This window comes from Zosterops lateralis, assembly GCF_965231275.1.
Source record: "Zosterops lateralis genome assembly, chromosome: Z".
Classification (NCBI taxonomy): Eukaryota; Metazoa; Chordata; class Aves; order Passeriformes; family Zosteropidae; genus Zosterops; species Zosterops lateralis.
The window spans coordinates 41,742,503-41,864,398 of NC_139800.1; the positions used below are offsets into that span (position 1 = coordinate 41,742,503).

The following is a 121,896-nucleotide window of genomic DNA, read 5'->3' on the forward strand; positions in this document are numbered from 1 at the left end:
ATAGAGTGTTCCAACTTCTGCAAAAGCCATTAACACAGATTTCTTCAAGGAGCACAGCTCTATCAGCTAGAATAAAACATTTGCCAGGCAGAGTATCTAATTGGCTCCATATAAATTGAATGTGTCACAGAAGAGTTGAAAGGGCACAGAAGTCTTTTACCATACTTTACCTTTGAGAAAAATGTGGGAATTTTCTAAGTATAAAATGCTGGGGGTTTATCTCACCTTTCAGCAAGTACTTCAAATGTTGTACTTGGATCTAACATTGTACAGCTTTGAGCAAACAAAACTAAAACTCAGGAGAATGTGTTGCATATTCTACATTCCCTACAGCAAAACAGCTAAAGGACAATAATTAATTGAAGCTTTGTCACAGGGCAGTTTATGGGCAGTAGGTGAGCTTTCGAGTATTGCAGCCAGGTATTCCAGAATGAGCTGTAATTTGGTGGTAAAGATTCTCAAAGTACAATAGATACCTATGAAAAATTATGTAGACACTGAGGTATCCAAAATGAAGGGCTACTTTTGGAAAAATCTGAATGTCGTTGCTTTATTTTTTGAGTTATAAAGGTTTCTGAAGTGAAAAATGAGAGGGATGATAGAGACTCTCTGATCACTTCCACACTGTCACATATTAGTGAGACAGAAAAGGCAGTAGAATGATACAAAAGGGAACTTTGGCCAACTGCTGTCTTTGATGAGGCCTGACAGATGGAAGAAAATAAAAAATATACATCTCTATTTATATTATATGCTATGAATGTTGCAATTGTTAAGAACTTTCCCTTCTGACAACAAATCACAGCCTTTGTAAATACCTTGTGTTACCTTCAGTAACATCAGTTACACAACTTCAGAATAAGTCAGTTTTTCAGAACTTCAGAATAAGTCAAATTGAAATTTAGTATGAATTTGTTGGATTTCTCAAAGCCTCAAACAAGAAATAAGCCCAATATAAACCCACCAAGGAGTATTAGAAAGATCTGTGCTCTGAAGCTTATTGATGGCAGTGCCCTTCACCTATGATTCACTTTGGAGAGCTTAATGCTGCAATACACATTTTCAAGGTTCACAGTGGCAGTTCACCGAAAGACACCACTTAGCTGACCCCACTAGAACTTACTCATTATACCTTAGCTGTTGAATCTATTATAGAGAGAGAGGCAGCATATCCTTCAGTTTCCAGATGATGGAGGTTGCTCACTATCTTTTTATGGAGATACAGTTCTTCCTAAGTATTAGTGCTTTTAACACTCTTCTTTTATGTGTTCTTAAAATCAGCAAACTGGTGCTGAATGTGTTGTGGAATGCATGCAGCCTACCTATGTTACTTCATTCCTTTCACTTGTGTACACCTATAATTGGATATGTTCTACTTAAATCAATTAGTTCGATGAATTGCATTAAAAATAAATCAGACTGCTGTCTTCTATCTTGCTTACTAATCTAAATAAAATAAGAGAAAAATTCAAATCAGATAGTTTTGAAATGATTACAGGCAAGATTTAAGACCAAAAGAAAAAAAATAAAATATAAAGAATAATGGCAAGCATTAATTTTTCTTGTTTCTTAATTAGGAGCTCTGATTCGATATGGGTTTCACATGTTTAAATCCAGAGAAGTTTTATTAAAATCAAAATACCAGAAGTTTTTTAAAGTTCTTTATCACGGTTCCCAGAGCAGCCCACCGGATAGCTGGGCTCTGTCGTGATGTAGTGAAGTTTTTGGCAGGCCTGGATCCCAAGCAGAAGAGTGCTTGCTTAGGAGAAAGGAGCGACTCACACTCGGTGGTAAAGAAGATGTTTATTTAGGGCGGAAGCCCAGATGTTCCAGGCTTGAGTGTGTGTGTGAGTGACCCTCAAGAGAGATCTTGCTTGCCCTTATGAATATGGGCGTTACAGATGGAAATGAGGGGGAGGGATTTAGGTACAGGGGGGCATTGACGTTGCCATATAGGGGTGAAAGGGGTGTGGAATACATGAGGCCTTGGCTGAGCCGCCTGGCCTGTTAGAGCCATCAAGAACCAGAGGTGTGTTCACAGTTAAGATACAAAGTTATACTATGGGCTAAGCCAGGGCTATTAAGAGACATACAATGGAGAAGGCCAGGGCTATTTTGTAGCTTAATGACGGTGATCAAGGGAAGCGGGAGTGTGGGGGTAGGAATGAAATCCTTACAGAAACTTAGATACAAGAATTATACAAACTTCACAAAATCCAAAATGCACACCACAACAGTTCTTCTATCACTTACTTTGGAGTTGAGCTGTTTTCTTTATGTACGAGACATCTTTCACATTAGCAGTAAGCGCCTGCTTTGGTAAAGCAATTAGGATAATGTCTAGAGGTGCTCTTGAGGGCCACACTCATCTCTTGGAGAAATTAACTTAGTTTATTAATGTCAGTGTGTTGAAATCCATGCAACAATGAGCTGTATAATGTGTATTCTCCAGCAGTCTGCAAACAGATTGCATTCCTGTTAAGGTATTGCAAGTGGCAATCAAACTTTCCACAAATTATACTTTCACAAGAAGTAATTTTTCAATTTCAGAGTAATGTAATATGTGATCAGAACAGTATTCTCTTCACACAGCCTGGCTGTTTTCTATTGCCTGTCTCTGGTTAGTTTCCAGACAGGACTGCTGACAGTGTAATGACACATGCCTCCCTACATTACCATTATGCTTGTGAAATCTCTTCTGCTCTCTGGGGACAGGGAGGTGCAAGCAGCAAACCACAAAATCTTCCAGCACTGCTTCATAGAACATTCCTCTGAAAGGCTGTAAATCTAGAAAACTGCCAGTCTCTGTGAAGAATATGGTTCTGTTCAAATACAGTCTGATTAGTCAGTCGCAATCTTAATTAAATCCTTCTCTCTCTTCTTTGAACTTGTTAATCTCATAGGTGATTTCTAAACTTCTACAAATGAGCTTTGTCCGTCTTGACACACACACCAGTGGTATCACAAGACCAGGGGGCACAAGTGGATATGAGACCACCTGAGTATATGAGCAACTTGCCCAATAAAGAAACAGGTAGGAATTAAAAAACTGTAGCTCAATTCCCCCAAGAATACAGTCAAGAGCAGTGATTTGCCCTGTAAGCCACCAGTGATGAGTTCTAAGGGATATTTTGTGAGCTGTTCACACTGCTCTTTTCTCTGTTCTTTCTTTCTTTTCCTATTTTAAAAAGGGCAAAACACAGGATTTCAACACCTAAGTCCTCACTGCCTCCTGGAGCGACTTCTCTTTACATTCTAGGCTCTGATATAAATGAAGGAATAGGAAAAAAACCCAACCCATAATGTTTGCTTCAAAGACAATTTTGTTGCTGCACTTGCAGAGGAAACAAATTAGAAGTAAGGGATGAAAGAATGTGGAATGATAGGACTCTGGTTGAGGCTTAAAGTCTACTGTCTAAAAGGCAAAATCAGACCTTTAAAAATAAATATGGACAATAGCAGTTTAGATATGAATGATCAGGGAGATAAAATGATCCACAGGTCTAGCAATATTAATATTATCTTAATATCAAATCTCAGAATCCACGGGAGGGAGGAAGCAAAACCTCGGAAAATTATCAGTTTTATCCAAGCCATGTGAAGTACAATCTTATATTTCTGTATCATGTTAGACACAGACGCCAAATGAAGGAAGGATGTCAAGAGCTATGAATTAAGGAAAAAGAATACTTGGGAATCACTTGTGATTGATACTCACTAGTTAATTATAAAAGTGGACCAACCAGTTCAAAGAAAGAAGAAAAATGAAAGGCATGGGTGTCAATGGGGAAAATATTGAAGGACAGTCTAGAACACAGAAGCAGGGATCCTTTATATTTAACTTACACCAGAACTAAGAAGAGCCAGAAGAAGATGTGTGCTTTGAATAAAAACTGTGTCAAAAGTTGTCCCATCACACCAGACAGATGATACTACAAATTCTACAAAAACACCACAAATCTTCCTGCCTTGTTTCTCTTATGCTTTTCCCCCCAAAATAATGGAGGTTTTGTTTACTGGCACCCTTATAGTGTCTGGCAGAAGTAGATATTTTCAACATACTGGCTGGTAGCTGAAAACTCTTGGCATTTGTTTTTATCTATGTAAAAATTCTTTTTAATGGAGTGGGGACAAACCTATCAATATGGAGGAGTGTCCAAGTCTCAGCTCAGGCCTGTCTCTCTCATTATCAGAGAAACACCAAACTGAATTATATTAGTGATTTTTTAAAATTGATTTGGTATGAAGAATACAAAACAATAAAACCCTACTGTCCTAGCTTGACTAAGAGAATCATAAAGTTTCTTAGTGTGAGGTTTTCAGTGATAAATGATACATTTATGTGGCTGGCAGGTCTCTATATGCTCCTAACATGCATCTATGGTCTCAAGGAGAATCATTCAAAGCCTGCAGAAAGCAAGATGAGTTTTTTACTGTCTCAAACTCTGTCCTTGTTTTTGTTGATATAAATGCAACAGCTGGAAAGCATATGTAAACTGCTGTAAATTGTCAAGATTTGCAAGCCAACTCAGAAAACCAGGTGATTTATATTTTACATTGAAATACCCTGTGCTGACTGGTAAACATTAATCAATCAAAGCTGCATATATGCCATTGCTTACCAGGGTAACAAGTGAAAACAGGTTCCAGCATTTCCTGGACTCTGTTACCAAAGAGTTTGTGCTTCAGTTCTCAGCACATCCTGCATTCATGGGAAGAAGTAATTCAAAACAGGAAAGTATTCTTTCTCACTTAATTATGGTGGCAGTGAAGTACATTTGTTTAGTTTCCTTCTGAAAGTACTTCTACATACTTTCATATCAATATTCTAAATATTGCCATTTTTCCAGCCTTGCATAAGGTGTTAGTAAAACATGCATTACTAAATCACAAGTCATGCATATCAGCTGATACCTAAATCTTGACAAATTAGTTTTCAGCTCAAGCCATACAAGAAACGGTATGTTCCAGTTCTTACCCACACAGAAGTAAGCTGTGTGGTTATTAGAGGACAAAAAGTCCTCTGCCTCTTAGGCAATTCTCTTCATCATAATGGTGAGGTCTCCAATGTGTTGCCTTCTGGGAAAATTGTTGTTTGTCACAATATATATATTGTTCACTATATATATATATATATTTCATACTTACAGTGACATTGACTAAAAATTAAATATTGCCTCAATGGACCTACAGGCTTCAAACACTGTGCTTCTGTTATCTTTCAGTGGTGATGCATTTCCCATAGAAAATAAAGGCCTTTATTGGATCTGAATTGCCTTAGATACACACAGTTTCTGGAAAATCAAGGTAATGAGGAGTGAGCAGCCTTCATAACCTACATGCATAATACCAATCAGCATCAGGTAGGCCCTAGTGGTTTGCACTGAATGTGTATTTTTGTCCTGAAATATCCTTGCAACACTGCAAGACCCATTGTCTGAGAAGCTCTTACCAAGAAGTGTCATTGTAAGAAGCTGTTGTCAAAGTGCAGAGCCTTTCTCCACCTCAACTTGGCAGAACTATGTCTGAAACATTTGTGAATTGACTGGTCCTTACCCCAGTTCTTCCTGGTACTTACCCCAACTGTCCTCTGACATTCTTCAGACTTCCAGATGCCTTCTCTTAGTCTTCCTTAAGACACCATATCAACTTAGTACTCATTCCTTTTCCTAGACACCTTTACACTGAAAACCTTTTCATATAGCCCTTCCCTGCCAAGCCCCTTCCTTGCCTTTCATTATCTAAAGCATTTTGGAATGCCTTCAGGTTTTGGCACCTGTAAGGATAATTTGGCAGAAAACAGAATTTTCATTTCACTTCAAGCTCAGTCCTTCAAAAGACTTAACAAGGAAGTAAAGCAAAGTATAAAGTGAGTTAAATGTTGATTTTTGATTAACAAACTTACAGTGGTAAGATATTGAATGATCAGAGCTGTAAAAGTAAAATTGAATCTTAAACTGTAGGGTATTAATAATTTCCAAAATATTTAGACAAGGTGCTTTCAGTCTTTTTGAGAACTGACAACTGATGACTGAAAAAAAGCAAGTATTTTTATTGGAAAGTAGGACTCTAAGACTCTTTATCTCTAAACGTTAGATAATTATATCACACCTAAAAGAAAACTATATCTTATAAGGAGCTTGCTTAAAACAAAATGATCACCATTTCATGAAATAGAAGACAGGAACCCAAGCCCATGGTTTTCCTATGATTTTCAGTCTTGTATTGGTTCCAATTATCTGAGACCTGGAACTTATCTGTCCAAATGTTTTGAAGAAGGTGCACAGTCTACAGACACATTACAGAAAACTCCTTCCTACCCACCAAAATATCTCAGAAGACTCTGGAGTCACTTCTCTGGCTCATGAGCTGTGGGGGAAAACCTCTCCTGACACTGCATTTCAGTGTCTGTGAATGGTGCCTTGTAATGCAGAGATAATTCTGGCTGCCTTGGCTGTCCCTGGTCCCCCCCTCTTTGTGAAGGAGGAATGGTGAGCATCAGCTTTGATAGTGCTGAGGCTGCTCGCCTGTACCCACCACTCAGTGTAAATCATCTTAGCTAAATCACCTTTGTAAAGCTGCCAGCTTCATTAGATAGGGAAATATTGCACCAGACATCTCCCATCATCAGAAGCCCCTATAGGAAGAAGGGAAAGCAGCTCCACTCAGATTGTTGCTCAAGTGCCTTGGATAGGCCATCCTCCCCTCAGGGGACTTAGTAGCCATGGTCTTGCAGTTCTTCTTATATATACACACCATCAGTTTTCTAATTAATCTACAGCAATTGTAACGATAAGTTGTCAGTGCTTCAGTATTCATTGTGCCAGTTTTTCATCCCGAAATCTCTCTCTTTGCAGGCTGCATTGCTTTTCTGCTTATGCTTCCCTGTTTGATTTGCTGGAGTTTTCTCTCCATCTTGGAAAACAACGGAAACCAATTTTACCAAGTGCCTCACACACAGTTTCCAGCTTCTGTCTTGCTTTGAAAATATCTTCTTTCTCAAAAAAAAAAAAAAAAAAAAAAAAAAAAAAAAAAAAAGTGGGTGGTTGCTGCAAACAAAAGCTGTTAATTTTCGAAAGTCATATTAAACACTGCTGTGTCTGAAATTTCAATTATATATATTTTGTTATATATTATATAAAAGCAAAGAAAAAAATGCAGTCATCTAGGCTTCTGGAAAGAACATTTTATTTTGGTTGATGCAATCAGAAGTTTTTTAAAGTTAGGCTGTGATTATAGGTTACGCATGGACAAGCACAGAAAGAATCCCAGCTGCCCAGAGCAGCACAAGCTACTCAGACTGTGGATCTACGTGCATGTAAGTAACCAGGTCTAATCACTGGCTCTATTTCTGCTTCTTGCATAGAAGCATAGAGAACAAACAAGGAACAAGAGCTACCTTTTTCTAAAGGTTTATAGTAGGAAAAAAAATCATAAGAACTTCAAAAAGAAAAAGTGGAAAATGTTCTTTTTAGACACTTCTCCTGCAATTGAAGTATAACTTCAGTGGCCTTTCTGAGAGATGCAAGTATGCATACAATGTGCAAAATGATACTCGGAAAAAGAAAAAAGAATTCCTTCCCCTATCTTTTCTGTAGCTTCTCTTAGAGAACTCATGTTTCTTTAAGATGAAAAATAAGCTTATTTCACCTTTTTCACAGGAGGAATACTTCCAGTTCTACAGATAAATCAGAGAGAAGATACAGAAACACAGACATTTTAAAGATTGCAAAAGCCGGACTTTTAAAACTGATGTTAAAATTGCGTCAGAATCAATTCTGTTGCACAATTTTCACAAACCTCATGGAGGTTTTCCTGAAGATTTTGTGACAGTCATCAGTAAGTTATACTATTTAAGTCCAAATCATTGCAGTAGATAAGTAGACTAGTAGCTATCAACAGCAGCTGTTATAAAGGTTGGTTAAATTCAGTGCTCATTTGGGCATTTATCTACATGGTGTTGTGTGTCTGTAAATCCCTGTTATTTTTTGTTCTGAAATTGTGCTTACATAGTCTTACAATATGTGCCTGGATCTGAGATCTTGTAATTAATTTGTGAGACATATTTGTGTTAGAGACACAAATTCAATAGTGTGGAAATAACTGAGTAGCTTCACCTTTACTGTGTGAAAGAAAAACCCTGGGAAGCTGGCCTCTTTCAGTAAATTTTAGTAGCTCATCTCACCAGTGTCCTACCAGTCAGCAATGACTGATTGCCATATTGATGGTAACCATATGTCCATTGCTTTAAACCAGCACTTAAGGAAAGCTTCAAGAATCTTTATGGAAGAAGCTACCTCTTTAGACAGATGAATATTTTTTCTAAATGACGTGATAAGACTGACAAAAACCTCACCATAAGAAGTTGTGGAGCTTTTAAATAGCAGATGGTCCAACGTGATTTGTTATTGACTAAGTGCATCCATGAATTCTAAAATACATATAAAAGCACATCGCCCTTTAGTTAAAGTACAAATATAACCCATGAACTTATCTCACTGCTCAAGCAGCATTTAATGTCTGCTAAACAACAGATGTTGAAACATATGGAGACACGGCTAAAGGCCATAAAAATACAAATAATCCTCAAACTTTTCTGTTATTCTTTAACTATATTGGTTCCATCTGACACCCTGAAAATGTCTGCTTGGGCATCATAGGGAAACCTGCCTCCCTATTAAGTGTCAGCTGTGTGTAGAGATCACAGTACAAGTTGTCAACGCCAGGAAGAAGTAAAGCAAGGACTTAGGAAAGAAAAGAGAATAGGAATCACTTACTCAGGAAGAAAATATATGACTTGAGTCTTGAGACCAATGAACAAGAAACAGACTGAATAGAAAAAGTGATCTAAAGAGGATCAGTGAGAGCATAGGTTTGAAGACGGGGCACTGTCCTTTATGCACCACACTTGCAAGGAAAAATCTAGAGCAAGGCATCTGTTCTGTGTGTCTCTGCTTCCAGCTAAGTTTGTTTATTTGCTGCTGTTGCTGGGGAGTGGAAAGGGAACAGAGTTTTGTTGCTGCAAGCATTTCAGTTTAATTTGGTTCACTTTCACTTATTTTTTGGCTTGGGGTCTTCTCTTTCTAGATGTCCTATCTCTTTCCCCAGCCAGTAGGAGAAAGCTTGTTTCTCAGGTATCACACCTCTCCTCATTCCCTTTTGCTGGCTGCCCTCTATTCCTTATGAAGACAGAAATGATGATTTAGCCCAGGCCTGCACATGTGAGTGACTACTCTGTAAGTGCTGCACCATGACAGTTAGTGGTTGCCTGCAGGGTACTGGGTTCCTCAAAGTATTTGGCTGCTTTTGACTCCCTGAAGGAAGACTAAGATGTGAGGTAGGATCACACCACTATCTGCATATGTGAAATTACCTCATTTACATTAAATAGCGGGAGCTGAGACAAGCCCAGAAAGGTCTGGGCACCATCTGACTGCCGCTTTTGATGTTTCAGCCTTGTTCATATGAGTTCTTGCTGGTTAATGTTTCTCACAGCACATGTATTCTTTATGGGGCACAGACACAAAAATTGAAGGCTAACTTTTTTTCTTGCATTGAATTTTTGTGCCATATGCTGCACTAGTCCAGAGAGTGAACTTACTCAGAGCAGTGACAGCTAGAAAACAAGACTGGTTTTGGATTGGTGAAAAGCACTTATGAGAACACACTAAAATTAGACCACAAAAAAAAATTTTCCCAAGCGAAATTTAAAGAAAGAGGCCCTCATTTTAAAATAAAGTGAAGAACTACTCATAATTCAGGAAAATTCTACAGACAATAATAAATGCTTTTCTCCCCTTTGCAGCTGCACACAGAAAGGTGGGAAAGTAATGCATAGCACATGGGTCACCCTTCTGTCTGCATATCGAAAGCATATTCAGAGCATAGCTAGGAAGAACAGAAAAGCAAAATAACATCCTCCCATGGCTGGATTTTTTTGGAGGGATTTTCTGGCTGGTATTTGTTCTTAGAAGTTGTTGGGTTTTTTTGGGTTTTTTTGTTTGGTGGTTTTTTTTTTTTTTTTTTTTTTTTTTTTTTTTTTTTTTTTTTTTTTTTTTTTTAGGAAGGATAATCCAGGAACATCTATTTTTACTGAGCTCCATAGTTTTCTGCTCCATCTGAGTACTATGAACACCCACATACATTTTTCATTCACAGAAACTGTGTGAAACTGCTTCTTGCTTCTCTTTATCCTACAGCTCCCTGTGTCTTCATTACCACTAGTATTAAATCTATGTGTTTTCATTAACTAAGAACTAGAAAAATCACAGATGCACAGGGAGTAGAAGTTTCTCACAGAGATCTTAATGGTTGAAATGTAAATCTGTCTACTGCTGAGATGTAAATTCAGACTGAAGCGCAGCCAGATCCCTGGAAGGCATTTGGAGTCACTGTTGCTAATCTCATTTTTCCTCCTCTTTGCTAGGTTGGCCGTGTCAGCACTGCAACTCTGCCAAGCACTGGAAAGAATAACTGAGTTTTTCAGTTTGTATTCATGTTTAAAGTTTGATATGAACACGGATTCATGAGGAAAGACCAGAGATACATATATCTCAAAATCTATTATAGGAGTCAATATCCATAAAGACACAATGTTTATAGTATGAGAATAAAAGGAGATAACTGAATTACAGGCTATGGTGTGAACAACAGGATATATTACTTAGCTTGGGCAATGGAATCATTATAGAATATATTAAATGTTGAAGGCAAGCTGGAGAAAGTCCAGTTAAAACAGTGGAAGTGATAAGAAATGAAGAACAATGTCCTGCAAGGAAATGTGGAGGAAAAAACCCCACTTATTTCATGTAGAAGACATGGGGACATGCTAACAGTTTCTGGTACATAAAGCTTTGTTGTTGACAATCTGGTGACTTACTGCTCTCCTATGGCGATTGGGGAAGGCAAGAAGTAAGTTTGGATACTTACAGTAGAGATTTATAATAGATGTTACATTTCTTTTTGGTGTCAGGAAAACAGAATGAGCTAACTAGTTCAGCAGAGAAACCTGGGGGTATCTGGATCATGATTCATGATATGGGTTTGGATAACTTATTTCGCATAAGGCAAATCATGCCCTTGGAAGTACCCATTTCTCCCTGTGGACTCTGAAGCAAGCCTGGGGTGACTAACTGTGATGTAGTCATCCTCATTCCATCCGATGAATCTCCACACCAGATGTCCAGCTTGGCTCGATAGTCCCAGAGCACAGGGGCCATCTTGGCACTGTGACAAAAAATAAGGATGTTATTTTTTTCCTGAAGTTTTGTCAGGATACCAGATTTTCCTTGTCTCTTCCTGTCGAGCTGCAACCCTGAGAACAAATTCATTCCCAGCACCATAGCAAAAGAGATGTCAGGACCTCTCCTGTCCCTGTTCTTGACCCCGCCACACAGGCCATCACAGGATGGGGGTGTTCCCACCTACCTTACGCCCCTTAAAAAAATAAAAAGAAACAGAACTGAGTGTTTTTCAGAGATGATCAGAGAAGCATTGCTTAGTATGATTCATCCTACTTCTGAACTGGGACTAAAACTAAGCTCATCAACAGAGATCCCACTTTTTCTGCTGTTGTAAGATGAATGGAAAAGACAACAGAATACTGAATTTCAAAATCATGGAAAGGTTACCAATAGTAAGAGCTGATTAGACTGGAGTAAAAAAGGGTCCCATAGATCAAGGAGAAACATCAATAAAATGGATTGAGATCATCATGGAATACAAACTGCAAGTAATAATCTCAGGAGGATCTTGAGAGCCTGGACCAGAAGTAATCTTTCTGATGGTTAGAATCAATAAGTTTTAGATTACACTGACATAAAATAATTTTTCCTCACAGATCAGTAAAAGGAAAAATACTCCCTTTAAAAGAATAGTTTTCAGCTGAGTAAAACTCCTGTTCATAAGACAGTCTTACCGTCTCTTTGGTAGTTAATATGACAAATTCTCATCATCTGACTTGCTGTTATGTTATAGAATACTATGACTCACCTGCAGACAGAGTCCCCCCAGGTAGCAGCTTTTTATTTAAAACAGTTTTCCTCAGCATTTCAAAAGCTGTTTTCCAAGACACACATTTATTTTTTCCAGTTTTTCAGAGCTCCAGATAAAAACTGAATTGCTTTTGTTCTACAGTCTTCCAGAATGTGGCTAAACACTTGAAGACTAAATCATTGCAAGTCAAAGTGGGCTCTGATTATCTTCCTGGGTTTCCACACTTCCTTCCCCCTCATTTGCTGCCCCTTCTCCAGAGACTGTTGCTTACATGGAAACACTTAGGTGCAGCTGCTTCCCCAAACTAATTTTGATAAATGGTCCTTGTCAGCACAGCGCTCTAGGAAAAAGGCAGAGCAACAAGTGGTACAGGGGCATTGGAGATGGCAGCTCTTTGATGCTGCTCAGTAAAAGCCAGGACAAAATCAACTCAGCTCAACAAAATGCACACTTGTTAAATGAGCATGGAGGAAATGAGCAGAAACTTGAGGAGTTTGACAGTGTCCTTTCCTTTCTTACGGCAGAGCCCTTGCTACACTTATCAAGAGCTTGCTCCTGAGCTTCACACTCCCTGTGGGGAAAGCTGCCCTCAGACCCATTTTTTGTTTGAATGAAGGTTTTGGGATGAGGTACACTACAGACAGTGATGCTGGTTGATGGGGCTCTTTGTCCCAGTGCAGATGACTCAAGGAGCAGTAATGGTCCTTTCTGTGTAGGGTGTATTTGTAACCATTTACACTGACACCAACAGCTTCCACTCAGTAATGAACATTTAATTCCTTCCCATTCCTGACTGTTTGGGGTGCTGGGCTGCCCTGGAACAACTCCCTAAAATGCTAGTGAGATAAGGTCTTCAGCACTGAGTACTGAAGTAACAAGACATAACATTATTTTTAATTGTTTTTCCAGAACTGGTCCTGTGTTCTCCTCTTGAGGGTTTCAGGACTGGTGGTTCCAAAGAGCAACGCTCCCTTGTTATTCAGCTATCTCAGTGGAAAGATTCACATGTCCCAAAATGAGTATGAGCTTAAGTGGTTTGGTGGATGAAAGCCAGTTTGCTCAGCAGCATCCCTGTTCGATAAGGTGCCCACAAAATAGACAGAGAAGGTAGGTTAAAAATCCATCCATCACACACAGCACATTTTACCTATCTAGGATCCTGCTCAGATGCATTAAGGATATATTTTATTTCCCCAATGCGAAGTCATTCTGCTCTTAGTAATTTCAAGCTCACAGAGGAAGATGTGCTTTCAGGGAAACTCTTAGTGAGGACAAGATAACAATCGGTGCTCATAAAGGTATACATGAGGAAGAGATACAGAAGTATTAAGCATGTTGGGCTTAAGTCAGAACTCACAGAAGGGTTATAAAGAGGCATAAGGCTTTGGTCCTGCCTCACAGAAATGAATGTTAGATGAGAACTGCAGTGTTTAGTTTGGAGTACAAAGAAGCAGCTAATTCAGTCATGACAACAACAAAAAAAAAAGGTCACAAAGGGAACAGTAGCAGCACTTTGTTCTAAGATGGATGCACTGCTACTCATCACTGAAGTCCTGGGTTAAACTTTGAATTTGTTTTTCTTTGTGTTGACCTTGGATTTTTAATCACTTTTTTGCAATCTTTCTTAGATGTCCTAATTACTGTTGTGTTCACATATGGGTTTTTTTGCAAAGAGGCATTCATTATCAGGATTTTCATAGCATTTCCATGCAACAGGAAAAGCTAAAGTCTGATTGAAAAATTATTTCATTGGGATTCTGTTTCCATAGTCTCATGCTTATTTAAGTAGTCACTTGAGTGACTTCATTAAAAAGTCAATCTTCCAAAATGTGATGCCATGGGTTTTGGAGATATTTCACAAATATTAATGAATTAAGTTATGTAAGTCATGCAAGTTACAGTTGGATAAACATAACTGTGGTCCTTTTGGAGCAGGTTTTTGCAACAGGAGAAGTGGAAATAGGAATGTGTGCAATACAGAAGCAAAAGAGTTCTGGAGTAAATTACATAACACGGATTGAAGAGCATCAAATTGAACCAAGATGAATTTCTTTTATTTCAAGAAAGACAACTGAACTGAACTGAAAACCTGGGAAACTGCATCCCATTCTTTAACCACTAAACAAAATCCTCCAAATAATTTTTAACTGGGATATTTTTGCTAGTCTGTAGAAATTACAGGCCCCACACGGAAATTGCTAGTCCCTGAAATTTTGTCAAAATAAAAACAAAAATCTGAAAAAATAGGAGCAAGCATCTAAAACCTGTGGGGGCTGGGGGGTGGAAACGTAACAAGATGAAAATAATTAAATTTTTAATATCAGCTTAATGGTAGGTAATGAAAAGATTAAGTGGACAGGGGACTAGTCAAGAGGCACTGTTTCCTACGCACGTAATAGTGGACCACAGAAAAAGGCAGAGCAGGAATCTGTGATATCCCTAATACACAGGTCACACAGCAAAAATAATTTGATGAGACATTTGGTGTAAGAGTGTGCAGAAACAGTATATTATTCCCTCGTCCTATTTCTAGTGTACCACTTTGAGCTGCAGGAGGTGCTGGGATGGGTAAGTAACTGAGAAAGCAAAAAGGCATAAAACAGAGGGTTTCCATAGATTAATAGGAATGTTTGGGGGCTCCCTTTTCTTTAAGGGGGATAATAAATTCTTTGTTCTGTTTTCTTTCTTTTATAAATTAAGTTATTAATCCTGAACCCGTGAAAACTGGATTCCAGACTTTCGCAGCATCTACATTTAAAAAAACAGCCGCACAATCAGACAAGACAAAAAGGATGGTGTAGTTGTAAGAGTTGTAAGAGTTTACAGCCTCCTTACTGCAGATGATCATCCCTGATGTCAGGTAAGGATTTAATCTTCTTAGGCAAACCGAGCTGTAGCAATTCCAGATTTCTAGGAATCTATTCCAAAATTTCCTAGAACTTCCAAATATGAACTATGAACTGGCATCAGATCAGCACCTCCTTAATCAAGCCCCAAATCCTGTGGGGCTGTTCTGATATGTATATCAAATTTGAGGGAAAGGGCAGCCTTCAAATATCTATGCATATAGGGATTTTTGTGCCAGCTTTCTAAAAATAGAACAGAAAACCATTACCTTTATTTCTTCTGGACCAATATGACCAGTGATGCTGAATGGTATAAATCAAATACCAACCTTCATTATGTGAATATTTCACAGCCCATAAGTAGGGCCTTATCAAGAAATTAATGTTGTTACACATCTCCCTTTTCAGCCTTGCAGAAACAGTGATGCTGATTGGAAACATAATTTATAGAGACTACAAACTTCAGTGTCTGCACATTGAAGTGCTAACTTACACATGCTGTAAAAACAGTTACTGCTCTTTTATGAAATTATAAGATTCAGAACCACCTGAGTCCAACGAAGAAGAGCCTCATAAAGCTAAATGATGAAAGGAGCACAGAGAAGACCTGTTTTCTCATTAACAGAGATTTTTTGTCAGCTATAAAAAGACAAAAATCCTTGCAAAAGCAGCTGTGACCAGTTACAGCCACTCAGGACATGGGGTGGCTCTGGCCATGCAATGGCCGCTGCAGGAAGGCAATACCCCTTCCAGCTACGCCTGCATCTGATGAGCTGCAAACCTCAGCCCATGGTTAGCTTTTACAAAGATGGAAGCCACAAAGCAGGCACTTGGACCAGTCACTTTTCACCATCATGTCAAGATTTTAAAACATGGGGCAGAAAATAAAGAAATGCTGGAGGTGGTGGGAGAGAAGAGCATCGGACTGAAGTACACGAGGTGATAAGGATGTAGGGTCAATTCTTTTTGGAAGGAAACAGTAGAACACAAGTATACAGAATAGAGAATATCATAAAGGACCCCCAATAATATCCCTCTGAGGTAGAGGCCAAAACAAAGTTTGTCTTGTTAACAGCTAAAATCATGGTGTATTTATTGACTGAGACAAAGGTAGGGTATTTTCAGCCACTGAAGTTCTGCATCAAAGCATTGTGTCCACAGGTCCAGCTGTCTCCAAATTGACCAGATCAGGAGAAACAAAGAACGGCATCCCCACTATTTAGAGTAAAAGAGTAACACAAAAGAGGAAAAAACCAAACAAAAACAAAACAAAACAAACAAACAAACAAAATAAAACAGAAGTGGAATTAACATTCTTCATGTATTAAGGATGAATGATAGAAATGCTCAGCTTCATCACAAAGTACTTTTTCTGCTTCAGATTTCTGTGCATATAAACCAGAGTAAAAGGATAAAGCCTAGAGAACATGCTTGTGAAGACTGTCTCTGCCTCCTTGACTGAGGAAATATATTCATTTACCCTTCAGAGGTTTTCGCTTTCTGATGATATTCTGGGATGCAAAAATGTCTTTAGATATTCATGTTATAACAAAGATCAGAGTGGGTGGGATTTAATCTCTGTCAGACTGGGAAACTTTGAGGCATGACCCATGCCTCAGTTTGAGACTGCTTTACTGCTCTTTAACCCAAATTTGCCTAGCCATGAAATCAGCTAGGAAACTGCAGCTTGTATACAATACAAAAATCTGTTTGTTTGGGGTTTTTTCCCTTTTATTTTAATGGGATTTATCAGTCTATTGTGGGTTAGCTCTCTGGACTCTTTCACCTTATAAGAGCAACAAAACAGTTGCAGATTTGGCTTGATGTTTATCTGAAGAACCAAAAATCCACTCTGGACACTTTGGGAATCCCCAAATGTGTATAACAATTTGGATCTGATATTTGTTGCAGATTTAAAGCAATAGAGGCCCTTTAACTGTGATGTTAAAATATTGATTTACATTATGGAGTGCAGCTGTTTCAGAAACCATACTCCCTGAGGCCAATTAGACTGACTGACCCAAACATCAGCAATAAACCAGACCTTTATTGTTTGGCAAGGTCTCACCTAGGTTTCTTTTTCTTGTTCCTCTGCCTGCTTTCAAAAAGTGGTCTTATATACTTAGCACTACAGCTTTCTGGGTTTTGCAGAGCAGTCTGCCTAATACGATGAAGTCTCCTGCAAGCAGACACTCAGACCTTGGTTCAAGAGCAATCATTTTCCTAAACCATGCAAAAATTTCTTAGGCCACAGTAATTTTTCAGAGAGAAGACAGAGCTAGCAGAAGCTTTTGCTACAATTCCACTAAATGAATCAAGGAGCTGCAATGTGGAGGAAAACAGAGAGACAAACTCTGTAATATGGAGCTATACAGCTCCTTATCCTACAGAATATCCAAGGCATCAATCTTGGGGAAATCCTAGGGCAGCCACACTCTTCTCTTCTTCATATACCATTTATTAGGAAAGCCTGAGAAACAACATTCTGTAGCCTAGCAGATAGGATGCTTTCACTGAAAAAGAGTTTCTGGCTTTTTGTGAATGAATAAAATTACTGACTATAAAATTATTTGCTTTTAAATACACTGAGGTCTTCTGCCTCTTATACACAAAAGAAACATTATTTGCTAGGGCTGACAATAGACAGGTATTCTACAAGCTCCCCAAAGCACAAGCTCTTGTCTTAGGGAAGAAAAATTAAGAGATACGTATGCCAAAGAAAAATCCAGGAAGTTTCTAAGGCTCTTGGCAACCCCTCTTCCATCATCGTGATGCTGCTCATCAGCTGTATGTGGCACAGCTGACAGGCTTTGTGACTGAGGCTAATTTAACCTTGCAACTAGTAGGCATAGTTGGCAGCAACCATATTACAAGTAGATGCTATCAGAAGTATGTGAGCCACCAGCAGCAGCGACCATGTGGGTGTTATACAGGCATTGAAAAGAAAACAGGGGAAAAAACCAACCCAACCAACAATAATTTCTGTTTACATTCCTCTTCTCTCTTCACAAGAACAGTAGACAACAAGCATTTTCCTCAGCTACTTAGCAGTGGTTTTCCACTTGGAGAGTCACATATAGGGCTGTTCTCAGGTGTCAGGGAATCTACAATAACCATAGCAGAGAGTCCAATGTTAAATTGCTGTTTTAGAAACAACATATTGCATTATTGCCACCTCCTTTTCGCCTTGAGACAAGGCAGGGGCACAGTTAGCACCTACATGGTGGCAAAGAAGGCATGACAAAAGCCGCCTTCTACTAGGTCAAGTCCATTAAAAGCCAGATTCCAGTATCTAGCAGAGGAATAAATTAATACCTTGGAGCATGTTTTGTGAAACTCTGACCTACTGAATTGATTCTTACCTAGAAGCAGCATTTTATTTACATGAAAGGAATCCATTTCAAGAGGTTGTGGTTTTTTTGTTTGTTTGGTTGGTTGGTTTTTGGGGTTTTTTTGTGTGGGGGGTTTTTTTTGTTTGTTTGGTTGGTTTTTTTTGTTGTTTACTATTATTACTGCAAGGCTATGTGTTCATCATTTTTATCTGCCAGGCTGGCTCCTGATCAAGGAAACAAGCACCTCAAAAACTCTAAGCCAGACCATCAGAGCAAAGCAGGCACTCAACATATGGGAATCCAATGCAAGACTATTTTATGGGGTATTGATGTTGAAGTAAAACCCTTTGATCCCTTACTTCCACAGCACGTGAGCTGCAATGGACTAAGCAGACAGCAGATGTACTTACTAATTGCTACTAATTGCTGCTGTCTAGACACCATGCGAAGACTAAACTACCAGCCTTGTTTACAAACCAGCAAATACCTGCATACTCCTCTCATATTATTCTGGATGACTGCATGCTAAGTTCACCAGTGCTGAGCTTGCATACATCAATGCCAGTAAGAACAACGGTACCTAATTTCTGCAGCAGTCTGGACAATTGCAGAAAGTGAAGAGAACTGGACAGTCAAGCCCTCTGTTGCTAAAAACATCCATTTTCATTTGTCAAATCCTTACTGAGTGCTTAGTAGTGTGTACCACAAGAGGAAACAATTTTCTGCATTAAACTCTCAAAGATCCAAGAATGAAAAATTCTCACAAAGGCTTCAGGCAGGCAAAAACCTCACATGGATTTTGTGGCACAAAACATTCAACATCTATAAAAAGTGAATCATTCACTTTTGTTTGGTTTCTTTTAAAATGACACCAGTTCAAGTAGTAAATATCAGTACCGGCCATCATCATCATCCTGTTGCAAAAACACCTCATTTTGATGGCTTTCACAAAAAATACAATGTCGCACAGATTTCCACAAGCTGACATTTTTTGCTATGCCTTTCTGAAAAAAGTTTGCAGTTGTTTTAAAGTCATGAGACTGTATTTATTCCACCTTCCCTTATCCTTCCTACAGAGACCAATACACAGGCTCAAGCACTAAGAATCAGCAATATCAAACACTTTATGTACTTTATCTCTCTGTATTAGTGCGTGTTCTGCCTCATGATGTTTTCTCTCTTCTTAGCTGTCAGAAAACTAAATGCAGTATTTCATGCCTTCAGATGGACAAAATTTTAAAATATACATTAATGGAACCTGCACAAGAATTTTCTACCTGCATCACACCAGTCTTGCACAACAAAACCTCCCAGATGAGACTGCATGACAGAGAAAGTTGAAGTAAGTAAAGGAAATACCAAATGAAATAGAATAACATGGAGGTATGCAGATACAAAGGAAGTAGAATAGAGTTCTAGAAGCAGAAAAAAAATATCCACAGGGACCAAGTTAATGCATTGTTCTTTATGTGGAACTAGAGAGTTTTTACAAAATTTCACTTACCTAAATGAGAGAAGAATTGCCATCAAGAAATAGTACTTGATGCTAAAGTGAGCCTGAATTTAAAATGGAATTATTAAAAATAAAGTCTTTCTTAAAGTGTTAGACTGTTGAGGCTAATAGGGAGATAGTAAGGTCTGGAAAAAGGTATGTAACATTACTGTATGAACATGGTTATGAACTGATTTGCCTGACCCGAGGCTGGAATTATCCAAGTCAGCAATGACTGAGGCAAACCATTGCCAGCAGCCAGCCAGGCACACACAGATAAACCCTGCCTTTGGAAATGGTGCAATTTGAACAGTAAGGGTTCTGGTAGCTGCTTTTGAAAGTTTTCAGGAGAACAGGGAGAAGTGGCAAACTGGTGAAAATCAGTGACTGCCTCCCCTGTCAGTATTACTCAGCCAAAATATCCTCATTGCATAGCATGTCTACGTTAACCTTGCTTTGTCACAGCAAAACTGGCAGCTTGGGCTCAAGCCATGGCTGGAGGCAGGATCTGCACTCCACATTGACACAGGGCATCTGCATCCAAATATGAAGAGGAGAGGAGGTGTCCAAAGCATCACTTACATACACATGCTTTTTTCCCCTACTGTCATACGTTCTTGGGGTTTTTTCCCCTCTTAACTGCAGTATGATAACTGTGAAACATCAATGTTACTTGAGTTCTCTGACTAGGTCAGCATTTGGAGGTTTGGAACTTATTTGAATTAAAAAGAATTGGTGAAAGGACATGGGATTTTTCAGGCACTAAAAAATCCCTCTATTTACAGGAATAAACAAAGTCATGTTTTCCAAGACACACAGGGGACCTTACATCCAGGAACAGCTTTCTGGATGGCTTTCTGCCTCCTCCAGAGAAATATGACCCAAAACCCCTCTGTTACTTAGTGCCAAATTTATGTTTTTCTAGAAGCCTTGAAAAATTGTCCCTGTCTTTGAAACTTTGTACATTTTTTTCACTCCTTGTCTCTTCTTCAAAATGCCTTGTCCAATCCTCTCTGCCCAGATCATCTGAATTTGTCAACAGCTTTTTATTCACCTTTTGTTTTAGTTGAAATTACATATTTTGCTCTTTCTTATAGCTTCCTGAAATACAGTAAACAAAAAGAAACTTAGGCCTTCATAATATATTCAGCCTATTCAGTTATTCTCAAGACCCTGCTTCAGAACAAAGTGCATCTTCTGTTGTAGTTTGAAGCCTCAGCCCACATTTCCTTAAAAATAACTGAAAAAAGAAAAAAAAAAAAAAGAGAATGTGGGTTGATGTTCAAGTTCACGCAGTTCCTCTGTCCGCAACTGGCCTCTCTCCAGCTCTCACAAGTCCCTAGACACATTTTTTATTCTTGATGTTTTCACTGATACCAGGTGGTTGATATTCTGTCTGCTTGGGACAACTGGGCTTTGCAATACACAGTTATGTGCCTCCAAAGCAAAAACTTTCCTCAGCAGGAATCATAAGGAACAATAGAGGAAAAAACCCCACCAAGACATAATCTGTACTCAGGGTCAGAAAATAAAGAGTAAATAAAGGACAGAAAGATGACATTGAATGCTGAGGGACTTGTAGAAGGTAAATTAAATATACCTTGTTAATACCTGTTAATACCTGTGTTGCACTGAGTCAGTCAGTAACCTGTTTGGAGCAGAAAATACTGGGTGCTGGAGACACTAGGGCTCTGCCACTAACTGTTTTATTGAACCCACCCAGAGACTGCTGTTATAGGCACAAGGGAACCCACTCTCTCCTCACTCAGCCTAGATCCAAAGGGGTAACAGGTCTTCATATTACTTCTTGATCTCAATATACACTAGAGGTCTTCAGAGCTCTCTGCCTCTCTCCATTGCCTGTTTTGTGAAATTACACTTTTATTTCAGAAGCCCTCATCGAAGTATCCCCCAAGCACATGACTATCTGTTAAGGTACTTAATCATCAAGAGAAACTTTTTTCTTTAATAATTGGCTAGAGTTGAACCTAGCCTTTCAATACTTTTTTTCAAGATAGCCTTTCAAGACTTTATTGACACACCTATACTGTACCTTGATTCCATCTAAAAAAACACAGTTTGCAGTACTAAGGTATTTTCTTCTCCACTCTCAGAAAGCCATAGACATTTTGCTCTGCTGTGACTTCTGCACATGGGTATAGTATCACCCAAAGATCCAGGAGCTACCTCTGCTTTTATCATTGTTACACAGCCCCAGGCCATGCCCACTGCATGTTTTCACAGCTAGTATGAGCAGCAGCCAAAGCAAGCTGCTGCATGAAACATGGGACAGAGCATGCAGCTTTATTTTTGCCTTGCTACCTCTGGAACATCAGGCATTTCAATGGAAGAGCCCATCCTAAGTGCAGTGTGGAACAGTGTGGTGTGCTCCTCACACCCAAGTGTTGTGGGCAGTATCTACTCTTAGGATGGACCTGACTCCTGGGATCAGCAGATGCTAGCGTTTGTAAAGGAACTTCTTTTCCAGAAACAAGCTTCCAGGAGACTATAGCTAATGTTTAAGTAGTGACCTTTTACCCAGGGAAAACCAAAGTGCTTTGCACTCTGCGTGAGAGAGGAATAGACTAGCACCACAACAATGCGCAGGCAGGACAAAGTCAGTGCCTGATTCCCATCTTCAGTTCCTTCCTGGTTCAACTGCCCCAGAAGGAGTGACTGCATTTTTACAGACATTCTGGCTACCCAACTGTCAGCCAAGCTTACCTGCCACATGAACTACTGTGGAGGGAAGGAGAAAGCCACCAGAGAGGCAGAGCTCTCGCCCCAGGAAAGATATTGAGCCTGGGTCAGCACAGACCAGGGGAGAATACTGACAGGCAAGGAAATGAGAGTCTCCTGATGCCATGGACATTTTGAAAAAATGGCTCCTGGGCTGCACAAGTGCAACCAGGTGCACACAAATCTATCTATCCCAGATGCTCACTGCAAGAGAATGCATTAGTAGGAAGTATCTTAGTCCTTATTTTTATTTTGGCCCTTGTGAGGTGGTCTGGATGTCCATGCAAAATGCTGAGCTCATAGAGTCTAGGGGACACACTGAGGAGCAGAGCACAGACCCACAAAATTATATAGTCATGGGTTCTCTTCCCACCATGATGTTAGACAGATGGCCTAGATGTAGCCTAGTGTAGATACACAGATTAGAGAAAGCAGTAAATCAAGATGTGCTATAGCTAACCAGACATATAGAAATCACGAGTCATGCCCAGAATAACCCAGAGATCAGCTCTAAAACTGTGGGGTTTGAAAAGCATTTGACAGAAGTCATACTGCTTTTATTTTCCTGCCATTTTTTAACATTTCACATGGAGTTTGAGTGAGTGAAGTGAACTTTGATTGAGTTCCATGTAACCATATGGGTTAAAACTGATTTTTAACAAAAAGCTAGAGCTGTAAAGACCCTATGATAACCTTACTGATTGGGCTAAGACTTTTACCAAAAAAAAGCAGTATTAGCAGGGGAAACTTCAGTACAATTGCAGAGGCTGGTAGCATTGAAATGCCCTCAAGTTCACATTTAATGGAGACTATGACAGTAACAGCCTCACTGACTTGAAGTCAGAGTAAATATCCATGGAGAAGCCACTATGTTACAGTTATTTCCCTGCAGCACAGAGTCATCTAACATGTCAACAATTTGAAAAGAACCTTTCTCCTCCAGGCAGCCTTTATCCCTTTATCTTAAAATAGGGCTGGATGTTCCTGTGTCCCTGGCTTTTTAAGAAACACCAGCCTAGACTTTTTAACCTCCCTGTCCCAATTCTCTTGATAGTTTCAGTGACAGAAATAAATCACATACTTTTAACTCATTACTCTACTGCTTGGGTTTTTGTTTCTGGTTCTTTTAGGTGTGTATGTTTGTCAGTTCTATAGCTAAGTTATCACTAAGAAAGCTGAAACTTAAATAGATATCTATATCTCACTGTATTGCACCCTATTGCTGCTCTACAGATGAAACCTGCATACAAGGAAAGTTGGATAGCCCTCAAAGAGTTATGGCGCCACTATACTTAGCATAGGTACAGCAAAATTAGATACAGCAGCTGATTTGCCTCGGGCAGCCATAAAATAACTGTGGTCTAGCATAATGGGGCTTCAGGTTTAGCCACTCCAACCAAAAAAACCCCTTTTTTAAATTTCACATTTTTAAACAAAGTCCAGCTTTCCCAGGCTCTGTGAAAAGTAGTAATCCTGGACGTCTTCATTTTCTGTTTTCTTTTAAAAGTTGGGACATACCCTGTATTTCCACCCTACCTCTGCTTTCCTTGCACTTACTTTGCAGTGCTGCCTTGTCTGTTGGTCCCAGGGAAACTTCCTCTGCTAATGCTCCCGGGAATATAAGAGATTTGTAGCCAAACTGGTAGTAAGGCTGCGGTTGCATGCATGTTTGCAAAGTTTGTTTTGTAAAGATTTAATCTGAGTCAAAGCGACTGGATGGAAGTTTCTGCTACTCCAGGCTGTGCACAGATGCTTTGTCTGAAGTCTCCTTATCTTTGCCTAAAAATCCCGGCTCATATGACTTTGCATTGTGAACTAACATGAGACATGTAAGTTGAATAATCAAAAGAAGAGGAAATGTTCAAAAATTTTTCAAACTTTTAAAGCATTTCAGACTCTGTAAATCTCTGTAAATATGCAGCTGAAAAAGGACCAATGTGCTGCTGAAAGAGAGAAGAGCTTGTTCTCTCACGCCCTCCTTCTCTCCCCATCAGTTCACCCTGTAGGAGAGGACCTCTGTCCACATCTGGCAGAGAGAAAGACACAGCTGAAAGGAACCAAAAGCCAGATCCAAAGCTTGTTTATTTTTCAGAAGCTGCTGAGCTGAGTCAGGATGCACTTCTAAGAAAGGAAAAGCATGGAGGTACATCAGGAGCAGTGGGAAGTTTACAGCAGCCATGGTTAGAAACCTGGGCCCCCAGCAGTTGTGCACATGTGCCCTGAATTACTGTTCCACGTCTGGGGAAAAGCTCCTTGCCCTGAGGCCTGAAAAGAAAAAGAAAACCAACCAAACAAAAATAAAGTACATTCAGAAGTCTTCAGAGGACTTTACACAGGGATTTGGTGCTATAGGGAGTTTTAAGAAAGAAATTAAATAGTTGGAGAAAAAAGACACTGCTAAAGTAACTGAGCAGGGCCTTTGTAAATAAGGAAAATTAATTGCCTAAGTAGAAAGTAGTTTAGTTTAATTTTCTTAAACCTCTTGGTGAGAGTTTGAGCTAATCCTTTACTGGTGACACCTCAAATTTAATCCTCGAACTTTCAAATCTGGCATCTGAGTCACGACACAGGATTATTATATCTGGTGAAGATGCAGCTAGTGTGCATGAACTGCTAATAGAGTTTCCAGCTGAGCATTGCTTTGCTCTCTAGCATGTCGTTCTCTATTTTTATACATTTTGTTATGCAATGATATGTAATAAACGTTGGATTAGTGTAACTAGTAATAAAAACTTTGGGTTTTTTACACTCTAGTCTCTTTCTTGCTTATTTAACTAAGTCTTCCACTGCCAGCTTGCAATATTTATTAAAGGGAGTTCTGCTGCTTTCCAACATGCTGCAAGCTAAAGGAAGTTATCAACTTCTTGTTTAGGTCAGGGTCCCCTCAAAAAACAACTTCCTCTCATCTTTAATTTGATACATTATGATGGTGCTTTCCACTGCTACAGCAGCAAGGCTGTTTTAACCTCTCATGCAGGAGCACTGGTTATGTGTAAACATCCATTTGTATGCTTCTCCAGAACTTAGATGGTATGGCATATCATCAATTAAAGAGAAACTAAGATCATGGTGAATTTCAGATATATAGTTCATCTTTCTCTTTCTCTTGTAGTACTCCATTTCGAGAGATTTCTTCCTTTGCCTGTCAACCACATCCTGCTGTTTTGCAACAGCATAATTCCTTTGACCTCAGCCTTATTGTAAAATAGAATCCAATTTCACAGTTTTCATGGAAAAAATCCCAAACAATAACATGAATTTAAATACTCGTCTCATTTTATCTCTCCTCCTAGGTATGTGCTCATTACATACTTATTACAATATCAGAGTATCTATATTAGCCATAGATGTTTAGGAAGTTCTAGTTACTTGTATTCTGGCCTTCCTTGGCTGTTCCATGGCTAAGGCACAATGCACCTTTGTGTACAAACAGTTTGTCCTGCTGCATTTGCCATCTGAGCTCTCAAAACCTTATTTTCTATAAGATGGAAAAAAGTGAACAAAAACTGGTTCACCAATTTTTCAGGCCAAAGGCTGCATCCCTGCTTTTTCCTACTGCAATGCCATCCTTAGTTTACATGGAGAGTATGGGCATTACTGCAAAATAAACATAAGCATCAAGCGATGATAAGGATACAATGGAATAATAGAAAACCAAGCACACATAGTAAGTTCATCTCTCCACAACAAATATTTTTGAAACACCATGAGAAAGACATTTTCCCACTGAAAGATACCACAGGAAATAAGAAAAAACATCAGTTTTGACATAATGATCTAACTGAACTCTTTTCTTTTTGTATGGGAGTTTAATGAGTATTTAAACAATTTGGTTTGTTAGTCTGCAACAGATGACCAAGGACCTTTGTCACCAGCCCTCAGAGTAAATACTTGCAAATATTAAGGTAGCACAAGTGGTGTTAAATGAAGGCACTCTAAATAATTTCTTAAACCTTGTTTTAACCACCCAACTTTCCAAACCCACAGTCCAGGGATTACCTTGAATTCATGATACGTGTTTTTCTTTTCTTCCTTGTATGGATTTCTGTGACCACTAAGAGGTCTCACATCCATTCTCACTAACTCCAGATTCTGATTGGCCTTGTGTGCATTGGCAATCAGACACAATATTGCAGATTTGCTCTCAGTCCATGAAAGCTCAGGAGAGCAGACAGAGACAGTAGAGTTTTATTTTCAGAACTGTGGAGCTCTTAGGCTTTGGCCACACTTCCCAGTGTCTTGTTGCAGGTCATGGTACTTCCAGATAACAGTAGTTACCTTAAAATGCTTGCAGCACAGACACTTGTCCATTGACAGCTTCTGTGTAGCTAATGAAGCAATGCTGTAGCTTGTTTTAGGGGCAAATAGAAAAACATAGGAGCACTGGAAAGCAGACAGGTTGCCCCACTGCTTAAAAGCCAGATGAAGTGAAAAATACAGTCACAATATAGACGACAGTTACAAAAGTCTTAAAGATTAGGAAGAAGCAATAAAACCATAATTATATGCATCTATAGTTCATATCAGCTTCAGGAGACTTCAACTGTCTGCCTATGAAGAACTTACCGAAATTTAGAAGCTATTTTTTGCACACTCTTCTTCTCTGTGCCTTTAAAGAGACAAATCAGATGCAGGGAACATTTAACTCTTATGCAAACTGGTCTTCTATTCTTCTTTAAATCTGTCCTGCCTATACCTGAATGATTCCTATTTCAGTAAAGGTATTTATTTTAAACTTTTGCTTCTGGCTAAAAACCTTTCTTTCTCCATGATGATTATTAAAAAACCTTGGACACATCTGGGGAAAGAAACCTCCTGTCCAAATGGGGCCTTCTGATTCAGAGGGAAACTGTGAAGCACAAAGAAGGTCTCTGGGCATTGTCTCTGGAAGACATTTGCATTAAAAAGAACTCTTTGCCTTTTTTTTTTTTTTTTTTTTGTTTGTTTGTTTGTTTGTTTGTTTTTGGGTTTTTTGGTTTTTTTGGGTTTTTTTGTTGTTGTTTTTTTTTTTGTTCAGTTGATTTCCACAGTGGTGTTAATGCCCTCAGCCACCCAAAAACAAATTGGGACCTGCTTGCTGCTTGATACAGACCTGCAGCCTGGAGGAAAGACCACAGGTGTGGCATCTGGATGCAAATGATTGAAACAGTATTGTTCAAAGGATCAAGCTTTGCAAATCACTATTGCTCTTGGCAGAGAGCCCACAGCAGTGCTCTGACACTCTGAGTTAGTTCTCTTTGTGTCCCCTGCTCCTGGCCATGAAGGCACTAGGACATTATGCTTCCTCCTATCAGAGACCTCAATGGGTGGTGTGCATGAAGCTCAGTCCTGCAGTGAAACTGCAGAAAGGGTTCCTGCAGAGGCCTCTGCATGGCCTCTTTGTACTGATATAGTATGATGTCTTAGTATTTATTCATCAAAGTATCGATACTCAAGGCAAGGTGTTGATAGAAATAGTTTTGGTTAAATGTAGAAGACGTCTCTAGCAAAGCTATTTATCATTTTAGAGTCCCACTGCTTCATCAATAAGGTTTTATTAACAGAACAAACCTTCCAGCAATTACTGAAGACAAAAGCCAGCTCACATCCAAGCATCACAGCCAAATTTGCCACCAGCAGTAGAGCTACAAGCTCCTACATATGTATCATAATTTATGGCTATATACAAGATACTTAGCAAGAAAAATATTATACTGAAAGCAAAGAGAGGGATAGATGTAAGAAAGGATGAAAGTGTGGAGCCAGCAATGAGGTGGGCTGTTTCCTGACCCTTCTTATGCAGCAGAATGTCCACACTTACACAGAAACGGTATGAGTAGCATTGCATTGGCTTGGATACACACAGAATTTTGTGGCTGACTTACTTCACTGTCACCCAGTTACAGCTTCAGTAAAGCATCAAAGACAATGAACTGCATTTTGAAAATAAGCACAAACATTGTCGCAAACTAAAACCTCGGAAAACACTGCCAGAAAGGATGTGGTAAACATCTGTCATCCTGCATTCTTTTAAAAATATACCCAGGGGAAGTACATTTCATTACTGACTATGCATAATTACCGCAAGCTTAACCTTTTCATTGAATAATTGAGTATCCTTTATATTCTGAACCAGATGAATGTGAGAGCTGTTACAGAGATTAGACTGCTTGTAAATAATCCCCGCATCCATCTATTCTGTTCTCCTCTCTAGAAAAAAAAACTCCATCAATGAAGGAAGATCACTCCAGAGGGACCAGTTTCAGAGCAGTGGTTTATGTAGTCACAGTTGTTCTGGGGAGGTTGAATCACTCAAGAAAAAGATTAGTTGCTAATGACTAAGAGTTATGCCTTATATTTATTCCAGAATATTTTGGAGCAACCTTGCCTTTTCTCTCTCCCAATATGACTCACTGCACTAAAAAAAAAAAGCAAAAGCAAAAGCAAAAGCAAAAAAAAAAAAAAAAAAAAAAAAAAAAAAAAAAAAAAAAAAAAGCTGAAAACTTCCTGTCTATACAATGTATTTGATTTCAACATTCCCATAATATACATTATGTGAAATTATATATGTATATTCTCTCCATCTCGACACAATTTCAACTTTGTCTTTGAAAACTGAATGAGGCTATATGCCAAGAGGACAGAGGTACATATAACTATATGTTTGTAAATGTCAGAAGGGTAGCTGTGTCCTGGCAACCTGTATTTGCTTTGCAACCAACCTATTTCTAAAAATCTCCTGCTCTATTGCCAGTTTAAAGGGTCATTAGTGAGAAGCAGGAGAGGAAGCCATTGCCCAGCACCCCAGCACCCCAGCTAGAGTTTGTATTTTGTGTAATTTAGGTTAGGATTTTCAATACGTCAGAGAAACAGATTTTGCAGGTTTTAGACCAAGGGAAAAAAGAAGTGGTTTTGGTTTTTTTTTTTGTTTTGTTTTGTTTTGTTTTGTTTTTGTTTTTGTTTTTGTTTTTGTTTTGTTTTGTTTTTTAGTTAACTGTGATACTTAAAGAAGATGCATCTCTAACTGAGATTGTCCTACCATAATTGACATAGAAAGAAGCCCTATAGGGAAGCTTGCTGACCAGGTCTTGGGACAGGAGTGTGTGCATACATGTGTATGTGTGCATGTGTCCCTCCAAAAGGCTGCCCTCCCAGAACAAACACCTCAACTAAGTGCCTACTATGGCAGGACAAAAATTCATCAATGAGTTATGAGGGTCTTTTCTGACACAACAGGGCTAAGAATTACATGAAGAGAAGTACTGGATTTATATTTATGCACTTGGCAGGAGTCTGCAGAAGGATGCAAACGTAGCTTACAGATCTATACTGATTCCTCTACAAGATGAAAATGCTGGAGCCTCTTTTCATACCACTTGACCCTTCACAGCCCTGACATATGGTTGCAAATTGCATGAGCTCAAAGAGTCTTGAGACAAAAAATTTGCCCAAATGACTGGATATGTGCTGCAAGTAGCCAAAGTCTTTTACTTCGGTCTTGCTCTTAGAAACAGTAGTGTAATGAAAGATGAGCCTTGTTTCTCAAATCAGATATTCTAGCCTAACCTGTTTGGCATTTCTGTGAAATCACGGCCAGAAGTAAAAGATTTGATTCTTCACAAAATCAGCAATAAAAATCTAATCATTACTTTGCATCCGTATGTGGTATTTCCCATAAACATTTGACTAACATGGTTGCCCAAGGACAATTAGAAGTGGCTGGATGCTGTGCCCAACCAGTTAGACAAAATACTATTACTAGAAGTAGGAGGTAGATTAGATCTGGTAGAATTAGATACAGCTTCTATAGTTTTGCTTCTGCAAGACACTACTAGAATGTGCTACATAACTCCACTCTATCAAGTACTATCTCCATGTCAAGTGACCATTGATTGTTTTTATGCAACAGCACGATTGCTGTTCTATTACCTATTCATTGTATTTTCATAAAACGTCCTTGTACTTCCTACAAAATAAGTACAAGGATAACAGATGTCAGATGTCCTGTGCTAACAATTTAATTATCATGTTTGTAGGTTTTGTTTGTTTGTTTGATTGGTTGGTTGGGTTGGGTTGGTTTGGTTTTTGTTCCACAGGACCAATATGCCTCAATTTTTCTAAGTCTCAAAAGCTGCCCTTCTTCCTGGAAAACTGTCCACTAGAGACCAGAGCAGAAACTTTCCTGGATAAAAACCCATTTGTTGCTGTTTTTCCCTGCAATTCCTGCACCTATGCATCTAGGATCAAGGTCAGTTGTCCATCCCACCTCCTCATATCCTCTCCGTGGTCCCACAAGTAAAGCTGCAGGGTACCCTGTGGTATCTACCTTCTATATCCTCTCACTTTAGCAAAAGGACACCTGCTTTCAGTTGTTGAAATATGGCCTGTACAGGTGGAGACAGGACATAATCTCTCTGAATTGCTGGAACTCATGAGTCAGTTTATCTGTCAGTTTATCTATCAGTTTCTCCCCAGCTGCAGTGATGGAGGAAGGAATATTCTCTCTGTATTCCCAGTTACCAAACCCCATCACCAAGTGGTGGTGGTGCATCATCTTTCCAAAATATTTTTGCCAAGGAGTCAGCATGTACTGTTGGTACACTCTGTATAAATTTCCTCACAAAGTTCTCTGTCACAGTTCTTCTTAGAAGAAAATAACTAAGATATGATTATTGATCATTCCCAGTAGATGACTCCCAAAATGTAGAGTTGCCTGCAATACTGAATATAGACACCAGACTGGTGTCCTGAAGAGCAACATTGTCACAGAATAAGCCCATCCTATGAAACACCACAGAGAACACAAACTGCAAGTAAGGTATCAGCGGTATAAGAGAGACTAAACAAATATGAGATAAAATATGTCTGCATTGTACCTAACAACTGCTAAACCAATACAATGAATGTTTGTAACTATTTTCTTTTAAAATGCTCTTATCAGATCTGTTGTTACCTCAACGCTTTGTGTTCAACATTGGGCATCCAAAAGGATTGTTGTGGTTTAATCCCAAATGGAAAAGAAAGCATCACACAGCCACCCACTCAAAATCCCCTCTCTACTCACCCCCCACCACAGCTGAAGGGAAGGAGAATCAAAGTAAAACCTACAGGCTGAGATAAGAACAGTTTAATGATGAAAAATATAGTAAAATACAACAGCAATGGTAAATGATTATAATAGTGACAATAAAAAGGAAACAAGTGGTTCAAAATGCAACTGCTCACCACCAGCTGACCAATGCCAAGCCCCCCCACCCCAAACCCAAACAGATTCCCCCTTTCCCTATAAGTCTCCCTAGTTTATATACTGGCATGACGTGCTGTGATGTGTAACATCTCTTTGGTCAGTTCAGGTCACCTGTCCCAGCTGTGCATCGCGCCTCACTGGCACAGCATGAGAGAGAAGAAAAAAGTCCTTGACTCAGGATAAACACAACTTGGCAAAACCCAAAACATCAGTGTGTTATCAACACTATTCCTGTTCTGAATACAAAACACAGCAGTGTAACAGCTGCTGAGCAGAAATTAACTCTATCCTAGCTGAAAACAGGACAATGAGATAGAAACGACTTTGGAATGGCCTCGTGCTAGTGCAAACATCTCCCAGAGATATGCCTGGACATCACAGCTCCACTGCACTCCCAGGGCTGGAAGGCTTCAGTTGCTCATGTAGCAGCTTTAGATCACATTAATTGCAATTTTTTCCCAGTGGAAATCCCAAAACAGAAGGAAAGAAGCCTCCTGGGGGCTTCATTTATTTGTGAGCCAGGCCAGAGTACAAGAAAATGAAAGGAAATTCCTCTTGCCACTACTCCATGAACAGAGCTATTGGGGTTTTCTGTTAAATATTTGCTTGCTAGCCATGAAGCACACTCCACACAGTATTTATGGATCATTAAGAATTTGTACTCCTTCTCAATACTCCTTCCACCATCTCCTGTCACTTGAAGACCTTTTGAGAGCTACTCCAACCTATCTGTGGCAGGAGTTGACTACAGGACAATGAGTGAGCCTGTAATAACTGTGGTTCGTGCTGAAATCAAATTCCTTAAATATTCATTTCAGGAAGCTTACTATGAATCAAGAGACTCAGTTTTAATTGCATTCTGCCTGAAATTTATTATCAGCTGGCACCTCAGATTGTCTTTTTAAAATCTGGCTCCAAAGTAATCATATTCTGCACAATAATTGCAAGATCAAAATTTATTTCTCAAAAATATAACAAAGGTATTTCACAACCTGAAAACCTGCATGTCAAAGAAATGGACAAAATCTGTTGTACTTTCTCCTCACGGTCTCATGACTACTGTTTTTATCTTCTTTTATGCTTTAAGCTGTTTAAAACTGGTGATCAAACAGCTCCCAGTAAAGAAAAACGAATATAAATTCCTTTTCAGACAAGACTTCTTCCTGTGCCAAGGATCACAGCAATGAGCAACGTGGTAATATTGCATGTCCACACAGGCTTCTTTCACAGGCTGCCTTTGTTCTGTACCAGCTGTAGTCAGAAGTAAAGAGAGATTAGTACAAAGCAGAGAACCTGAAAGTGAGCCTTAATACACATTTGCTTGGCTGATTGCTTTTTGCCTATCACACCCTTTACATGGGGTTATGCTGTCAGATTTGATACCTGTTGGACGGTGTCTGAAGATGCCTCTGGCTCTCCCAGCACAACGAGGCATGGAGGGCTGGGCTGGCAGCCCCTTCAGGGCCAGTCCTGACTATATCCTCTCAAGGTGGCCAAGAAAGGTGCCCCAGCAACATAGCTAGTATGTTATTCCACCCCAAAAATCCCAAGGGTACCCTTTAGCACTCCCCCTCCACAATCCCACACAGGCTGCAATCAACTCAAGAATCAAAAATCTTCCCTCTCCCAGAGCATTGTGCAGTGCTCCCTGCAAGGGCTCTGTGCCAGGCCACCAATTGTGCTGTGCTTAATCCTAGTTATTTTTACAGCATTTCTTGTAATTGTCAAAGATGCATTAGATGTTTAACCTTGATTATGGCAGTTTGATGTTGTTTGTTCAAAAGTTGCGCTATGAGAGCTGAGATAAATCAATTTTTTGCATCATATTGTAATGAAAACTTCTGCCATACCACCTCAGCCAACTTGCATACTAACACATTGGTAATTTTGTAAATAAAACTAAAAAGGCTCAGTGGAACTGCCTGTGCTTTTATTTTAGACACAATAGGAACCTAACCTTCATGTAGGAAATCACAAAAAGAAAACAAAATATGTCACAAATACAAACACCTTGGCACCTTTCCACTGTTCAACATGATTTACAAAATACCTTGAGTGAATAAAGCATTAGTTTGTAAAACATTGGCTAATTTTGTTCTTATATTAACAATTAAACAGGAACCAGCTCTGATTCTGGTTAAATTACTGTAGACAAGCAGTAATTTAAACCAGCTCTACAGTTAAGGCTTATTTAGACTTAGTTGCCTTGTCAGTCTGAGGTATTCTGCATAAAAATGTATTTTGCAGACTATGGCAAGCAGCAGTCTCAGTAGACAGATATTTCTGAACAGCAGAGAAACCAAGCAGGGATATCTGTCCATCTTCTAAAATCACATTTCTGGACTGAGTACTCAGGCGGGAATTACAAGCTCCTTTCTCTCACCTGAGTGCTCAGTAAAATGACTCATAAGCTGCAGAAATAAAATGCAAGTCCACTGCCCTAGAACGAATGAAAGAATTTCAATGCCATTGCAATTTCATGCTCACATGTTTCTGAGCACAAGTCCTCCACTTGCAACCAAAAAAGCAGTTCAGACCTTTCAACATTCCTGGTGTCACAGGCAATTTAGGAGGTCCTAACACTAGGACATAAACATAACCTTGAAATAAACTTTAGGACATTTTTCAAGTCAAACACACCTGAAGATAGGAAGAGGTAATCTTTTTGGTATATAAAGAAATGTTTCCCAGCAAAGAGTATCCATATGTTTTGTATCAATATGCTGGGATATGCTACTCAGTAATTCCCACTGTAAAAATCTCTTAGGGCCCTGGAGTGAAAAAATAGAACTATTGCACAGAAAAGGAGCAATATGTACACTGAGCCTCACAGAACTATGGTGCTGACTACTCACACCAAACCAGTTCATAACTGATTTTAATCAGAGATGGTGAATTTCCAGACAATGACTGCACTTTACTTCACAGGAAGCTGGGCTCCTGTGAAGGTGTCTGTTGTGGCAATGCTGGAAGAAGCTCTGCACATCACCAGTAACATGGCCTTTGACACCCAGAAATCGACCTGTTCCTGCTCACTGTCTTTGCCTTCATTCAGCCGCAGATGCTATTTCTTTTCCGTTTAACACAGAAGCATTTCTTCAGAATGTGCAACAACTGTGAAAAGCCTGGGAGAATTTTCTCTTTGGTTTCAAGCTCCTTTATCAGGCTACTCATGTCAGACTAGTACTGAAGGAGCCTAAAGAATCCATTTGTCTTTGTGCTGCTTTCTTAATGAAAGATGCAGAAGATCAATGAATGACTATGATAAAGAAGATGCTCCACAGATAGTGGAAAAGGTAAGCAACACAAAAGTCAAGAAAAAGCAGAACACAAGAGTTAAGAATACATACTACAGAAAAAGGGGCAAAACCCTCAACACCCTTCAAGAGACATTTTCTACCAATAAGTCCTTCTGAGTTTATCTCTGAGACAATATGCTCATGAAAACTCTTGTTGCTTTGCCTCTCCTTCAATTCTCCAGTTCATACATTAAAGTAGCCACTCTCACTCAAGCCACCCACCCCTGTATATTTATAGCACTTATGCTATTAATTCGCTCCTTTTGGAGTGGGAGATCTCTTGAGATATGCTTCCCCCTGCATCCTGTGATTATTCACGACAGCTAAAAATAGTCAGCTGAGTGGGTTGGCACATTCCTTCCCCCTCTCTGAAATACAAATATTCTGGTCCTCATTTTCTGAGTGGGGACATCTTCACTGATGTAAGAAGACACTTGAAGAGGATACTGCTGAGATTACAGTATTTGATGAAATAAAATCAGTGAGGTATTTATCCAGCTCTCTTGGGTAAGACAAAGAGAAGGAATAGAGTCATGTATAAAGTACAGGCAGATGCTTTATCTTTGCAGCCTCGTGTGACCCAGAGCACAGAATTTGTGAGAAAAGCTTCTCAACTCTCTTATCTCTAACAAGTGGTCAAATGGTTATACCTGGAATCATGTCACATTCCACAACAACTATTAAGACACTGTGTAATGTCTTTCCCTTCTGTGCGAGGGAATTATGCCCAATTCTCCAATCTTGTAACAGGAAGAATTCATATCAAACAAACTATTTTAAGCCACACTATTTTTATGCTGGCCATATATTAGAGGACCTTAACTGATAGGACAATAACCAACATTCAACAGAAATCTCACCAAACAAGCCTGGAAAAATATCAGCCACTGTCAGCATGACCATTAGTTAGTGCAGGACACCAAATACAGATCACAGAAATTCTCAGAAATGAAATCATGGGTGTCTTCAGAGCTTATAGTGACTAAGTACCTGTCTCACCTCATACACCTCTGGTATCTGTTATTATAGTCCACATTCTCATCATACGCATATCTCTTGAAGACTGCAAGAATATGATCAAAATCTTCTTAGAGCAAGAGATACAAGGTCTATCAAATTCAATTCCAAAACAAGTAACATATTTTTTTTATTTCTTCTCTTTAAATGGCTGAGGAAAAAAATTCAGCAAACCCCCTCCACATAAATAATTTCAAGTGAACAAATTTATACAAAGATCCAGTTCTGTCCGGAACCCTAACAGAAGAATTACAAATTCCTCTCATAGAAAACTTCTGCTTACAGAGATCTTACAAAAATACTCTATGGGGACACACAAACTACTTGCTAGTGACACAACAGTTGGTGTTTTCAGATTCATCTTAAGGCAAACAGTGAAAGGAAACCAAGAGGAGAACGCAAAAGGTATGAGATGTACACACAGAAATTCAGTAACAAAGCTATTTTCACTGAGGCTACAAAACCAACACTTGTAAACACATAAATACAAACCAGATTTTGAAATCACCAAACAGTACTCAAAATAATGCCAATTTTGTTTCCAAAGCTCACCTTTGTTTCCAAAGCTCACCTTGTATGTATAAATTGTTTTATACATACATTACGGATGAGATTTCTTAGGACAAAATATCCTTTCAATGGTAGTTCTACTTGCCCAGAGTTCTTGGAAATCTGGTATGTGTCGAAGGAAGGTATCACAAAACTGTCAGACTTTTTTCAGTCTTTCTTACATCTTTCCCTGTCCCTCAAAATCCTGATTCATAGGACATCCAGGTAACGTCACTAACAAAATATCATTTCTGCATAAGTTAGGTTTCAAAGCATTTAGGTGCTGAAGTCAGATACTGTGGGCCCCAGTCAACATGAAAATGTCTGTCAGTTTCAGTGTCTTCAGGCTGAAGTTTTGACCAGAAATTCAGAGCTGGTATGCATCATTTCTGGACCATAATCAAATTAATAGTTGAGAATAAGAACATTTTATTTGTTGTGTCATAAAATAACTGAGGAAATTAGGTGAAAATTGTACATTGATTCAAAAGTGAAAAAGTCCACAGAATTAATTTCTTATACAAATCTCCAAAGTCCAAAAATAAACAGGAATGCTGCAAATTATTTTGCTCCACAGCCACTATCCTGTGTTACTTCTTTGTCTTCAAGCACAAAGACAGCTCTGTCTGGAGGCAGCATGAGACAATGACCTACAAGAAATGGATAAAACCCAGCATTGACAAAGAAAAGGTGATTGATACAGACACAGGGATTAGCCACACAGCCACTGTCCCCTATGCACAGTGTAAAGGAGCATGGGCAGATATAGGTTCCATCAGAATTAATAGTGGCAAGGTGCTTTAAATGAGAACAGAAGAGAGTAATTCATTTACTGATCTCTCTCTTTGTGCCTGGTACCAGGAGTCTGTGCCACCATAGACCAAAAGACCATGTTGCTGTTAGATAAAATATCATGTCGCAGATCTCCTGATATGCTGTTAGTAGAACAACATTTTTGATGTGTGCACAGCCCAAATGACAACTCTGTGTGTTGGCATCCACTCCTAGACACACTTGTCTTTGACTGAAAATTTGTGCTGGTCCAGGCCCCACAGACCTTGGGAGTACTGTAACATCAAACCTGTCCCTTTTTTTGTAATGACAGCTTATTCATTCCCTACGGAAAATATATACTAAAATATAAAGATACACAGAAAAGTGATATAGTAATAGTAACTTGATGCAGAAACTGATTTTTGTCATTGAAATAGTAAAATAAGATATTTTAATAAGTGTTTATCTGTACTTTAAAAAAAATAAATACTACAAACATCAAACAGTACACAAAATGAGATGAAAACAGCTTCTTACATCTTTATCTCATTATGTAAAATTTTTTCCTATGTACAACTTACTAAATTTTCTTTAGAAGACTACTCTTTGTAGGAAATGAAAGCACCAGCAAGATTTATAGTCCTTTAAATAATTACAGGGAAAACAGAAAGAGCATTGAAGAAAATACAAAGAAATACAACAGATTTTGAACTTAATTTCTTGTTTAGCTATTGATTCTGCTTTCTGGTCTTCCCTGCCTAACTTGAGCTCCTGAGGCTTTTGCTTGCTTGAGGCTGAGATATAAATGTGCAAGCAGTCGTTTACATTGGGCTCATTCTCTTTCCCACATCATTCTGCTTCCTGTGGTGCCTGTCTCAGTGGGGTAGATGGAGAAGGTGTCTAAACAAGGCAGAGATCTGAAATTGCATGCAGTCAAAAGCCATGGATGCTGAGACATACAACTGCTTCTTTTGCACTAATGTATGACAGCAACTTACAGCAATGATGGTCCTGCTGTAGTGAGAGTGTTCATCTCTCCTTTCCTTTGCCCTCCCCAGTGCATGTACAGTTACCCACTAACAACTGGAAGGATGCCACTGGTAACTATTCTGTGTCCATATATGCTACATGACCATCAGCACAAATGCAAATGAAGGATTTGTGTTCCAGAACCACAGAGCCCTGTATTTAAGTTAAATAAGGCTTTGATTAGGCCTTTTATTCACAGGCTTGCCAATGGGTGGGACATAAATAACACTATTCTAAAAACATCCCAGAAAATAACATGCCCTGGAGATACACATTCCTACTCTTCTCTGGAGGTGGGAAAAATTCTTATGAGCAATAAGTTTCTCCTCAGGCAATAGATCCACCACCTCAGATATCAGGTGACCCATGAATTTCATCTAGTTCCACATCTGTTTACTTTCAGTTCTGCCAAAGATTCCAGAGACACCATCACACTTAAGCAAGTTTTTCTTACTCCAGCAGACACCTGGGAACATGTGAGCTATAGTATTAAACCAACAAGAAGCTAAATTTTCATACCACTGATGTTTTAAATATTGCCATCTTTAGAGGACTTTTAAAAGAGTAGCAATGAGCAGAAAGGACATGAAAGAAACAGGCAGAAGGTATGGAAAGTTTGAATATTGGCAAAAGAAGATTGGTGTCAGAGCTTTCAAACCTAAGAGAAGAAATTAGATTTATGGAAATATGTAGGAATATAGGAAAACCTAGTATGGAAAATTGAACAGTAAAAAAAGATTCAATAGCTGGAGAACGTGACATTCTGAAAAACGTAAGGCATATAAAAAAGGTAAAGTGTAAGAAAGAACACAAATTACAAGATATGGATAAAGAGGTGACTTGAGAAATAAGAGGACCTTTAATATTAATGGGTATCTTTGTGTTTTGTTGCCATAAAAAGACCAATATTTCATCTTATTTGTACACTGCCATGCAGGAAATTGCTCAGTGTAAAACAAGTTAATAAAATAAGTAACTTAAGTGTATAGCATGCAATAAGGACAGGAATCTGAGTTACAGCCCTGAGAATACCACAAACAGGATGGTTGGTATGGTAGGAGTATTAGGTACTACAGAGGTAGTAGAGCGTCACCAAGAATGTCACCGAGAATAGGCATTACTTAGCAGAGCCAGTGACAGAGCAGTGTCCCATGCCAGAGGAGCAATAAGGCTGCCAGTGTCTGGGTGACAGTGTAGGTGGGTGTTACCACACAGCACTGCCTCACACCACACAGACACTCTCAAGAGGAACAGTGAAAAAACACATTCCAAAGTTTAAAACAACTTGCCACTATTTTATATGCAGGTATGGATGGCATCATGTGGGTAGGTGTGAAAGCATCTGGCAGGCTCACTCACCTCCAGGTCTTATTCCACCAGCAGTCCTGCCCCACTCAGCGACACAATCCTCAGTCTCGCCTGCAGGCCATATTGCCATGGGGGCACTATTTACACAAACGCTTACTGTGACACTTCAGCCATCATGTTCCACGAAACAGCAACAAACACGCCACCCATCAGCTCCTAAAGAGCTCTTAAAGTCTGATTGACAGCACTGGCACAAAGTGCTTCTGGGGAACTTCTTGTTTCAGCAAGCAATAACACTTCTTAAGGAATGCTTTGTGGTATAGGAGGAATTTATCTCCTACGTAAAGGGAAACAGATGTTGAAGAGAGCGGGACATAAGAACATTAAGGGGCTGCTGTGGCTGGTCTAGGGTTCTTTTCTGAACAGTGCTTGTTTTCTACTTTTCTAATTATGTTGAGTCATAATTGTAAAGTCAATACATATGCTGGATTCTTAACATTTCTGAGCAATCTCAGCCCCTCTTAGCCCTGGCAATTTCTCAGAATTTGTCAATAGCTTTCAAAATCAGGTCTGTTATCTCTTTTAAAATGTTAATTCTTTTCCTACCCACCTCCACTTCTCTTTTCTTTCCTCATAATCATTCTCAGCATATAAATTTCTCATGGTAAACTCTAACACCTTTATGCTCAGAGTAGGCACAGATTTTAGCCTAGTTGCTACATTATAATACAGAGTCTTCTGTTTGAAGAGCTTTCCCGCCGTGGCTGTGTCGCATGGCCACTGTGGAATAGGTAAACTGGCTTCTGAGGGAACACATGTTTCCTAGGAGTTTCTGGTCTTCTCAAGCAAGTTTTAGAGTTGGTGTAAGTAACCTTAACCCAGGCTGCCTGCAGATAGATATGCTACAATGCTCCACAGACATGGAGACACTTAAGGGCTTCTTTCTTTCCATCTCTCTATCACCTGGATAACTCAGGGTCAGTCTAGATATCTATTTATTTGAACTGTTAAGGGAATATGTGTTGGGTTTCCAGAGCTTACTTTCATATGTCCCACTCTAAGTCTCCTCCTTGGCTCCTGATGGGTCTTGTCAGCAGTGACTTGTCCAAGCTGGTGGTAGTCAAGCTGTAATTGGCCATACAGTCCCTGCACACTGCTAGTGAGCCTCAAACACAATTTGAATTGCATTTTCCAGAATAGGCTTTGAAGGAATTTGGAGACATTGAAAAGAAAGGAAACTCAGTAACTGAATAAACTTGATATGGGCACAGCCACGCCGTTTTAAAGCATGGAACACCTTAGAATTCTGACTCACAACTCCCCATGGGCTCAGCAGAGGGGATTCATTTTCAGAGGCCTGGGGCCACTACTCACTGTAGGGGCATATCTCCAACCCCATCTCCTGCTGTTCCCAGGTCTGTACCAAGAGTGGCCATGACCCCACAACCAGCCCCTGCATTGCTCCTTTCTCATATTCATAGGTGAGAGCCAGGCCATGTGAGGTGTCCCCTCTCTTGTAATCACAGCCTGCCATACTTGTCTGAGGTAAGGCATGCCTCTCCATGGAGACAGCAAGGCTGATATTAAACCCACTTGAACCCACAGCACTTTGCAACCCAGAGTACAACACAGTGGCCAGTGGTTTAAAGAAACAAGACCAAGCTACAGACTGTCTTTACAGAGATGGTAACAGCTTACAGCAAAATTGTTGATAAGATAATGGTTGATAAAGGCAGCAAATAAGTTCAACTTATCTCAGCAGGGCAAGAAAATCATTCCCCATTATTACAAGAGTTAAATACAGCACATCAAGCATCACAATGAAACAAAGTGCAATCTTCCAGCATTACAAAAGCACTGTGTTGGTACAAACTCAGGGGGAAATCTTCTCGCTTTGTGTTTTTTTGCTGTCCCAAAAGAGGTCCATTTTCAGCAAGACGTCCCAAGAACCCAGTTGCTGTAATTTTTTTTTTCTGGCTATTTTTTTTTTTTTTTGCCTGTCCCAGGCCTTCAAGGCTCCTAAACAGTTGCATCCTTTCAAGGACTTGAGCGTGTAGGTGAAAAAGAAGCTCAAGCTCAATATTCCTCAGCACTGCATGCTTGCAGCCCAGAAAGCCAAATGTGTCCTGGGCTGCATCCAAAGCAGTGTGGGCCGCAGGGGAGGGAGGGAATTCTTTCCCTCTGCTCTGCTCTGATGAGACCCCACCTGGAATCCTGCATCCAGCTCTAGAGTCCCCAACAAAAGAAAGTTGTGGATCTGTTGAAGAGAATCCAGAGGAGGACCACAGAGGTGATCTGAGGCCTAGATCAGGCCCTCTCCTACAAGGACAGGCTGCAAGATTTGGGATTGTTCAGCTTGGAGAAGAGAAGACATCAGGGTGACCTAATTGTGGCCTTCCATTACTTGCAGGGGATCAGTAAGAAAGTTGGAGAGGGACTTTTTACAAGGGCATGAAGTGATAGGACAAGTGGGAATGACTTTGAACTGAAAGACAGTAGATTTACAGTGCACATCAGGAAGAAATTCTTTATTTGGAGGTGAGGGACTGGCACAAGTTGCCCAGAGATGTTGTGGATGTCCCATCACTAGAAGTGCTCAAGGCCAGGCTGGATGCAGCTTTGAGTAACCTGTCTCCTAGAAGGTGCACCTACCTATGGCAGTGGAGGTGGAACTAGGTGATATTTAAGGTCCCTTCCAACCCAAACCTTCACATCAATCTATCTCCATCTTCCTTTGATATGCATAGCCACTGCTTACTTAACTTTTCTATTAACTAAAATTTGGTTCTTTACTGTAAATTCTATTCAAAACTCTCAAATTTATTTTGAGTTTTATTCATGCTGTAGTTCTTGGCTACTTTAGAAGGAGTTAAATCAGTTTGTTATTTTTCTCTTCACACTTTTTTGCCACTTTTTCTGAGACTTGAGTTTTACCTTCTTTCAGCCCATTCTTTTGCTTTCACTAAAAGATGAAAAAAAAAAAAAAAAAGGGTCATTGTGCTCCAAAGGGCATGTGCACATTCCCATCATGTGATGCTGTGTTAGGGAAGTGTAGCACTCCTCCAGGCATGGTGTGGGTACAGCTTGCACCATGCCTCAGCCATGCTCTGCCTACCCTTTGCAGGGGTGCAGGAATGCCCATCACCAGGACTGGATCTCATGGAGGCAGCCTAGGCAGCAGGAGCTCTGCAGGACCTGTGTGTGATGAGTGGTGCTGCAGCAGTGGCATTCACGTGAGCTGGCCCAGGTCACCCTGAACATCTCCCTCTGGTACCCTGAAGCTCGGGGAACTGGAGGAGATGGCAACTACTGGGGAAGGATGGACTGAAACTGCTGGGGAAAGATGGGAATAGTGTGCAGAAAAGAAAGGAGGGACAAGTCTTCAGACAGTGATATAGGCATCCTCATGTCTTCATGTCTGGAGTGTTGAGCTGCAGAATGCAGATGGGGAAACCCAAAGAGCTATTTGACCGAACTCATTTCCCCTTGTCCTTTTTCTGCATTTCATTTTTTACATCACGTCTGGCTGGAAGTGCTATGATAACAGCTATCTTTTCTTTAACATGTGCAGTCTGCAAGTGCTGGACATGAAGCTGAGTCAGCCTCAAAGTTAACAATACCAAAAAATATCTGGCCATGCTCTGAGCATCTGCCCCTTTATCCCTAGAGGAAAGTTGCAGAGGCAGAGAGAGTTCATCATAGCTAAGTGCATTATCCCAGTAGTTAACATAAAACTTGCAACTGAAGTGTGTCCTATGAGCGTCTACTTACTTACACATGCACCATGGTACACATGTGCACAGGGAGGTGAGAAAAGTCATACTTTTTGAAGTTCCCAAAATATCCTCTGCTTATATTTTATAATTATTGACAGATTTCTTCTTTAATGTAGTATCCAAATGTATTTCAATAACTGCAGATTATGATTTAAAAGCACTCCAAATAAATGTTCTCCTATTTTCTTTTTCATATTAAATTGAAATACTAATTCATACTATTTATCTTCAAATGATTTTTAATTTAATCAGTACTGCAATTAATATTGGCTTAACACTGAGTTGGAGTCACAGAAATAAGAATAAAAATGGTGTTACACAAAAAAAATGTTGCACGATTTCATCTAGATGGAATAATGCATAATAGTTCTGTTAATATAAAGATGATAGTTCAGCAGCAGTGGAAAAGTAGAGATCTAAAATATGCTATCACAGAATCAGACAAGTATCATACTGCTTTGAACTGTAATTTTAAAATTGTCTTGCTGCTGTTTAGCTTTCATACCAAACCAGTCAAAATAAGTTATTGATTTTCCAATGACAATGCATTACTTCAAGAACTCCAGGCAAGTAAATCAGTGACAGACTGTAAAGCATTGGATGAATGTCAGTATGAAAAAATTACCACTAATGCATTAATAAAACATTGCATGATCTTGATTGACAGATATTATAAAGATTTTATTATGCCCTAAACAGAAAAAGGAGATTCTTAAGGACTTAATTGTTACTACCACATGAGGACAATACTAATCTTGAAACATTCTCTGTTTCACCTGTAGAGAAACCACAATATCTTTCATCTGAGAGTAACTTCAGCTTTTATTGATTGTTCATACATTTTATCTTTCTGTAAGTAGAAGTGACTTTAACCACTTTTCTGACCTTAAATCATATACTGAAAAGCTGTCCATATCAACAGCACTCATCATGCACTACATTCATTGGACAAAATGCTGCATTTGGAAAAAGAAAAAAAGCCTTTTTAAAAATCACTTATTCTCCACGTAAAATGCATGACAAAAAAGCAAATTCATTGGCTGTCTCAGGGTGCTAGGAGGTCCAGGATCATTCAGATAACTTCACTAGGACATTTGCTGAGCCCATGGCATTCGATGACCTGCTCTTCTCTGATCCTTCTGCTGACTCCTCTGCCATGCTACAGAAACATCTCCTCTTTTCAATACCTGCTTAAGTGGGCAACAGACACACTCTTAAACGTGCTGAGGCTTGTCCCTTAGTCAAGACCCCACTTAATTGCAGCACAGACAGACTTCGGCCTATGCCAAATTTGGAGCTGGAATCATGGAGGGTAAATACCAAACCTGCCTATGACTCCCAGCCACTGTGCCCTGCACTGCCTTCTCATTGTACTGAACAGCTACTGGCAGCCCTTTACTCCAAGTGGTTTCATCAGTTTGTTCAACCACTTTTTCTCTCATGTTCATTGGTTTCTACAGCTCAACCGTATGCTGTTAGAAATTTGTGTCCTTATGTTTTAAAGTATTCTATCTTGTGTTTTTCCATATTTTTTTTCACCACTGATTAGCCATAACCAACCTGAATTTTCCCTGCACAAATAACTTCTCTAACCATTCCATTGCTTTTTTTGCCTTTTTGTGTTTTCTAAAACAGGAGAGGAAGTAGCCACAGATACCTGTGGTACTCAAGGTGCCAAGCTCACAGAAGAGCTCAACCATGTTTTCCAATTTGTTCTTTCCATTCCTACTCATTCCTAGAATTCAGTTTCCCTTTGACAGTTAATGACTGTCAGTTGCTTTTTAAGGATTATCCACAAAGACCTCTCTTCTGAGAATTAACACCATACACAAACTTACTGGTTTTCTATATTTCACTTATCAGCATGGAAATTACCATTTCATTTTATCAGCAGGTCACTCAGGACCTCCAGGCCTTGGAAACATCTTGTTCTCAGCTTAAGTTTCACTATAGAATACTCCCAATAACATCAGCAAATAGTGCTTTCCCATTATTCATCCTGTTTGCCTAATCACTCGGGAATTTCCACGGCAGAAAGGACTTTTCATCCACAGAAAACTGTGCTGTTAACCTCCTGTTGCTATGAAAATTCATCACTGCTCCTGGCCTTTTCTTTCTATGTCTTTCTTAGTCATTAATCTCTCTACCGTACAAAAATGTAATTTCTTTTAAGGTTGAGATCTTCATGGAAAGCTCTCCATGGGTGCCTCACTGGCTGTTGCATGACATTTGGAATTGAACCAGTGAGTTGTATCAGCTATTACCAGAGAGGTTGAGCTCTCAGGAGGTTTTTGCCAACAGTTGCTTTGGCCACACCAGGCGAATCCCCTGCAGCCTCTGAACAGGGACTCTCTACTGCCCTTCATTTCTGGGTGGCTTCTCCAGCTTGCCCTTCAGTATCCTGCCACCTAATTCCTTCAATGACATCAGCAGCTACTGCAACCACAGGGGTCAAGAGGCATCTGCAAGAAAGCACTGCCTGCTGATGTGTGAAGTCAGTTTTCCATGATGGATAGGAAAACTGGGGCGTGAGATTGCTGTGCTCACCTGGTGGGACTGCGTTGCTCACAGTGCTTTGCAGCCAAGGTGGTTTCAGACACCACCATGTCAGACACCATCTCACTCAGAAATAACATCTGATCCTCCTCATAAACCACTTCCCTTGTACTGTAGTGGGGCCTTGTTGTTGGCTGCTCCTGTGGGTTGCTGGTGGCAGTAAGCCCAACTGAAGGGAATTTAAAGCCATTACTGGCAGCAGGACACAGTTTGCCACCTCTTGGAACTATTAGCAAAAAATCTTTGTAGTAGCAGTATCTTGTCCCTTCATCCGTGACAGTTTGGTAAGAGTGGCTACTTCTGGCTCCCTGCTTCAAGTAACCAAAAGGTAGTAAAGGAGAAACATGGGGAAAGGGGAAAAATAACAAGGAATAATAGCAAAACACAGAGCTAGGATAGGGGCTACTTACACCTACTGTACATGAACTGGGATCTCGCTGGTGTGTAGCAAGTGGCTGCCAAGAGGACCACAGAGCTTCCTGGGGTGGTTTCCAGGGAATCTGTAGAACAAGGAGATTACTACTCTCCCTGAGCAATGAGAGAGTAGTAATTCACAGGCCTGAGCTCCTCTTTGACAAAAAGTGGTGTGTACTTGTACATGACATGGAAGGAGTTTTCCACTCCTGTTCTGCAGAAGAGAGAGGCTTTCACACAGCATACAAAATGGGAGGACAGGAGATAAGGCTAAGACCACTACAGATTGCAGTATAGTCCTATCCATAGCTAAGTGGGCCATATCCATTAGCTTGGAACCAATTTTACCACTGTTTTGCTCAGTGTAGTCCTTATTTCCGACCAAAGTCCTCAACCAGGAATGTTCTATTACTCCTCTTCAGGAGATAAAAAGCAATCACAGAAACAACCATTTGCTCTGCTACATCAGTTTAAACTTCTAGCTATAAAAAGCCTAGTTCTGCTTTCCTCCAGGACTTTTCGTCCCTGCAGAGCAACAGTGCAGGCAACCTGACAGCCAGACCCTTGGCACGACTCCAAGTGTGAAGATGCTCAGGTCCAGACAAGAGGCTCCCAAGAAAAACATTGATTGCTGTGAGACAATAGGCAACCCTACGCGTCTGCCCGTGCTTAGCAAAGTTGCTGTAGTGCTTGTTTGCCAGCTTATCATATGCAGTTGATAGAAAGATTTGCTGTACCCACAAGATCTTACAAGTGCATTAAAATAAGACACTTGTGGGATCCATGTTCCAACTTCATTTCAAAGTGCTGCTCCCATCACTGGCACAATTTACGTGCCTATCGCTGTCCTTGGGTTGCTATTATTCACTCAATAACTCTGTCAAGAGGTACCTTTCCAGGAGCATGCTGTAATCAGCAGTTCTGGGTCAAACCAGGAGTACTTTTACCAAGAATTTCTGAATGTTTTACCCTGTACCTCTCGATTCAAGCCCTCTGAAGGTCACATTACTGGACACAGTGAAACAGAAGAGCAGAGGTAGCATACATACAACCTCACTTGAACATTCCAATCACTCGACCCGAGTAACCCTCCAGCTCGCATTCTTCTGGACGCGATAAATACTCGGCGGTGGGCTCTGCCGCCTCCCATTTTCACGCCGGCTGGCTAAAAGGCCGTTTAAGAATTAGACCCACCGGTACCCCAGGCCTTGCCCCGCGGGCAGCATCCATCCCCCGGCGCTGCTCCCGCGGGCAGCATCCATCCCCGGGCGCTGCTCCCGCGGGCAGCATCCATCCCCCGGCGCTGCTCCCGCGGGCAGCATCCATCCCCCGGCGCTGCTCCCGCGGGCACGGGGCGCGGTGAGCGGCCAAGGGGCGGGGTGCGGCGGGGCGGGACGGGACGGGACGGGCAGGGCCGCCGGAGCGGGGAGCGGAGCCTGTCCGGGGCCAGGGCGGCGCAGGAGCAGCGTGCGGAGGCAGGAACCGGGGGCAGGCGGACGCGGGGACGGAAAAGAGCCCGGAGGGGCGGTCGGGAGGGAGGTCGGGGGTGTCTGGGCGAGGCGGCTGCGGGCAGCCACGGGAGCGCGGGGCCGCGGGGATTGGCGGCGCTGGCGGGGCAGGGCCGGGGCCATCCCAGCCCCGCCCGGCCCGGCCCGGCCCGGCCCTGTCCAGCGCAGTCCGGGGCCCGAGCGGCGCCGGCGAGGCGGGCGGTGGGCGGACGCGGCAGGTCCCGGCTCCCCGCGCGGTGCCCGGGCTGTGGGCAGAGGAGCGGCATCGAGCCGCCGGGGACCGCGGGTCTGGGCGTCCTCACAGCCCGCGGGCAGAACGGCGTTCTCTCTGAGACCGGCACGGCGCGGACACGTCGGGTAACTTAAACAAGATGTTTGTTCCCCTAGAAGGCTCGGGCCGCGGCGCTAATGGAAATTTGAGAAGTTGCTGAAGTTTGGAGTGGGGGAGATAGGTCGGGAGCGCGGACAGGGGAAGAAGTCAAAATGTTTTCCCTTTAACGACCACGAGTTAAACCATGCGGGAACTCCCCTGTGAGGTGTACGTGTGTGCTACGCGGTATTACAAAATTCGAACTGATGTCTAAAAGCCAGAAGCCAAGAAAAATAGCTGTTTGTTTTCCCGAGGCTGTAAACTGCCAGCACGTTCACTTAAGAAAAAATCTTTTTAAAGTTTGTTTGAGTTCTCTGAGACATTTTTCTGCGGCAGATGTTTATTGTCTAAACTTCATTTGCATCTTGCACGGCTTAATTTCAGTGGAAATGTGTATTGAAATGCGCTGCTCTTCTCAAAAGTCCTTTCTGTTAATGAGACTACCAGGGTGTGCCTGATAAGTTACATGTGTTTACTTTGCATTTGGAGAGGCTTTACAGATACATAAAATATAAAAAGGTTTGGCTTCGGATTTGCATTCTTGTCTTTCCCTTTGTTTTGAAAATTCTTTTTTTTTGGCCAAAGTATATTGTTGTATGTGGAAGCAGAGGAAGAACTGCAGCGCATGTGGCGGTGGTAGTGGTGGAGAAGGGGCATCAGGTTTCTTTGGTCAAGTCTGTTTGTGGCTATTTGGAAAACAGGAAAATACGATTCCATGTTCTAAGTGTACTGAGTGTGTGGTGTCATATGTTCTTCTGCAGGCAACAATATATAGCGGAAGGCCAAGTCCTGTGCTCACTTTATTCTCACTTGTTGCTTTCACTTTAGGAAAATTGAGAGCAGTTTGTCTTGCTTTTTGAATACAAAGATTTCCTATTTCTTTTAGAGTTAAAGTACCAGTGTCTCATGTGAGAGTAAAAGCCCTCAGCTGCCTGTGGGACTCGCATCCAGAGAACCCACTGGAAACAGAGAGTCAAGATGTATGGGAGGGAGATGGTTGCCGAAGGGTTTTGGCATCCCCATTATCACAGGTTTCCTGGTGCCTCCTGGCATTGGGAAGTACGTGTTCCCAGAGAAAAGTTTCAGGCCAGGGGAGCCAGTGAGAGTGGTGACCCTGAGTTTCTACCTGTACCACTTTGTGGTTCAGTTGGAGAAAATGAAGGAGCTGTGTCTTGCCATAGAGCGAGTCAGGGGACTGTGGCCTTCCACACAGCATTGCTTCTTTCATGTGTATGGCAGAGGGATCATACAGATACTGGTGGACCCTCTCCACCAGTGATGTGATCCATGGTAAAGAGCCCCTGCTTTCATTTGAAAGGGTGCTTGACCATGCCAGCATCCTTGACCTCTGCAGGAGACCACATTAACCTCTATCCAGTGGTTAAACCCCAAAGAGTGCTGGTGGGTGGGAGGGGGAATATCTTGGTGGTCACAGCTGACCCCAGCTGCTCTCTCCATCCTTGGAGCTGGGACAACAAAGGTCAGCCAAATAGCTGGAGAAAGCAACTGAATTATTCTGAACATGACTGTGGTTCTTGAGATTGTACCACTACATTAATTTGGTAGTTTAGCAATCACTGTTTTAGCCAGCATATCCGTGAGGAAGTGTTGCCAGATTTCCCCTCCACTGCAAAGAGGTTTAACCTTCTAATGGTACATGATGCTGCAGAAGTAGGGATCCTCTGCTTTGCTTTAGAGGAAATAAAAATAATTTCCAGTGGTTTCAAGAGTCTGGCATGCTGAGGTACCTAATCATGGCAGTGCTGGGCAAGCAACATGCCACAGACAGGTTCTTCAGGTAGTTTTAAAAATATTTTGAACTTATATCCATACTTTGTAGCTAGTATGTGACAGGGGCAAACTTGTTTTGAGGAGTAAATCATTGAGCTGTCACAAAGCAGTGACACGTTATCCTGAACCTGACTTGTTGCTTTCTTGTTATTATAATGCATAACCAACATTAATTTTTCTAATTGTTAAAGAAAAAATGTGCTTTCTGAATTACTGGCTCCAAAGCAGGAGGTAAACAAAAGAAGACTATGGCTGAATGATATTACTTGGAAATAAATTCTAATTTATTACATTATTTATATTAACTTTCAAATGTCTTGTATATGATACTCAGTCAGTGAGAGTCCTGGTAAATAATAACGTTACTACTTTCATTGTCTTCTTACTAGCTTTGCAGAGGCAAAGATTTACTTTTGTGATACCAAGTTTGCTATAACAATTTTAAGAGATGTAATTGCTAACAGTGGCAGAAGCTGTAGGATTTCTGCTGATTGAGTGCATCATCCCTGCTTTCAGCCAGGGAAACTGGTATAGTACCATTACCTTTGGTAGAGTCATGACACTTTACATCTGCTGTGTTGTGGCTGATAAACTCCTGCGTCTGGCATATAATTTTCTTCACAGAAAGAAATGTATTTGCCCTGTGATAGAAAAGGGTGATAACACTTAAAAATTACTTTAAGAAATATTCATTTTGTTGCATGTGGTGCTCTTAAATGATAGGAATATTATTCTCTCAAGCAGTCATCAGCCAGTCTGGTGGATGTTCCTGGTTGAACTATTATTAACAAATACTTTTCTAGTCAAATGTAATTGTTTATTTTACAGTGGAAAGCACTTGCAATTCATATGGACACAGTGGGATTTTGTTGTAAGCCAATACAATGAAAGACTGTGACAGTTAATGTGATAATTGTACAAATTGTACAAATCAGCACAGATTGTAACTGAATTACAATTACACTGAATGTTAGCTGAGGTGAAGTTTTTCTGTTGAGAGCTTCACTGTTACCATGCTTCAGAAAAGCATTTAACAGCTCAAGGGCCCAGTTCAGCACCTGGGAAAGGAGTGAGGTGGTTGCTGTAATCTTCTGAATAAAAAAGTACCAAGGACACCAAGCAGCAACTGTGTTTCATGTATTTCTTTCCCATTGGACCTCTTCAACCATAGTAGTTTGGAATTATGAACTGGGCTGGGGAAATAACAGTCGGCAAACACGAAATTATTTTCTCAGAAAGTAATTTCAGAGCATCCTGAATATACTAAAGAATTCAAGTCAGTTTACTGTAAGCTGTTATCAGTTAACTTCTTTTCTGAAGGAGGGAATCAAGGAAGAGGAAGGGTGGGAAAACAGGGTGTGGGTCACCATTTAAATCCCTTTACTTTCATCTGGGATGTGGTTTGCTCCTCCCCTCATCCTGAGCAGGCACTTGAAAATGCATCTCTGACTTCTCAAGTGCCCAAAACAGTCTGTTGGGTCAGCAGTGACTCGCACATTTTCTGATCTTAATCATAAAATCAGAAAATGGATTGGGTTGGGAGAGACCTTAAAGATCATCTTGTTCTATCCCTCCTTACCTTAATACCTGTCCTTGGAAACTGCCTTTAATGTGTTTGGAAAATGTTTATGACCCTTGAGTAAATAAATGCTATGGTAAGAAGCTCCAGCTTTTAGAAAGTTCCCTAAACTAAATTATTTAAAGTTATTTAATTTTCAGCCCCACTTTTCGGATGAGAAGTGTCTTCCTATCCAGCACAATTTTTTTCCTTACCTTAAAAAAAAAAAAAAAAAAAGTTACAAAAAGTTACAAATTTGGATTTGGTTCACATGAAACAAGTTCTGTCTTTGTCTCAATCCTTGTTTTCTTAGAAAAGTGAAAAATTGGCCATTTGCTCATCCTCAGTGTATACATTTGGGGCATGAGCACTGGTTGTCATTAGAGTATGCAGCAACTAAACGGCAACATTTTTGATAAAACAGTAAGTGCTTCTGACATTTTCTGCTATTTTTCCTGTGTGGATCTCTTCTGATATTTTGAAAAAAAAACGTATCTTGAAACATCTGCTGTGAAAATGGAACCTCAAAGTCCATGGGAGGATGTTGCAGTAAATCTAAGTTGTGACTTAAAGAAAATCAGAATTTCTGAGGAAGACAAATTTGGTGTAACTATTACAAAAAAAACCCCAAAACCTAAGAACATTAAATATATGTCCTGTATACCTATGCAAAGGGGGAAAAAAGGTAAAGTTCACTATAAAGAAAACAATACTTATAAAAAAATATGATTTGCCATGTTTATTTTTTAAAACGTAGAAGAAATCCTACTAATTTGAATGGGAAGATTGGCTTTATGATTACTGGCTTTCAGTGAAGCTTCTCAATTTTAAATAGCATAAATCCATGCCATTAACTGGGGGAAGTTATTTTAGGCATTGGCAACATGCAACACTGGCTTCAAGACACCAACTTTCTCAGGATCTTTCCTACCTTGGGTCTGCATGGCAAACAAGAACAAGCTTAGAAACCATAGGGTTTGCCGTGCTGCTGAGGAGGCAGTGATGGTTGGATGGTGTTTTGGTAGTGCAGTCTACACTTAAATCTTTTTGAGAGGAAGTAAACTGCTCGCTGTGCACACTATGGCTTGCTGGGTCTGTTTGCCAGTCCTTCTCATGGCTCTTCTGTGTGTTTTTCAGTTTTGGAAGTTTTGAATGGGGGAAACACCTTTGAGTAGCTGGCTACAGTGCCCTTGTGTTTCTACATCCAGGCTATGTCTGAGCATACCTGCAGCTACCGTGAGGGGCATACAGCACTGCTGGACCTTGGTGCCCCATCAGTCACAGTCCTTCCCCCCTGGCTCCTGGGTGTATGTTGCAGCCTAAGCACTGGGTGACGTGGGAAGACAGTGATATTTATGTTGCATTTGTTGGTTTTATTTACAGAGCCTGGTTTGAGAGCCACTCTCTCCTGAATTAATATGCGCGGCTTGCTGGAGGTGGGGATATACAACACCTACCCAGAGGAGCATTGGGAAGAACGTGGCTTGATCTCCCTCTTGTGGAAAATTATTGGAACTATATTCTTGTGATACTGAAGAAAAAAAGTCCAGCATCCATCAGGAAACAAATGATGGCAGCAGTTACCATGCCACCTGATGCTCTTGTCAGCTCTCAAGGAAATGAAGAGGTGGACTCTCTAATTGTACTGCATTATAATTACACAGGAAAGCTTATTTTAAGGGAAAAGGCAACTGATAAAATAGACCTGCCCACTATTTCATTTCTGATCCTATGTAGTTTCATAGTCCTGGAAAACTTGATGGTGTTGATTGCCATATGGAAAAACAATAAATTTCACAACCGCATGTACTTTTTTATTGGCAATCTAGCTCTCTGTGATCTTTTAGCTGGGATTGTTTACAAAGTAAACATTCTTATGTCTGGGAAGAAAACTCTGAGCTTGTCCTCCACAATCTGGTTCATTAGAGAAGGTAGCATGTTTGTTGCCCTGGGAGCTTCCACTTTCAGCTTGTTAGCAATAGCTATTGAGCGGCACTTGACCATGATTAAAATGAGGCCTTATGACGCAAATAAAAAATACAGAGTGTTCCTTCTCATTGGTACATGCTGGCTTATTTCAATTTCCTTGGGTGCCCTCCCCATCCTTGGCTGGAACTGTATAAACAACTTACCAGATTGCTCAACAATTTTGCCTCTGTACTCCAAAAAGTATGTTGTGTTCTGCATTAGCATCTTCATAGCCATTTTGGTTGCCATTGTCATCCTTTATGCCCGTATCTACATACTGGTTAAGTCCAGCAGTCGTAATGTCACCAACCACAATAACTCTGAGCGGTCCATGGCACTCCTTAGGACAGTTGTGATCGTTGTCAGTGTCTTCATTGCATGCTGGTCTCCACTGTTCATCCTGTTCCTCATCGATGTGGCCTGCAGAGTAAAGGAGTGCTCTATCTTGTACAAAGCCCACTGGTTTATTGCTCTGGCAGTCATCAATTCTGCCATGAACCCCATAATCTACACCCTGGCCAGCAAGGAAATGCGTCGGGCTTTCTTCCGTCTTGTTTGTGGCTGCCTGGTGAAATCCAAGGTGGCCAGATCTTTGCCTATTCAACCTACTCCAGATCACAGTCGAAGTAAATCCAGCAGCAGCAATACCCAGAAGCCAAAGGAAGATTTCCCACCAATAAATGTTCCCTCATGTATTGCTGAAAAAAATGAATCTTCATTTCACAATGGAAACTTCTGTAAGTAAAGGACTCCTTGAGACAAGTACTTTTCCCTTTTTTTTAGGTTTAAGCTACAAGTGTAGTTTAAATATTCATGCACTTCAGTCACAGGAAAAACACTAACCATTTATTTAACTTTGAGAACGTACTTATCAACAATCATTTGCTTTGGATGTTCATTCAGTATCATACCTGATTCAGAAAAAGCCTTTCATGCTACCCAGTGGCCAGGACAGAGTCCATGCACAGCTAAGGACATCATGTGCCACAATGGCATTGCATGCTAAGGCTTCACCTCGCACCTCCTGATCTTGCAAGACATCACTAAAACCTGTTAAAAATTCAGCGTTCACTAAAGACTGCTGGCAATTGTAAGATGAGCCCAGTTATTGCCAGCTGGGAGAAGAATTCATTGCATTAGTTGGTGATTATAGTTCTCTACATGTATCTTGCTGTCGTGTTAGTGGCCTTATAAGTATGTGGTATAAATAGCTGTATATTTGTACAATTTCTCATTTAAAAAATCATCGATTGGTAAAAGTTTACAACATGCTAAACATTGTATTGTAGTATACAGTGTGACTAATTGTACAAATAGATGTGTTTCAATGGGGATATTTAAAATGAAGTAGTAGCTTTTTACTTTCAGAAACTTTAACAAGTCATATCAATGCAGTATTTTTATTTTTTCCATTGTTATTCAAACTTTTCGTGTTTAGTGAAAGACAACATGACAGTTGTCATTGTGGCATTTCACAACATATTTTAAGTAAGCAGTAGTAAACTGTTGAGAGAGGATATATATTTGCTATTTAAAGTAGTTAAAATGTGACCCCTCAATACATGTGTAACAAGTGTATGTGCTGTTTCAGCGAATATATTTTTGCTTACTATTTTCGATATATTTAAGACTGTATGTCCAGCCTATGTAAACCTGTGTACATTGTGAATGCACTACCTAAGCTGAGATCCTTCAGTTCTGAAAGAGTGACATGTCATTTCAGAAAGCAATGAACCACAGTAGGTTCCTGTGGAGCTCCTTCTTTCCTCTCCAGGCCCTACCACAGCATGGGATTGTGTTAGAAATTCTCCCTGGGAAGTTCAGCGAGTGGGACAATGTCCCATTTTCTTCCAGTGAGATCCTATCTTCTACCATTTCTGAACACTTCTGCAGATACAAGAGGGAAGATGCGGTACAAGAGGGTCATGCTGAAGGGCATATCTCTATTTATACCCAGCCCTGCCTTGGATCTGGAAGGAAGGTTTGTTTAGTTGGGAAGTCCTGGAGCCCCAGCCATGACCTTTTGAGAATCTGTTCCAGAGAAGCCTGAAAACAACTGTATGGTTCATCACTGCCTTATCAGCTTAAGTACAGGTTGGTGTTGAGTGTCAGAGTGGTTCTCTGAGTCCTGGAGCAGTAAAGACTTCACAGACATCTGGTTTCCGGTCCTCATGGAAGTGGCCTGTGGTACTTCTGTTAATTGTACTTTATGGCTGGAGGCTTCAGTAGAGTTTGATGGGAAATTCTGGGACAAGTTCCCATTGTCTCAGTAAGAATGTATACATCTAACTTTATTGGGCTCTTTCAAAGATTTGTGTTTAATGTCTCAAGATACACTTTGCCTTATGCACAATCAGAAGTAGTTGAAACTTTTAAAATACACAGCCTGAAAGAGCTCATCCTTAGCTTTACTCTGGTCTTAATCATTTAAAGCAGCAGCATTAGACTCTTCTCAAGTATGTATAGTATATAAGTTGTCTATTGTATGTAGCAAAAAACCTTTAAAATGTAGAGGTTTGCATTGTGATTATCTTTTACAAATTAACAGTCTGTAAATGTTTTGTGCTGTTAGAAAAGTGTATAAGAACAAAGAACTGTATTTGAATGAAATAACTGTGAAAGAGAATAGTAAATATGAAATAATTTCTACCAAAAATGTTGAAAAGCAGTGCACTTAGAGAAGAAGAAAAAGCTAAACCAAGCTAAGCATGATGTAACTATATGGTTTGTAGATACAGGCTGCAGGCTATGTAGCTTTGTGAGAAATAGACTTGGTGGCATTGCCTTGCCATGGCTTGATTAGGTTTTTAGATTTTACATTACTATTGGGCTGTATTGTGGAAGTTCTCCCCTGAAGTTGTGGCTTTTAAAACTGCAAGCTAAAATATTTGTATACTTGTGTTAGTTCCCAAAGTGGTGGCACATGGCAGCTTCCTTGCTATTGTAGAGCAGATAGGCCTTAGGAACACAATGGTTTGAGAAAACATGGTGACTGAACCCACACTAATCCTCATGTCAAGGATGTTACATGATTCTTGCTATATAGATGAAAAATAAAAATTTTTAATGGTCGAAGTCCAAGAAAATGTACGTAAAAGTGAGTTTTAACATCTGTGTTCTAGCCTTAGCTATTGTCAGTATTGGTGCAAGGTGCAAGTAATGCAAAGAACTCCACTGCCAAAGGTCATGTGATTGCATGTTGGTACAAAACCCTTTCAATCTTCGATTTCCTTCTCTTATTTTGGAGCTGTGGGGATACTTTGTTAGTTCACTACCCTGCTGTACTTGAAGCAGGTTTCTAAGGTTCATGGCTTCACCTTTAACACTGCTAATACAATTTACAAAGTACTTATGGCTGGAGGAAAAAAGCTATTGTCAATACAATTGAGTCCATCCCATTGGAAAGTATTTGGTAAGGCATAGATTGTGGAAGATTTCAGAGCAGAATTTTAAATTAGGATAAGTCAAAGGTTTAACAGCAGTAGACCTTAAACAGCCAGGAGGATAACATACCCTTGGAACTGGAAGAAGATGGAGAATATCTTCTTTCACCCTAAAATATTAGAAAATTCTTCCAAACACATCCCAGAATCTAAGCCTTCTATCATCTAGGCTGATTTGAGCATACAGAAAACCAAATTAGATTTTCTTTTCCAATTTGTTTTACATGGAGCAAAGGCTGCAAAAGGAGACTAACATTTCATTTGTCTGATTTAATGAATTGGAATATTTGCTTTGATTATGGATTATGAAATAAATGCAAATCCAGCCACCTGTGGAGAAAATAAAGGTTTTCACAATCTGCTTCCCAAGAATCTTTTATTGCCAACAGTCTTAAAGAGTGTTTTCAACTCGTTAGGTACCAGAAACATTTTGAAAAATTCTAATAAAAAATCTCAAACCTTTAAACTAAAGGTGTCAAGTAGCAGTCATTTTTCAAAGAATTGTGAAAAGGTTTTAGCCTTCTGTGGAAAACATTAATTTAAACTCTGGGTGTTGTGTCTGAAGGCCTCTCTCTAGAGGCAGAAGGCTGTCTTGGTTGAACAGGGAACTTCTTTTGGAAATGAGACTAAAATGGAAGGTGTGTGCCCAGTGGAAGCAAGGTCAGGTGACATGGGAAGAATACTGAGATTCTGTCTACCAGTGTAGGGAGAAAATTCTTATGGTCAAAGCTCAGTTGGAGATGAAGCTGCTAGAAATGTGGGGAACAATGAAAAGAGTTATTTCAATATCAGTGACAAAATGCAGCTTAGAAATAAAATCAGTCCAATAAGGATGAGGATGGTCACCTCACAAACAGGCATGGACAAGGCAGAGGTGTTTAATGCATTCTTTGCCTCTGTCTTCAACACGGATGACAGACCAAGGAAGGCTCAGTGCCCTGAGCTTCAAGGACCACGATTGCTAGAAAGATCAATTCCCAGCTGAGCCTGAAATTGTGTGGGACCTGGTGCTCCAGATGGATCCCTACAAATCTATGGGGCCTGACAGGGATTTATCCAAGAATCCTCAAAGAGCTGTTGTCATTGCAAAATCTCTCTCAATTTTCATGGGGTTTTGGAAATCCAGGGAGGTCTCAGCTGACTGAAAGCTGAAGAATGTTGTCTCAACTTTCAAAAATGGCAGGAAGGAGGACCCTGGAAACTACAGGCCTGTCAATGTCATTTCATTGCCTACTAAAATCATGGTCAAGATTGTTCTAGGAGGTATTGAGAACCTGGAAGACAATGCAGCAGTCAGTCACAGCCAGCACTGCTTCATAAGAGGGAAGAGTCCTGCTTGTCAAATTTGATTTCCTTCTATGACAGGGTGGCCCCCTTTGTTGATTAAGGGAAACCAGTTGATGTAATCTTTTGGGGTTTCAGTGAAGTTTTTCATAATGTCTCAGAATCCTTCTGCACAAAATGTCAGCCCACAGCTGGATAAACTCATCATGTGATGGGTGAGCAGCTGGCTCATTGGTCAGGCACAACGGGTTGCAGTGAATGGGGTGACGTCAGACTTATGACCTGTCACTAGTGGGGTTCTTCAGGGCCCTGTCCTCAGCCCTGTGTTCTTCAGCATCTTCATAAATTACTTGGATGAAGTACTCAACAGAATACTAAGTTTGCTGATGATACTACTTTGGGGGAAGCTGCCAGCTCCTTCAAAGGCAGAGAGGCCCTGCAGAGAGACCTCAGTAAATTCGAGGACTGGTCAATTACCAACCATATGAAAAACATATGCCATGTTTAACAAGGGCAAGTGCTGGTTTCTGCACCTGTGATGGTGGAGCCCTGGCTGTGTGTGTAGGCTGGGGAGTGGGAGGCTGGAGAATAAGACCCTGGAGAGCAGCAGTGTGGAAAGGGACTTGAGGATCCTGCTCAATGGCAAGCTGAACATGAGTCAGCCATGCCCTGGCAGCCAGGAGGGCCAACCCTGTCCTGGGGTACATCATGCACAGCATGGCCAGCCAGGCAAGAGAGAAGATTGTCCAGCTCTGCTCTACACTAGAGCAGCCTCACCAGAACTGCAGTCCTGAGGGCAGTTTTGGGTGTCACAATATAAAAAAAGACATTGTCCAGTAGAAGACCATGAGGATGGTGAAGGGTTTGGAGGGGAAGCTATATGAGTAGTAGTTGAGTCTTATCTTTTCAGCTTGGAGGAGACTGAGGGAAGACCTCATTGTGGTCTATGACATCCTCATGAGGGGAGGGGACCTCTTCACTCCCATGACCAGTGACAGACCTTCAGGAAATGGCATGAAGCTGAGTCAGGGGAAGTTTCAGTTGGATATGAGGGAAAGGCTTTTCACCCAGAGGGTGGCTGGGGACTGGGGCAGGCTCCCCAGGTAAGTGGTTACAGCACCAAGCCTGACAGAGTTGAAGAAACATTTGGACTCTCAGGCACATGGCATGATTCTTGGGGTCTATAGCACAGGGCCAGGAGTTGGACATGATGATCCTGATGGATCCCTTCCAGCTCAGGATATTATGTGATTCTGCAAATGCTGTGTAGCTGAGGGTGGCTGCTTTCTGGGAATAGGATCAGTCCTTTGGCCCATCTGCTTGGAGGGCTGTCTGCTCCAGTTATGCCAGGCACGGCTGTTCCTTGGAAAGAAACATATTGCAAGGAGCAACTGTAGTGAAGCTTTGTGCTGCCTTCAAGATTTGTTTACAACTGCCTAGTAAGGAAATGGAAAATACACCTTTGTGTAAAGTGCCAGTGACCAAAAAGCCTCTGTCCTAAAGGTGGACAGTCAGCTGCTTCTGAGCAGAATTGTGCTGGTCTTCATCTGCAGGTGCCATTTCACCCGCCAGCACAGCTAAGGACACTACAGCAGGAGCTGGGAACCTGCACCATGCTAGGCCTGGAGACACTCCCTTCTTGTGGCCAGACTCATGGGGACCAGGTGCAGCAGCAGTGATTGGGAGTTTCTGCTACTGCCTGTGGCCCCCCAGGACCTGAAGAGGGCTGGAAGCATTGTGCAGAGGCATGCAGAGTTTGCAGGTGCAGGTTTTCAGAGCTGCATTTTTTCTCCCCAAGAGCAGCATAACTTCCCACGGCATGCTCAGGCTCAGCTTTTGTCCAAGTGGTCAAAAGGGAAGGAAGGGCCTTTTGCAAGAAGACATGCCATCAGTGGAGGAAGAGGACTAGGGTTATAGCTCAGCACAGCTACACTTCCTGCTGAATTGGAGACATTGTCCTCTCCACAGTACACAAAGTGGCTGCTCTTGTCCTTGCAGTCACTCTGCAGAGAAACATCACGGAGTGGACTACCCTTTTCTATTCTCGCCTATTCAATGTGCCAAGCAGGAAAGCTACCTTTCCAGGACAGGGCATCATCTGGCTCAGAAGGAGGGCCTGTATTAATTAATGCTTGCATGCTTTCACTAAAATAGTATTTGTTGAAAACAAACACATGTTGTCTCTGTCAAAGTATGTAGAGCTCCTATGGTGGTGTAAGGCCAGTGTAGCTGAGGTCCGGGTCCTCATGTGCCATTTGGTCCTCTGACATTTTTCATCCCTGATTCTACTGATTTGGGTGAACAATTGATTGACTTACTAATACTCAGTATCCAGGTGAATCTTTTGGAATGGCACACATTCTGCTACAAAATGTGCCTCCCTTCAGGTCAATTAAAAAATCCCAAGCGCAACTCCAAACACAGCAAATAAACTTCATAAGGAATCTGAGCATAAGAGAATAGACTGAAGCCCACTTTACAATCTAGTAATAGTGCTCACTGTTTTATTACTTTGGTTAAACATATACAAACTGAATAATCAGAAAACAGTTGCATGACACTTATATTCCAAACTACATTGCTCAAGGACTCCCTCAGAGACAAAATTTGTCTCTATAGCTAAAATATCACAGTCAGCAGAGAGGCAAAGACTTGAGATTCACAAAAGTGGTTAGGAATATAAATTATCACAATATTTCCACATACATTATTTTTTCCTGCAATTCTCAGTTAAAAATGTTTCTAAAAGTAATAAATATTATTAAATAACAATTGTACAATAAAACTTCCTTTTACAGCTAAATAATCACTTTTTAGTTTTGTTGTTGCTGTCCACACAATGCAAAGAAAAACATTTACCTTGAAAGAAGAAACCTAGCATCTTTAAAGTTTTAGCTCTGCAGGACTTTACTAAGAAGCAGTTATCACAGCAATCAAGACAAAAAGGACACAAATATATACTAATTATAATCTTTGCATTCTTCACTTAATAGAAAATTTCACTTAATTTTGAATTAATGTATGCCTAGGTGTGTTTGGTGTCTTTTTCCTCATGGAAGAAAAAGGACAACTGCTGGAAAGAACTTTCATTTGACCTGGACTTTATTTGATCTTCATGACAGTTACATAAAGTGTAAATCTGCATCTTAATCTCAGATTCTGAGGCTACCTTTTGTTTTCTGAGTCATCTGCACTCTCTTACACAGTGGGGTAGCAGAGTGAGTCACCCAGTCCTAGCTTCTGTCTTCCTTTGTTTTCCATGACCTGTTATGTTGTCAAACAAAATTTAAACACTCTTTGTACAGTGCTTTTGCTAGAAATGTGTAGCTCCAGAATCTTATCCCCTTTACTGAGCATAAATGTCTCAATAAGAGATGAGCAGTAGGCTTTGTATCCCCATAGGTTCTGCTTTAACTCTACCAACCAATTAATATCTTTATAATTTGGCAACAACTCTCTATTCTCATTAGTGGCTTTAATGCCTACTGGGTCATGTTTCCAGGCTTCACATTTCTTATCCCTGAAGTTTTCTCTCCCAAGACAGCTTTTCACTCTCTATCCAAGCCTCTGGTTGACTGCAGGCAAATTGTATGTCTATGTTATCTTTTCCATGTGCCTGCCCAGCTGCATTCCAGCTGCATCCAATGCAGATATGACCAAGGTCCACAGGCACTGTATGCAAGTGAGTAGAGTAAGTCCATCTGATCACAGAGCATTAAGTGGAAATTCACCCACATCTTTTCAGCTTTGAATAAACATGGATGTGTGAAGAATGCAAACCTCAGCCTGGGCCAAAAAAAGACCATGTAAGTCAAAATGGTTTTTTATGCAGACGTATTTTGAAACTATCAGGCAGATAAAGAAGGAAGTATGTCTCTTACTTCACTTTAGACTTCATTTATGCAAATATGGATTATGGTTTACTTAATATAAATTCTTGGTTCTACCACTTACTTTGGATAGACATTGGAAGATAAAGAACAGTTTTGCAAGCAGGATTTGTAAGCTTTTTTCAGAATATTCACAAGTTCCAAATATCCCTCTGATAACTGCAAATTTCCTAGAAGGCGCAAAACTTTGCTGGTTATCAGATCTACTGACAAATGTCTAAATATGCATCAATTCTATTATTAATGCATTATAGCTGGCTTCTGGCATTGATGTGCCAGCAGCAGCAACACTAGTAGATTTTTTTTTTTTTTTTAATTCTCCTCATCTTACTGCACATGATGCCTGGGGACCAGGGTGATAAGAAATGTGAGTATTTATTCCACAATGTGAAAAAAGTATAAATACAGGCTATAGAACATTTAGTGCTGGCAGGCAATGTTTACCAGACTGTTAAACATTTTGTTCCAGTGACAGTGCACACTTTCCACTGGAGTCTTGGTCCCAGGACCTTTGTTCAAGCTTTTATTGAATGTCTGGCAGACAGATTTTGGCAGAACCAGTGTTACCTCCTATTGTGAACCCTGCAGGAAATAAAGTGAAACATCTGTTTTACTGGGCAAAAAGGCAGGCATTAAGCCATGGAAATTGCATCTTCTCATATGCTGACCAGCCAGGGATGGTTAGTTTGAACATTCTCTTCTTGCACTAAGGGAAGGAAAGCTACAACTCCTCACTCTGAGCAAACTCCCATTTGTCAGAGAGTAATTTAGTTTTCAAAGCATATTTTCAGGTTTCATTGCTTCTAAAGCATCTGAAATAATTGAAAGTATGAGAACATTATTGTACCTAGATGTCCAGCCTATCACTGCCAGCAACATTGGATGAATTTTATTAACTTAATAATTAGTCTATATCTGCAATAAAATCAATCAAAATCATCTGGTTCACATAAAAATGTTCTTTTTTTAAAGGCATTGAATATGTTTTCATTGTCAGTAGTTCCTATAGTTGCAACACAACTGAAATCAAAACCATTAATCAGATAGGACTCAAAATTAATGTAGACACTCTTGCAGGATATTTAGAGTCCCAATTCTGAGTTCTTGATTGGAAAAACATCAAAAGATACTATCACATCAACTAATCTCAGTGATTTCGATGGAGTCTAGAATTTTTTTTCTTTCAGTAAAACCCCACTTCTTGAAGTCATGGTGCTGAATTACCACAAATGTCTAGTCCTTGAGATTGCATAAAAAGACAATAAAAAAGGTGAGAGACTTCAAACCAAAGGTGAACATTAAAAGATTTTCATTATTATGCTGTCAGTTGTTAGGTGTTCAGCTAACTTCTCAGCATTTAAATCTACTTTATTACTTTTATGTCTCTTGAATTGGTGGCAGTGTTGGCTCTGCATAGAACTGAGCCCAGCCGCTCTAGCAGGTTCAATTAGTTCTCATTGAAATCAGTTTAAAATTGGCCTAATGACAACTGGTTTGGAACTGCTATCCAAGTAGCTTTACAGTTTATTTGCCCTTTTCATAAAGGGGAAAGCCAAATCCACTAGAGTGACTGGGATAGAAAAAGAGTGCAGGATCCACAAAAGGAGTACTAAGTGGTACACATGCTTCTCCTTTCTGTTCCGTTTTGAGACTGCGTGGCTCCCAATGATGTAGAAAAGTCTCTGTGTCCTCACGTGTGGCCAGACAGGATCTACTGGCCCATCGTGTCAACAGGGCACTGTCACAGTGCAATGGCATTTATTGGCATCTCAGATAACATTGCATCTAGACAAGATGTATGTAACCTTTGCATCATCAGTGGATATGCTGAGCTGAGCAAATTGGCTGTGCTGACAGAGCAGCTCAAAAATAGCTACATTTCCCTGGAGGCACAGTTTGGGAAATATAGTCTGGGAAATTCAGTATTTCTGTCAAGCAGTTTCATTTTGTGTCTCCTTGACACTAGCTTTAATTTCCTAAACATGCAGCTAAGTGGCTGCTAAGTTATTAAAGCCACTGCTAGGACAGTGGTAAAAAAAATAAAAAAATTATTTCAGCGTATGTTTAGTGCCTTTAATTTGTACACCCAAATCTTACCACATTTTCCAGGATATTTAGGAATCCAAAATGGACATAGGAAGCATGTGGGGTTTTTGAAGACACCTAAGAAGGTTATGCAGCAGACTTTTACTAAAATGATATGCAATATTCAAAGGCAAAAAGACACCTTTTCTTATAGGTGGTGATATCACAGTGGAAACTTTCCAGAACATGGCTACAGGAAGGTTAGAGCATGGAATAACAAGCATTATATATGAAAAATGGCAGCTGAGATAATTTAAACTGGAATATGGTGAGGTATGGATAAATAAAGTCATTTTTTGAGACTCTCAAATAAACAAATTTTGGTGGATACTACTTTGGGATGTAAGGTCTGTTCCCATTTCCTTGCCACTCCCAATATAGTAAAACAAAATTTTAAGAATTCCACTAAAGTCAGTGCCATACTGATTTGGGTTGAATTCAGCATTTAATTGCTCTCCTTTGCTCTCAGCTCTCATTCAGACCTAGAAATATCTAATAACTATCTTTAGTAAAATTAATCACAAGCATTTGGTTCACTAATGTCTTAATTTGGCCTCTGGATGTCCTAATTACAGAATCAAGTGTATTTTTACATAGGCACAGGTTACATGGTTAGTCTTAGGTGTCTCAATTTTCAGTTTTGAGATTACTCAAAGTCAAACTTTCAAGTTGCAACTTCACCATATTTAAAAGCAGAAGGTACAAGAAAGCTATTTCAGAATTTTAACATGATAGTCCTGCCTGAATATATTCTAAGTGAATTCTTCAGTCAGTTTGATTATAGTTTGATAGATTTTTAAACTTAGCAAATTCTTAGAACCAAATGTAACTTCAAGTATACTGCAGGGTAGGGAGGTACTTAACCTACACTTACCCTGCTGAGTTTTTATGAATCAAGTTTGAAGATTTGATTTGAGACACTGGTGCTAGAGAAGACCTTGGATTGCTGAAGGCTAAATCTTGACCCTGGCACAAGCATTGCATTTACAAGAACTGTGTCTATTGAATTTGACTCATAATAAGATTCATAGAATGGGAAAATAACTTTATATAATGCTTGAATGTGAACAGTACAAACATCCCTTAAAGCATTTCCCAGTACCAAAAGTCAAGGGCATTTCTGCCAGAAATGTGTCTTTATTGTATGTATATTTTTTAAAGTTGGTATTTAGATACTAAGTGACAATACCTGTCACTCGCTGAAGGCCAAAATGAAGTTTTGCTTTGGCAAGTAAATGCAAGTGACATTATTTGCAAAACTGACCACTGAGTTCAGATAGTTTTCACTGCTTATAAGAAGAAAAGATTTTTCAGATATGTCTTTGAAGAGTAATGTACATCTTGTACTAGGCCTATGAAACACAAGTTATTTGAACTTGTCTAATCAGTATGCAACATCTCATTTGAGACTGTTAGTTCTAGGACACCTAGATCTTCAACATAAGCAGAGAACTACTTATAAATTACCTTAGCACTGAAATTAATAAATTGAAGTTACAATACACTGTTACAATATCATTAGAAAAATCAAAGTACACACCTCATACACATAGAGATCACATCAAATCTTTGCTAAAGTAAGATACAAATGTTTTGAATAGCATCATATAAGAATTCAAACTTGATGTCAGAAAGATAAAATCCTTTTGATATCAGTGACACTGAATAATGCTTTTAAAAAACATTTTATGCTAAATTTCTGAGTTGGAATACTAGTTACTGAATTCATATTCCTTCCATGGTTAACTAGCATAATCCATCTGTAATCCCCATAGTTGTGCTTCTTAGGTAAAATCAGAAATAAGATTTGTAGTATTAAATTTCTCAAGAAATTGAGAATGCTGAGTTCTATTTTTTTTATCTGAACAATCACACATCATTTTTCTTTTGGTAAAAACACATGGCACAGAAGATAGTTTTATACTGTCAACAGACTGACTTGAAAAATATAAATATATACTGTATTTTTATATATAATGTGTATATACACTATCAATATTCACATTAGAGAATCTGAACAATTTTGTTGAAATTACTTTTAAGAAAGACTTTTGCTGTGATTTCATGTCACATAAAGCATTGAAAATATTCAAGTGTACCATATGAAATGGGGCTTCTTAAACTTAAATAAAACATACTTGTGAAATGTATGTGAATATGAAGGTTTTTTTAAATGTGCATTTCCTTTTCATATCTGCAATTTCTACCAGTTATAGCTTGCAAGTTGCAATAACTAAAAGAGTTATCTGGAGTCAGTGTTTTCTTTCAGCAGGCTGTTGCAGGCAGAGTTCACTCACTGAAGAAACTATAGGCAAATTATTCTCAAGGTGATAGTTGATGAGATGACTTATGCTGTCAAAGACACGATCTTTTGTACGAACCTTCAAAAAAAGGATGCAAGAAGATAGATTAAAGAGTAAGGTACTTTCCCCCTTAACTTCACACTAAAATTGCCTAAGAATAAAATGACATAATAATATTTTAGAAACTGATCCCTCTTCCATCATAATTGGTGGAAAATTGGTGCTTATCCAGTGTGGCTTCTGTTTTCTCTCTCACTCCTCCTTATTTTCACCAAATAGATACTTTGCACGCAATTCCAGGGGCCAACCTACTTGTATTACTCTTTCTGAATAGGTCTTGAAAATCTGCGTGAAAACTTCTGTTCATGACTTTGTTACACTGTAAGTCAGATTTTTAGATTAATTTTTCTTCTTCAAAGGACCACCTACTTCTTTGAGGTGTTTTCACCCTTTTAATTAGAAAGAGCTATCGTGTCAGATATATCAGAAACCAGCTTCTTTGTGCACCTCAGCATTTTCTGTGCTTTTCTAAAGACCTTTTTCTTCCGCTACTCAAAAATTCACTTCCTAGAAGGAAATCCAGCTACAATATGTGCTTAACTTTGATTTGCCCTATGGTGCGTAATAGTCCCCTGTGCCTTTGGAACTGAAACACTTCAGGGCAGAAAGAATAATTTTTCTAGCCCAAATACCAGCTGTCTGTAGCAGCATCCTGCTGGTATACAATATTTCACATTTGATAGGATAAAACTGATATTGCCAGATAAAACAATCAAAATTATCAGAACCCAAAACCTAATCTGTATTACAAAGCAATCTTTAATTATTTAGCCACATGTTTACAAAATATTTCCTTCCTGTATTTCAAATAAGTTAGACATACAGCTGCTACAGATCCACTTCAAGCAAACATCACATTGCACTAAAACTTTTATTGGGCTGGCTCTACACTGCCTCAAGCAAACTCCTGTGAGCACTGTTCTGAGTAAGAAATGTCATCTGCTTTCCTTGAACTATCCTCAGGAAGAGAGAACAAAATGTGTTAAAATTTTCAAAAGTCATCTTAAGCTGTGGTGGACACCTCTCCTGAAATAATTCAGTTTCACCATTAAGTTCTGTAAAATTTGCTAGAAGCTTACCACAGTATGTCATAGGGTAAAAAACAAAACAAAACAAAAACAAAAACAAAAACAAACCAAAACAAAACAAACAAACAAAAAAAACAACCAAGGAAATTAATACGGCATATGATGCTTTCTGGTTAGTCTACATGTAGTTATGTCACTGAAGGAAACCAAAAAGCTCTCTCAATTTCTGAAGCATTTTGCCTTGAAATGTCACTTTTTTCTAAAATAAAACTATATTTTCAAAATGAAAAAAGTATCTTTAAAAAAGAACTAACTTTACTTATCTGTATTCTGACAGGTTCTTACCATAAGTTAGACACTCTACCATCACTAGAGGCCTAATTCTAAATCTAGAAAAATCCTGCAGTCCTCCATTTTAAGTAGACATTATCTGAACAAGAGATCTCTTTTTCCTTTTTAAAATTTTTTGTTAGCTGGATGAGAGCAGTAGCAACTGGACAGCTAACTCTGGTCTGAGAACACACCCTTAAGACCCGCTACATGTCACGGGGTACTGTGTGCAAAATTAATTTTCAGGCAACATTTGTGTGAATCAGCCTTCAAAAACAATCCCACAGAGACTCTGCAGGACAAAATGCAAGCCATGGCACACCGTCGTGGTTGGCCACACACTGGCATTTTATTGACGATTGTCCACTTTGACAAGTTGCAAATAGGGCTGCTTGGAAACTGTCAGGATCTCATAGCTGTGCTGCCTGTACCTAAGTACAGTTGCAGGAAGTCATTGTTCCGGAACAATGCTTTCTGAGCAAGGCACCTCAAAGCCACTGGGGCCATGAAGATACAAGCCGGCTGAGGGAAGGGATGGCTGCAGATAACAAGCAGGTCCCTAACCAAGGACGTCAGCAAATTAGGGATGCCCTAGAGGCAGCACAGCAGAGATGGGGGGCGGGGAGGGACGCTCCAACCTGTACAAGAAGAAAATACCCTGGAAATCATCAGGTCACAGGACCTGAGTATTCCATGCCAGTCAGCACTGCTGAGAGCTCTCGGTGGGACACAGCATTCCCTCACTTGCCAGGTCACACAACAGTGTTTCCTTTGCAGTAGCCTGTAACAGTTATTTGTAGGTTTATGCAGAAAAGAGAATTAGGCTACCTTGTTGCAGGAGTCACAAAACTGTTGGCAAAGTTTAGCAAAGGAGGCTGGTCCTCAAGAGGTGCAGAGCCACTCCCCTGGGCTGGTGTACCCAGCAAACCCAGGACTAGGTAGCTGGCACCTCAAAAGTGCAAAACCATTCTTTGACTGGCCTCATGTGGCAAATGTAATTAATTGCAACAAGTATCATGGGCGCTCCTCACTGCTGCAATACGCAGTCTGCAGGTCATAATTCTGCCACAGCTTTTTCAGCTCGAATGCCAACAGGACAACTCCTTTATGGGAGTTTCTTGCTTACCTTGGGGCTGGTTATCTAAAGTTGTCTTTTATAGAGGAAAACGAGTTGCCTACTTGCAGCTACCAGGAGCCAAGAATAAAATTCATGACAATGATTTCAACCTCTCTGAAGAGTTCATGCCTCCACAGAAGCAGGGCAGGACAGCTACAGAAAACTAGACCTCCCTTGTCCCCTCCATCCTGCCGTGGGGAAGGTGCCTTTATCAGCTGAGGGAGTCTTTGCACAGATTTAAGAGATGGAACAGGCTTACCCCAATTCCCTCCTGGGCAGACATGCAGGAAAACACAGAGGGCCTGGTCCATATCCAGGTAACAGAGATGCCAAGCGGAAATTGCCAGCATGGAGGCTAGCCAAATCTCATTTCTTTAGCAAGAATACTGCTTCGCTGCACTTTTGACCAAGACTGCACAGCACTGGTCAAAGTGTGAACTTGCTTGGGAATTGAGTCCCTAAGACTCCCTGCAATGTGTGCAGAAATCATGTGCTAAGTCTTCTGCTGGGCATCAGGGAGAGAATTAGAGATGTGATGGCACATCAGAGATATGAGGTGCTGCTTATGATAAGGTGCAAATAAGCTGTAAAGAAGATTAAAGGCATTTAGAGAAAATTAGTAGAGTCAGAAACCTCATCTATTAGTGAGGAGTCAGTGCTTACAGTTCCTTCTGGATCCACCAAAAGAAGATGCTTGGCTTGTCCTTTGTGCATGCCTGTCAGCACATAGGACCCAGGATTTGTGGTACTCTTCCTCACGAGGAAATCTCCACATTTCTTTAATAGCTGTTCTGCTTCTTTCCTGCTCATCTCTCCTTGGTACCATGGCTCTGTACTCAGCTCTTCAGCTTCAGTCTGGACAGCTACTCTGGATAAAGAAGGACTGGTGCATCCCATGGAGGTGGATTTCTTCAATACAGCCTCAGATGTTTGATTCTTGAGAGCATCTTCAAATGGTTCTGGTTATGGAAATATGAAACAAGAGCAGGATCATTCACAGGTAAATCATGTAGCAAAATCATGATATTCTGGTTATTTTAAACTGGATTTATTTTGTATTACAGACACTTCCCTTTATGAAGAAATGAGGGAATATATACTGATAGACTTACTGGTTTACATAATATATTAAGACTGAGGAATCTAATGTGTTTAAAATGTATGTTATGCACAGAATGATACTGACAAAAATCAGACTGAACCTTGGCAGGATCTTTTGAAAGGTACAGGTTTATTTCAGTAGTGGCTATTGTCAACAGCTCTATTTATACAATCTTGTATCAGGCAAATCTCTCTTTCAGTCTTTCTAGGTATGTCAGACAGTTTAATTTCAAATAAATTGCATAATAGGAGTACCTAATATCATTATACTCATATCTGGTCTCTGTTCAAACAACTTATTCATTTAAAAATTATCCATTACTGAGTCTCCTCCAGCCCAAGGCTATGTCTAGTGGGGAACATTGACTCTCACCACCCAGCCTACTCCTAGCCTCCATCTAGGAAGAGAACCTTGCAAAACAGACACAGGTTAACACATTTAACAAAATTTGCCTAGCTAAAATCAGCCTTGAGGAAGCATCTTTTAAACCTCAGCTAAGTCCTGAAGTCAATGCAATTGTAGAGTTTAGTGGAAAGAACTGTCATTACAAATCCCAACGGTCTTACAGAAATAGCAATTAAGTAATAGAGTGCTTCGCTATATGTTGTACTGACCTCTTGGAAGCTATTTACTCTTGCAAGACCTTCATCTGGCCCACCAATACATATAAAAAAAAATGTTGTTCTGTGCCCCTAGGCTTACACAAGGACATCTGGAGAGCGGCACAGTGAAGTGATACACTAGCTCTAAATAGATTGTTCAGATGTGAGGAGTACAAAGCCCTGTTTGCATGGGGCCACAGAGAGGCCAGTTTAGGTCAAAGAAATAGGAAAAACATTGTGCTGTCACAGCTTATTGATACTTCAGCCAGTTATTAAAAGTAGTTTATAAATATCTTCACTATAATGCAGTCTGCGCAAAATCCAGCACATGTTTAGCTCAACAAACCACTAACTTAGGGCTAATTGACACATTTTCAAATACTACTTTTCTCTGATGTTCCAATGGTTGATAAGAGTTAACATCCCTGATTTCAAACAGCACATTTTTCTCATTTGAGGTTTATATGCACTCTCCCAACTTTCTTCCCTGCTCCTTTCTTTCAACGGAATATGTCACTAAACTATGGAAATAGAGCCATATCTCAACAAAAACATGCCAGGAAAGTGTTGGGGTTTTTTTCTGTACTAAGATAGCAGAAATGTAGATACTTTATTTTACAAATAATTTGTAGGCACCAACTGCTTTGTCTCACTGCCTCCTAATTATATGAACTGAATTAAATAAAGCATGCATAAGCAATTTATTTGAGGTAGGAAGAGTAAAAAATCTCAAGAAAATTTTCTGTGCAGCAAATGCTTTCACTATTTCTTCAGTTTACATATCTTCTCAAGGCTGAAAACAATGTGTATTAGTAGCACTATTACCAAACTACGGCTGATGCTTAAGTGTGGTTTTGCAGCTATGGTGATGATTCTGATCTAGGAAAAGCTGCCTTCCAAGCTGGATCAGACAGGACAGTAGGCCTACCCAGATTAAGTGGTAACTTGGTACTTTAATTTCCACACTAGATTCCTTGTGGCACAAAGCTTTTCATATATGCATTGGCTTCCTTGTAACATACTCACAGGTGAGGCTGAAGACAATTCTCCTCCCATCCATACCTTCGCCCTCCTTGACTCTCCTGTATGGCAAGCTTCCTGATTAATTTTTCTTCTGACATAATTGCCTGAGATGTTAAGGATAACATGGACTGCAACTAACCTTAACTCAGATATTATATAAACTAGCTCCAAGTTTTCAGCCACCCTTATTTTAGTTCAGTCCAATAAGAAACCATGATGGATTTGAAAATTCACCATAATTACACCAGGAACTAAATTTAGAATATATATATACATATATACACACACATATATATATTTAATACAGAACTAATGCATAAACATGTTTGGTCACTTGTTAGAAAGGAAGTGAATAGGAAGGGAACTTACTCATGTCAAACAGATCCTTTCCTGGGCTGGTTGCTTCAGCATCCTCTGCTGTTCCACTGACGGTACTTTCAGCATCTGCCTGAAGTGCCAATAGATCTTCTCTATTTATGTGCTGGGTGTTAACATATATTGGCAGCTCTGCTGTTGGTGCTACTTCTGATTTCTCTTCTGGCATACTACAAATATCCAGAGATCCTAGAATATTCAGGACCTTTTACTTTTCTTTTCTTTTCTTTTTTTTTTTTTTTTTTTTTTTTTTTTTTTTTTTTTTTTAATCAACAGAACGGTGTTGACTAATTACCATCAGACCACATCAGCACAGGTTTAAAATTTCCCTGGTATGGGAGATGCAAAGTCAATATTGCAATAGTAGAAAAAGCATTCATTAATGCATTCAGAACTGCATTCCAATGAGGGTATGGTGGGGCTATTTCCCAGGAGGAAAGGAAATCTTTGTAAAAAAAGATTGTAAAATTCAAAAAATTATATTCTGTTGAGGAGTTATGAGAGGAAGAAAAGGTATAAAATCCTTAGATGTGTGCAGATTAATGATAGAGAATATATTCTGGCATTTGAACAAAAGTGTCTCTAGAAACACAGTAATCACATAAAGCTGGATGGGGTAAAATTTTATATGTGTTTTGAAATTACTTGAAATTCAAAGACAACGAAAGGAACATTATGCACTATTTGCTATTTGTTGAGTAGAGAGTATTGCTTCATATTTCAAATTAAACTTCTCACTTTAGGCTTTTCATTGGAGAATTCTAGTTTGCATACCCTAATGGGTCAGATTTTCAGAACAGATCATGCAGCAGACCCTTAAATATCATGAGGTTTTAAGATACAGAAAGTTAAAAAGCTGAAAGTCTGGGTAATTCTATTTATGAACCGCTCTGCAGAAAATATATTTCATGAAGGTGTGCATTAATAATTTATCCAGAGGTAATTATCAAATGCTTTTCACTAGTATCAACTAAACTAAAACTAGGACAAAGGGAACGTATCAACAAGTTTAGTTCATTGTCTTAAGATTTTGAGGCATCAGAATTTTGCATGCTTTGCCCTTCAAGACCACCTGCACAGCTGAAAGCAGCAAAACTCACCTTGTTTAACAGGCCCTTGATGCCAATCTTCACTGAAGTTTTCTCCCAAGTGATGGCTCTGATAATAAATTTGCTTTCCTCCCATTCCTGATGCAGACTAGAATGGACACATGTGCAAAGAATTTTTCAGTTGTCTTTAAAACTCTCAGACATATTACAAGTGGCTCTGTCAGTTTCCTTGGACGTATCTTGTGTACCCTCACTCTTCATTTCCAATTAATCATAATGTCAGAATATATATATCGCAAATACATTCCTGTAAGAGTAAGATATTACCAGTGACCTTCATGTGTTCTTCCCTGCCTTCTGCTTTTAGTGGCCCCCATGACACCAAATGATGCATCATTTCTTTAGTTTGTATTCACATAGCAGGTCTTGACAACCTGTTACTGGGAAAAGTGTTCCACACAAACACACATGGGACCAGAAGACAGCCCCAGCACTCTTCATAGCATGAGCTGAGAGATTCACATTGGTACCAGGGGATGCACTTGGGCACTGAGGGGAGGATGTTGGCTACAGACAGGACCCCTCTGGATTTAAGCATAGTTGTGCTGCATCTGCAAACACTGTTAAAGGGGCTACATTGATAATGCAGTTGAACTTTCAACAGGAGTGTTGATATAAATATTCAAGCTGACCTTAATTCAACATGAGGTGGAAAACTTACTTAGGAACCTGGCTGGATACTAATCACTGCCAAGTCATTAACATAATGAACTGTTAGCAATTACAGCACTAGATTGTTTAAATGACTCTGCATTAAATCATTCCCAGTAAATGTGCTCTATTTGATACTCTCTGAAGCACAAACGGTTTCTGCAAAAGTAGCAGTCTCCAGAGGATTTCGGTTCCTTGAACCTGGTTAATCTTTTAATACCATGAGGATTTCACCTCCTTTAATTTGTGCTGAACCTGTCTAATGCGTTGCCCTCTCGATCTGCAGTGTCCATTCAGACAATGGCCACACAGGAAGGGCCGTGTGTTACAGACAGTCCCAAGGTATCCACCGTAAAACTATGTCTTCAAAAAATTTTGGATCAATCAGCAGGAGAGTAGAAATGAAATTATACTGACCTCAGCTGTGTCTGCAGCAGTGAGAAGCCTCGTTTTGAGCCTGGCATCAAGGAATCCGCCAGGGGGAGGTATTTTATTTGGGATGTTGTTGTAATAGTGATGTTCTGATGCCTCGTTATCTTCCTCCGTCCATGGGTCCTCAAAACTCTGCATCCTGTAAGGAAGAGAGTGATTTCTTTTGCCTCTTGGTTGTAAAGCACGTACAAATACTTTCAGCAGGTTATGGCTGCCTGTCAGGGGATCACTACTGCATATTGTATGGACACTTCAGCTACCACTGTAAGTCAGGAAGCAATGATGGATCATGCAATGGATCTCTGCTCAGACAAACTGACACAAACCTCTTTGCAATGGACCAAATTCTTTATGCTGAGCATGTTTAAACTTGGCTTTAAAGACCATTATAAACTGCATTTAAAAATTTACCTAACCTTAAAATAGCGCTTGTAATATTATGACTTGATTGACTGACTAGGCTCTGAACCTTTGTTTTTAGTTATGACTGCACTATCACCAATGTAATTCTGCAAGAACTTCACAAAGTCAAGAGATGTGAATATAGCATGCTTCCAGATTAGGATAGTTGCATTTTATATTCCCTACATACCTATTTTTACTCTGATATAAGAGATTACAGAGGGTAGAAGTTCACTAGGGTTTCTAGTAATGTTAGTGAGCACATTGCAATCCATGTCTCCAAAGAAAACAGAATGCTATATCTCAGCTTTCGGAACATATACAAGCAGACAATTTGTATCCTCCAGATATCAGTGCAGTTCAAACCTCCCTGCAGTACATCGCATTCCTAGAAACATCACCCTAATATGAGAAATACTGAAACGCCATTAGTCATTTTGGAAGCCCAGGAGTCTGATCTGCACCATCTAAACTGACACAGCTGCTGTGGCAGTAATGAGGAAATGCCACAAATAACAACCATTCTTGGCCATTCAACTCTGCTTACTAACTACAGCAAAAAAATACATGATCATTATGAAATCCATATTTAGCCTGCTCTTTTAATTGGACTGCTTTCATATTTGTTAGGTAAACACTGTTTTGCTAATACAGCAGAAATCTTTTTAAGTATTCAAGTCTTGTCTCTCTCCAGCAACATTGTCCATATTCTATCAAGTAAATTGAAAGCTAAAGAAGGTCCTTTAGGTGTCTTCTGCAATTGCACTCACCTATCAGGGAAAGTAGGTGTCTTAGAGGGGCATTGCAAGTACTGTTTGAATCGAAGCTCGAATGCTTGCCCTATGGTGCTGATGACATCCTGGGCCAGACCATCGCAGCATTCCAATATATGACAAGCTAAATGAAAAAGATTGACACATGCTAATCACTGTTTATGTCATGGTGGGATGCAATGACCTATGACAAAACACCTACATGTCAAGCTTAGTTGCCCGATTAGTGATGTGCAGGTTTTAATAAAACCCAAATCTGATACAGTGAATTTCAGTCAATCACCGCTTTAAAGGATACATAAAATTGCACTGATGTGTAACTGCAATAGACAAGGTCACAAATCTGTTCCACTATTTTAACAAGTCCAAAAACAGAAAAAAAACCCGAAACAAAACACCTCTTATCTGAATTTAATAGGTTATGTAAGAAGTCTAAGCTTTAAATTGAAATTACAAAAATATTAATGGGTGGTAATGACAACAAGAGCTTTACTTGTTTTCCTCAATTTAATTACTTCCCTTTTATGTCTGATCACCCCAAGTTCACAACCTGCTCTCTTTTCCCAAATTACAGTCTGAGGGAGGAGCAGTATTCACAGATATTTTCTTGATAATGAGCCCTGATCTTATTCCAAGAATATGGAGGTTGGTACCTTTTCCTGCTTGTTTGCATGGAGACACTCCGAGCAAAACTGTGAGGTTCCTGAGGAAGCAGCAACCAGAGCCAGCAACCTGATTAACTCCAGCATTTCTCTATGTGCAACCTCTTGGAACTCACTGTGACAGAGGCAGTACAGGAGGAGGCTAGCAACACAAGCTCTCTTCCTGTAGAAGACCAAGAAACCTTCCCCAGCTGTCTGAGCAGCCCAATCTGTCCTGGTTTTAAATCAGAGAATGGATTGGAAGTCTCATCATATGTGAAAACACAAAGAGGTGAACTTGTGAAGAGCTCACTGAACATTGCAGGAGTACAGATGGGTACTAAGAGGTGGAAACTAAAGATTTAAATTAACCTCCCAGTGATATGCAGAGAAGCCGATTTTCCATACTCAGAACTGGACAAGCGTATTGTCTACTGGCTATAGCCTGGACTGGATTTCAACTAGTTCCTTTCCAAGTCCTGCCACGGGAAAGTGGGTTTTTGTTCAAAGTTACTGATTTGTTCACCCCTGACTGCTTTAATAACCTAAATATAAACTCTTCAGCTTAAAAACTGCATTTTCATTCACGCCCAGTGTCCAGCTCACTGCAATGAAGTGTATCGGATGTCAGTGTCCTACAAATAAGGGTTGGTCATGACATTTAGTTGAAGTAATACAGGGAGACTAATTAGGTTTAGATGTGACTTTTTCAGAGGCTGAAATATTGGATAGACTTCTGAAGGGGCCAGAATAAAGGTCAAGAAACCTGTAGTTGGGCAAGTGTAGAATGTCTGCTGTCTCTTCCTCAGCATCAGCAGCAGCACCTCATTCAGCATGAGATGGCACCAGCCACAGTGCCAAGCTGATATAGTGGTGTTCTCACCATAGAACATCTGCTGTGCCAACCAGGAGGATGAAATGCCTTGTCCAGGGAAGATGCCCCTAGCTGCAGGTTGAAAGTGGATTCAGCAGACAAAAACAGGACCCCATGTGTCCAAAGATGGAGGCAGACATCCCTGACTAGCAGTAAGGCATTTGCTTTTTCTATGCCCTCTGCAACACTGCTACTAGCACTGAACAATCAGCCCCTGTGGAAGGTGCATATTTTTCTCTGGAAATGTGGACCAAAAGTAGTTAGGCCAAACAAAGCTAAAATGTTTGCAATCTAGTTATAGAGTGTGAATTTAAAGAGGCAACATCGCTCACTGCTAAACCTTTCTGGAGTTAAAATGAAGCATGAGTCATTAAGTAGTTTCAGTAGGTGACATAATGAGTAACCTGTTTCCTTGGATACGTGAATGGACTTTCAGCAGGTAGGAGATATGCTTCTTGTAAAAGGATGAGAAGGTTTGGCTCACACAGAGATGATTTCTTCTGAATGTTACAGCAGAAAATAGACACCCTTTAGCTTGCTAGATCCAGAATGCAAAGCATGAAGACAGCTTTTCCATCCTTGGGAAGAAATTAGTCTAATATGCAAGCTATACTACAGCATTGGAGGTAGGGTAGTATCAGTAACAGCAGCTTTAACATTTTCTCGAGATACAAATGTAAAGACGAATTCCCTTTTAAAGCAATTTGCAGACAACACAAAGAATGACAAAATGGCAAGTGATGGTGAAAGAGGGCAATTCAGGTCCCTTGGTAAATTAGACCCTTTTAGGGAATGTGTTTTAATACAGGTGGCATACAAAGTCACAGATCTGCAACCCACTGCTGTATACACACGAGTGGGGAAAGCACTCATGGGAAAGTCATAATGCTGAAAGCTTAAAGATTACAGTGTAAAAGAATTTCACATGAGGTAACAGTGTAGCAAAAAGGGCTTAGGAGGAACCAGCCAATGAAGATGATGAAAGCAAGAAAAAGCAGGAAGGTGTATTCCCTGCTAGAGGGGCAGTCCCTGTTATGCAGGTATCATAAACTTTTTTAAAACAGCTGCAGGAAAATGAAAGAAGGAGGTACAGAAATCATCTGAAGGATGGCAGATGTGCACTGCAGCTGGAATGCTTGACCTGAATACACCAACGGAAGACAACAATATCAGGTGCTCTGATGACTCCTCAGTCTAGGATAGCCTAGCTCAACAAGAAACAGTCACAGGAAGCTAGGGATAAACACATTCAGAGTCAGACAGAAGTAGCATAGTGCAGGAAGAACATAGTGAAGAAAGAACATAGTGTATAAAATCGACTCATATGGGGACAGAAAACAGAGCACAGGATCCTCCAAACCCTACAGAGCAAATATCTGGTCTAAAATGCTAGTCCTTACATTGACTGAGATCTCTCAGACCAACCAAATCAGTCTTGGATTTAGTAGAAGGGTACTGCTAAAGCAGGTGGGCTGGAGAGCAGCTCTGCACCACGCATTCCATAGTGTGACACTGGAGCCTCTCCAACAGGGGACACATGATGTTGTAAAGTAACAAGCATTGCAAAGAACTGGACTATTCCCTACTTCCCGTTCCCTTTAAATTTTCTAGGTATTTTGCTTACATTCAGCGTATTAGTATGCTTAGTACAGGTATTATTTATGAGCTAATACTCTCAAGTCTGAACAGCTCTGTACATGGTCACGGCAGATTCTTCAGTTACCATTAAAGATAACTACATATGGAAGCTACTGGATTAATTGTGCTAATGGTAAGGTGGGCAACTGCAGATTTGCAGGATTCTCATTTTGGAGTTAAAGTGTCTGAATTCTCCATAAATCCTGTTGGAAGTACTTAATGTAACTTTATTTGGAGCTAGTCTATTCTCCTCTCTATGATCTATGAATAGTAAAGAGATTCTCAGGTACATTACAAAATACTTAGTTTCAGGAAGAGTTAGGCACATATTGGGAAGACCTAACACATGCAGCTGCCTCACCAGATGACTTAATCAGAAGATCGCTTAGCTGTTGCACAGTGATTGGGTGTAGGTAAGACTTGTCTGTTGCCTAGAAGCTCACATAGCCAAATAAAGCAAGTGTTTGATTTAAGAGATGAAAAGAATCAAAGTGATATTTGGGTATGAACTAACAGGAAGGCCTATTTATTCCAAGTTTGAGAAACAAATTGCTGCTTCTTATTGCTACATAATCTTTCCATGGCTCCATCAAAGGCAATCTTTTGATTGGGCTACATGCTACATTTATATTTTTTAGAGAGGGAGGTGGGGGGTGGGTATGGAATCTAACCTCAATCATGAATAATTAGTGTTACCATGAATAATTAGTGTTTCTCAAAGGAAAAACAGACATCAAATATGTATTTCTAACTTACCTCTACGATTAACAGGATCCTTAGCTACATACGCAACATAATCTGAAGTATCCTGTCAAAAAATTATGATAACTACAATGAATGCAAAAACATATTTGCACTGATTACAGCAAAAGATCACAGTTCACAGTATGTGCAGTCCTGCGTGCAGAGCCCCAAATGACATATTTTGCTTTACAATTGCATACTACTTAAACCCCATATAAAAGTCTATGGGTTTTGGTAATAATTGTACCACTTTCCTTTTTACAGAATGTGATCTAATCCAGCAGAATTTTAAAATCTCTTCCATCAGTTAAACAAACTCAGTAGGATTTGGCCTAGGCCTCATTTAGGAAGAAATAGAATTACAAGTCCTTGTTTTCAAACTACCCAGAGATTTTAGTTCATAACATGAATGATCATCTGGTTCTGTGGCAGAAAGAGTGGGAGTAACAGCGCTTCTCCATAGAAATACTGAGCAATGGCATTTATTCATGTGTGACAAGCAGGTGTTTACTTAACTTACTGCAGTGCCATGTGGCACAGAGGTGCTCAGCCCTGCTTGGCTCTGACAAGCAGTATCCCTGGACGCCCTCCCCCAGCCCTTAGGCTGCTCCCTGCCACACCTGTTGCCACATGCCTGGTGGATTTTCTGTCAAGAACAATGAACATCTCCTTGGGGAATATTTTTTCTTCCTCTCTTGTCACCCCTTATGTTCCTGTGCACAAGTGGTGCAGACTTCTATCATGCAGATAAAACAGAAAGGTCTAGGTTTCTGGGAAACACTCAGGCCTGCTGATATATTTGGAAAATGCCATATTGCTTTGATGCAATCAGGAAGTCCTGGTTAGATCCAGTATTTCCTGACCTGCCTGGCTAGCCAGGTATAGCTAACCCAAGGGATATACAGGATACATTACAGCTGGCTGTGTAAATCTACTCAAAGCCTTTTCAGGTGACTGATCCAAGATCATTGCCAATTACACCAAGATCTAAACTCATAATAAATATCAATCTTCGGTTAAAAGATAGACTTCTGCAGCACAGCTTTTTCTAGTGAAAGCACACACCACCACCAGCAGCCACCCAAAACAAATCACTGTGCTGAATGCCTATACAATTTCCTTCCTAAGGAGAGAGCAAGGGAAACGATGAAGTACGGTCATAGGTTGTGGTGACAGATGTGTAACCATGTCACTTAATTCATCATTGGAAGGCACTCAGACACAGCAGGAGTGAGGTTGGTCTGTTAAAAAAGCATAGCCCTACCATTTTATCTCATTATTTCTTCCACATCCTGTGGCACAGTGTGTGGGCAGTGACTAAAGTGGAAATAAAGATGCACATCAACAAGTAAGGGGAAAGCAAAGGTGACTATGTCTATAGTAATAAATAATACAGAGCCCTTGTCCCACTGTACAGGCTTCTCACAGCATGCCCTGAAACTCTCTGAGGGACCAGCACATGCTTGGCGTCGATCCTGAGAGACCACTACGAAGGAAGAGAGTGAATGTGTGGGTGCAAATTGCACTGTGTTATTTATTTCAGGGCCAGAAAGACTAGAAAATGGGCCACAAATCAATTTATTTACTACTTCAGGCATAGATAATGGATACATTTATGCCTGAGTAAACCATAGATCTACCTCATAGCTAGCATGGGTGTGAAAATCTGAAAACACCTACTCCTTATTTCGTTTAAAGCTCTGAGATTTAAGCTGACTATGACAAACCATTAAGAATTTAAGGTGGGCACATTTTAGTGTGGCTAAGTTAGAAGATCCCCATCCAAAAACTATTCAGGTATTGGCAGGCACAGCAAAGTGATCCTTGACATTCAAGGACTGAAAACAAGTATGAATGAGCTTTAATTTTCAGCCTGAAGACATTGCATTGTGGTGTTAAAATCTGGAGATATTGCTGAAACTGAAAAACTACTGCCTCAGGGACCTCTGAGAGACCTGTCTTATTAGACTTTGTGAGATCCTCCACTCCAAAATTTCAGCAGATATCTCCAAAAACAGATGTCTTGTCTGCCAGCCTGGAAACAACCACGTGAAATTACTGTGGAGCAAAATGGTTTAGTGTATCATAGGAAGGGCTGAAGAGAACTAAAGTGGATTGGGAACACAGCCTTGGAAGTGAAATAAAAATTGTTCTGAAATGGTAAAGAATTTGGTAGGGAGATTTTTAAGCTTCCATATACTGACACAGCCAGAAACTGACTCAATTGCAAAGGGGAATATTGCGAGAAAGTATATAATATGGTATTCAAGCCATTCTCCAGGACTGTTGAACACTTCTCCAGGGGTTATATTTTGAATAATATAATTAACGGTAAGGGAGCAGGAGGAAAGTTGTAAAGCTAATTGCTGTCACAAATTGGAGGCAGGTATCCAGAGCAGAAAGTTTGATGGGGTATAAAAGTGAGAGTAGTCTCACCTCCTAATAAACCAAACTCTAAAATAACTTCAAAATAACTTCCTGAAGAAACATGGGCACAGATCCAGCTTCCTAGGTCACTATGGCCTTCCTCCAATCAGTTTAAAACTCATATAAGGAGATAAATTTACGGTCTGAAGCCCAGCTGCGATTTGGAGATGCAGTTTGGTGGTGGCAGTCCTCTACCAAGTGGAAATCATTCAGAGCTGATGAAAGTTTTGGCTAGATGGCTCTCTGATGCGTAGATAAAGCTGTGACCTAAATCACATCCTTGCATTTTGTCATCCTTGGATCATGTGCATCCAGGACAAAGGAAATAGCTGCTTTTTGCACAAACTTTTGATTTAAAGTTCTTCCTTACTAGACCAGAGATAAGCTTGTAGAAAAACATTACCCACACCTACTTTCTTCCTCCCAACACCAGAATGAATTCATGCAGGAGTCTTATTGAGAACACAAATTTGTAATTTCACTGTGTGTTGCAGGCTCCCTTGCACCATGCAATTTTATTTCTCTGGTAGCTCACTGACTCAGTAGTGAGATTTTTATCTCTAAAACATTTGGAAGAGCTTGTTTACTCCAAATCCAGAACTCTACTGCTGTTCCTCTCCTCTTTCCTGGTAAATCATTTCATCAGTGGGCAGTGTGAAATGGTGTTTCCAGGACCTAGCATTTGGGATGGCAGATGGGCAGCAAAGAATCTTCTTACGGAGGCAGGGAACTGTGCTAATCACTCCTCTGCCCACTTCAGGAATTGTTCATTTACAGCATCCATTGCAATCTGTTGTGTTTCGAAGCTGCTGTCTATCCATTTTTTGTTCTCCAAATTATTGTGATATTGTGTCCTTTTCCCTTCTGTAATTGTACTGAGCTCAGCAAAGCTATACTAAGACTGAAATTTGTCTTTATGTTTTCTGACAATAGCAAAATGAACAGAGAAAGCACTAAGCATCTTCACCTTAACAGAGCTGAACTGAGAGAACTAACTCACAAAGCAGGGTAGAAATTGCCTTACCTATAATACATGACTGATATATGAAGATAATCATATGATGGAGAAAAAGGTACTCATTCAATTAATCTAAGTTTAAAAGCTTTCAAACCTCTAAGGTAAAAGGTGAGCATCGTCACTAATGTATATTTTTCCCCTTGCTTCCAGAGTGACAAATACTTTTCAAGTCCATTTATTAATATACCTTTGGATGAACAGCTTATAAAAATAAAAAACCCACAATAATCTGGAATCTGCCCTTTGATCTAAATGAATAAAATTTGTAGGTGTATCTAAAAGCTTCGCAAAACAGGAGAAAAAGATCTATGCTTTTCCTGAAAGCCTGTCTTCATGCTGCATGACTGCAGCAAATATACCTACAGGCAGAATTTAGTACAATCTTCTCAGTGCACACTTACAGTTGAGAAGGAAAAAAAAAAGAATATGCATTAGTGTAACTACTATAAACATTATAAATATGCTGCAACAGGTTCTATTACTGTAAAAAGTGTAAGATAAAAAACAGGATAAAAATCCATACAATGCTCATTAGGCTATTCTACATTACTCTGAAAAACAAAGCCGGGTTTATCAGTTACTGTATGAATGCTTACAGCCCCTTGATACTTTTTGTTTCAGTCATTCAAAGGGGAGGATCTATGAATGCTTGTCAGCCGTTCCCCTCAAAGAGAGCTTGGTGGCAATGATTAAGAAAAAAATTATGAAAGAAGAAACAGGAGCTATTGTGGTTATATTTTTCTTTTAGTAAGATATGCATTAAATTTAGTCATACTCATAAAGCAGTGTCTGTGTGGGAGAAGGCTTTAGAGAAATGCTTACCGGATCACCTCCAGACGCAAAGGAGATGGATTGCATATGGTGATTTGCTATGATCTGCATGGATCAGAAAGAATAAGTGTGAATCAGATGGGTTTCTTACAGTTTGCAATTTTGATTTCTTTTTTGCTTGTAGGCCAGTGAAAATCCAAAATCAAGATAAAGATTACCTACAAGGACTTCAAAGAGTAGCATGATAAATATAAACAAACTTAAGGATGAATGTATCTATTCTGGTGTTCTTTAAAATGTATCAGGACACTGCAAGACTGCTAAATGTAGTCAGAACTCCAGTAAATCATACAGACCTGTCGGAGTGTATCTTTGGAGAAATTTTAATCTGCTAAAACTCACTTTCTTCATTACAGATAATGATGAATGAAACAAAAGGTCCTATTCATCAAACCATTTTTCTGCTGATTCCATTCTGGTGAAATCAATGAAACCATGCCAACCTGTACACCAGCTAAGATTCCTAACATTGCATCCAACACCTACTGTGTCATTTTATGTTTCAAACATCAACATGTTTACAATATGCAAACAGAATTTTGAATCTAGCTGCAATGTAGCATTGTGGATAAATTCACAGGCACACTCCAGGGTATTTGAAATTCAAATTGCTTATGTACAATTTGAACTAATATGATATTTCTCTGAGAAGAGACAATTTGTCCTGAACTCTAATAAAAGCAGAACATCTCTGCTATTCTGAGAATTAACTTACAAAATCTTTAAATAATGAAATCATGTAACAACCAAGAAAGAAAAGGTCACTTGAAAGATCAAACTTTTTCATTTGATATTTGAGTCACAGAAACCATGCTAAGGTATTCATCTGTGATGGGACAGGCCCCTATTAAGTGCCTCAGAGCAACAGAAAATAGAATTTGGATCTTGATTCTTCACTTTGGAGAAGGAACTATATACAGAAAACCATTCTGGAAAAAAACAAAATAGGCTAGAAAAATATTCTCTGTGCTGTTTCCTCTAACCTGACTCTTAAAGACCTGAACTATCAACCACCTTTCTCAGAAAGAAAACAGCTTGACAGGACTTTCTCTGGATCTCGCTGCTTCACTAAGTCAGAGAGAGGTGACTACTCTGTAGTGTTTCTTTTATGTAAAGAGCACTTCATTTTCAATAGCCCTGCCTGCCCCACAGCAGCCTCCAAAGATATGGTTAGTTTTTAAGTGCACACTGGTGAATCAGTGTTTGGTTACACAGTAGTGAGGATTTCCTTCACTTTTTCCCCTTAAAGGAGTAACAATAGAATATATAGAACACAGAATACATATAGAATGTAGAATATCCTAACAATAGAACTGAACTAGTGAAGTTCTGTTGGGCATTTCATATCATCGCTATCTTGACTTGTGCAAATGACCTAACCTTTTATTTCAGCATACAAAAGAAAAATTATTTCAGATTGCTGCTCAACTAATTTTTTTCCGAATTTTAAAGGAAGCTGAAAAGCACTTGAAACCATTTGTTTGAGTCAGGCAGGGCTTTTTAAATTCCACAGCTAATTTAGTCTGAGGTAGGGGTATCCCCACCTCATCTCTACTAATACCAAAATATTGAAAAGAGACACAGTAAATTATCAATGCATTGCTTAAAACAGAACAATTCACCAATGTTGGCATGTAGCTTAGAAACAGCTCAATCTATGCCAACCTTTGTTTCAAAGGAATAAAATCATCTTCCACTCATCCCTGCTTTATATGTTCACAGAACTGTTGTGCAGGGGTACATGCAATTGCTTTCTTTCTACCACAAGGGCTGACAACACTATCTTGTCTTTTCTTTCCTTCCATATCTGAGGTGAAAAAGAGGCTATTACATAAGCTCACAGCCATTCTACTGTGTGGGACGTCAAATGCAAAGCTGCTGAGCCATGCTAATCTGCAAATCAAATCCTTGGCATAAACAAGAAACAGGGGAGGCCACACCCAGACTAGGGATCTCTGAGAAACCAGATGTTTCCCAGGCCTGCAGCACCCAAAAGAGTTTGCCTCAAAAAGAATTATATGAGAGAAAGACGAACAGTTTTGTTAATTCAGAGAAAAGGCAAAACATGGGCAATGGCTCTTCTCTGAAATAAATGAGTTTAACTACATTTCTGCCCCAGCATTGGCTGATGACAAGCTGATTTTCAGGGTTCGGCACTTCCTCAGTAGAGCTAATTAGCATCAAGTTCTTATACTTCTGATGGGGTGTAACTGTAATTAGGAGAAGCACTGCTCTGTATATTCCATAGGAAGGCTACGAACTACTGGAGCCAGTCACAGCATTGCTCCCACGGTCTCCGTGTTCACTCCAGAGGATTGTGATATTTTCTAAATAAGGGTAAGAATGGAGATATATGAATGAAGACATAGTAATGAACAGCAAGCTTTCTAATAGATGGTGTATATATATTCTTTCTTACTTTTTAACCCTGAGGCCCCAAAGGACAGTAGGAATTTACTTTTTCCTCTCTGTATCTGGGCAGAAAGTTGCATGCTCTACCACAATATGTGGTTCACAGCAAATAACACAGCAGTGACTACGCATGTCTGTCTGCTTCCTCTTTATATATACCCTGAGCAAGGATTCTTCTCATCTCATACATCATTCACAAACCACTGCAGTGATTCCCCAAAGTCTGTCTGTACCTTTGGCACAATGAAGAAGAAGAAATGAGCTACTTTAAAAAGGCTGCCTTGTCTCTCTAAAGACTAGCCTTTCACTGCACTGCAAAATCCCTGAGGCTGTATTTTTAGCAGTGCCTCAGGAACAGTTTGCCCTTCAAGGCTCCAAATGGGAAGAAAACAACAAAACTGAGATGCACTTTCAGTATTTTAGTTGTTGCTGAAAGCACGACCCTTTTACTACTCTGAAAGTTTATAACTTTATTCAATAAGAACTTCCATGACCTGAAAATGGTATTTCACATCATAGGTCTTCTAAGAGCAAAACCAATCTACCTGAAACACGGTGAGAAAAAAAAAAAAAAAAATCATCAAAGTTGTGTTAATAGTGAAATATGTTGACTTCCACTGTGATTATATTTCGGGTTCGTTCATTTTATGACATTATTGAGGAATAATAACGTTGAGCAACTGAGTATTTGGCAGACAGCAAATAATTGTGCAGCAGGCTCTTCATCAAAAGCCTCACAAATTAATACAGAAGTTACACTCACCTGTTTTGTATCTGGATTCATTAGATTTAAGCTGCTGGTGGAGATATTCAACATTATGCTCATTCCTGCAAACTGAAGATTGCTCTTTCCCAAGATGCTAGAAAGGACTTTGCTTGGTGGCTGTGAGGAGGGGGGGAAAAAGCAGATTTTTGTTCTCTGATTTTTTTTTTTCTTTTCTTTTTTTTTTTTTTTTTTTTGAATGAACTTCATTGTATGCAGGGTTAGTGGTGATCTTTAAGGTTTCTAAAAAGTTTATGACTTTTCAAAGATCATTTATTTGCAACAGCTGTTTTCCTCTGAACATTATTTCTCATTTATACTACTACAACAACAACTACTACTATTACTACTACTATTATTATAAATAATAATAATAATAATAATAATAATAATAATAATAATAGCCAAGCAGTTCTTCATCTACTCTTGACCAAAAAAATAGGACTTTTGTGAGATAGCGCAGTCTCGTCTTCACCAAGGGACCAAGTAAGCAGACTAAGATGAATGCCTTCAAGTCAGTATCTTAAAATTACGGTGTTCTTGTTTAATAAAAATAGCTTCAACTCTTGAAAAGAAATCTGTTGTTTGCTCTAGATCTACTGACTGTTCTACCCCCATGCCACATGGAAAGTGGGGCTCCAGTGATACTGATGGAATGCTCACAAAATGGTGTGAATGTTACAGACTAGGTGACCTCTAAAGGTCCCTTCCAACCTAAATCATTCTATGAATTTGCTTGTAGACTTAAGAGTAGGTAAAAGCCAGAGATAGACAAATAAAACCTTTTTATGCTGGGGTAAAACATGTATCTAAAGATTATCAGAAAAGAAGTCTTACAATGTAATAGAGAGGATATACTAGTACTGATAACTTTTATAGGCACTTCACCAGCTCTTATGAGGTTTTGTAGCAATAGAAATTATGCTGTCAAAGCAAAATTCACAAACTTCCCACCTTTAACAGCTCTGGGGAGCCACATAGCTGCATGAGAGCAGCCTCATTCAAGTAACCATAACCTGTAAAAAATCAGGCCACCCAGCAGTATAAGACCAAGTCCTTTAACTTACTCTACTTGCACTGGTGAATACTCATGCTGGTCATTAGGATATAAACACAAAATAACTGGAGACAAAAGAACTGGAGTGTTCTTCTGCCACTATATTTGGATTTGCCCTAAGCTGCCTGCAAGCTTGGTTAGTTTTGTTCCTAGCAGAATGGACACACTTGAGCTTCTGTAGTCCTGAAAGTTTACATACATCCAATTTTTTCTTTCCCTTCTGTTTAATTGTTTAAAAATACACTATATACATGCTGCTCCTATGTAATATGTGCTGCACTATTTCAACCCTTTCCTGTTACAGAGCTAGTACTTTATTAACTTCTCTTTTGAACAAACTCTTTTGAATATTATTGTATCTCTTCTTTCCTTAATCCTTTAGGATTCCCCGGTCATGCCTAAGGATCACCTACCCACAGTGTAGGTAAAGTGTGAGAATTTGGCCTCAAGTGAAGTATATGTCACCTTAACCAAATTGATATGCCACTAGTGGCAGAAACACAATGAATGTATAGACCAGCAAAAGATGTGTCTTTGACATTTATCTGAAACTCTGTTGCTCTTTTCAATAACTGATAAGCAACATTAATTTTAAAACATGTAATTCAGCAAGGTGTCTCACTAGGCACATGGAGCTCTGTTCAACTTACTTTTTCAACTACATTTTGTGTCATTTTGCTTTCCAAGAAGAAAGATACTTTCATCTTTACTTTCAGATTTAAAATGAAATGCCAGATAACCAAGAAATGCCAATGAGATAAATTTGGTGGAGGTGAAACCATAGCCTTAATTTCTGATAAAATTTCCAATTACGCTGTGACACATGTTGTCACATATGACTGATTTTACCAGGATACAAGTCTCCATTGCAAACAAGTGATATTTCCTCGTGTTCTTTTCTGCTGAGATTCTGCCTAGGTGGTGGAGCAGCTGGGGCAGCAGGCAGATCTTTTCCTTCAGCTGCCCATTCTCATCCTGTACCCCAAGGACTGTACTCTTCCCGTACACACAAGGGGTATAATTAACTACTTTCTATGCTCCTTTCCTTAGAGACAGCATTACATCCCAGATTTGCTAGCAGGCCTCTGGAAGAGACCATTGACATCTAGTGCAGGAGCTGAACCAACGCTTCCTCCTCTCCCTGTCTGAAGACTCTAACTCCCGGCACACAAATAAAAATAAAAGCATGGTAATAATGATGTCAGGCACACAATGAACTCACCATCAGCTCTGGGCACCGGGCATCAGCCACAAGTGTTTACGGAAAGAGCATAGGTAACAAAGGGTCACCTCATATGCTCTTTCCATTTCCAGAAATCAATTACCAAACTCATTAAATGCCATCAGTAGATCTATCCTTCAAGAAAAAATCTAGTCACTTTTAAATCTATATATATTTTGGGCTTCTGCTGTATCTTCCAGCACCTATTTTCATAATTTATTCATGCATTTTAGGAAAAGGCATCCCATTTGTTGGTTTCAACTCTTCCACCTGCAATCTACAAAAAAAGAAAGTAAAAGGAGGAGGTTGCTATGGAAGGAACATAAAGACATCATCTTCATCCTAGATGTATTTATATTTCCAGATGCCTACAAAAGCAGATCCTGACCAAAAGGACAACAAAATACAGAGAATAAAAATGGCCAATACTTTAAATGATTAATCATCTGCAATTATCAAAGCTGCCTTAAAGTCACCTGTCTGCTGTGCCTGGTCTCCACTGTGCTGAACAGAGAAAATACAGTCAACTGCACTACAAGAAAAAGAAATACCTTTCGTTTCTTGAAGGCTCTTTTGGCACCAGGCATGGCTTCACAAACACGACTGATTGCTTCCCTGAAGAGACAGAAAAAAGCTTTATGGCAAAAGAATGTGTGGGTTTCTTCCTTACTCTTGAAATGCATTGGAGAGAACAGTTTCAAGTGTATTTCTGATCACAAATGAGGATAGTTAGAAGATCAGTTAGCTTTCTTTAAAAAAGAAAATGTTTTCCCACACCATCAAAAAGACCTTTTCTCACTATAAATTAGAATATTGCTCTTAATACCATCTTTCCAGTCTCACTTTTGTACATTGCTTAACACCTTCTTTAAAAAAAAAATTGTTTATTTTAATGGGAGAGTTAGAAAGTGTCATTTTTCTTACTACTATACTGTGACTTTTCCAGTCAGAGCAAAACCACCAGACTTCTTATAGTATCAGAACCCTAAAATATTTCTGGTAATACATAAGTTCTATACAGTACATGAGATGTACAACATTTTAATTTATACTAGTTCAATGCAGTCTGAGTAGTTCATTATTGGTCTTATGTTTATATTATAGAGAAAATTATTGCCATCAATATTTTGCTTCAGTTTTTAAACATTTCTTAATTTTTCCCATTGCACTCAGGCTGACTGAAAGTAATATATTTCCAAAATTGACTTGAATCTTTACCCTTTCATAGAAGAGTAACTGTACACAGAAACTCTTGAAATCATATTGCTCCAAACAAATCTTACAGTTCCTTTCAGTATTTAGCAATTTACAATCTGAATGGTCAATCTATTCAGTGTTTAGAATTTGCTCCTGTACGCACATAGGCCTTCCCTCTGACCACTAGTTACAAGGCTTTAATAGACTGGTCCCACTGCAAGCCAGAATGGTTTCAAGGAACAAGCAAAGGCAACTCCAAACCTCGTTTAACTATTTTTAATATGTATTGAGACTAACAGCCCATTATATATGGAGCTAAACCCATGCGAATAACACATAGTAAATGCAAAACCCCCCAAAACTCAAAACCAAACCAAACCAACCAAAAAAACCAAACCAAAAAACAACAGGATGGGAGACAATGAACTACAAGCTAAAGAACAACAAAAATAATCAAAACCTTGAAACATCATCTAGATAAAGACATAAAATATATTAATTTTATGCCATATGCTGTATATTTCGACTATGCACAGGATCAACAAGTGAGTCAGGAGAACAAAGTCATACACTTATATCAGCATTCAGCTTTTAACAGCTCAGCAAATGTGACAGGTTATATCAGATGACAATCAGTAATTGCTATAGTTATGCCTGGTGTGCTTTTAGCTTGGACCCATTTCAAATTTTGAATCACCTGAAAGAATCACATTTTATTGGTTTGGGGAGATGGATAATTGTGGGAATGGAACACACCTTGAAGCAGTTTTATAGTCCTGCCATTCTGAAGTGTGAGATTTATAGCAAGAGATGGTTAAAAAATCTTTCAAGCATACTATATTTTCCTTCAGGTCTAGAGGAGAGGTTTTTTGGTCCATAACTTATCTTATGCCTTTTTTTCCCCCACCTACATCTGTTTATCTAATAAAATTGCCTCTGACTACAAACCCTGCCTTGCATATGCACTCAGACCATTATATCACAACAACACCCCATTTCACAGTTCAGCACCTGTGTTTAGTTCCCACCTTACCATTTTTTTTCCTCCAAACAAGTTTTTAGTTATAGTAATTACTAGATTTTCTTACAGAGCAAGTAAAAAGCAATCAGTTTAAAAGAACACATCTGACGCATCTTAGAAATAAAGCACAGCAAGTGTCACACAATGATCACTGTGATACTGAGACAAGGGTCATTCCTGAAAAACTAAATAGTACACCTCTCAAAAGAAAAATTAACCAAAAATACTTCTCTTTGACTCGAGAAAAACAAACTGATATTGTCTTTTACAGAGTCATCCTCTCTAGCTACTCAGGTAAAACTTGTGGTTTTCCGTCTCTTTCTTCTGCTGAAGTAAATCCTTTGGAGGTAATAGAATGGGAAGTTTAGGTCAGTGGCAATCTCTAGCCCACTTCAGTCTTTCAGACTTTCTTCAGACTGAAGACTTTCAAACCCATGCCTCTTGCTTCACCAGGTGTATCTTAGTTTCCCAGGCATTTTGACTGCAAGTTGCTCTCACAGAAACATCATCAACACTTGTCACCTCTTTGTCTCTTCCAGTGATCCAACTGGTGCATTTAGATACCTCCTAGGTTTTGCCCCTCACAGAAAGGACTTGGATTTCTGAGATGTGTGCTTGAGGGATAGATTAGTCTGTAAATCAGTCCTTTCTCTTCCTATTTGCTCCCATCATCTTCTCTCTAGAGTCAGCATGGAACTTAGAGAAAGACAAGGGGATTTTCAGGCCACTGCACCCAACAAAAAATTTGTGCAATCTTGTAATTTTTCTAGTGCAGTGTTGGGTCTTGTAGTTTTGCTATAACCTCTCCTATCTGCCAGCTCATGATAACCAGACATTAAGTGTGTTACTCAATAGATTCAGCTGACTCAAGGACCTTGTTGATCAAAACTGCCACTTGAGCATAGGAGAGGAAATACACTAGCTGAAAAGGCTGAAGCCCAGGGCAAGGTTTCGCAAGCCGTGACTACTCCTGGCATGCTCAGTCTTGGCAGAGTAGAGAAGACTTTTTTAAAAAAAGAAGCTGGAAAACCCAGGCTACACATCTTCTCAGTAAAAAAGCACTGTACAATTTCCAGCTATCTGTCTTCGTTTGAGTAAAATATCTTGGTTTTACAGAACTCAGTGTTCACAAAGGCTGTGGGAAGACTGTGAGCCTTTGGGTTTTGAACCTCTGTGAATACTAAATGTATTCAAGCAACCGCAGAGTTCAAGTTAACAATGCTTTTAGTGAAAATGCTGGGAACTTCAGAAAACATATTCATAGAGCAATTCTGTGTAATCAAGGTCAGAGTGCCCTGGCAGCAACTCTTTGCATGCCTGCAACAGAAGGCACAGTACTTTTCCTGTGTGGGAGTTAAGGAGTCTAAAAGCAGTATTTGAAGAAAATAAGAAGAAAAAGGATGACTGAACATCTGTCACTGCAATGATATGCATTTTATCCAAGGGCCACCAGGATGATTAGAGGGATGAAGCACCTTTCGTGTAAGAAGGGGCTGGGAGAATTGGCATCATTCAGCCATGAGAAGTGAAGGCTTTAGGGTGAACTGACATGGCCTTCCAACACCTGAAAGGAGCCTACAAGAAAGGTGATGAGAGACTTTACAAGGGCATTTAGTGATAAGACATGGAGAATGGCTTCAAACTGAAAGGGGAGGTTTAGAGAAGATGTTAGGAAGAAATTCTCCACTGTGAGGAAAGTGAGGCACTGGAACAGGTTTTCTGGAGAAACTGTGGGTACCTCATTCCTGGAAGTGTTCAGGGCCAGGCTGGATGAGGCTCTGAGCAACCTGGTCCAGTGATAGGTATCCCTGCCTGTGGCAGGGGGATTGGAACTGAATGGTCTTTAGGTCCCTTCCAACCCAAATCATTCTATGATTCTATGACAGTTCCCTGATCACTCTGCTCAGAATATCCTAGATCATTTTGGGGGCAGAGTTGTGCACAAACAGCCAGATAGCCTGGTGATGTGGAAAGGATAGCCTAAAGACTTCTTTCCAGCTTACACCGCCACACACGGCAGGGCAGATGTAACAATTTGTTTTCAGCAAATCAGATTATCAAATACCTCAGCAGCATGAATACCTGAGTCACAAAGCAAGCCCAGGAACAGGTATTGCTGCTAGGCTGAGCATGCCATCACCTAACTGTGCATGGAAATACTTGCCTAAGGAAGGTGAAACCAAAAGTTTTGTATATATCTGCATGGCTAAATATTGAACAATTTGAAAAAGTTGGCTATAACTACATTTGCTTCCTAGAATTTCTAATGAGAAAATTATTTGACATAGACACACATTACACCTTTCTAAACCACATCCTGCTTTATTAGCTGGGCTCAGACAAAAATCAGTATACAGCTATACCAATCTCTTGTAAAATTAGTTACTGTGCTGTCTGCAGTAGGGACCACATGCTGAGTTCCAAATCTGCCCGAGAGTATTTTCTGCTTTGCAGATGGTCATACTGTGGAGTGGTTTTCTTGGCACAAAACATGTTGCGTATTTTGAATATAGTTTCAGTATTCAAGTGCATTCAGAAAAAAATCACCAACATTCATTTTCTGAGATTGACCTATGCTGCTTTAAAGTGGCTTGACATCTGAGACAGAAAAAAGGACATTTAAATTGCCATTTAGTTCCATTAAAAAGGCTAGTGCCCTGGTATCATTCATAGCTTTAGTGATATTTTATTCTATTATACAAAGTAGTCCATCCAGAAAGCTCCAATATATTCCTCTATGAAACATCATCACATGAAAATACTCCCCATTTTTTGATTGTGCTGTTGCTGTTCTTAATTAATATGATTTAATTGATTAAACCCCAGAATTCTGGAACTCATATTTCAGCAAAATAGAGAAATACACATGTATTCTCAGGGAAATACACATAGAAAAAGCACCAACTTTCTCAGCATGTTTGGAAATAGTAAAATTATCTCAAATAATGAGATGAGAAAATGTGACAACGTTTTAGTCTGAAATGTTTTGTGTCAAAATATTCAAAACCTACTAATACTCTCTTCTTTAGATATTCTAGCGTCCTGTAGTTCCTGAGTTTACTTCTTCCCATCTCAAAAGTTTAGGACTTCACAGCTTGAAAAACAGACATCAAAAGACTGACTTTCTAAAATGGAAGAACTGCTCAAAATATTCAGTTATTTCTTAACAGTTCCTGTCAGTTTTAATCATTACTAAGTATTATACCAGTATTTGCTGAGGAAAAACAAAGTCTGTACTAAATTTAAAAATAACTTGCTTCTGAGAATTTTTTTAAAAAATACAACAGAGACCAAAAATCCATTTTTAGAAGTCTGTTTAATAATTGAAATTTTTTTTGTTCACTTGCAAAACAGGCAAAATGAGCATGGGCTGTCTGAAGTAGCACAGGGGACATTCACAACCTCTGAAGACTGAACCGGTATTTGACGACAGATTGACCATGTCTGGAGGATGCAAGGCTGAAGAAGTAGCTGAGGAGAACAAATCAAGGGTATGGAAAGGAAGGGGAGGCTAACTGTGCAGAGAAGATGCACCTACTGCTATGAATCCAGAGTACCATGCACCAGAACCTCTGAGGAGAAAGCCCCACAGAAACTGGTGCAGAGACCAAGCAACACCATTTGTCACCATCCTGATTGCAGTGAAGGCTGTCTTGGTGGGAAGCCTGGAAGAAAACTTTTTGTGGAATAACGTGACATCAAGCAGATGTGTCACACAAGCCGATGTCACTCGTAGAGGAAGGAGATGACAACTCTTCTTTTTCTTTTTGTCATTCTGTTTCTTCAAATGGAGTTTTCTCACATGTAGAAAACCTAAAAGCAGAAAATGAAAGGAAGCTGGCCAACTTAATTTTTGGTTTATTGAATAAACTTTATACACAGTGGTTGGCTTTGGCAACTATTACACATAGAATACCACATGTCGTTAGACATGCATTATGCAGTCTATCTAATGATAGTTATTCTCGTGCTCCTGCATCTTTGGTGTGAGACTTCTGTTAACCTCCTAAGAGAAACCAATGCAGTTTGAAGGACTCTTTTGCTTTTATTGGCAAAGAAACTTTTTATCCATTGGCATGCTCAATGCTCTGTTCTCAGTATTTATAGACAACCTAACTTTTTAAGGAATATTTGAGACAATTTTTGTATAATTTGTACCTTCTTTCACAACATGCAAGTAAGTTCCAGAAAACTCAGTTTCATTCACCAGTAACAATCTACTTGATCTTGATGATTTCTTCCAATACAATAGCTCTGAACAATGGTCTTATTTTAAGAAATGTAGAGTGAAACTTGTTTATCCTACTGGCACACCTTAACTCTGCATGCATACACAGCTTTGATGAACATAAAGTAAGGGTGTATGAAACGCAGGTGTTAAATGTACAGCTACAAAACCTTCCTTATCGAGAACCCTCTAACTGTAAAGAATATAGTCAGTGACACCAAAAACATCTAATAAAATATAAATCTTTTAGGTTTAGATCTGCTAAGTAGTTCAATATTTTAAGGTCTTTTGTGACTTTCAGGCTTTTTTTCCACTCAGCCTGGTCTCTAGCTACTTATTGTAGTCCTAGTCAGAGAAATGGGGAGAGAAATTAAAACTCTTTTCTGTTGCTAAATCAGGATCATAGTAATCTCCAAATTGGGCCCAGCCTCAGGTCATTTATTAGAATATTTTCTCTCAAAGAGTAAATATTAGCAGATATTTCAAAGGCAGGCACAGGAAACTCTACAGAAGTAGAGTGAAAACATTAACTCTAAAAAATATTTTTCTCTAATGCCTAACTGGCTTCATGTCCAAAGCAGGACTTTGGAGAGAGGTATCTTACAGAACCTCTGTATAAGATAGATGACATTTTGTAAGTATCTGGGCTATGTTTGGCAAAAAGGACAGTTGAGTGTTGATGAACTGTTTGATGTGATTGGACATGTCATGTGAACAACACACAAATTCCTTATGACATCAATTCTTTGTGTAATCAATCTGCCAGGTGCTATTAGCAGAACTCAAGAATGTCTTGGCTTCCAGGTTTCTGTCAGTAGTTAACTTTGTACTTCAATTTGCATTTAAAACATATTAAGACCACTCTGCTTCAGGTCCTGCTGCTGCAGACCCATGTGGAGTCATCATCTTTCTGAAAATCCAGGATACAATGATATCCATAAGTGGTTCCCTGACTATTTGGCTTCCAATTTTCTGCCTTCCTTATCCTCCAAGAGGCTCTTTGTTTATTTACAAAGCCATATGGACTGGGGGAGATCACTTCATTGCTCTCACTCTGGCTTTGCATTACCATATATTAATAAAAATATTCCAAATACTCAGTAACCATTTCCAGTCTAATACTGCATTGAAAAGGAAAGGTTCCAGTCTTAGGCATACAAAACCCTTTTAATTCTACCTCATTTCTGTGCTAATAACTAGCTTAACTAGCAAATGTAAATTATTCTCAAACTATCAGGCACTATAGCTGCCATTGACCCAGTCAGAGGTGTGCAGTATGAATTATTAGGATGTCTTCATCCACTTTTGAGACTCCTGCTTCCTGGTGAACCAAGCAGCAGCCAGCACCTCATGCTTCCCACAGCTTTGACTCTGAAGTAACCGTGCCCACCTCTTTCTGCAGCTGCAAATGGTCTTGTGTTTTCTGTCCTCTCCTAAGTGCCACCTCACAGCCACAGTTCACCTGGAGGAAGGCAGAGATAAAACACACTCACCTTTAAGCAAGACAGCATGTTAAGGAGGACACTGAATACAGAATTCACTGCAGATAACAGATTAGCTATCTGCCTTCAAAAATCGCAGGGGACACATTCTTGCATTTCAATGTCTTCCACTCTTTTTTTCAGTGATGCTTGCTGACAATTTCTGCAAACAACACAGATATAGGTGAAACATTACATCAACTGAACTGCTTCATATTTTTAGCACTGGACTCAAATACAACTCTAAAATTTGAACTTTTACCATCTCTCCTCCAGGAATATTGGCATAAATGGATTTGTTTAATAATTTTATTAAGAAAGTTCAGGTCTCAAATTTGGAGAGGAATATTTTTCAAGCTGTTCATCCCAATAGCACTAATGTAGAGGACTGGGATTAGAGTTTGGATTTGAGTCCATTGCTGATATGAAATATTTCAGTCTTCTGACCCATTGCTATGAAAACAGCATGCAACAAAATATTTTACTTAGCATTGGGAAGTGTGACTTTATGATGCTGCATACAGTAAACTGATGGCATTCAATTAGATGCCAATGAACATGCATCCTTGTAGTTCAGACTCAGATGTACAACAAACACTGCATGCAACGTCTAATCCAAGCCAGTGCATAAGTCACGCATGCAACACAAAAGTGAGGACTCATTATTCTACTGCAGCTTTAACAATAAGCATACAAACATATTACATGAACTGCAAACACTGCACATGTTGCAAAAGAATTTTACCTGATTTGTAACTTATTTTTTTTTACAAAAAGCCTGAAGGCACAAAGGGCCTGGCCACAGAAGCTTAAGAGTGACCTCTTTCTATGACGATGATGGTTGGTTTCAGATGAACTTTAACTTTAAATTGCCACCTGTGGTTAGGTAGTAGTCTTGTCTGCTAGTCCTCATGTTCCTCCACTATGTTGAAAATTAAATGCTTTTGTCTTGCTGCCCAAGAAAGCCATCTTGACTTCACATATGTTACTAGAATTAACACTGGGTAATTAAAGGTGCAACACGTGGATTCAGCTCGCTTTGTTTATCATTACGTGTAACGGCCGATGGTTGTCTGGCGCATCCTCTTATTTGCTCAAGAATTCATGTGACATTACATTCATTATAGGAAAGAATGAATACAATACAACTGATTAATACTGCTTTAGTTCTTCTATTTCCCCTGTAGTGAGAGAATCTTGAGATTTCAAATGTATAAGGACAAAGGCAAAAAACTGTTAGAAATTTTACATAACTGTTCATTTTTCCTCCAATTCAAAGTTAGGGCAGTCATACCACTGCAAGGCACCACCAAGGTTATTAACATCTCATGAAGAGTAAAGTGAAAGTGTTTGCTGACTGCTCTCACATGAAGATAAACGTATTGCTGCAAGTTTTCACATTTTAGTGTACAAAAAGTGAAAAGGCAAAACAAATACAAGTTACAGGATAGGATAGATAAGACAGTATTAGATGGAACAAGTTGATATTTCACAGGACTGCAATAAGGAACTGCTGGCCAAACTATTTACTCTGGGGCTTTGATGCAATTCCTGAAATTGAAGCCAAAGGTCTTCATTTGTCAGATATGTCCATGCATGCACACTGATGTATATCCTTTTCTAATACATTATAACAGCTGCGATTTTCAAAGCCATTCAAATTATCTACACAACCTTTGCCCCATGAATTTCTTATCTCTAATTCACCATATAAGTGAAAATCTCAGTCCAATTTTTAAGTAATTTCTAAATGCTCACTCAACAATTTAAGTGCCATTTACAAGCACTAACTAATTCATTTAATCAGAGCTGTCTGTGACTGGGACTAACAATTTGTCTAAAATACCAAGAGTTTTCAGGCAGGGGAAGAGACTACATGTCTCACTCCACCATTACTGAGCCCCACAAATTTCTTCTAGGAATTGATGCTGCTTATTTCACTTTGGGGATTTGCTCATCCTCAAAGCTGACAGAGACATAAGCAATAACTGGAAGGCAGAAAAAAGGCAAATTTAGGATTCCTAATAACTGACTCCCTATGTTTAAGCTCTGCAACATGGAGAAAAAGTAAGATTAAGAAAGGAAGGCAGGGAGAGGCATGTGAGGCTGTGCTAGAATGGGAGTAAGTTCTTTGTATGTGTTAAACATGATGCCAAGAAATGCATCCAGGCTTCCACACTAAATCAAGTAACTTGACTCATTTTTTCTGTTTTTTAATCATAATTAGTAAATACTGCATAATGCCAGAAGTCATATCAGTCCAAGACCGATCACTATCTTCTATGACTGGTTTTCAAAGGTCTTGAAAAAATAACAGATCCAAGAGGTGTGATGCATGCAGTAGGATCAGTTTATAAAGTCATGGATCAGAAAGGGACCACAGCAGGTGCTGTGACATCCGTTTCTCTGGTTAGAGGAAACAGCAGAGAGACGTTTACACAGTTAAGCTTTTACTTCAGCTATGGACCCAGGCTCCCTGGCTGGTGAACACTAAAGACCTAAGCCTTAGCCACACCACATCAGAAGCCATCAGGCTACCAGGACAGGTTTTTTTACTGGTGGCAAGCTGCAGAGAAATCAGCAATGGACATACCTAAAAACACATGTATGATGTAGTAGACATAAATGTGACTTTCAGGTTCTTTTATTTTATTTGTAATCAAAGGGCTGCACAGACCATTTGGTACCAGGTGTCTTCTTAAGAGGGAATTTGTGCCTGTAATATCAGAATATCAGCCTTATTAATTCAGTACATACCTTGAAGCCTACATTATGTTTCTTAAAACACACCAGAAAGTTAACTACCATGTGTGAATTTTAGCAATTCCTTAATAATACTCCCTCAATAAACAATAGGCTTGTATGTGAAATGCTACATAACAAAGCATGTGAGTACTGAAAACCTGGGACATGACAAGGGGATTTCTAGAGCCAGATGATTCAATGAAATGCAGATTTAGATGCTAGGTCCTTATTCGAAAGCTACCTAAAAACCTAAAAATTTTATATCAGGAACTACATTATGAAAATGAAGAGATTTCATTGTTTTATGATAAACAGAAAACTGTAAATGCAAAATAAAAAGCAAAACAGGAAGATTTTGCTTCCTGCTTGAAAAAAAAATATTCCATGCTCTAGATACAATTAGAGGAAGGTGGGATAACAAAATTATTTCATGTAGTGAAATATGCTATAACTTCAACAGAAAAAAATACAATTCCAAGTTTGTTTCACAGTAAAAGCCAATAAAATTTCTGGGTTTTTTATTGGAGGAACTACAAGGCAAAGATATTTTGTTTGTGTAGACCATATTGCTTCACGTCACCAAATATGCTTATGTATTCGTGTCACAATAGTGCTTTTAAGCTAGCTAATAAGAAAAGTAAAACACTATTGTAATGAAGATATACAGTGAAGGAAATTGTTCAGAAAAATTAAGATGAATTCACTTCATATAGAAAACAAACCAAATAATTATCATTGTTAATAACTGTTCTGTAAGCCAGTATCACTGGATTTCCAAGGGGTAAACATACATGTACCACCTGCATCAGAACTACAGATCTGCTTAGATATGAAATAATTTTTCAAGGTCACTGCTGAAATACATCAGAAATGTGCATGATACATTTTTAAAAGTACAGTAATAAAATTATCAAATGCCTCCACAGTCTACATTGCTTGAAAAATCGGATTCTGTCATTTACCTGTCCCTTGGTTTCGATGCCTCTCATCAGTGCAGTATCTTGACAAATTAATGATTAACTTTTTGTGAGGACTTATGTGGCCCAATTCAAAGCTGCTGTATGCAAGTGCAACTTAAATTCAATGCATATAGACCATATGATTAACATCCAAGCCTAAAACGAAGTGATTTTTCTCATCTAATAAAATAAGTATTTAGCTGTTTATGATATGATATATGGCTTATGACAGATTTATTTATTGTCAACTGTAAGATGCCTCAAAGAAGTGAAATTCAGGCACTGTATCCAGTCATGTCACTTTATGCGTGTTTCTTGGAAAAGGATTTCTTTATAATTTTAATTCCAGAATTTGAAAAAGTGGTCTCCAGTTGTTAGAAGAAATCAGTGCTACATTCCTCTGAAATCAATGACTCAGATTTTCAAGAGAAAATGCCTGCAAAACACCATTCTTATAGTTCTCAGAAAATATTCTTCACAGGAAAAGATAATTCACGGACATTTCTACTTCATTAAGTACAACAAGTGTTGTACTTATATATTGCTCTTACAAAAATACCGTGACATATTTAAAGGAACTGTCATAAGAATCTAATATAAGCTTATTGTTCATTACATACAGTCTGAAAAAGAAATAACTCTCTCTTTTTTTGTCTCTGGTATTGTTGTGGTGATATATTTTCCTTTATATCCTTCGTGGAGACAGTTTTTAATCAGACAACTTTTCATAAGAAATTACTATAAAAACCCATAAACATGGGGCTCCAAACCAGCTCCCTAGATTAATTTTGAGATCATAGATTTTAAGCATATTCTAATTCTCACTGGCTTAAAAGTCATTAAATTGGTACCCAAATAAGTGCCTTACTTGGCATATCGAACAGGCATATCAAAAAACCAAGAGAAAATAGCCTTTAAGTTTCTAAAGCAGCTCCTGGCATATCAAAAAACCAAGAGAAAATAGCCTTTAAGTCCTGTTGAAACTGTATTAATACCACATAAGGGATTTACATATAAAAGCAAAACTTAAAAGTGGACTTATGGCATTCAAAAATAATTTACCATGTGATTTTCCATCTTTCTGGCCTTTTCACTCTGGGGACATAATTCAGAAGTTACTTTAAAAAACATCTTACCTTGCAACCTGCATTCTAGTACTGAAGTCAAGAGATCTCATTGACCGTAAGACTTCTATACAGCCCAAGTACTGTAAGGAAAGAGAAACAGTTGGAAAATGTATTACAATTATGCTTGAGTTCTGGGAGATAGTGCAACTAACCATTAAAAGGCAACATGCAATTCTTATTTTTACATTTGATTTATCTATGTCTAAAGTAGGTTGTTGTGATTATGCTGTTACATCACAGATTTGTTTCAAAACATTTTGTTCTATTTAAGTGTCACATTTCATTCAACATACTGTTTTACTTTTAACCTGGTCACTGTAATACATTCAATTTATAATGCATTGATATGCTTTTTTTCATTTTTTTCTATCTTAATTGATTCACTTTAGATACAACATAAAAATAATCTTACTGAGAAAGGAGATGTGGTAAAGGAAATTTATGTAGTATTGGTTAATAGGACAAAGTTTTTTAAAAGGGAGAGAACTAAGTCTCATTAGAACTAAAAAGGCAACTTACAACAGGGAAGCCGAAAAGAACATCAATAACCAAATTTCTTAATAAACAGCTCAGAGATAGATGTGATTTAGTATTTTCATTTATTGTAGTAGTAAAAAAGTGGAAAATGTTAATACAATATATTAATAACCCATGCTGGGAAATGGCTTTAACAGGGTCATTCAAGAAAGGAACTACATGAAGGTTAGCTAATATTAAGACAAGACCAGACTTTTTGACCCAGATTTCTGCCCCAAATCTCTGTGGAAAAAACCAGTATCCTTATGAAAGGTAATAAAATTCATCAGTATCTATCACTGGGAGTGAGAAAAACTCAGGTGGATCTTCTAGATTTGCTTCCAAAAGTGAGCATAACTTGCATATGCTAAAGTCTACTGGAGCTAAAGCTCTTGTCAGATATTTGAATGGTGTCTTTGCACAAACTGCCTCATGACTGGCATAACCCATGGCAGTATCTTTCCATGTAGGTTAAGTATTCAACCATACACTTGACTTTTGAAAGTCAGGGGAACGGGGGAGAAATCTTTTCATCATGAGCCTGACAATAATGACCATGATGCTATTCTAGCACTGTGTTTTTATATCAGCTCTTCTCTCAGTTTTGTATCAGTTTTTCTATCTTCACAGCATAATACAACCTATTTGAGATGAAACTGGTGCAAAAATCAAGTGAAGCCACAATTTTTGCCTGTTTGGGACTTTTTTTTTCTGAAAAAATAATCTTTTAAGTAGAGAATGAATGCATCGGTAACCATAATATCCAGAAGTTCAGCTAAGATTTTCCATAAAAACATGTATGTTATAAAATGTTTACAGGCTGATGGAATATCTAGTTTGTTTTCATATATCCACTATTATTTAATTTATTTCTATCAAATGCTATGAAGTCATCAAAACACTGAATAAAATTAGCTAGAACATCAACTGACTATTAAACATTAAATTGTTTGAACTTGCATTATTTATCATTGCAGTTTCTGAGAAGGGTTATCTTAAGATCCATTTCCTAGAATATTTTAGAAATCTGCCAATCTATGGTTTTTCAAAGTTTATAAAATATTCGTGGAAGTGCATTGTCTAAAGAGATCCTGGCACATGGAGCTTTCAAGCTAAAGATCAAACTCTCAAACTGCCATCTATCACTGCAAAATTAGACAATCCTTGTATCTTACTCCAAATAAAATCCCTTTTTTACATATACTTCTGCCTGAGTACTTAAAAATATACAACTACATTTTCATGCTCTGATGAAGGAAGTTAAGCCATTAACTCTATTTTTAATTATCTCAAAAGGTGATTTCATTTTCTTTGAGATTAAATTCTTTAGTATCACTTGAGATAATCATTTAACTTATGCCAATAAGCAGCAATGATCAATAGTTTCCTCTTTTCTTTCTGCATCATTTCATTTTAGTCTAGGACACTTTCACAGATTAATTTTGCCCATTATTTATTTCATATGAGATGCTCTCGTAATTAAATATGCTGTAAATGGTAATGACTATTCAAAGGTATCCCTGCGATTTTTTTGTTAAAGAAATTTCATTATTTCATCAACCTGTTTGTTTATACCTCTCAATACTAAAACACTCTTGGATTGCACTTGTTCCTTCACTTACCTATATTTGCCACAAGTCTTTTAAAGCAAAGTAATTGAACGAGTTTGAGAACCAGGTCCAGCATTTTGGAAGCAAACTCTGGAAGGTATTTTGACAAGTACATGCAGGCGTGCAAATAAATACACAAAAACATGTGCACACAAGCCACTGTCAAAATAAACAGATGAATAAGTAGACAAAAAACCATAAACATACTTAGAAGACGTGCATTCAGACTCCTTTGAGTCATACTACCTGATCTGCATTAACAAAAATAGAGACAAGATCAGACTGAAGGAAGGTCAGATGGAAAAATTACCCTGTACTTGTTTTATGTATATCATGGAGACAGTTGGACACAACATAGTAAGGCTTGCAGTATTCCTGACTGATCAATGCAAAGATGGCAACTGATTTTCTGGGATAAAAGATGTGAACATTTAATCACCATGGCATGTTTTCAAGTAACGAAATTACTATAAAAACTGACATTCAAAAGGTCCAAAGGCCAACTACAGGGACATATAACTCACCTACTGCTATGCTTCAATTATTCCCCAAGACCAACACTGCTGTCTAAAAATATCCATTTGAAGTACATCCTGACAAGGATCCACAGAAAGAAGACATACAACCAAGATAGCAAGGAAATAAATTATTCATTTATTTCAACAAATAAATACCCTGATTAAAAAGAAATGCTATCTTTTGCTTTAGGCATTCCATGAAACATTTAAAATATAGTTATAAAACAGTCTACTTCCAAAAAAAGCTCCTCTTCACCCAGTACTTAATGTATATTCTAACCAATCAGCTTCTGTGCACTGTGAAAATTATGAGCTCCTGCTATCATCCTCCCTCTCATTGCTCAGGAACCAAATATATCGAGATGCAGCCCACTTTGAAGTAGGAGGATTTGGGACTACCAGTTCCAAGCTTTCTCAAATAACATTCTGCCTTCTGTTGATTTTTTAATATTTGAATGAGTTTCCAGCTTGTGTACACTCAAAGGTACTATGTCCCAAGGAAAAACTCTTTCATATGAATGAATACCTTCTCATTCAGAGGTTTTAGATTCATAACTTGTACTTTGCATGCTAAACTGTACCTTGCAGGAAGCAGAGTGCCACATACAGATGGACCATGCAGCTCTCATTCCATGTGGTTGCAACGTCCTTATTAGCTACAATTTTGACAGGTTAGTGCAAAAGAAGACTATATGTCTCAGATTTCTGGTTTGCCCTGTATGTGAAGATTTGTTCTGTACTCCCTAAAGCACCTGTCTTCTTTATGACTCAGAAAATTCCTGTTCAGCAACTAAAACTTTTACTGAAGCCTGTGTAGAAGATACTGAGATCTCTCAACACTTCTCAAAAACAGACATGTATACTGACTGAATGCCTTTGTGTACTTGGAGCCAAGAGGAAAAAAAAAAGGAAAAGAAGGTAGTCACTGTCAAGAAGCCTTTTGCTACAGAAATATGAACAACCTTGTTTGGTGCTTCCTAACAAGCTCTTCAAAATACCAAGTTATTGGAAGAAATTCTCCATGTTGGACCAAAACAACAGCAAGAAATACTTTTATTAAAATGTACCAAGACTTACTCTATTATTCCATCAGGATGTAGCTCCATACAGCACTGAAGAAATCCAACCCACATACACGTCTAGCAGATGAGTGTCTGCCTTGTACATAGGATAGCTGCCCATCACCTACTCTCAAATGAAATAAGAACTCCTAACCTCTGAATCCAAACTACCAGAGTATCATTAGCTCATCAAAATTGCATGGGCATTCTTAGTAAATTGAGATTTACTAGTTTTAATCTGTGTAACCAGACAACCATAATCAGATCTGAGTGGTTCACTACTTTGCAGCTTGTACCTGCCTTGTACAAATCACATGAGAGATAACATGGTTACATCAGCAAACAGACATACACTTGTATTGTTAGACAGAAATTAGCCTGTGCCTTCAAATACTGATGTATCTTAAGCATGCTCTAGCATTGCACAGCTGCAGATAACAGCCTAGAGGCTCAAAAATTATATTCTGATTCCTGGGGTTCTGGGTGTTGTATGGAGATCTAAGTTTCAAAAATAGCAATAAAATAAGCTGGGCAATTCACTGCAATTTTCTCATGCATGAGCTTAGGCTATGCTTTTACTTGCCATGTGCAAAAGTGAAAAAGTGAGTATTTTTTTACTTGCCACATCTGGTTCTCATGTGTATCTTAAGTCATATGCCTACATTTTCTTTTTTGTTGTTTTAAAAGGAATGGGGGAATTTGTTTGCTTGGATTTCAGGGTTTTATTGTTTTACATTTTATTCTCATTCGCCAAAGAGCTAGTCCAGAATCACATTATGCCACAGAAGTAAATGAGAAGTTAGCATGAATTGACTAGTGTTAGTCAACTATGGTTGAGGACTCCCTTATTTAAAAATGAGAGCTTTTATTTCAGATTTTATTGCTACTAGTGCAATATACATTTATTTATGCATCAAAATGAAAGTTCCTTCTGATTTCAGGTATCACCATTAACAGCTAAAGGAACTTGTGAAATGTGCACTGGGAGTTCTACAATGTTCCAAAATACTGAAAAATTACTTTCAGGTTTGCTATCCACCCTAAATCATATTAAGATTCAAATCCAGATGGCCACTAACAAGCAGGCCATAAGACAAAAAAGTAACAGCCCAGGACTTGATTTCAAGATAGTAAGTTTGTCCACATGTAACTGTGGATACAATCAAGATTTTTAATAACAATATTGATGTGTGAAAAGGGGAAGAGGAAAAAAAAAATTTTTAAAAAGCCACAAAAGCTAGCCAAAATCAGCCCAAGCCATAGACAGGGACTGCAACATTGACCAGTATTTTATTAAATTAATTTTTCTCTTTATCAAATTAATATAATTATCATCAAATTAATCATATTAATAGGATTAATCCCTTTGATATCATATTAGATGAAATTCCCAGATTAACTGAATTTACAATACCCACTTTCTAAACAACTAAGTAGGAAAAAAACCCACAAAAAAATCTAAACAAATTTTTCAAGAAATTTTAAAAAAATATAAGCCTAAGAAGGAACTGCAACCAGAAAGTTCTCTTTAATAAAATAAACTAAGTTAAAGAAAAATAGTGTCACAATGCTTCCTAGTTTCTTAATTGTGTTTTACAACATTTATTACCCTGCATACCTTACTAGTTTGACTGAGTCACGCACCACAAAATTATTTAACTCTGCTAATCAGAAAGACATGGGCACAAAGCAAGAAGATAGCTTATCAAAATATAAATTCACTACTTTACTTCATATGGAAACCATAGTATAGTTGTATGTATTTTATTTATATGATTTCATTGAAGTAACACATGAAATCTTTTAAATACAGAGGTACTGCATTCATACTGAAAAAAAGTACATGTAAAGGCCCTTTATAATATCATACTTGTCATTAACCCAAGGATGTGGCTCAGATACCCAACTGGAACATAGATCTAGGAATCTGGTAAATCTTTCTGGACTCAATGATTAGCAAGACCTGCACTCGAATGTGCAAAAAAAATATTTTTTTGTGGGATTTTTTGTTTGTTTATTGTTTTGTAGAGCTTTGCTTCTTTGTTTTGTGGAGTTTTGATTCTTTGTTTTGTGGGATTTTGCTTCTTTGTTTGTTTTCTTTTTTACCTTAACAGCTGCCCATTGCTGAGAGAGTGTTGTCAAATTTTGTAGGTTGAGAACCATTGTCCTGCCATTATCACAGCAAACATTTCACCCAGACTCTGGCATCAGAGAAGTCTGCAGGACACCCTCTCATTTCAGGTGTTGTTGAAAATACAAAGCATTTGATGAGCAGAAAAGGCGGCTTTGAAAATGACGGTTATGATCAGCTGAACAGATAGCAGTGTGGCTAAAAGGAAGTCCTGCATGCACAAAATCGTTCAGATTTATGCTAGTTTACCTAGCCACTTTCAGTAGAAGCATGGAATGCAAAACTTGTTCTGTTGCATTTCTAATGTAGAGTAAATTATAATATTAGAAAAAGCTGTGGGCAGACCAAGACTAAATATTCAGAAAGAAATAAATTTGTATAAGCAGTTGTCACAGAGTTTTCAGTAAGCTGCTAGAGATTTTGGTTTCTCTGCAAAGTTTGAATAGTTTGGAATATAAATATATTTGCCTTTAAATTGTCTGGTTAACTATCACATAACACCATATTAAAATCTCAGCTAACATGGGTGCTTAGCTAGCATGCTTTCCCAACCATGCCATAGCTTCCTGCCCTTCCTCCTCTTGGGGCAAGATGTATCTTCAGATATATATATATCTTCAGTCTCTGGGGGCACCTGTGCTCTACCAGTGTATGCCACAGCCCCCAGTCTATACCTCTGCCCTGTGCTTTCCTGCTATATGCAGAACAGCATACCTGGTTGTGGAAGCAGCAATCCTGCATGAAAGAAACACTGTCAGCCTTGTTCTGAATGAGAAAAAGGCCCTATATTTAAACACTATCAGAATCCGGCACCAAAAATGTGTCATAAACATATGCTGCCATGAAAAACAGAAAGACTCTCTTCCGTGCTTTTACGCTTTTGAAGTTGGTAATTTTTATACCAGTAAGTAATCATGTACAGAGCTTTACAGAGAATCAATATTTCCCCCAAAGGTTTTTTTTTTTTTTTTCTCATTAAAGACTGCATGTTCCAATCCAGATGGAAAACCTAAGCAAGGATTGATTGAGTGCAAATGTAAAAGAAAATCTTCTTTGGGGTTCAACTACAGATAAGTCTCAACCACTCAGTGCAAATTTATCATCACGAAATCCTCCATAAGGCAAGTAAATCAACAGAGCTTTCATACTAGTAAAAATGATGATGGATATGACTGTCAATCTCATCCCTCTTGAAAACAGGTGGTTCGCTTCTAGAGCAATGGATGAGAGAACACATTTCTCCCAAGAATACCTCCAACTCTGGCCAACACCTTCCTATTTCCTCTTGTATAAGAATTTGTTTCTGTAGCAAAAATAGATTATATGTTCAGACTAACAATTCTTAAGTGGCAAATGATAGCGAACCCTTTTTATGAATTGTCTTACCCTATGAAAGCATTCTGGCAGCATCTCACAATCAACTCAAAAAAAGGGCAAAAGATTCATCTAGGAAAAGAAGAACATATTTTATCTTATCTCAAAAAGCAATTTCTTAAGTCGATTCTGAGGTCTCATTTCTTGCTAGAGAGGGGAAAGATATAACTAAGAAACAAATTTTGCTTTTGACAATTTTCTAATCTCCATCTCAAATGGGGTTGAAAATAAAATATCTTCAAATAAAATACTTTTTTCTAATTTCTTACTTGCAGATGGATGAAACAAGACTGCCAACATCATATCCAAAAATATTTATGTAGTAGAGATGCTAAATGAACAGGGCCTTCACAAGATTTCAGAAAAATCCCGTATCAGCAGTTTTGCATGAACAATATTTCTTATGTTCTTATCTTACAGATAAATGTTCTTGCATGCAAAACCTCAGGAATGTTAGACTCTGAAGCTCATACTGGACAGTGATTTATTCTATTACTTTAAATATAAACACATTCTATATTGAGGCTATTGAGTCCATAATAGCCTCAATTTTTGTATGGGCCAAAACTTTCCCTTTAAAAAAGCTAAATTTGAGAAAAAACCCCACAAGTTTTAGTTCTATACTTTTTTAGGTTAAATTTTGAAAATCTACAAAAACAATGAATGCAATTATTGCAGTCTGAACCACTTAAGAGTATGCACTGCAGTAGCACAGATGAGTTGCTTCATTTTCACAGCTGCATACTTTAATTCAGTGAACACTTTCCAGACGGTTTTGCTGCTACCTTGAATATCCCCTAAGATAGATTTCCCTTTAAACCACCATGCAGATTAGTTCCAGCAGCTTATGTTCTCCATTAGAATTTCTTTAACACAAACACACAAAAGCTTATGCAGTCAAAACAATATGCTTCAATTGTTGGAAATCATAATTAGACATTTGAAACTGTAAATATGGACACTGTAAATATATCTAGCTATTGAAGAACTTTTTCTTCCTCAGTCAATAGAGAGTAAGAGAGCCATTAGCAAGTAGAACTTCTTGATGAGGAGTGCTGTTAAAGCGCAGACTCAGAAGAAAAAAGATCCAACAGGTGTTTTTCTACTGTGCCGAATACAAACCCATATTAAATAGCTGAAATGCATATACCGTTCTGCTTTCTAAACTGTGCATTTGGAGGTGTGATGTAGGAAGGACCTGTCACTGTTAAAACTAAAAATCCAAAAAATGCATGGAGGGAGAGGGAGTACTTTTTTATATGAATACCATATGTACCTCTGGTCTTCATTAAGAGTCCAGCAATCAAACCATATCTTTTTTCTGAGTCTTTATCAATATTTAACTCTCCTACGCCAAAGCTATACTTTCTTGTGCTCTCAGTTAGAGTGCCCAAAAGGTTTTCTCCACTGCACAGAAAAAAGGGATAAGGGGAGAGATTTCCAAAGCTGGCTTTAAATAATGAAATATTTCTGGAAGGTTTCCTTGCAGCACAAAGGATATGAAGAGGCAGAGCAGCTCTGGGAGGTCAGGGGTATCACCAAGCCCCCGATGGCCCCACGTAGGCTCACATGAGAACCCTTTTTAACACCACTTCCAAAACTCCCAAAGCCAGGGTCAGCTCAGAATTGGCACCTGCAGCTTCCACTTTGTGCCCAATATGAAGAAGCCCTGCCTTTCCATCTTTTCTTTCCTTGGCAGATATATTTTAAGAGAGAGTTCATACAATATTTCCAGTTACTTAGAGGTTTCGGCTTAGTTTTTCAACACAATTAATTTACAAAAAAATGTTAGTAAAAGTGAATAACACTGTAGCATCCGCATTCAACATGCTGCAAACAAACATGGCCCCTACATTTGGTGACAGTGAAAGGCAGTGTTTCTGAAATATTCCAATTCTTCATGAAGTTACAGGTGTTTCTAAAATGTCCTGTGGTTCATGAAAGCAGCTTGTCTATTAAAAAAGAGACAATTCTGTTTCTTATAATTATTTTATCACAAGTAAGTAATGTCAAATGCCAGTCAGAAAAGATGTTGTTGTCCCATGAAACATGCTTTCCCTTGTGTAATTCCTAAATTAGTAAGACCTAAAAATGGAAGTAAAGGCATCTTAGTACAACAATATATCCAAAGGATGGAAATGGTGCTGAGCAAACTTAGACAACATCTTAAGATAAAAATCTCCCTCTTTTTCTCATGTCCTTGTTATTTGAGGTATTTGTTCAATTGATATCTCTAATGTCAAGATTTATTCTGAGGTTAAAAAAAAAAAAAAAAAAAAACAAAAAAACCCCACTAAACCTGTATAAGTAAATCCAATGTGATGGTGCTGTAGAAAAAACCCCAAACCCTAGACAGATTTTTCTGTCTATCTCACATTTCTCTCTTTGTGTCACCCTATATCCTATTTTTTTTCCTTTAGTTGCCATTTCTGTCTCATTTCAGATGTGGTTTTTTTCAGTCTTTGAACTTCTAGCTGTATCTTGGATTGCCTGATTCAGCCTTTTGAGACTGAAATATCACCTGGCCCTACAAAAACTTACTTGAAAAAACAAGGGGAATATCTAACTTACTAAAGAAACATTCTAGATTATCCTTAGTGAATTGCGCCTAATCCCTCCAGAAAACGGGATGACTGGAAATGTGCTTGCACTGAGTCCCATCATTTTTCCCATCATAACTCATAAGCACAGGCTGCCTCAGACCTGCCTGCAGCTGACAAAGGTAGAGCTGCATTACATTTTGTCATAAATATATAGGATCAAATGGAATTAATATTGTATGACTATGCAGAATGGTAGAGAAGCAATACTGAACCTCTCTTCCTCTATGAAGTTTGTTTCATTGCAGAGGAAGTAAATCACCTTGAAAGAGCATTAGTAGCTGGGAAATATGGTTGTCTCTAACAGTACACCAAAGTAGTCCCCAGCTTTTTCTCACTGTAAACAAAAAAAATTAAATTGATACTTTGTGCATTCACTTGAACTTTCAGCTATAAAATGAAGCCAGGCTGCAGCACAAGTATAGTTGTTGTGTTAGTGGAGACAAGATTTCTCTTTGGCTAGGGGAGAAAAACACCCTGTCACTTGGACAAAGGAGAGCCTTGTCTCCAGCAGCACAGAGGGGCATGAGTTTTCACTGAAGATCTTGATTCATCTGTGTGTTTTCTTTGTGTTTGTAGTGGCAGATATTTACATTGGGCACATGATATTCTTACGGTAAACATTGTTGGAAGACAAATAAAGAAACCAAAGATCTAATTTCCAAGGAAAAACAGAGAAGAAATTCTGCCTGAATGCAATTTTACCTCCTACACTGACCAGCTAAATTCATCTAGGGATTTTAAAACTGTAGGACATACATAACTAGCAGGATAAATAACTAGGAAAAGTTTTGCTTTAAACAAAAAAACTCCATGCCAACACTCTAAATGTACTGGAGAATAGACATTCACATTGACAGCTGAATCCTTCAACTCTGAAATCAATACATGCTTTGCTTTCCACAGAATGTGTTCAAATGTACAGTAATAGTACTTGATTCATGTAATTAGAGTAATATTATAATTAAAGACCCTATGGTATGATTTCTGCCTGTAGAATCTGATCTCATTTCTCTGAGAAATGCTCTTTTCCTATTATTGGGCTGTACAGCAGACCCACAGTAGTTCAGGTCCATGACGATGAAAAGAGAAGTTTTCAACAGAGCAACAGGCAGTAATATAATTCTTTCATAGTTCAAATGACAGTGAAGGAAAATGGAAAGGATACTAACAGATCTCTTAGGAATATGGTACAATAGGAGGGATTAATTACTTAAAGCAATGCTGTCTTTGTCACTTACTTCTCTCTCCCTTAATCGGCATGCATGCAACTTTAAAATCCACAGTGATAAGCCAGTTTCATTAGTCTTTGTTAACGCTGTTTGTGTACCCAGGTTGAGGCTAGCAGACTCTGAAGTAAAAACTCAGTATTCTATCCTATTATTATCATATGACTGAAACATACAACACATTTCTTAATCAAGTAAACCTCATTACAAACAGGATGCTCTGGGACTGTGGTTTTTTTTATTAGAACTATAAGGAGAAAATCCTACTGCTTATGTTTTCAGTCAGGCCATGCCAAATGATCAGTGATTAAACAACAGCACTACTTCAATTTGACTGACAAAAGTTGAAATTAATCTGATTAAAACAAATACAAACAAACTTGCACAATTTTTTTTCTATAAAGAAGATAAATTTAACAAAAAAGAGAAACTAAAAAGCTTTGCTGTAATTTTTTTTTTTTTTTTTTTTTTTTTTTTTAGTGAGAGCAAATTAATTCTGGCTAAAACAGAAAGCAAAAAAAACCAGAAACATTTTTCCAAAGAGCCCTGAAGTCTTCTAGAGGAAGGTGACATATGATGCAGTTTCAACTTTGTTAGCTCCATTTAATGCTGTGCTTTGCAGTCTGGGTTAGCCACTACAGAGACACAGCAATTCAGATCATCCCTAAGCACACACTTAACTTCCAGTGTACAAAGGTAGCCTCAATTATTTCAATGAGAATGCTCCTGTAAACAGTGTCATGCAGGAATGTTTGCAGAACTGAAGCCTTTACTTGGTGATGTGTTTGAACAGTTTCACAATGATGTCTGTTTTCCACATCAGATATAAACTGCTGTTATTCCCTCAGAAGGAATGAAAGTGTTAAAATGTTTAGGAAATAATTGCAGTTAGGGTTATATTCTTTGAATACTTTGTAAATAATAATAATTCAATGTCCTTTTTATTGAAATATAATTTGCTTGACTTGCAGTAATTCCTTTGGATGAAACAGTTCCTCCCTTCCTCTCTCTTAGATACTATATTTCTATCTGGTTTTTAACATTAGATTTACCCAGGTCTGTTCTATACTATTGTGTTGGCTTTAAATTTTATTGGCTTTTTTCAGATACACTTCATATAGGCATATAAAATTATACAGTATTTTTGGTTTATTTGCTTTTGAACTGCTGAACAACAGCACTTTAAACTCATTGACACTTGTTACAAAATCCAGCCACGAGTTACCTCAAGACTGAAATGCATTTGCCTCTTGACTGTTGTGCTCTTATTTAAATTAAAAAACGTCCAAAATGTCTATAACATTACCCAGTTATACACATCAGTAGATATTTATCATTGGAAACAACAGTTTACATTGAAACATGTAACTGTTGTTACATTATTCAGGTTTTTTACACTTCTTTTATTCTGTGCATTTGTTTTTCTGACAACATGAACTTTTATAATCTCTCCCTGTAGTAATCAGTCCCACTATAGGGAAAGCACTGAGCTCTGTAAGGACTTTCAGCATAGCAAACTACTTTTTTTTTTTTTTTTTTTTTTTTTTTTTTTTTTTTTTTTTTCCCCTTCCCATTAATTCATTATTTGTTAAACAGTCCAGTAGTCAGTACCTGACTACTTTATGTTCCCAGTACAGTTATGGTCATTGTCTAATTTGTAACTAAAATGTTTTTTGGGGTTGTTTTTGTGAAATTTTTAATGTTAGAAAATATAAAAATGCAACATGAAATCCACTGGGAGAAAAAAAAATGTAGAAAGTGCCAGCACTTTCATGGTTGAAAACAATTCCATTGCTGCAGACCATGGAGATCAGAATATAGCTACAGTTTGCCATAAACCTACATCCTTTTTAAGCATTAGAATTACACTGCCTATTTTAAAAATGAGTAATACGTGAAAATGTGGGAACAACAGTGACGTTTCAGATTTTTCATGCACTGCACATAGGAATTTTGGAATTTTGCGTCTCCAGAAGATTCCAATGTGAGATATCAAACTGCCCAGTAGTGACAATTAACCCTATCCCACGACAAATTTTCTGTTCTAAATGTGGATTAATGAGAAAATTGCAACCCAGTGCAAAAAAAAAAAAAAAAAAAAAAATCTTTGCTGGTTAACAAAAAATCTAATTTTTGTCTCATTTAAAAAATGGCATATGGAATTTTCTGAAAGGCATATGGTACTAATTAAACATGGTATGAGTCCCCCAGACAATCAGTATAGCCATAAGGTATCCAAGGAATATTTCCCCTCAGTATACATTATCTGTGTATTGATTTGATGGTCTGATGGTATAAAAGCCTTGGTAGCAAACAATGTTTAAGGATTTGGAAACTGTACTTCTATTCTTATCCATATGAATCCTGCAGTTGCCAAGGAAAACTGAGATAGTCAATAAGTAAGCAAATTAGGAACTAATCAGGACCAGTTTATTTTCATTCATTCATTAACCACTTGTTTTGGTATTTATTTTCAATCTTTGTTTTAACATTTAGAGTGCTGTTCTGTGATTCTCATGCCAGAAACCTCAAAATTAAAGTCATTGTCCTATTTTTTTAACAGAAACAATAAACTAGATTCCATACATTTTAATGAATAACAAACTACAAACACCTAAAAGTAAGTTCTTTAATTAATTTTGAAAATTGTGATATCTACAACGTGTATAAATACACTTCCATGTACTTAACTTAATTGCACTAATTAAATATTTGTTCTACTCTCTCTGTTAGGTATGGATAAATTACTGTTAGTCCACTTCTAATAACTTTAATTCTCTTTTCAATTCAAAGATATCAACTTCCTCTAGCATATAGTAGGTCAACTGCTGAAAGGATTAAGAAATTGAATGCTGTGTTTGTTCTGATTCATAGTGATCACTTCAGGTAAAACTAACAGAAGCAGTGTGTTCCCACAGTCATTATTTGGCTTATACTATTCTAAGTAAAATAAAAAGTAAAATGGTTGAGTCCCCTGAGCTAATGTAAAAATGGTAAATGGCCTTCTGTTAACCAGAGTGTTCCTGTGCAAAAGAACATCAGAGTCTCAACACCACTATGTCTAGCATCAGTGTGTTATTTTTATTGAGACCCTTCTTGAAGAGCAGCAGTTTGTGGCTTGAAAGCTAGCACTGACTCCTTTGTAGTTCCAGTAAATTTCAGAGTAGTAAAAAAGACAGTACAAATTTCAATAGTGCTCTGAATTGGCCAGCTTACTCAATCTACCACCACCTGCTAAATCTATTATCACCACTAACACAAAGAAATGAAAAGTGCTTCCTAGTCTCCCAACAGCTAAATATGCACTCTGCTTTTGATAATGAGACTTGAGAAAAAGCAGTGAGAGTTAAGTAACAAGGGTGCCACTCAGTTTTAAAGCATCCTGAAATAAAGTCACCTGTGACTCTTACACTAAAAATAGACCTGTAATATTAATAGCCTGCTGCAAAACAGCTTAACACTTAAAGATACAAAAGCCTCTTCACAAATAAGACATGGCAACTGAAGAATGAGTTCTGGGCAATAATTATAATGTTACTTTTATACTTTCTGCACTCTATGCTGAAAGGTGTAGCCAGACTCCTACCTAACTACAAAAAACATTGCACACACATAGAATCTTGAAGATTCTACTTTAACAGGTGGTTTCAGAATATTTTCAAAGCATATGAAAACATTCAATTTACCCTGTAAACTTAAGATCCTCTGCTCTTGACATGCTGTATCAATGAATTGAAAAGAGCAATAACATTTAAGGTGGCTGAACACTCATTATGTAAAACAAGCTGCATTTTCCTGCTCTACCCACAACATTATTTCTAATTGTGAAACAATTGTGCTCTCTGCCTTACTTCTTTAAGATTTCAAATATCATTTCACTTTTAAAAAACACTGGCCCTTAGGGGTTTTTAAAGCTGAAAAATTCATGCATGATTAACAGCTGTCCTCACATCAAGGAGTCTTTCTTTCCTCCTGTATATTGCACCAGACATATTGAAAGCCTACGTATACAAGATATACACAGCATGCTAGATGACACAGAAAACCTAAATTCAGAAGAAGGCTAAAAAAGCCCGAATTGAATCAGCTTTCAGCTTAGGAACAAAATTTTTATACAGCTGTAGAACCTTATTTGCAGGTTTGCTTTAATGTAACAAATTAACCCAGCTTCTCAACCCTTCCTTCCTGCATTTCATGTATTATGCACCAAAAAGACCCCAAAACCAACCAAAACAAAAACCAAACACAAATAGAGACCCTTTCAGCCTCACTATCCTGGCAGCAAAACCAGCAGAGAATTTTTCACTGATAAAAACAGAGAATGAAAGAAAACAGACCAACCTTCACAATGTACGTCACACCAGGTCCCAGGATCTTCTCACTCGAGTGCAGCCATCCTCGAGAGGATTTATTGATAAAACTGCTAGTTTGATCCCAGTCTTCACTTCCCAGGTGCATTTCCTCTGGCCGTGCTTTTTTCCCCATACTCATCTTGCTCACGTCCTGCTGAGAACACGAAGTGGCAGAGACAAGGTTACATGTGTTGTCTGAAGCCCCTGCTGCTGAACTAGAAGCACTCGAGCTTCCCTGCAATTTGGAGACAGCAAGCTCCTTTACTGCAGAGGAGAGGTTTTTGATACCCAAAAAGCTGCCCGTGCTAGAGAGTTTCAAGTGGGACACTTTATGGATGAGGGTACACAGGGTGGTGGGTCCATCTTCTTGGTCCTTGCGGAGACCCTCTGGTGAGACCAGGTACGAAGGTGAAGCTGAAGTTGTAGAAACCGCTGAGACCTTGCTGTTCATGGGCAAATTGTGAATAAGATCATCAACAGATGTCACAGAATCATTCCTGAAGCGGTTATACTTGGTACGTTGAAGCATGCCCTTCTATCTGTTTTCCTGCATATGTTCTGGCAAATCTGATGCCAATGCAGGAGATGCCTGTACTAACATAGCAAGCAATTCATAACAACACAGAGGGTTAACACGAGTTTAAGATAAAAAAGAAAAGACTAGGAGGAAAAATTCCTTTTGGTTCCCTGTTAAGGTTGGGTGAAGTAACAGTTTTCTGTGACTGAGATCCCAGTCCTGCTCAGAGCTGCCAACTCGCTCACAGCAAAAGTATGACTCACACAAATGAGAAGGACCCTTTTCAACAAAAGGCTGTGAACACTGCAAATCACTTCCTGTAGCCAAAAAAAAAGGAGAGAGAAGAAAAAAAAAACCCACATCCACCTACTTACAGCACACTAGCACCAATCAATTCTCAAAATCCCTTTTCCTATCTTCTCAAACAGATACTTCCTCCCAACCTTTAATTCCTATCCCCTCCCACCACCCTTTTAGTACCAAAGGCAATTACCTTTAAAGCTGAATTAATAGCCTTCATGAAACACCAGACTTTATTCATCTGTTAAAATGTTGTTCCACCTCACATATTTGTGAAACCATAAAGAAATCACAATTAGATAGCAAATATCTGGATAATATTTGCATAAATATAATCCCCCTCTCCTGCCCTTGCAGCAGAACACAGACACCTTAAACGTTTTCAGAACAGATGAACCGAACTAAAGAATACATACATTTTTTTCCACGAAAACAGCCTAACAGCACCTTTTTGTCAATGCTGTCCCTCACAGAAACTGTTATATTCAAATTTTGATAGAGAAAGAAATCCTTCTTCCCCATTACTTTACAAGAACATTCTATTTTAATGCAGGAATTGCATAAGTACCTATGTGTGAAGAAATGTATTTTTCTGATGTCCAACAACAGGCTTAACAGACGTTTTTTCTTTCACAACTGCTATTCACTCCGAAGAAAAACATGAAGAGGATCTTCAATTCACAGGAATGTTTGGTTTAATTCTGAAAAACTGAAAAAGCCCTGAAAGAATATTAAAAAGTCCAGGTAGCAGCAAATTGACATCCTGCAGTGGAGAGAAGAGAAGAGAAAAAAAAAAAAAAAAAAAAAAAAAAAAAAAGCCTTTATTAAGCATAAATGTCAGTCACAAACACTTGATCTGGAGAAGTAGCAAAACATGCAGAAAAAAAGGTATTTCATTTCTCCTGCAATTTCTTTAAAAGTCCAAATGTGTACAGCATTGTGATGCACAATGCCCATCACAATCCATATGTCTTTTTTACTATAAATCAATCCGCTTTGCAAAACATCTTTTGGATGTAGGACAACACACTCCATTATAAACAAATTCAGACCAGAGATGTTGCATAGTGCAAAGTAATTTTTAAAATAAATAACTGCAGCACAACTTAAAGGAAAAAAGCCTATGGAATTCCTTCTTTCTCCCACTGCTAAAGGCTGCAGTACACAAATTGCAAATACAGTGAAACAGCCAGCTTAAATACAGGTATTTAATTAGTATATTCATGACACACTGAATTAAGTCAGCGCCTCTTATCCCAGCAGTGATGAATAATGGCAATGTCCTAGTCAATGTAAAGCAGTTTTCTACTGATCTGCAGAAGAGCCTTTCATCACCACACTGCAAACCTGCTACAGCATCCTCACAGCATTCATTCCTCTCGTCATCCTCCTAGCACAGCAACAGCAGATGTACACACCATAGCCTATTTTTACGTGTCTCTACTGCCCAGAAAACCCTACTGCTCCCGAACGGCTCTCCTCATTAGAAGCGACCAGCAGGACTGCAAAATGTGAATGAGATGCTGTGCGTGTGAATGAAAGGGCTGGCTAGCATCCCCACATTTCTGTGAATGAAGCGAGGCCTCGCAGCCTCTGCCAGGCAATCCCTTGGGTGCTCACCAGCCCAGCCAATACCAGCCGGCTTTGATGACTCATTCAGCAAAGCCTTGCTAAATAGTGGAAGATCCCATTCCCAGCACAGGCGGCACCTTTTTTTGCTGCAACACCAGAAAATGAAGCCGGCATGTCGGGAGACAGGAGTGGGTCGCAAAACCCCCGTGAAAGACAAGGGTGTTGCCAGAGAAATGCCTGGGGTGTCCACAGGAGCAGCAGGTGAGGAAAACTGTGGAGTCGGATTTGTGTTTCTCCCCGACTGTGTTCATTCAGCCAATTCATTTACATCCAGGATAGGAACATGAATGCGCACATTTCGTTTGATACTCGATTGCTCTCTGTGCGCCCGCAGATTCACAGATTTTACAGGTTTGTCTTCAGAGACCTCTGACAAAAACAAAACCAAAACGAACAAACAAACCCCCCCACAACAAACAAACAAACCAACCCCAAACAAAAAATCCTCCCAACCAACAAAAACCCCCCATAAAAATAACCACAAAAACAAACCCAAAGCTCTCCTTGAAAAAAAAAATTGCATATACTTATTTCTCCCTTATTTACCCTGTTAGCAATAGAAATTTAAAGACAGCATGATCATCACACCAGGGAATGAGAGGCAAAGGGAAAGCTAGAGCATAACAGCTTCCCAGAGCACCACCAAAAGGTCTAATTTTTGAAACTTTCACTGGACAGCTTCCAAGGCATCCATTGGATGGAGAGCACTCCTGCAAATCTGACATTACACACTGCAGAGGAGTAGAAGCCACTGAATTACCCAGTGCCTATTTCAGTGTCTGATTGGGAATCTGTCTCCCTTACGAATCCAGTCCTAGGGTAGGAGAACTGCACAGTTCCAAACCTTGCCTTTTATAGTTCCTGGGATTAGAAATAGTACATAATTTTGCCCTGCAGGCAGCAGGTTCAAATCCAGCTCCAGGAAATAATGAATGCAATTAGTAGACCATTCTTTCTTTTTTGAATTTTTTTTTTTTTTTTTTTTTTTTTTTTTTTTTTTTTTTTTTTTTTTTTTTTAGCTCTGTTTTCTCATGGATACTCTTCTCATCCTAATTCAGTTCTTGTTTCATGTCACTGTTCCTCCTTTTCTTCCTCCAAACAGCTGTTGGGGCTTATTCTTAGCTGCCACCTTTTTCCTTCTGTCTCTAAACTACCTCTGCAGCCCGTATTTCAGAAGCTACTAATTTTTATTAACCATAAAGTGTCAGTTCGCTCCTTTAGGTTTTCCCAGGCTCTGGCTAGCGCCAGGAACAAACTGTCAGGTGTGGGGAACAGCAGGCACTAGCAGTGCTGACGCTGAACCTTTGGTGTGTTTACCCAAAACCAGTTAAGGAGATGCTGACAAAGACCAGAGCAAAGGAGTGCAAAGGAGGCTCTTTCTATGAGGTTCCAGCAGGTTTATTGCCAAAGGGAAGTCGGGGAGAAAAGAGCAACAGACACTGCTATGCAGCAGCTTTTAAACAAGGGGTGGTACAATGGGTGGAATGTAACAGCAACCAATATATAAATACATACGTAAATACAAGGGGAGGTACAGAAAATCATGACTACTGAGATCCACAAAGGGGAGGATACAGAACCAAAGTGCCAATCAGATACTAAGGGGCAGAGAACATTCTGGATAGAAGGGTATGAGTAAACTCTGATGGACAGGTGAAGGGTTGGCATATTTAGGGATTGACAGGGAAGGCTCTGGAACAGAGGGTAGGGTTAACTTGACGGGCAGGAGGGATGGCAGGAACATTGTGGGCGAAACCAAATGTGAGGGAAAACAGAGGGGAGTCAGGGGCACACTACAACAACAAAGGGAAGAAAAGGAATTATGCTGGGGCCATGATTAGAGGGAGAAACTACATTTTGCTGAGGTTTAAATGGTTTTAAATTGCTGTAAATGTAGGAGACATTGCCAATGCACAAGGCAAACCAGGTAGGATGATGTGACCACCACAAAGAGGAAACAAATGGAATACCATCACTGTGTTCCCCAATCTATAGTAAGAAACTCTACAGAATGCAAAATAGGTGACTTTCAGTGATCATATTCAGAGAAATATTAATCATATAATCAGAGTTGGCAAAAATACCTTGTTCCAGTAACACACTGTGGTCAAGTATG

At 39.0% G+C, this 121,896-nt stretch overlaps 2 protein-coding genes across 3 annotated transcripts; one reads left to right on the plus strand and one right to left on the minus strand.

The window, feature by feature from the left end:
* Positions 1-48,123: 48,123 nt before the first annotated feature.
* On the plus strand, positions 48,124-57,402 carry S1PR3 (sphingosine-1-phosphate receptor 3). Of its 2 annotated transcripts, XM_083882809.1 has the most exons (3): positions 48,124-48,216; positions 52,962-54,283; positions 55,504-57,402. In XM_083882809.1, the coding sequence occupies exons 2-3, from the start codon at positions 53,146-53,148 to the stop codon at positions 55,563-55,565; spliced, it is 1,200 nt and encodes a 399-aa protein (XP_083738935.1). In that variant the 5' UTR covers positions 48,124-48,216; positions 52,962-53,145; the 3' UTR covers positions 55,566-57,402. The 2 variants fall into 2 exon arrangements, with proteins under 2 accessions (XP_083738935.1, XP_083738936.1); XM_083882810.1 differs by having other exon boundaries at positions 52,962-57,402.
* A 9,098-nt stretch (positions 57,403-66,500) lies between these two features.
* SHC3 (SHC adaptor protein 3) lies at positions 66,501-118,305 on the minus strand (the record flags this gene model as incomplete). Its single annotated transcript, XM_083884458.1, has 12 exons — positions 117,321-118,305; positions 101,950-102,020; positions 89,734-89,797; positions 86,904-87,023; positions 83,720-83,773; positions 79,465-79,516; positions 75,553-75,679; positions 74,366-74,519; positions 73,289-73,385; positions 72,183-72,377; positions 69,750-70,045; positions 66,501-66,629 (listed from the first exon to the last, which is right to left on the minus strand). The coding sequence occupies exons 1-12, from the start codon at positions 117,858-117,860 to the stop codon at positions 66,501-66,503; spliced, it is 1,899 nt and encodes a 632-aa protein (XP_083740584.1). The 5' UTR covers positions 117,861-118,305.
* Between the last annotated feature and the right edge of the window lie 3,591 nt (positions 118,306-121,896).

Bases quoted from the DNA above. Each gene is read 5' to 3' on its own strand.
- S1PR3 (XM_083882809.1), top strand. From the start codon at position 53,146: ATGATGGCAGCAGTTACCATGCCACCTGATGCTCTTGTCAGCTCTCAA. The intron at 54,284-55,503 runs GTAAGTAAAGGA...ATTTATACCCAG, and splicing joins ATTTCACAATGGAAACTTCT to CCCTGCCTTGGATCTGGAAG.